Raw genomic sequence first — 144,179 nt, 5'->3', positions numbered from 1 at the left:
GTTGCATCGTTCTCTCGCTCTCTCCCTCTTCTCCCTTTCCTTCACGTGTCTCCATCTCTCTCTCTCCCTCATTTCCCCTCCCTCCACACGGGCTCCATCCCTCTCTCCTGACTGACATCAGCAGCAGTGTGGGATCAGTGTCAGTGACCAGAGCATCATGGGTTCAGATTCCTGCTGCGACACAGCCCGGGGTATCCTGCTTCTCAGAGCCTCGCCCCACTGGCTCCAGTGGAAGAGAGTTAGTGTAGAGGAGGCAGGTGGGCATTCAGGCAGACATAAGCTGTGAGGCGTGGCCTGGGTGGGGGAGGGGGGGGGGTCTGACAGGAAGTGTCGGAAATGCGGAAACGTCGCATTTAGTCTCAGTCACAGTCAGCCAGTCTGTAGGTTTACTGCACCTGTGGCATTCTGATAAGAGCTTAGCATCAGAGGAAGAAAAAGAAACAAATGTATTCCGATCCTGATCTATGGGCTGAAGGCCCATGTCCATGCAGTCAGAACAGGAGATGTTAGGAGACATAAAAATACTACAGCGTGTCCCTGGGGGAGATGGGCATTCATATGAATTTGACCAGTGGATCTGGAGAGTGCCTACCCTGCGCCGCATGCATGCAGACTGCAAAACAGGATAAAAAAAAGCTGGCCTAATGCTGTTAACTGCAGACAGGATACTGGCAGAGAGTAATGATACACAGCTGCCAGGCACTCCTAAATCTCAATCGATAAACGAACGCAAAGAGCTCCGTGCAGCACAATACGATTCCAGCTAAAGTCATTACCTCCCCGGCTTTTCCCCAAAGGCTGCGGCTCGGCGCTCTCGTGCACGAAATCCCTTTTAGTACGCCAATTACAGCGCTTCTCTTTAATACTTGCCCTGTCGTTTCGCAAAGCCCTGACATTTCGACAGCCAGGTAATACAAGTCATAATCAAACCGAATCCCCCCCTGTTAGCTTTAACAAGCTAACAATATTGTTAAAAGACGTTCCTGTCGGTCAGTCAGGCTGGATATCCCACGCTTCCTCCAAAGCCTGCGCGGTCAGGGGAGGTGGGAGTGTGGGGGCCTTGGATGCTTGCACAGCATGTTAAAGACAGGGAGCTGGTGCAGCAGGGTAGCCTTAGCTGTAATGAAGGGATCAATGGTTTCAATCCCTTGCCCTTACGCTCCTCCGGTTTCTATCGATCCACAGATTACAGCCTGTCATCGTCAGGGCGAATCTGTTCCCCGGGTCCGGTCACATGCCAATCAGTCACTCCCCTCGCTGTCCTTCGGACATCACCCGCTGGGCCGAGGGGTCATGTCACACCCTCTGCTGCATAGCGAAATTTTTAATGAGGGAAGACACAGATCACACGGGGTGTTTAGGAGGACCATTTCGTCTGACTGCCATGATGTTTTGTCCTCGATTTATGCTTTTAAGCATGCCGTTTCTTTTCTGTACTGTTCTGTTTTATGTTACTGTCTCTACGGCACAGAGGAGCGAACATTACAAAAGAATAAAGAGCCAACTTCATCGACAGCAAGTTCAGACAGTACATAAACAGGGTTAGAAATGTCCCACGTTGGATTTGCCAGCTCAAATCCAAGTCCAGGCAGCGGCACTTGACTGAAGGGGTTGCCACACTACGGCAGTAATATAAACCCGAGATACTTACTGGTGCTACCTTGCAGTTCCACCGAGGAGCATGAAACAAATAAAAGAGCGATGGTAAAAAGCTCCGTGCCACTCGGGAACCGCTGCACACTAGGGAAAACCCTTCCGCTGAAGAGCGTCATGACTGGAATCCCTGCACCCCTCACCCCAAGGGAAAATTCTGACCATCTATGTTTCTACTCTGCAGTGAAACACATGGCAGGGTGGTAGTGATGGGAAGCCATTCCGGCTGTACCTCTCTCACGGAGGCAGAACCAAGAGTTCCGATGGGCTGTGAAAACGCCTGAAGGGGTCTATGGGCGAAAGACTTCAGACATTTGTTGTTTCCTTTTAAGTCCCTTTCTGGAAAAGGTCGTTTCGGAGGCCTGACAGGCCCCGTGGGGCGCAGACAGCAAAATGCAGAGCGTTCTGAAGGACTGGATCGTGAGGCTGCATTCTGCGTGCCAGTCACATTCACCAGGCAGCAAAAAAAAAAAAAAAACAATGCCGTGCAAAAGTCTGGCCTTTCTGCTGGGCAGCAGCTCTCTTAATCTTATTCTGAATGCCTAATGCAGAAACTGAGCTCTTATTCAAATAGCACAGGGGAGGGGGAGGGGCACAGCCAGCTCGTTAAAGGAAAAGGCCGCCGTTCGCTTTCCTCCTGGCCTCGGCGCGGCCTGTCACCTTTCCCACCACGTCCTCCGGGTAGAGGCTTGGATAAACCTCTCCCAAACCAACGCTACACAACCGGCCCACCAGGACACCAGCGTGTGAAGTGGGTAACAGGCTGTTACAGGGAGTACATGAAAGCTAAGAAGTTGAAATCACCCCGTTTGTGGGACTGGAGTTACAAAACTAACCCAATGTAATAATACATTGAATAACTGGCTTCACCTGAAGGAAATGCAGCCGAGGATGCGCGGTTCCATGCATATTCCCCTCTGAGAGAGGCCGATACAGAAATGCGCATATATGGTGGCCTGATCAATTGATCCTTCAGTGACCACAATGACCAGCTGCAGCTCATGATCAAACACACACTGACCGCCAGCTATGACATCACGGTTCAGGTCAGGAAAAAGCAGGTGAAAGCTGAAAGCAGACTTTCGTGATTCACAGGCCATCAGACGAGGCAAAGGGCCGCTGACCCTCTGCACAGACACTCACCATATGTAGTCTTGCACATGACAAAAGCGATTGATCTTTTCCCTTCTGACTACATTAAAACCAGAAACATGCCTGTACACTCATTCATCTCAGTTTTCACAATAAAAACACAAAGACAAAACAGATGCAACATAAAAAAAAAAAACAAATGAAGAGCTTTCAAAAAAAAAAAAGGAAAAATGACAGCACCCTCATCTGAATCCTGAATGAAGTGAACTGGCAGCAGAGCATCCATTAAAGCGAGAACGCAAACCTTTTGTGCCAGTATAACCCACTAACCTTTCACTTCCTCAGTTTTCTCCTGGATGCTAAGTGAATAATTCAGCATGCCGAGGCATTAAAACTCAATTCCCTCCCATTGCTGCCGGTAACGCACACAGCCGCTACCAAGGCAACCCAAGCTTTTAAAACTCCTTTTCCTCCTGACAGTCGGACAGCCTCAGATGAATCGGAGCTCCCGCAGGACTGAGCGCCACACACTAAATCCTCTCAGTATAAATGATTTAAACAGACCGTGGGATTCACCGATATATTCTGTCTCCTCGCAATGCTGGGAGGACAACAGTAGGAGGCAGATGACTTACAGCTGTCTGCCGGCTCACTTCCAGAGAGGGTGACTTTGCACTGCTATGGAGTAAAAACACACAAACCAGTAGTATAAACTGCATGTATGTAGCGATTGTCTTAGATCCCACAGCCCTTTACAGCAGGCGTGGAAGTGGTGTGATGCGGTACCGAGTGTATGACAGCCATTTTGTACCAGAACAACAGAAGTCAGTTAAGGGGTAGAGTCGGAGAGGCAGGGGGGAGGATTTTTAGCCAATTAAAGTAGGGAATAATCGATGGCCAGACTGAGACAGCAAGATTGGAAATTTGGCCTGGATTTCAGGAACACCCATGCTATTTGGAACAAGTTCAATGGCATCTTTAATGACTGCAGAGGGTCAGGACCTGGGTTTCACTTCTCATCCAAAAGGCGGCGTTTCCCACAGCAGTGCATTGTGACAGGTTTTCTACTTCGTCCAAACAGAAGACTGCCCCCACTGGGCCCAAACAAACACCATTTCAAGAAGCACTGTTTTCCTGAGAGGTCTTTCATTAAACTGAAGATAAGAAAAAGAAAGAAGATAAGACAGGAGATGGATCTGTTCCCAAGACTGAGACACAGCACACCATAGTTTGCTGTTCATTCCCACAGACTATGCATATTACAGCAAGGAACAGCCCACGGACAGGAGTACACTATGGGGGAAAAAAGACTGCCACAGAATGTACGGTTTTCATTATTGGGATTCTTCAGTGTAATTCCTAATGCACTACAAGTGCCCTAGAATAAGGATGCCTGTTAGACAGAAAATGACATCTGACAGTGTGGCTGGAATCAGAATCAGTGTCTGTGTGTGTACATACACAGATACAGAATCTGGAAATACCAATACCGCTAAACAGCAAGGTTTCATAGCAGAAGCCCTCCCACTAAGTTTGTATTGCACTTTATACAGCTAAGTATACTGGCTGTAGACACTTTTACTGTGTGCAAGCCGATCTTTCAGAGACAGGATTCCATTACACTTGCTTTATTGCATGTAATACAATACATGGGTGGCAGAGTGTTACCACTTTCCACTCATTCTGCATTCAGTTGGATCACGAGGGGCATGAGTACAGAGAACACACAGTCATCAAACCCACTACAAGAGGGGGGGGAAAAAAAGCCAACAGCAGGCATTAACGTTCAAGTGACCCGCCTCAGTTTGTCCCTCAGTCTGGACTGAGAGGCTGGAAGAGTCGGACGCAATCAACCACAATCACTATGCCAAACGCTACTGCCCTGTATGGTTGCCCTCTGCCCTGAGACGCAGGTCATTTAAAGGCCATTCTATATAAACAGCCTCTCCAGGTAAGCTGGCGTACGAACTGAAGGATTGAACAGGCCAGATTGAGGAATGCATACTTATTTTAAGACGCAGCAGAAAAACTCCATATAAACTCTACATTAAAAAAAAAAGCGAGGCTGTAGTCTCATTTTCTCATGAGGCGCTGATGACAGAGCGATTGCTACCGCTCCCCATGTGTTTGCAGTCGGGCCTTCCTCCTCTCCGAGCGTTTCCGCCAGTCAGCCGACTGGCTGAAAGCACTCTTCTGTGGCATTCCCGCAGAGAGTGTTCCGTGGCGGCACGCCTGAGATTTCAAAACTCACGGAGTAAGATATTTCCCCATTTTCATGTCTGTAGACACAGTCACATTATTCTATTATGACCCAGGGCAACTCGGGCGTCTATTCAGTCTAACCACCAAATGATTTTCCCCTAACTTTGATTAAGGAAACCAGCTCTACTGAGCTCTACTGATGCACTAGGGCAATGGCTGGTAGAGCCCGACCTGTTGATAGGGCAATAGCTGGTAGAGCCCGACCTGTTGATATCAACATTGCATGCACATTACAAATTCAAGGTAAGGGCAGGCAGCACATGCACAACTCTGCAAGCAAGAAAACATCAGCCTCCCACAAACGGAAGCTAGTGACCTCTGTCAGTCTGTCAGTCCCTTCCTGTGGATGACATAATGAATAAGGATACATGCTGCGAGCACTTCAGAACATCGTTTTTGTCTTGCAGTTTCAGAGCCCCGACAGCATATTGTGCATCTGGTGGCTCCGCCCCATCACTCCACCACATGATGGAACCAGACCAATCAGGAGGCTTTGATCACCATAAGGTGTTATGCATTAAGGCTTAATAAAACTGAAACAATGTCTGTCTTTACATTTACAACAATCATAATACTGCAGCGGTTTCAGCACTGGCTAAAAAAAAAGGTCCCACCTGCAGCATATGTCCTTCTAGAACTGGTTCAGTCTTACGTGTGTCAATATTTGCAGTTCGTCATCAGATCACTCAGAGCAAACAAGCCCAGTGCATGTAAACTGGTCATTTCCACATAACCCTGGGACTCACATGACTTGGCAAAAATTCTATAGTTATGTTAGTACTGGCAAGACTAAATCACCATCTCAAACATATTGTCAAATTGCTAAAAAAAAGTGGTATGTTTAGAAAGACTATTGATGTTTTTCTTGGGCATTGCAAGCAGCCCATTTATTGAGGAAACACTGACTCGGAGGAGGGTGAGCATGTGGAGAAAGCATCTCCCCCTACTTAACGACTAGTACAGTTCAGGTAATGACTTGGGGTTGAGGAAAGGACTGAGCTCCACACTCCAGCGAGTCCAGGTGCAACCCACACGGAACTGCCAGCTCACCAGCTCAAGGACAAAACACTGACCGCAACATCAGCACCCACCACTGCACTGTCAGAGACTACTCTTCTCCAGTGCCAATCACCATCCCTTCTCACAGGCCTTGCCTCAGAGACCGTGGCTTTGATTGCACAGCGCCAGATGTTTGGGGAGGAGAGTTCACTCAGGTGCTCAGGTGTTTGCCAGATGTTCTGCTCCCCTCCTCTTGTTCGCGGCTACCATAGAATTGTAGGGGCACCGGGATGAGGACCCCAACACTGGCAAAGCCAGTAATAAAACTACAAACATCTGGGTCACTTCCACAAAAGCATCTAATGACAGGCCTAGTTTCTTTTATGTAGGCTTTTAAAAGGATGTTTGAATTAATTCAATGGCATTACAAGCCACTCAAGATTACGATCTACTGTAAAGCTCCTGCCTTTTCTCTTAAACATCAAAAACACTACTTGGTCTCGCTTCTTTCAAAGCAAAAAGAAACACCAGTCCTGCAAGAAGATATAATAAATCAAACTATATTTTTCATCAAGCTCTAGTTCATTAGAACAGTTTTCCACATAAGGGCAAAATTACTGTAATTACTAAGGCAAATTACTTTCAATCTGAGAAATCATCAACCAAAGATAAGTGCTCATTTATTTGGGTATTCAGTCTTTGCCCTTCGCCACTCTTACTCGGTTGGCATTGAAGGGTCTTTCATCTTTTGCTATACCCCCTGCAGACACTGGAAGGAGTCTCTTCAAATCATACTCATTTGTTTTGCCCTGGGAAGTCATATTTCAAACTTACTTTCTATTTCTTTTGAGTCCACATTTATTACCAATTGTTTAATAAAGTGACAAGGTGCAGACCCTGCAATCAGACCAGAAAAAACCCACTGGGAAGCACCATAATCAGCTTTCTCTCACACACTATTTCCCAGTTTCCCTGTGAGAGTAAAGTGCATGTTGTGGGTATAAATCTACCACCTTGGCAGATAACAGAAGACCACACTACTACCCCTATGAAAAGCAAAGATTAAACAATTCTTACCCCGTACTTTATACACCCTGTTAACAAACACAGCAGCACACCCAGACACAGCAAAAAGAAGTTCCAGAAAATAAGAGGGTCAGGTTTTCTTCCAAGGAAAAGAAATTCAGCCTTACCACCGCAAAAAAAAAACCCAGCGGGCTTGGCGAAATCACTCTGAACTGCTGAATAATTTATCAATGGACTACGACAGAGATCAGCGAAAGCCTGGCTGAGCTGCTGTATGTGGATAAAAAAAAAAGAAAAATCAGCCTTTGCGCAGTACATCAGTAGAACATACACTGCACCCGAGATACATGGTCCTCACAGACCGGGGATTCCATTCAAGCAAACAAGTGCTGCTGCTGAGAACACTAAACACTTAACCCTGAACTCTGACGACAGGACGTCAAGCACAGACCGCAAGGACTGCGGGAGGCCCTGAATTTTGTTATATCGAAGCGATTAATGACTCGCTCGTGTTTTGATTGAGGTCACTCAGACAGAAAGTGAACCCAGCTGGTGTTTCAGGCAAGTAAGCAAGTTTTGCTGCTAACACACAAGGCAGGGCTCAAAAGACAGGAGCTGCTCATGCAGGCATCATTAAGCACAGAGCACGGATCACTGGCCTGTGATCTGCAGAGCACTGGATCAGATAGAGTGGGACAGCAGGGCGGCTATGGCCTCCTCTCACTCTCTCACTATCCACCTCTTCATCTCCCTCCTTCTCTTTATCTCCCTCCCTCTCTTTCTGCTTCTCTCCTTTCCATCTTCTCTCAACTCTCCCGATCTCCCCTTCTCTCTCTCCCTCTCTCTCCCTCCCTCTCTCCCTCCCTCCCTCTCTCTCTCCCTCTCTCTCTCTCTCCCTCCCTCCCTCTCATGCACACAGCAGGCCAAGGAAGGGGAAAAAGTATGTCAGCACCCAGCCTCATGCATAAGGCGCTGTCACAATTTCACGCACAATCACACAAAATAAAGCTCATCTAAGGTAGCCTGAGAGAGAGACGCCACACCCGCCGCAGCGCACTCTGCCACGGTGTGGCGCACCACCGAAGGGCCTGCAGAGGCAGCAGCTGTGCGAAGCTAAACCCGCTAACGGCTACGCAGTGCTAACGGCGGTGCAAAGCTGAGCACGCAAAAGGCAACTTCACAGAGCGAAACCTGCTAAGGGCTACCCTCTCAGTCTAATGTGTAATAAAACCAACGAAAACAATAATCACACACACACACACACACCCAAACCTACAAAAGGGAGGGGCAGGGATGCCGAGTTGGTCCACGTGTAGAGTCACCGAGCTTGTGCCTGAGCTTGCGCTATACTTCAACAGGAAGTGAGCGGTTGGTTTCGAAGAGAGGTGGGGGGTGGGTTATGGTTATCTACGCTCACCACGTGTGGTGTGGGGCCACTTTCACCCCTCCCTACCTCCCCTCTTCCACTCTCTGCTCATGCATGTACACAAATTCAGAGAGGAACCACAGACCTTTATTAACCCCCAATGGATAACTTAGCTTGTTAGCCCAAGCATTAATACACAAGACATAAGTAAAAAAAAAAAAAATACATGCAACTTCAATGCACATATACATTACACAACACAAAAGGTAACTGAATTAAAAAATCTCTTTAAAACTGAAGCCAAATTTTCAGATATCCCTGCTATAACCACTCACAGCTATAGTACTGGTATAAACCCTGGACTGTTAAACCAAGGTCATTCATGCCATAAGACAGACAAGAGAATTAAAGTAAATGATCGGTATCTGAAAACATGGAAAATGAGGTACATTTCAATCCTACTGCATCTCAGCTGACAAAGAACAGGCAGTAGGCTGCCAGTTCAAAGCCTTGGGAGAAACATAGCCTTCCTGGCCTGCACTATACTGTAACCTTGAAAAATACACTGCCCCTGAACTGCCTCCGCTGAAGGCGGCCCTGAAGTAGGGAGGGTTTGTCCGCAAGTTAGAAGTACAGCTCACCTTTGCTAAAGAAGATTGCCTGTATGATACAGACCACCCCTAAAAGTAACTGTACAGGGAGCCTAAGCACAGGAGCGCAAGCAGCGTTCCCTTTATCACCCTGGCTCTGAGGAGAGCACCTGAGCAGCCATACATTTTATTCTCTGATGCGTTCCACACAATTGCAATTACAGCAGAGGGGAGGAGCCAAGCTCTTTTATCCACTCAGCATCCAGACAAATGGGAATGACATGGGCAAGAACCAATCACACATGCTGTGCGATAAAAACTCATTTTGAACAGCGTGCAGCTGGGTTGCACATACTGGACACAATTCTAGTACATACTGGAGGCATGAGCTCCACAGATGGAATGTTCTCTGTATCAGGTGGGATAGTATGTTTTGTGATGGCACTGAGACACACACGGGGTAAATCTCCTCTGCTCCAGAGAGGAGATACCACCCGCAGAAGTCTCCTGAGGATTCAGCTGCATCTATATTTATTTCTTCCCCATTTCACAGACACACACATGGATACACACAGAAAGTTCACCCACTTTTCAAAACCCAACTTAATTATCTCTAGCTTTTCCAACACAACCTGGAAGCTGCACTGAACCCATAACAATTCTGCCAAAACACATTATGTACTTCTGTGTACAGTATGTTGTTTACAATGGCGTTCATCGCTGAGTGCCAATTCCGCAGTGCGCAATGTAGCGCTTTTGTGTCGCAAATACTGTCACATGAAAGATGCTAAAAAGGGAAATGAACTTTTAACTGATTAAACAAGATATTTAGCACTTCAGTTCAGCACTTTTGGGGTTTTGAGATAAAGCAACTACAATGCCCACAGGCAATAACAGGGTGACTAAATTATTGTTTCCTTACTTGAAGCCCCCAAGAAAAAATTATCCAAAGGCTATTATCCAAAAATCTACTCAGGACTGTGGCTGGTAAATTCAACATTATGCATATCCTTTGGGACACAAGACCAGAAAAGCTAAGATAAGATTTAAGGCTCAGCCCACTTGCGAGTCAATCGGGCAAACAAAACAATCAATCAAAATAATAAGCTGTACAGCACACCTGTGAAACAGTGCTGATGGGGCATGAAAGATTTCACCCTTCACAGATATGCATAAATTCCTATGAAATGGATGAAAAGTTATGAAATGACATATGAAATGAAATATATATTTGAGGTTCTCAGCGCGTCAAACAGCCAGGGCGACCAAAGCAATAACGTGACAGTTGGAGACAAACACAGATTGAACAATGGTCCCCCTGTTCCTCAAATATGAATCGCTCAAGTGTTCCCTCGCCAAAAAAACAAAAACAAAAAAACCTCACATAAAATGATCAGAGACAGGGCATTCCACCGTAACAACAACAAAAAAAACATCTGAAAAATTATGGTTCAATTAGGTGGAGTCATTTACTGTAGTTAATATCTTTTTTCTTCAAAACAAAACTATCGGCAGCCAAAGTGTGGGTAGCAGCACTTGCGGTTCAGGCTGTGGCTTTAACCATTTGCAAGGGAATTCACCTCGCTGCATCAGTGCAAACACGGGGTAACATGGTAAAGCATGGTAAAAATGCCCTGGATTAACAATGCAAATAAATGCATTGTGTCTTTGACTGCATTTCAGTCTATATCAGTGAAGATTTCTAAGATTTATTGGCATCTGACTAATGATTTGAGAAATTTCATTTAGAACTACAGTCAGCTGAAAAGTTCAGTTAAAAAAAAATTTAAAAAAGACGGTTTTCCCAAGAAAAAGAAGAAACAGACCTGTTACCAGATGAAACAAACAGGACTTCAAGACTGCAGATTTCAAAGCGGACCAATTTCACATGCTAGACCAACGCTCATTAACAGATTATTCATTTTGTTGGCCCAGACCTGAGAGAAACAGCCCACGCTTCACAAAACCTCTGATCTCAGTTCAGTGCAGCCCAGCGTGACTGCAGAATGGCCTGGCCACACCCACTGTAACCCCAGGCACCAAATTCAACAGCAGGGGACCACCAGCACATCCCAACACCGAAATCAAAGCGCTGTGGAGTCTTAGCTATTCAACATGGAGAGGAGGGGAGGCTTTCATACAGTGTAAGATCAGAATCTCTCAAGTTTGCTATTGGATAAAACTAACCATGACAAGATATAGAGTGATGATGTCATGATGTATTATGAGGAACTTGGGAGGGGAAAACAAAAACTACCAGGGAGGAGATGTTATAGTTTTTTCCATGGCACTCATTCTTAACGCAGTGCTGCTCTTCTGACTTTCATCACTCATAGATACAAGAGGAGAATTCTGCCTATATTTAGGCACACTGCGACAAATAAATGTCAGATACAGTCACTTAAATGCAAACATTTGTCGGGCAGATGTTTTGGCCCTCAGCTGTACACTTACATTTACGATCCACCAGACAGACCGCTGGATGGAAATTCAGATGACAGACACAAACATGAACTCCCACCCTATTCTATTTCACACAGCTTAAACTGAAGCCTGCAGCGAGGTAAAGGAGGAATACAAAAAAAGAATAAACCAAACTATGAAAAGAGAGAAAAAGTAATGCCATTTAAATGAGCAATTCTTATGCACAAGCCTCAAGGCAAGACATCAGAACATAGCTGCTTAGAATTCTTAGAAGATCCCTTTTAACTGTAAAGTATTACCCAATGAGCTCTACCTGACAATATCAGAGTGGTAAAGCTGACAAGAAGATGATCTGACACAGCATTAATGTTCTGCCCCATTTGTGGGGAAACTGGTCAACACTATTCCACCTGGTGTTGCATCCAGAGTGATACAATACAATACCAAGCAGCAGTCCCTCCACACATCTTTGGGACATTGCAGACAAAAACAGGAGATTAAGTAAGTATCCCCTCTGCAGTGACAGAGGCATTATAGGAAAGTGCTGAGTCATTTGCCTCTAGTGTTGACATTTGGTTTCACAAGCTGCAAATGGGCATTAAGGCCTGCTCCACTGCAATGTTCCTGATGGGAAGGGGTGCTCAAGTCCAAGACTTAGCTCCATTGTACTCCATTTTATCCGCTTTTCCTATCAGGAACAAGAAATCCAGCCTCATCCAGAAAGCTTAATGAAAGTAACAGTTCTAGCTGAGGTGACAGCAGTCAGCGGAGAATTATTGCAGCGCTGACCACAGAAAGAGATATTTCAATAACCTCCTGGGGGAGAAAAGAGGAAGGAAAAAAAAAACACTTAAAATTTCATGCCCGTAGACACCATGGGCAGAGAGTTAATTGCAGGCCATTTAAGGAGAACCCTACAATAATGGATTCAGGAAGCATCCCCCCCACCCACCCACCCCCAACCTTAATGTGTAAAATTAAAAGCCTAAATCAGAGGCCTAGTACTTGAGCACTTCTGAAACTGCAAGGCTGTGGGATTGACACTTTGTTCATCAACCTGCAATCCATCAATGTACTGTACAGTAACATCAATGCCATTATAGAATCAGACTAAACTATATTGTAGTCTGCAGGTTAAACTACAGATAATATGTAAGCATTTTCTGTATGTACACTTCTTTAAAATCTAAATCTTTCTCACCTATAAAAATGGCAATTCTCTAACACTGGTGAATGCAGAAAACACACTGCATATTTTACCGGGAGGCAAATTACCGAGCGGTGTGCCCACAGTGGAAGCCGGAGAGATCACATGGTTTTGCTCTCCACTGAAGTACAGAAAGAAAGGGAAGGAAATCAGCTGCAATTTCACGGACTTGCAAAGATAAGAAGTGAATTCGAAAATGAGCTGTGACAAGCTTTCACATACATGCCCTCTCTGGAGGAGGACAAAAGAGCATTTACAGCTTGGCTTGCTGTTCCATAAACAGACGCTGTGCCACTACATTGCTTTCTCCTGGACATCTAGTATAAGAGGACCAAAAGGGCACCTAATAACTAGATTAGAAAATAAAACTTAAATAATGTGCGTGTATAATCTCATCTAATTTAATTTAAAATTTTCTAAATATAATCTCATTTTCTACGCAACCCTGGGGATTGAGGCGTTTCCCTGATTGAATCGTCGTAGGACACAGAAACTGTAACCAGGGCCCCTACTTTTCCACAACCCGAAGAATCAGTGACTCAAATCAGAATTGACCTTTGCACACAGAATTCCATTATGTAACAGAACTGGAATATTCAAAAATTCCAAAAAAGGAATCTGACCCAGAATTATGATTTAAATATGGAGCTCTGCCCAGCTGGTTTAGCTAACATAAGACAGGAGTGCATCTTGATTGACATTTAGGTCCACTCCACAGGAACAAACAGAGCTCTTACTTTGAGACTGGGGGGGGCAATGTCATTGCCTCAAGTGGCATTTTTGAAGTCTGCCGTAGAGCCAACATGCAGGTGCACTGAACAGGTGCACACTGAATATGCAGATGCAGCTTTCAGGGCAGGTTTTACAGTGAGTCACCCCTCAAAAGCACTCTGCACTTAAGACTTCCTCACGCTTCCTGTGGGTCCGGGGGGGAAGGGGGGTGTGACTGTGGCGGCCTGCCATGACTGTTGGCCTATCCTGCAAAGGTGTTGACGCCCTCTCCGTCCAGCCCTCTCTGAAAGGCAGGCCACCATGTGTGGTGCTAATGCCAGGGAGCCGCGCTCACCACCTGCAACAATGAATATTTTATAAAGAAAAAATTACAGACCAAGTCTCCCCTTATGCTGACACCCCCCCCCCTCAAAAAGTCCACAAGGTGCTCCCCCAGCAACGAGGACGTGGACCATCCACTGAAGTGGTCTCTGCAGTTTCTCTCCCCCCAAGGAGCAGGTTAGCAGCGTCATTTTTTCCCCCTCAAACGGGGAGGTGGAAAAACTCCAGCACACTGGATGACCCCCGAAAACACTTCTCCCCAGTGCATTGCATCTGCTAAAAATGGAGACGGAGTCAGAGGGAGACAGAGGCAGAGGTCTGGAAACAGATGTAGGTGGTAGCGGCGCAGCACTTGTGCAAAGGAGAGGGAGCGCGCGAGAGGAATCTGTGACGAACCGTGCTGAGTCACGCACCTGCAGGCCAAGCAGAGGCAGTTCTGCTGGAAAGTATTATACAACTTCAGACAGGAGTAGCTGGGGGGTTTGGGGGGGGGGGGGGGCAAGCACCCACACTTCAATCAGAGTTCAAGGTAAAAACAAGATGCATGAAACATAGGCTCTGTTGAGGAGCTGGGAATACTTCGCCAAACTCCCCTAATACTGCCTTTTCGCTATCTAGTGGTAAGACAAAGCTACAGACGTTATCTCGGGGGAGACCCTCACTCGGACGGTGAGTCAGTGAGGGACACTCCTGTTTTTTTAGGTCTGTTTAGTCACAACCAAACAACAGAAACTTGAGGGAAAAAATGCGTTTTCCTTGGGTCTCTGGAGAGGACTGTACAGATCTGCCAGCAGGAAGCTGGAGGTGTCTGGGAATTGAAGGAAACAGAGACAAAAGAAGGGTTATTTTCAGCCAGAGGGATGTTAACAATACCTTCTACAGCTTTAAAGAACTGTTACATCTTGTGTCTAACTCTGGAACTCATAAGGCTGCAAAAAGGCAATGAAAATGGCTAATTCACTGGCATCGTTCTACTGAATTTTACATCTCTGTCAATGGTGGTGCTCTGTGGACATACAGATGCATGAAGCTGAGATTTACAATACACCAAAACATGTTGGTTGACCCCCCAGTAATAAAAAGCAAACAATATCTCTATGTTAATCTCTGTTTGATTAACTCAGCAGAATAAATCCCTTGCAACAGGCATATAATACAGTATGGGAATAATGGGCTCTTCACATAGAATAGCTTCACAGGCCCTCTAAGTCTTATAGTAGGATCTTTGCAACTGAAGCTGAAATGACAATTCAAAGAAAACGCCAGCGTGAAATACACGTCAAGTTGCTTGTTCCCCTCTAACTTGATCGAAGCCTCTGTGCAAATACCATCCGACAAGCACTCTCCGATTTTACACTGGACCGGATGTATTTAAAACAAACCCAGTTCTGTTATGAAACACAGCACCAGAGTGTGACATTTAAAAGTGGAAGACTTGAGAGTGAGAAATTTTTGTCTCATTGTTATGAATGAAGAAAAAATAAAAATAGCTATAATGACAATGAAAAGGCAAGAGGCTGAATAAATGCTTATTAGCCTTCACCTCAGGGTCTGACAATGGCTGTCCCAGGATAACAGGATTCAACAGAATTCACCACCCCCTCACCACCTATGTAAATAAACATGTCTTACACACTCAGACAGAAGATGTAAATCTGTCCTATCCACCCACTATCCATCCATAAGACCCCCCGTTACATGCAAAAGGGCAGCTCAATGTCACCCATGTGCCACTACAAGATCACTGAGCAGGTCACAGAACACCAAGGCTATAGCAGGGGGGGTGTCCGTTCTAATCACATAAAGGACAAACACATCAAGGTGGAATCACTCAGTGGGAAACAGACACACACACACATACACACAAGAACACCGCTGTGCAGGTCATATAGACACACACACACACAAACACAAACACACACAAGAACACCGCTGTGCAGGTCTGCCATGAAAGCTTTTTCCAAGGGACTCATCAGCAATGTTCTCCCTGTCCATATACCGCAAATGCCTGGTAACTCCAGAGTGATCTGTTGGCCTATACTGTATGCTCATAGTCACCCATGTGCATTAAACTATAGGCCTGACTTGAGAAACAGCATTTAAATGCACCGTTCGTTCACCAGTAGTCAATAACAAATCAGCTGACCAAACGTGCATTAATCTGCCACATATACACATCGCACTGTGTTACAATGCATCGATTGCTTCTCACGCCCATTTACTCAACCTGCAAAAACTCATCACAGGCAATTCAGTCTTTAAATGAACATCCAGGTAAGAAGGCCAAGGCCGTCCAGGGATAATCACTCCGTAAAAAATCCTGTGCTGTGGGCGGGACCTGTTCCCGCTGACCTGAGAGTTTAATCATGTGATTCAGCAGGGAAGGCCCATCCTGTACCTGGAGGGAAGCCATCCTGTAAAAATTCCAATTCTTTCCAAATGGCAGACCATTCAGCTATGATAATAAATTGTAATGTAACCGCATTGAGCTGATGGAGTGACTACAGATTTGGAGAACGCAAAGACAAGAGGAAGAAAGGTGTGAGGCCCTCTGGGACCATAGCTGCAGACACCTAGATTTACTACAGCACAGCATGTCCTTGCTTGCATTCATTTGCACATATACAGAGCTTTTAATAAAGAGGCATCTATCTGTGGTGAGATTCCAGAGGAAGAGTGATATAATTGGTATTCAATGCACAATCAGCCCATATGGATCACAAACAGACAAATTTCTCTGGTCCTTGTTTGATGAGCAGCGCAGGAAACTCACGCACAGCCACTCCTGTGCATTTCCTGCCTCTGCAGCAGACAGAGAGAGGGCGGGGATCGGGGGAAGTCTCTAGCGGAGGGGATTAGATGGTGAATGGGTTTGTTTCACAGCTCATCCACAGAATCCATATGGAGTGGCTATGGAGTGGGACACTTAGCAGGCTAGCTCTCCGTGCCAAAGCGGTGTGATTCCGAGCTGCAGGGAGAAATGAACCCAAATCCAGCCGCTCTCTGTAATCATAGCATTGTCGAGAGGGTTGTGGTGAGATGGAGCCGAGCCAAGCCAGCATGCACAGGGTACAAGGCAAAATTATGCTCTGACGGAGACACCAGTCCATTATAAGGCTGACACAAAGGAGGCAACGCCAGTGAGATTACACACAGGTGTTTGAGCTGTGGGAAAAAACTGGAGTACACCGACTAGTACACTGGCCAGCATAAAAGATTCATACAAAGGTAGGGGAACCACAGGGTATCAATGCTACACATCACTGAAAACTGTGGGAGCCCCATTAAGGAAGATAAGGGACAGAGCATTGGAGTGGAATGCCGTCATAGAGACATCATTTGCTTGTCCTCCATTGTATTAACAGTAAGGTGTACAATGCTTCCACCCTCTTGGTGTGAATCCTCACTCCAATCAAACCAGGTGGAACTGCATGAGGAGGGAAAGCAAAACGCATGCAAAGTCAACACTGGCAGAATCATCAGTACCAGCAGTGGGTACAGACTACCTCTGAACCGCTCTTAGTCTCATCCTTACACTTGGTTGGCAGGTTCCCTCTCCCAGCTTACATATTGTACATTATCCAGGCATGCAGACGCATATACAGAACTTGCGATGTTCAAGATGAGTGCTCTGGGACACAACGGCAGTGCCCCCTTTGGGAATCAAACCTGCAACTCCCTGGGTGCAAGCCTAGTTCCTTTAACTGCCTCAGCCATGCTGCAGCCGAGACGAGGCATCGTGTTGATTACCACCCCAGCAGGGCATCACACGCTCTTCATAAACGATGAAACACTACATCTTCCTCTTCCTCATCCTCTACAATGATGAAGGCAGCTGTCTGGGACTCCTACTGCCGGACAGCACAGCTCCTGTACTGTGGGAGGTGTACAGTCCAGGAGCTTTGGACATAGATGCTAAAAGGTTAGAAATAAGGCAAAGTAAAGACAATGGCTTTTACTCAATCATGAAAGTACATATTCACCTAATAAATCTCAGTGATTTAATTGGTTAATTAAGAGCTCAAATGTAACATAACATCCAGGACAGTGGTTGCACCCCCCCCTGCTGCCTAGACTGGCCTCACTGAGGGATACATAACTTGCATTTCTTACAGTGAGCAGCTAGTCCAGGGATAGCGGAACGCTAAGATGAGACTCCAGCACCGGTGAAGACCTGCAGTGTCTGGCTGACTGATGATGAAGATCTGAGGATGACTGCAGCGGCCCTCCAGACACTGTCTCGCCGTGGCACAAATTCTGTTCTTTATTTTGGGCTCTGTCACGCACAGGGGAGGATCCATCAGCGTGCGTGTGCGCACACACACACACACACACACACGCACACACACACACACACACACACACACACACACACACACACACACACGAGCGCGCGTACAGCCTGTCTCAGCACATTCCATTAGCCTCTTAGCTCTGGGACCATCTTCCACCTGCCTGCTCTTCACCTACTTACCACTGCACACAGAGTGCTGGGTACTGTCTGCACGCACACAGTCGCTCGCTCACACACACACACACACACACACACACACACACACACACACACACACACACACACACACGCACACGCACAAACCACCAGGCCAGTTTCCTGCTGGGAAAGAGCTACACACACCACTGTCTGCATGAGTACCCAGACACTGGCCCATATATACCAGCACTTAGGCCAAACCAAGACACATTATCTTCACAAATGTAAGCTCCGATGCTGATTACACATGTACTTGCACACTAAACACCTCTTGCTTACAGCCCCACACCCTGCATTTGGGCATTATCCACAAATCAATCAATCACCCAACGGACGCAAGACGACAGGGTGCGTCACAAAAGTTCAAGACAAATAATGAATAACTGGAATAATGAAAATGGAATCAATACATCTCACTGAAAAATAAACAAATAAATAAAGTCCAGGCATGCAATTTAAGCACAGTCCCTGCAGATGAAGTCAGCCATATAAGAGGAAATGAAGGGTTGGTTGCCTAGGATACGGGTGTCTGCTTAGCTGAAGAAATAAAAAATAATCAGGATTTTCATCAAGGCATAGATTCAGGTTACTTATAGAGTAAAGGCTTGCCCACCTCCACAGAAAGTGTTAGATTTTGTGCTTGAGCAAAGACAATGTGTAGATATTAAAGAGCAGTTCATGTTTCTTCTTTAGCGCACGTAGGCAGGGAAATTTCTCTCCAAGTTTGAATACTCCTGTGAGCTTGGCTGGCAGTAGGCTACTCTACCAGTGACATACAGAATTGTCAGGAATTTCTGAGGAAGTCAATCAAAATCAATCAAAATGTGCAATTTTTTCAAGCAATGCAAGATCTCCAGATCTCATTTAAGAGTTTAAGGTTGGTACTACCCTCCTGCACAACAGTGACAACAAAACTGCTTTTCTCCTAGAAATTCTTTCCCATTTTTTGTTATATATTCACACATTTCAAAACTTCAAATGAGGCTAACATTCCCGCACAGCCTGGCAGCTATCACACAATCTTAAGACAGTTATGAAGTTGTATTAGAATATAACATGCAAGGCATTCCTTAACCACATTCCCATACACCAAGCATCACCTGTAGCAAACTTTAATCCTCCAGACCCATAAAAGAAGCAGCTTAGGGTTGTGGGATTTAATCAGCCCCATTAAGCGCATTACATAAGCACCTAATAACAATATTAAATACTATTACTTCTCAATGAGGGTCTTCACCTTGTTTGCTCAAATACCCATTAGAGAGAGCAAGAGCTCCAGGCCAATCAGGTAAGCCTCACACAGCAGCTGAACTTACTCCTGAGTTCCCGCAGAAACCAAAGTCCCATGATCTGTTGCATGCTGGGAAACGCTGGGTACTGTACATGGATCTTTCTGGCTGATTAGACTACAGGTTTAACAGGGCAAAATGAACCGCTTTGTTTCTGAGGCCACTCGAAGATTAAGCCCAGCTGATAATGGTTAATTATTGTTATGAAAGATAAGGCCGCATTGTGCTTATGCCCTGTATAGGTGCAGGAGTGAATGCAAATGGTTTTGAAAACTTCACTGGACCTGATCAAAAGTCCCGAACCCCAAACCTGATGGAATATCCTCACAGCATTTTAACCTGGAGCAGGAACCTGGCAATTAAACAAGAGATTTGCAGAGGATTCATTCCTACTCACTATCAGAAAGGCTTTAACACAGCCAATTGTGAAACATTTATCACTTTTGCATGTCTGTGAATAGCTTCACAGCTTCACGTCATTGTTATTCATGTGTATGCAAGTAATGAATTAGTTGTGGTAGCAGAGCTGGTCCTCCGAAGCAGTAAAATGAACTAATTATTAATGAGTTTGAAAAAGGGACAGCAGCAGGTGAATTTGTTGAATGGTACCATTTGTTTTCCTCAAGGCAAACAATGTGGGATAATTAAAAAACATTGCTGGTTCCTGGCATACTCCTGGCACTTCCAGGAGAACAAAGCCCCACAGTCATGCCCTGTGCTTCCCTTGTTAAAAATTAAACTGCGTTAAAAACCAAGCAAGCACACCGGCCCACTTAAAGATTACACAGCAGCTCAACATTTTAGAGGTGCAAGCTTGAATCGCAGGTGGGTCTGTGCTGTTGTGAGATGAAAAAGCAAGAGAAAGCGCTCTACCTCAGCGCTTCAAGTACAAATTTGGGTCACAGAACGTGTAATCTAAAAATAGAGTCACAATCCCAGGGCAAGGGTGTCCACTAGGTAATTGAAAGGTCGCAAGGACTTTATTAAAAGCACAGCTGTCGTAATTACCACTGAAACTTGCAGTTTAATCTGCCTCAAGGAGTTTGTTTACCACTCTGTGCAAAATGTGGCTCATTTTTGCTAATCACACTCATTAGGAGAGAAATGCATCTTTAAAAAGGGGCTGGACTGTAATTTCAGCTAGGTTCTACGGAAGATGCTGTAGACAGCTCTGTTTGCTAAAAATATCAGGTGTGCCCCAAGAGATGCCCTCCGTACTTCTCTCGCACACACATATTGTTGAGTGAATTGTGACTAGCAAGTCCAAGTGTACACTGTGGTGTCTACAGTGTACACACACCTTCAACACACTGAGAAACAGCACTTTAATACCTCACCAAATTAGTATGAATAAAAAAAATCCCAATCCATTTATGAATTACATTCGCTTCAAGATCCGATGTGGGAAGCACTTTCCAAGCAGCGAAAACTGTGAACGTTTTAAAACGCCGCTGAACTGGAGACAGGGATGAATTTGCATTTGAATGCATCTGACCGAGGCAAGTCTGCCAGGGATGCTGGCTGCTCTGTGACATCACTCGCCAGGGCAGCACTGCCGAGGACAGGGAGGCCCAGGGAAACATCTGGAAGATAAAATGGGCGCTTGTGTCACAGGATTTTCATGTATCCTTTGCTTTTTTGCAGGTAGTCCTATCGAGGTTTCAAATTTCCTCTACATGAAAGGTCTTGCCAGGAGGGCAGCATAAAGTAGATACCATATCAAACAATTACATACGTGGTATGCAGACCTGACACAGGGAGTAAGAATAACCAGGATTAACATACATTATTTAAATGAGGCACACTCCTCACATTAAAATAATTTCTGAGCTTTTCACCCATCAAATTAGCCAGGTATATGACTTAATTTGTAGCCTACTCTCTGAAGCATGCATGACAACCACGAAGCAAAGTTTTTAAAGGCAGACTATTCAGATATATTAAATTATTAAATGTAAAATTGTTTCATTATGGTATATATTAAGAAGTAACCATTTGTGGAGACATATGGTAGATGGTATTCATTACTGCTGCACTGCAAGATGCAGTTGGTTATGAAAATACAGATCAGATTTTTATCTGTGGGTTGTCCTTCCCTCCCTGCACATTTGGTCTCATTCCCTGGTCATTTCCAACAGCTTTTTCCATTAAAACTGCAAGCCAGGCTTTTTTTTGCACAGACCCTAATTGGAAAAAAAAAGGACACATTTGGTAAATGAGGCTTAAGAGCACTTTAGTTTTCATTTGTCATTATCACACAACCCAGTTAAGATTTCTAACACTCTATCACATTGCTAATGCAGTGACTGCACTGCAATGTTGCACAACACAAGGCATAAAAACACAGAACAAGAAAGTGTGGGGAAAAATGAAAGTAAGTAGACTAGGCTGACAGAGCTCAGCTCATATTTCAGGGATGGGATGTGTCACAGGTTGATGGAAGTCTACTTTCCCGTGGGTTCTCGATATCAAACCATGTGCTCTTGCCCACCCCGTTTTGCAGTGTAGCTTACGATGCCTACAGAGCTTCGAGCTTTCAGCCTCATCGTCCTATCTCTGTTGCTATACTGTACACACAGGCTACAGCAAGCTGTGATACCAACTGGATTCAATTATCGATAGAAGTGTCTGCTGGGGCTATTCTACCCAGTGTAATCTGCATTTAATCACAGGCATGGAAGAGTGTACAGTCTTAGAATTCACAATGAAGAACCAGTGCGTCACAGCCACCCAGACACATAGTTGTAGGAGATCACAAGGGTCACGAGGGTCTTCCCCTTACTGCTTTAATCTGACCATTACATTACAGACTCAGACCAATATGCTGACAGATACCGAAACAACCGGGGTGACCAATCGAGCCACGTCCCATTAAGTCTACCCTCTCCCACGTGCCTTTGCGTAGGCTGTGCCATTTTCTCATTCCAGAGACCAGTGGACTCACCCACCGGAGAGGCAGAAAGCGTATGGATGTTTCCAGACACATTGGTATGCGTAAAATGACCACCCAGTAGGATCGGCCATTGATGAAGCACAGCGGTCGATATGAAGGCGAGGCAGGGACCTCTGGCACCACACTCCTGTGCCAGTGAGTCAGTCAAGGCTCAGTCTGCTTCCCTTTTAAAGCACACAAACTGCACTGCGTCTCTCACAGACAGGCACACAGATATAACCCCGGGGAAATGTGGAACTGTACACGGACAGCTCCTTCAGTAACGGGTCGAATTGGGCCTATATCATTATGAATATAAATCACTCAGCCTGCTGAGCGGCGGATATGGCTCGGCGACCGCGTGCGGATGGCAGGCGCACCGTGTTTACTTGTTTGAAGGACTTACCATTCTGACCACAGCAGTTTGTTTCAGGAATGGCGAGTGAGAGAGGATTTTCTTCCCAAAATAGAAAGAAAACAATTCGGTGTGCAGCAGCTGTTTACATGCCTGAACAGAAGACCAGAGGGATGCTCACTGGACTCTACTGAGCCTCTGTTGACCACCCTCCTCCCAGAATTCCAGGAGACCAAATTCTACCCAGCGGACAATCCAGCTGGCCTTGATTAAACCTTTCATTATTTTACACAAAAAAGTCACGCTTTCTGTGGGGAAAAAGAATACTTTCTAATAGGAATATACATATACACATCCCTGGGTGTATCCACATACCTTTCACTACATGCCAAAAGTTTTCGATTTTAGAAAACGACATCAGCATATACAGTTAATATGGTGCTAAACTCCAATAAACAAATAACGTAATTAAGTTCAAATTAAGTTAAATCTAAAGTTTTCGATTTGGGAGCACAAAATAAGTGTAAAAGTGGACAAATGCATGACAGCACAGACCCAAATGCTCCAATGACAAGAACAGAAAATCACATCAGCATCGATACAGTATATATGCTGCCAAACTTGAATAAACAAATGATAATTGTCAATAATGTAAACCAAACTAAAGTAACAGAACAGCAGTCACCTCTATCTAGCATAAAAGGCAGTAGATTTCTGCAGCTTTTGATAAATGTGCAATGTGTCTCTGCATCTTCTGTTCCCATTTATTTTCTTATCAGGTGCTCTTATCCAGAGCAACATGGGCTACACAGTTTACATCCTTTAAAATAATACACATTTACCACAAATTGACATATTTTTTATAAACTTGCACTTAACCTGATGGTCAGAAGCTCTGGTCTTTTGCCACTACAATGTACGAGTAACTTACTATGTAGTAAAACCAATTACTACCACATGTTGTATAAGAGTACAACTCCAATGTCCAAACTCCAAAATTGGACTATTTCCCTGAACAAAACCCCCAGTTCAATCAGTCCATTTGCTAGTGCTATCAGGTTTTACGGCCTTCTCCAGACAGAGGTACTCAGTGGGGGAGTTAGCAGTCCCTGTGACTGGGGTCAGACAGGCCACAGGCCATTTCCTCAGACTGCAGGGCACTCCCTATTTATACAGCCTTCAGCCTTATTAAACATGCGTTTACATCTTCCATTCATTGTTTGAGTAGGTCTCATGGTCACTAAGAGCATTTACTGTGAGGGGCCTGTAGGTGTAGGTTCTGTGCAGTTTCAGTCAACAAAAACAGACCTGAGCCCCACAGTTATACTGCAGTTACACCTCCATCCCTGCAATGATTTCTGTAATAGAGACATTATGAAATTTCAACCCACCATTACATTATAGTCATTTAGCAGACAGACACTCTTATGCGGAGCGACTTAGAGGGGTTACAATTTTGCATGTTACCAATTTATACAGTTGGATATTTACTGAGGCAATTCTGGGCTAAGTACTTTGCCCAATGGTTCAGCAGCAATGCCCCAGCGGGGAACTGAACCTGCAGCCTTTTGGTTCCGAGCCCTTCTCCTTACCGCTACGTCACACTGCTGCCCCAGTGGCCCAGGAAAGTGCAGACTCCACCATATTGTTCCTGGCCAGACAGTCCTAAGACATATCTGGAGCACAGAGCGATGCAGTGCAGACAGACTTGGTTTTTCTCACCCCACTGCTTTCAGTCAAATCGCTGACCTGAAAAAGCGGCGTGACCATTAACCCTGCCATATTGTAAACGCTCTATCTGGTGGATAAGCAAGGGAGTGGTCACGTTCCCTGCACCCCCTTGAAAGGGCCGGTGACCCATCGTATGCGTGCGTTATGTCACACAAACAGACGAGCGGAAGCAGAGATGATGAGAAAGGTGGAGCGAGAGAAAGAGAGAGAAAGATTGAGGGAGGGCCTCTGAATGTCAGTTCTTACAGCACATCACTAAGGCAACCACCCTGTTCCAGTAACCATGGGCGACAAGATGTGCATCACAAGGCAAAGTACGAGAATCTAAACATAGTGGCCGGAGGCAAGAGTCCATTTCATGACATTACGATGATGCCGGGGCTCTGAAGCTGAAGCACTGTCCTCCGATCAATGATAATCTATCATCAAATACAAAGACGAGGAGCCATCATAACTTCTCCAATAAAGGCATATATTACGCAAAACGAAAAGCCATCCTACACTGCACCTCTACATTACCAGTCAACAACCCGGTGCTTCATGCGATCGATTACTAAATCTGGATATGAAACTTGAAGTGGGCTACAACAGATGGTAATTTATGTAACCAGGGGAAACTGCAGCAGAACTGAAAGCAAACTTCTTCAGCTGAATAACGTAGCATGATGCCCTGTTTATGGCAGTAAGGAGTGGGACTGTTGTGTGCTGCATACTGCACCTCACCTCTCATTGGAAGTCTGATCATGGCTCATGGTGATTAAAAGCCGATCTGCACGTCCTCCATGCAGTCCATGAGGAAGCAGTCAATGCAGGTTACATCACCCTCTAACAGCTAATCTCCACATTGTGTTGGCTCGGTGGCCTGATGTATAGGCAGTGAAAAAAAGAGGACTGGTTGGGTGTGTGTGTGTGTGTGTGCGTGCATAAAATGGGGTGACCAATTCCAAATATTGCTCCCTTCCACCAAGATTGCCCCAGGAATTCCAAACTGTTTGGCTCAGAACATATCTAGAATGAATGCCAGGCTGGCTTGATAGTTCTTAATGCATGTGATACATCATGTTAAAATTAAAAAGTTTGTCATATCAGTACTGTGACAGGGGAAAATGACTCGACAGGACTGGCTGTACAGTCCACTCATCTTTTAGATGTTCATGTTGTTGTTAATTAAAAAAAAAAAAAAAAAAAAAAAAAAAAAAAAATTTATTTAAAGCTTTCAATTGCTTTGCAAATCTAAGATTTTTTACAAGGGTGTTAAACTGTTAAACAAATACAACAGAATGCAATGCAAATTGCACGTCATCCAGGCAAAAACAGATGAATAAATGTAACCATGTTCGTTCCATAGCGTTTCTAAGAATAACCAGCATTATCGCAACGATAATTGCCTGCTAATCACACTCATTAGTAGTTAGAATTGATCCCTTATGGGTAACACACATTATGTGGAATGCCAATTTAAAAATGACGTTGCTACCTGATACCAATAACCGGTCGTGCTATTACAAGGCACAAAACCAGCTTCACTGGCATCAGTTATACTAATGTCACACTTCACATGAATGAGGTGCGTCATTTCAGTGATGAAAGCGGTCAGGAAACAGCGGACCCAAAGGGTTTTAAGGGTTCTCATCGTGTTGTCTGGGATGTCCAACCCCACCCTTTCCCTCTAACAGCCTGCAACACCATGCTCTGCACCAACGGACCACATGGCCTTGGTTATTATAATGGCCACGAACCCCTTAACATACTGTTTAGCCAGCTAGAAGTTACCCCAGCTTTACCTGTTTTTTTGGCAGTCCGACCCAAAAGGGGAAACTCAAGAACCAGGACATTCAATATAAAAAATCGCTACTCTTCAACTGGCCAACACAACTGTTGAAATGGGTGAGGCTGGTTTAACGGAACTAAAATAAAGCGATTTACTTCATACTGTCAATGCTGACTTATGCTGTCTCTGCGGGGTGATTTGGCTTGGACTTCGCTAAATGCAATCTGTAAATGCTTAATATGAGACATAAATTGGCTTAACGTGCAAGATTACCCATCTTGACACCGGTTTATAAGGGAAAAACGCCTTGCTGTGCAACATATAGCCAAGCTTGCCAGCTAGCAAAATGTAACCAGACCTCAGCTAACTAGGTAGTAGGTATATCCAAGGCTAGCCAGCTGGGAAGCTAGAACTGCTGTAACAACCTAACTAAAAGCCATTCAATCTTAACCAATCGGCATTTATCAATTATGCAATACAACAATTTGACTTTTGCGGTGAAATAACGCTGCGGTAATCATATCCAAAGCATGTCAATGTTTGCTTGCCGGGTCCGTGACAGCGTTTGATTTCAGCTGGTTTGCGCACAGTTGCATTTATTTAGCTGGATGGCAAATTAGCTGCATTCCATCAAATTACGTTATATTACATCAAACTAGCTATGCTACAAAGCTAACAAACCAAATATTCATCAAATCACTTTCAGATCTATATTCGAGAAAGTGATACAGAGCCATATCTGAAACGGAGCAGCAGGATGACAATCAGGAAATACTGCAGATTCATCTTGCTAGGTAACGGAACACATGTTGGCTATCAGCGTTAAAAAAAAATAAGACTGATAACTCACTTTGCATCGTCCTCTACGATCGGTCCATCAGGATTAAACTCGTGCGGGGGCTATTGTGACAGACGGGCAACAGGAAAAACGAATGTATCTCCTTTCCAGTCACGCGAGTCGATTTCTGTCAGATCTTCAAAAGAACACACCTCAAAACAGGATGCTGTAAAAGATTTGCAAGGCAAGGGGTGGCGTTTCTCCGCCAAGAGGATCACGGCAAAAAAAGAAAAAAACGACTGAATGAGAGTCCAGCTCAAAGCTTGTCGTCCGACGAAAACTGTCTGACTAATGTTTTGAAAATTGAGGCCCCCCCTTGGAAAAGTTTAGCTAATTCTAACGTAATGACTCCCCTAAAAACGCAAGGCGCATTGCCGAGGCATGGACAGCTCCGGCCGCTGTCTGTGAGCCGGCACGCTGACAGCACTCCGCCCACATGGGACGTCAGCCATCTACAGCTCGGAAGATAAGTAGACCACATACAGTCAGCCGCTCTTTAAGACCCTGCGCATGTTGTGGGAAAATCTGGCGGTGGCCAAGAATCACACTGCACACCTGACTAGAATATCCGTAATCAAATATTCCACCATCACGGTCTGCAGGCTTTAGTCAACTGGACTACGCTCGTCACACAAGTCACACAAGCTGTCAAGGCAATGGTCTACATGTAAACCAGAAGAACATAGTGTATTTATGTAAATGGTAATGAGGTACGTGACATGTGGTAAGGTTAAGATGTGTAATCATGTCCCCTTAAGAACAAAATGACAAAGCACCAGTTTTATCCAGAAGGTGATCTGTCTGCTTTGTGGAAATGTGTTGGGAGAAGAAGTGAAGGAAATACGGGAACACAAAGGTTCCATGATAAGTTGCCGGTGTGGGCAGTCTGGGCACTGCTGTTGTACCCCTGACCAAGGTATGTGATTGCCTCATATTATACCTAGTTGAAAACATCTAGCCATATATATATGGATAATGTGTACGCAACATGATCTGGGAAGAGTCAGGAGGGTTGAGGCTGAGAGGTCTGAATTTCAGTTCGGGTGCTGTACTGCTCATGCCCGCTGTAGTATTTATATGCTTCCCTTCTGTTAGGCACCCTTATCCAGCATCACTTGCATTTCCAGCAGTTTCTTTTACACATTCTTTGTACACATGTTTACATTATTCAGTCATCTTCCACATGTCATCCATTCATGGTCAGTAGTTCAATGTCTACTGGTGCAGCCTGTATGAAAGTGTTGTGGTACAATGGCAGTGTCCCCTCTTGAGAATCAAACCTGCAAACCCTCTGATTACAAGCCCACTGCCTTAACTAGAACTATATGACTCACTGCCACCAGCTGCACTCTGCTACAAGAGGAGCTCTGATTTATTCCATAAATATGCTGCTACTGTCACTACTGGTTTATCATGGAAGAGGAAAATGGTGAGCCCTTCTTGCCCAGGTTCAAGTGGGGATCTCTCTACCCTCCCCTCACTGTGAAAGAGGGAAACATCAACAGGAAGTGAAACGCCATTACAGCATGTTTTGTTGCGCGCGCGCACACACACACACACACACACACACGCACATCTGGTATTCATTCAGTCCTATTAATCACAAGCTGTTTAGCAGTTCAGCAATGGTTTCCCTCCAAAAAGAGAGGAGAGTGAACAAGAGACTGGACCTAGAGTGGACCTAGACTGAGTGAGGAGTGTCCATCTCACAGGGAAAAGGGTTCAGTCTTGTTCAGTGGTGCAAAAGCATCCCCGGGTGAAGGCTGCTGCACCACTGAGGTGAATCAGGATTCTGCTGCTGACGCTGGGAATGAAGGGGTGTGAGTGATGAGTGAGATTTTCCACGCTGAGGAATATGAAAATGGCTCTACATAAATGCTTCAAAAAGTGGTTCGCCGTGACCTAGATTTTCGCCCTGAATTAATTGCACGCAGCCAAATGCCCCCCCAGTACGTTTGAGTGACGCTGAGAGACGGAGATTACAGCACGCTTTATTCGCAACATATGCAGTGCATCCCCCCAGGGGGAAGGGGGTAGTGACGAATCTGCTGTCGTGGAGGAAAACAACTGGCCAAAAACGGGCTGGCCGCTGTTCGACGGGATTGGCACTGACCGCACAGCTCGAGCGTGAAGTACGGTACAACACAGGAGGTTAAAGGAATTGGCGATAACGTTGTGATTGTCCAGGGCATTGTGTTATAACGATCTCTGGTGGAAGTGTTTATGAAAGATTGCACAACGCTAATGTAAATAAGTGTATATATATTTTTTTTCATCAGACATAAGTATCCAGCATGAATTATGTAGGTCATGGTTGACATATTATGCATTCTTTTACACAGCTGATACAGTACCCAGTGAAGCAAATTAGGTTAAGTATCTTGCTTAAGGGTGCAGCAGAAGTGACCCACTGAGGTTTGGAACCTACAAACTTCTGTATTATCATCTCTGCATGCCCTAATGCTAGGAGTTGCACTAGAGAAACCCAAGAGCATGCAAACACAGGGAACAGAAACTAGTGGTTGGGTTCTTCATGACCCTTGGCTTGCATGACTTGCAAAGAGATATGTTTCGTACACTAATGCAAACCTCTTATGGATGTCACTCATATTCATTAACAGACAAGCATCTGTCTTAACACGGGCGTGACCCTCATGGATGTCTTGTGTACTACTTTGCTAAGACGTGAGACATTTGTGGAAAATGGATGCACACCTGATTTCCTGTGGATTTTGCCAGTTAGTACTTCATATAAGAAATCTGAGTCACAATTTCAACACAATTTCACATGTATGAATATAGCTCATCTTAAAAGGGAGATCAGAAGATTCATACCTAAATTGCACTTAGCAAGGTTATTTGCGGAATTGCCAACACCGGGCAATAAAGCCAACTCATTCAATGCAATCACTTACTCAAAAGCACTCTACCATCTTCTTCATATTACAATCTATTGCATATTCATAGGTAAGAAGCAACTCTGAAGTATAATGAGTTCTCTCAATGCATGAGGGTCTTTTTCTGTCTAAGAATCCTGCCAGTCCCTCATATCAGAAGAAACAGACAGGGGCTAAATCTATATCTTTCAGGATTTAGTTAATCTTTTGACGTTAATTTAAAATTAAATCTGCGAGGGATTACAGAGCAGGCTACTTAACGAAGACTAATAAGAAATGTGACTCCCTAAAAAAATTTAAAAATGAATATAATAACTTTTAGCTTCTTAGAACTATGTAGTTATTGCTCATACAAGTAACAGAATTCTCTGCCATTGGTGTCTCACTATGGCATATTTGATCCCTTACCTATGTAAGCGTAATTTCTGGGAAAGCTGCTAAAATATTCCATATGAGACATGATAACAGTGCCCAGGAAAGTTCAAATCAAACTTTGTTTTAGTAACTGATAAATGCCACCAGTGCCTGAAATATTCCCTAAAAAGAACCTCCAGGGACAGTTCCGTGATATAGCTGATGTCAAAGAATATTACTGCTAATCTTCTGCTGCAGGGATACACTGGAAGCATTATGCCCAGTGAGGTGGAGCTCTTTTGAGGTGTGGGTTTCAGCTGTAAATCAATGTGTGTGTCCCGTTCCACAGCAAGCACATGTAAGGGCCTTTTCACTGTGGCAACCTAATGCTTTATGACAGGAGAGCTAGGACACACTGCTATGCCAAATGATTTATGTATCTATCTCCCTGTTTCTCCCTGGAGAAATACACTAACCTATCACTACACTGGAGTAGGAGAAATTGTAGGAGTGAGATCTCTTTACCCTCCTCTGCCCAGGTTGTTCATAGTAGTAAATGCAATATACATATCATATTCTCACTAACCTAGATGGAATAATGTTCATTGTTATGTATCCAGTGAGTAATGACAGTTGACATTATGATTAGCAAACAGTAGCTGGCACTGTGAGTTTTTGGCATGACCTGTTGATGTTTGTTCATTGCAGGTGTTTATTAAAAAAAAAAAAAACCCAGCAGAGTAGAAATAGCTGTCATTGTCTTCACCTGCATTTGTATATCTCAAATTTCCTTCGGGATTAATAAAGTATTTCTTATTCTTATTCGTATTCTTATTCTTATCATTCCAGTTCTTCTGCACATAGTATACTAGCAGAAATAATATTCATGAATTAAATGTACAAAATAAAACAATCGCATGTAATGAAATGTGATAAAAAAATAATTAAGTGCAGTTAAGACTGAGCTCAACAATGTCTGCTCACTTTGGAGATCCACAGCATGTTAAACTACTCTGTGGACTAATTATTGCATGGAAATGCACTGGCTTTGGTTGAGCTTCTGTGGGGCTGAGCACTGAGGGGTTTAAATGAACTATTTATTCCTCTGAGTATTTATTCCTCTTAAGTATCTCCTGCTCTGTTCTGGCATGTTCACTTACAAACCCTACCTCAGGCTTTAGTCATGGTTTGGGCTCCGCTTCCCCTGCGCCCCCCAGTTCCCATGGTAACACCTGCACGAACTCGGAGACGCTTGCTGCAATGTCAGGTCCAGGCACTGCTGTGTTCCTCATGTCCGTTGGTAGGCTGTCGGTTTTTGAAGGGCTGAGGCCTGAGAGACATCCCCCGATCTGCACCGTTCACTCACACAGATGCGGAAGAGCGGGTCTGAGATCTGCAAATGCCTTTGCATTGAGCTTACCGCTCCCTCTGGCTCGCTCACAGCAGCACCTGTGAGCTGATCTGGTCTCGCACACGTCGTCGGCAGTCAGAAGATGGGGGATTGAATTCGGGCCAGCTGCTCTTCCGAAGCATCACTCCCAGCCACCAAGGTAATACTTCATGCATATTACACAAAATAGCAAATTATACATTTTGACCAGGGTTCCACTTTACTTACGTGTGTTTCCGCATGAGCAGACCTGCACCTCCCACTAATACCTCATTGGCGAAATGTTAGTCTAACCATATGGAGATCATTCATATGAGTTTAACACTTTGCGACACGCCTTGGTCATTCATGGAAGAGTATGATCCCAGGGCTTTATTTCTGGAAAGAGTTTGCAGGCAAGTGTACTATATATCCAGGGACACGGGATGCACACAGCAAGCAAAGCAAGAAAACTACAATTCCTGAAATCAACAACCAACAGTTTGATGTCTCCCTGTTCATTAGAAAACATAGTGATGCACCGTACAGCTTCCGCTGAGTGGTAATTCAGTAAAGGATTGGCTCAGAGGTGCCAAGTGTGGTCACTGGAGCGGGCGCGGGACTTGGCAGGAAGTGTGTGGCGGGTACAAGGCGCTGCCAGGCCGGTGGCAGATGCTGGAGCCGAGGGCAAGCCAAAAACCGAGCGAGGGTGTGGAAACGGATCTGCCTCATGGAACAGTGACCCAGTCAACACCCCTACCCACTCCCCGAAAAGAAAAAAAAACAAAAAAACAACGCAACCGTAGTGCAGTTTGTCTGCTGTCTGAAATCCTGACAACAGAAGTCATTCTATAGGTGTAAGAAGGTTGTTTTTTTTTTTCGGTGTAAGAGCAAACATCACATCAGTCAAATTTGACTGTACATACACTTGTGTGCTCAATACGGGGCTCTTCAAAGGGTGCATTACAGGGGAGCCATGCAAATTATGGAAATAACATCAGATAGAAAGTGAGTTGGAGACGTGGAACAGCAGGTTAGAACCACATGGTTATGTAAATATCCTCAAGTGGGACGATAAAGTCTATATATGCATGTGTCACTTCTGTACACTGGAGCAGGGAGCCGATGTTTTTCACTGGATTACCGCACTAAAATCCTAGCTGTGTGAATGGGCATCAAGCACAATGTATGAGGAGTAACAGTTAATCCTACTGAAGGCAGGCTGCATGCAAAGAAAACCTAAATGGAGTATTCATGATGTAGACATTTCATTCACTGCAGAGCAGTGAGCTCACCCGTCACCCTCAAAAAAAAAAAAAATACAGTCTGCCACATAGCTGGGAGTGATGAAGTGGACGAACCACACGCTGTGATTCGTCCGAAGTCCCAGGCGAAAGGGTTAAAGTGTTGCCGCGGTTCTTTGTGCCATATGCCCGGCCGCAGCACACTTCAGCACCTCGCAGATTGCATCTGATACCCCCCTCTCCCCTCTCCGACGCTGGAGGTCTGCCAAGCGCGACACTTGTGTGTTACAGGGGCTGAGGGAGATACCAGCTCTCTGCGGGGATCCTGATAATTGATGGGCAAGACAGTTTTCGATTTTCCGCAAATGGGTATTTTGCAGAAGCGATTCCAGGCTAAGTATCTTCTGATTAAAATCCTCTGAGTGCAACTTCGGTTACGGTGTATTTGCATGTATGATAACTACCAAATGAATACTGATATTAGTTATGTAATGTCACCTCTGTTTCATGGGCTAGCATGTGTCCCATGCAGTGAAAGGCCATTTATGCAGTGTCTAGTGTATTCTGATTACTGTTACCTTACTCTACTTCAACTTTACAGTCCATTGTCCAGTTGTCCATTCACAAGCTCAGCGGATTGTCCAGACTTAATGCAGTATATGTCATGCAGATGGGCACAATTCATTTTGGCACTCATGTCATTGTCATTTAAATGTATTCTACATTCATACTCATTACTTCATGTATCTAATAAACTGCAGTATATGGTATATATCAGATAAAGTCCAGCCAGCCTGTTAACTATACGATGTTTAATGTCTCCAGCTTGTACAGTAGGAACCCCTTTTTCAGTGCCCTAGAACTGCACTGGAGAAATGAAGTAATGCTTGATGTGAAACAGCTCTGCATCTATTCATAAGCATGAATCACCACAGTACTGAGCTTATACACGTCTCGCTCTGTTGAATGCAGACTTCTTTTCAAAAGCTTTGACATCAGCTGGGGTAATATGGTTCCATCACAGTCCCACATCAACTGTAAGATGACTGATTAAAACTCTATTAGTAAACTGAGAGAAAACTCAAAAACAAAAAAAAAAAAAATACAGGAACAAAAGAAAACAAATTATCCCGAGAGACCACAAAACGTGTGGTTCTCTGCATCAGTACAAATTTAGAATGACGCAGTAATTAGTCATTTTCATTTCATGTCTGTCAGATATTTGAATACTGAGACACCTACATATTCCAAGCACAACAGTAAACCCAATTCACTGTCATGAAATGATAAAGGAGCCATTTATTCTGAAGGAGAAATGCATTTATGTCCAAAAGCATAAATAACAACAGATGCAATTCACTCACAGACTAAAGGATTAACCCACTGGCATCAAAAAAAGGAAAACAACAACCAAAATAAATACCAAGAGAACAGAGACTATATTCTTTGCGAGACAGAATGATTACATTTTATTCATTACAGTCAAATCTGAACAATAAATGTACAAACAGCTCATTCAATTTCAATAAGAACACACATTTGTTAGACACAGTGCAGGTTAAAGCAAAATTCCTGTAAACTGTGCCCAATGTTGTGACTTTTTTTGACCATCGGCATATTCGCCTAAGTACCAGCATATTAGCCCCAGTGTCCTTCAAGTGAGGAGCTTGAGCAGAGCTCATTGCTCCAGTCGGTGCAGAGGTCACGCCGTGACACAGTGAGGACTGTGTGGTGTTGACAGATAGATTAGACACCCACACACACGCTCTAAACCTGTGAGATGGTCAGAGAGTTGCTCCTGTCTGCACCAGGGAGGCTACCACACACGATCCCGTGTGTTTGGCAGTTGCATCAACTTGCTTCCAGGAATCTTCATTATTTAGACATCAAATTGAGGAACGTTTATTCCACACCTCTGCTATCCTCAGCCACTCCCCTGATATGTTTCCCGCTGATAGCCTTTACATTATCTGTGAATCATAAGACATAGTTTTTGTGGTCTATCAACTGCCAAATGTACCTGTGTGTCTGTGAAAGTCTCCCCAGCTTGGATAGAAATGGAGAAAGAAATACCCACTGACCATCCCGAAGTGCTCAAAATCTTTGCCCCATTTGGCCAGTGCAGTAATGCACTTCTGAAATGTTTTAAATGTCTCAATGTTCCATCAGGAACGGGCAGCAATTTTTAACCAAAAAAAAAAATCAACCACACAGTATAGTGCATTTCCAGAGGTGCAAAATTAAACAATCAAACATGTAGAGTCAATTTGAATTTCCTGCCTCAAGGTAATTTAGTGCAGCTTCTCTACATTTGAAATTGAACATTACAGCAACTAATAAAGCAGGATCACTCTGCCAGTCATCTTAATGACTTCTTAATGAGAGTGATTTGGTGCACAAGCATGCAGGTGACTTCTAGCACCGTAAGTAAGTGCAAAAACGACACTGCTGCAATAATACAGCAGACTGGACTGTGTAAGTGTTTCTTCCTTTTTTTCCTAAACAAGTTGAGAGTTGTTACTTTTTATGCTTTAAGCTTTCTTCCATGCTGAGTAGTATAGCTCGTACCCACGTAAGGCAGGAATTTACAGCGAGGTCAAATCATCTTCACATTAAAATGGGACATAACAGTGAATTTAGCATTAAATACACTATCTGAGAACTGATCCATAGTAAAGAAGTGATCTGCTAAACAAAGTAACGAACAAATGAACTAACAAACAGACCAAGAAAACGAACGAATCAATGAAGCTGCCATGGAGCCGTTTCCAGGGCCCTCAGTGTAAAGTGCGTTCCGTCCCTGCTCGGAGCGTCAGTACAGTGCGTGACGTGGGAAACCACATCGTCATGTTCCTTCAGAGCGACTTCAGCCTGAAACAAACAAACAGGAAAAGTGACATTCAACTGACCGCTCAGGTTAAATCTCTCCCACAGAAAAGACGCAGAGCTGGGTTATTTCAGAGAAGTGAATGACACACACTGTTTTGGAGCTTGGTTTTACTGATGGTGATGGTCCGAACTGATCGAATCATCTGTATACCCTCTTCCCTTGTACTTTTCACACTTGCCTGAGAGTGCAAACTTAAAGCTTAGCTGTTTTTTATGAACCTAATTGAGTGGAGGTCTATGTTTTGTAGGACAGTGTGTAAGCCATTTCACCTAGTTTTCAGTGCTGACGTTTTTCTGCACCAAAAGTTTTTCTGTACACTGCTGTCTCGGTGCTCTGAAAGGCACGTTTAAAAGCACAAAAAGACTCTTTGGTTTTTTCATGGTACAGAAGGTGGCCCAGCAGACAGTGTCCTGTGGAGTAAGCAGTGCCAAGCAGCAGCTTGCAGTGTGAAATCCTCTCTGAAACAAGCAAACAAACTGACAGCATCCAGGGGAATGGAGCAGGAGAGCGGCAGAGTGGAGGATTCTGGGAAGATGAGATAAGCAGGGACGGACAGCGGTGGCTGACTCTCAGCTGTGGTCAAGCTGTGGGCACGGCGCCCGTGGCAGCCGGTCACTGTGAAGGGCAGGGAAAGGTAACCTTCAGGAAGGGGCTTGCGTCACCAGGGCGGAGAGGGGCCGATGCTGAGCAAACATGCACAAAACAGCAAAAAACAAAACAAAACCAGCAGGACAAACCCTTTTAAAGGATGCCCAAAAGCACAAGGAGGCGGGCCTGTCCCTTTACATTGTACTTCTGCGAGGGAAACAGCAGGGACGCTTGGTTCAGGATGTGACAGCATCACCCTGCCTTCTTGCTGATTATTTTTCCTATGAATCATCGAGTGCGGTGGCCACCTCCGGAGGAGCTTTGGGGCCGTTCCGCTGACCCATCAGGCACAGAGAGGTGACTGGGGGGAGATTAACAAGGGAGACGGCCATGCAAGGGCTTTTATCTCCCACACCTCTGCGGAGTGTTGAGGTGAGGTTGCTATAGTTACCATACCTTTTATTTTCAGACAGATTCTCACTTCATCAGGGTATCGATTGCAAGACTCTGCTTCTGTACGACCCCGTTACCTTCAGACAGAGAGAGAGAGAGAGAGAAAGAGAGAGAGTGAGAGAGGGAGAGAGAGAGAGAGAGAGAAAGCGAGAGAGGTAGAGAGAGAGAAAGACAGAGAAAGAGAGGGAGCGAGAGAGGGAGAGAGGTAGAGAGAGAGAAAGAGAGAGAGAAGGAGACTTATGAAAAACTTTTTCTTCATATAGTCAGATATAGGTCTATTGCAAGGGAAGGCAGTGTGACATAGCGGTTAGGGAAAACATCCTGTAAGCTCAGGGCTGCACGTTCGAAGCCTGGGTGAGTGAAGAGCAGTGGAGTGCCTACGGGTTTGGTAGGGATGGGGCTCCCTGCAGGCCGCCACCCTGCTACGGTTCGTACTGTTCATTTATGATTCAATCAGAGGACTACCTCTCCAGGCTGCAGGAGGTGACCCCGGCCTACTCATCTCAGTAAGAGATGCAGCCCACAGGCTGCCACTGAAAAATCTATGCTACTCACTTTTATTGCTATTTTGTTTTTACGTATCAGCTTAGTGTATGCCCTCATCCAGATTGACTTTCATAGATTACTTTTTATATATTATCTATTCATATGGATCCATTCATTCAGCTGGAAATGCGCGGATTTGCTTTAAGTCTTTACTCTTTCCCTTCTAGTTCAAAATCAACTTCCCAAACCGCTGCGCCACTCCGCAGCCTCTGAGAAGACGTGAAAGAAAACTGTGGAGTAAGAAACACACCTTCCTCTTCCTGCATCGCCCCATTGCAGCTACTCCGCCCCCATCCCGCCCCCACCCCGCCCCCACCCCCACTGCCGCCCCCCTGCGCAGGAAGCCAATCCATCACTGCACTATCATCCAAATCGAAAGTAAACGAAAAGGTCAAGTATCTGCACATCGCTTCAGACACGCTGTCCAATTAAGCCAGAGCGTTCAGCCTCTTAAAGAGGGCAAAAAAAAGCGGGTCCATTATGCAAACCTGTCAGTTCAGTAGACCGGATAAGTTGACAGAGATCTGCATAATGAGGCAGGTGATTGGGCTCATAACGAGCTCATGATCCGCGTCCAGAACTTAGTGCAGTGTCGTGCTGTAAACCGGCAGTCGCACGTCAGCACCTCTCTCGGCGCCCTTTCGAAAGAAGAATCGGAGAATCAGAGAAATAAAAACCTATATGGCAGTCTTTACTGCTTACTGAACTGAACCGTTGTACAATGTTCTCCTGTCTGTTCTGATAAGACTGTGGGTTGAACTATTGAAGGGTCCAAATAAAGACTGAGTGCAATATACTCAGCCTCTCTGGTTGGCAAACATCATTGTAAAGAAGGAAAGGATGGGGACAAAGGGACTTCTTATATGGTTCTGTTATGAGTTTTACCGGTACACTGTACACTGTGGAGAAGCTGTACCACTATTCTCCTCCTTACATGGTTCTGTTATGAATTTTATGGGTACACTGCACACTATGGAGAAGCTGTACCACTATTCTCTTCCATTTTAGAGACTTTAGCAATGCTTTTTCCAGTTCATGGGCATATTATTTTTATATTGCGCATCCTCACAGTGTGTCCAGTCAAACAACGGAATTCACAATGCAACTACAGGAATTCATCATGACGACACATCAAAGATATATCAAACCTTACACGTTCATTCACTTGTAGCGGTGGCCGTATCACCAGGGTCTTTCTGATGCAAGCAGCAATCAGAATGAGTCGCAAATATCACCCCCCTGCCTCAGAACAAAGGTGATGCAACAGACATCTGAGGTGGGAACTACTGCCAGCAGCCAGGTGTAATCAGTGTTCCATGGCGAAAACCTGTATTATTGCTTTTCTGTCACATGCCTAAAACGCACCGGCCGTGTCCGTCCAAAGTTCGTGTTCAGGCGCTCAAAATAACGTGACTGTGGCACCCTGTGGATAACAAACGGCTTTGCAAGGAGCGATCTGACGCCCAGAAACGTGAGAAGAATCTCCTCTCGCTCCTTTATAGCAGCACACTTTCCTGGGATTTCGCTAATCTCCAGATCCGTATTTATTTACACAACAGTTTCCCCTGAATGGAGCATTGTTCTGCAATCTCCTTTATCCGCTCCTAAGTCCAACCCTCAGACATATAACCATGAAGCAAGCAAAGAAGTGCTACTCGAAAGGGGGAAGGCGATTATGCGTCTGGTCTTTCGTGACTCCGCTTCTTTGGATGAAATGAGAGGAAGCCCAGAGTGCAGCCCATACGAAAGATAAACTGAGCCCCTACAGATAGGAGCCAACACCAAGAGGGCTGTTGGGAGGAGGATCACACAGTGATTGAAAATTCGTGTTTGCACTGGAGAATCAAACAAGCCCACAACAACGGAATGGCCCTTACTCAGTGTGAGAGAATGACCCCCATGCACTGTGAGATAGTGATCCTCACATAATGAGAGAGAATGACACTTGTATAATGTGAGAGTGACCCTTGTACGTTGTAAGAGAATGTAGTTCTCTTACAATGTACAGAGAGTGTAAGACAATGTAGTGTAGTGTAAGACAATGACCCTTGTGAGAGAATGAGTTTTACATAGTGAGAGATCAACACTTGTACAGTGTAACAAAATGACTCTCTTACAGTGTGAGAGAATGACCCTAGTACAGAGTGAGAGAATGAGTTTTACATAGTGTTAGAGAGCACTCACACAATATAAGAGAATGACCCTAGTAGAGAGTGAGAGAATGAGTTTTACATAGTGTTAGAGAGCAACACTCACACAGTGTAAGAGAATGACCTTCTTACAGTGTGAGAGAATGAGCCCTGTACTGAGTTTGAGAATGGCTGCTGTGCACTGTAAGAGAATGATCTTCATGCAGTCGGAATGACCCTTGTACAGTCTGAGAGAATGACCCTGAAAAGGAAAGAAGATAAGGCCAGGCCTCCTCCCTCTGAAACTCACCCCTGTCGATGATCTGGACGTGGAAATGAAACAGCAGAGGAACCATGTTCAGGCAGTGGAGCTGCGACTCCAGCGCTCCCCCACGATCCCTCAGGCCCTGTAGCTCCGTCTCCAGGCTCAGCTTCTGCTTCTGCAGGGCACACAAGAGACAGCCGTCATCTCTCGTACACCGCATTTCCACCTTCCGTCGACTCACCGTCTGTTTGTGCAGGGCGCACGAGAGAGAGAGCGGGCCTCTCTTACGCACGGCGCTGTCTGCTTCCACAGAGAGATGGATGAAAGACAAACTGTGTTTGCACGCTACACCTCCACTCTCCAGACTCACTCTCTGCTTCTTAAGGAGTAGAATGCATCAGTTCGGCTGAGTTCATAAAAGGGAATGTAAGTCTCTCCTTTCCTCTGTAGGGACTCGAGGAGACACTGTGTTCCCTGCTTTATGAGTGGACAGCATAAACAGCAAGACAGAATCATAGCTGAGATCAAAAGAATGAATAAAAACAGAACAAAGCAAAAGAACATTAAATACAAAGAGCAGTAGAGACACAAATTCAGCATAAATTCAACCAAACAGGCAACATTCTGCTGTTCCTGGAAGCACAAGAATGAAATCATAAAGGAAACAATATCTTTTTCTATCTGCAGTAAATGTAGATGCAGTTTTCCTACTCCATAGATACTGTCAGCAGATGTCACATGTCACGCTACAAAGGCAGGCAGAGACCGAACAATTATTACTGAATTGTTGAATGCATCAATTGTCCAGGTACTGCACTATAAATGCATGATAACTTGAGACTGACTTATCAAAACAGCAGAATGTTGCTGCTGAACCTTTTACACTTAAAAAAAAAAACATTCCCTCCACGATCATGGCCTTTTCCCTCTGTCTACAGGTTCCCATTGAAAATCTGCCCATGAATGTTCTTCTGTGGCAAATTACACTAAAATGTTTCCAGAAATGTCCGTAACCAAGCAACAGAGCCACATCAGAAAGCCTTCCTGGAGTTAATTGGCTTAATTCCTCATCTGACAATTCCACATTAACATGTGAATACCATGTCTTAAATAATAACATTAACAGATGAATATGCTAATGCTTCTAGACACTCCATTTACTTTATTAAAATGGGTTGCATATTTTCTGGGAGTGTACTGACAGACTGGACAGAGGGCACTTTATATCACAGTAAATGTTATTTGAAAATGCACTTAGTCAGATTCTGGCTGTGAGATAATCGTAAACTGCTTTACGGCCTTGGTAAAACTCCAGACACCAAACCTTAAGGTAACCTTGCGTTCAGGACTGACGGGTGAAAATAATGGTGACATTTAAATAGAAAGCACAGGCTGGTGCACCGGCCAGGGCCGGCAAAAACGAGCCAAACTGTACCTGCAGCTGCTGCAGCTCTGTGTTCAGATGCTCCTGTTTTTCCTTCTCCTGCTCCAGGCTGCCTTTCAGCTCCTGGAGTTCGAACTCTCTCACTGAGGAGGGACAGAAGGAGGGGCATTTACCACTCAGGACCACAATGCATTGTGTCGCAGTGAAGGCCGATGTCTCCGGGTAAAGATGTTTAAACACGGGAGGATACTGACGGAAAAACGTGATCGCTTCTACAGCACACATCCAGGAGGGCTCCCAAATTTCACTCTGCGAGGGAGTTTGCTGGATCAGTGCAATTCCCACAGAGAACCACCTTGAGAACATAGGAAGACATCCAGAGACGAAGTTCCTGCCAAACCTCCCACTACAAAGAATAGACAGACTGAGCTTACTGTGCAGGTCAGTCCTGCTGGGTGTCCCACCACAGATCCTACAGTATGCTACTTTCTCTGGTTCAAGGGCACAATGACAGTGACCTTTTCAACTCCCACGGCCATCCCATACCTTCAACAGCTGATGAAACAAAAAAATCTCCTGTTTGTTATCCTTTCTTTCATCAATCTGTTTATCTGTGATTGTTGAGCCTTTACCCTGTGTGCCGGTGTTTCTCCAGACAGCAGCGTGGAAGGTCACCCCACCGCACATTCGCAGAGCCCTGTTTTCAGACATTTACAGCTTAACTGTCCTCCTGATAAGATATAGGCGCAGCCTAAAGTGGCTCTTGCACTAGCGTGCACCATCACTGACTGCACAGCCCTCTTCTTCCCTCCACACGGATCGCAATAAACATACCACTACTTTAAAAAGCACCGATCTGACGGCCTGCCATTCCACTTCTGAGTGCACTCTTCACGTCCAGCTCTCACTGTGGCTCACCAAAACCACATGCAGACCCTTTCCACACAGGCCAGAGGCTCTGATACGAGGCTCTCAGATGCAGTGTTGGGCCTACGTTAGGAGAGCTGCCCAATGAAATGACTGTGGAGTGGATTCTGCAGCCAGAGAGGACACAGCACAGGGACAACACGTTTTTATTGGTCCACATCTGTCACTCTGTGTCACACCATGTAATTATCTACAGCCTCAGAAATCTCCCTTCCATGATTAGCCCTTCTTACAATGCTGCACAGAAAAGTGCAAGCATAGCAATAGCACCAATTTTCTTTAAGTGTCTGAAACCTTTGAGTGCGGTTCAAGTTAGGAGGCGTACTATAGAGACAGAGCCCTGCTGCCACAGTCCAACTCTGTCCCTCAAACATGACCTCACCTATCTCTTCTGCCTCTGAAAATCCCTTCATTAGCATGGTAAACTACTTTCACAGGCACTTACACACAGCAAACAGCTGCGAGTAAGGTCACAGACCTGGAGAAACAGTCTCCAGCTCCAGTCGTGGCACAAAGCTATCACGCTAATCCAAATCAAATCAAACAGATGGTGACCAGGCCCGGCAAATGCGTGCGTTATATCAAGTCAGAGGGTTCAGCGAGTTCACAGTTTTATAAAGTCGCAAACCTGTGTTCATGTTGTGTGTGTGAGCATGATGGGGTGCTTTTCCATTTGATTTAACAGGTCTTTTTCCTGGGAGGAGTGAGCACTGCTTTTATTTGGGAGACGGACGGTGCCAGACCCAGGGGCTCTCTCGTTTGGCTCCCTCCTTTCGATGACGTATTCTCTCTGACTCACAATTCGTATTGATTTCCACACGTTTATTTTTAGATGTGGGAAAACCCTTAAGCCCGAGGTTGCTGTCCAGACACGTCCAGGCTCTTTATATTTGCTGTTCAATTAGGTATTCCACTTAGACCCTGAGAAAGACATAACTGCAGTGGCTAATTTAAAATGTAGGCACAGAAGCACATTACTAAAGCACGGAATGGCTTTCTTCATAAGAGCGTCAATAAATCAAGTAGTAGATCAGATCTGTAATTCATTACAAACAAATTCCTACCATATGCTGTAGGTCACATGTGACAAACAAAGAGACTCGCTCTGTCTATCTCTTGCTTTTCCCTCTCTCTCTCCTTCTCTCTGTCCTTCCCTTTCCCTGTCTCTCTCCATCCCCCACTCTCTCCACCCCCACCAGCCCCCTCCCCTCTACCCCAAAGGCCCCTCCCTGCCACATCTGTCTGCCTGTGTCTGACCATTTTCCATCAGGTCGTTAAAAGTGGGCGGAGGCTTCACCTGTCTTGAGCCAGGTGGAGTGAAGCTGTCTTCAGCAGGCAAGACCTACAGAGCTCAGCTGCAGGCCTAAAGCACCACGCCTCCTTAAAGCCAAGGGCTTCATCTTATCACCGCCGGCTAATAATCCAGATGTATAAAAGGGCACTATACATAATTCAAACAAAGTAGGTCGCTCTAGATAAGCGCATCAGTTAAACAGATAAAGCAAAGGAGCATGTCACCCACAGAGCGGTCTAGGTGTGGTACTGGTCACTGTCTTACCGATAAGTTTGTGGACAGTGACTGTGTGACAAGCTGTAAGCCTTTGGTGAATATGTTACCTGTCAATGTGTCAACAGTAAATACAGTAATAGTCAGTGCTTTAACAGTGTAAAATGGTGGCATATCCACAGGCAGTATGCTGTGGTCAGTGAGCTGTTAATGGCAGCAAGTTATGGGTTTGGTATACAGTACCAGTTAAAAGTTTGGACACACCTACTCACAGAAAATGGTTATTTTTACCATTTTCCACCTTTTAGAATAATAGTAAAGACATAAAGCCTATGAAATGACACAAATGGAATTACGCAATGACCAAAATAGTCTTAAACAAGTCAAAACTATCTTATATTTTAGATTCTTCAAAGTAGTCAAAATATATTTTTAAAATTAAACATTTTTGGAAGGAAATTCATACATAGGCATCCACTTCACTATTTATGGTTGTCTAAGAAACAAATTTCAAGCATTTTAACATGTCTCTAGATCAAAAGGTCTTTGAATGCATGTTTCCCATTATCTTAATCGGGTGCGTCCAAACTTTTGACTGGTACTGTATCTGGTCAGTTGGTGGGGACGTGTAGCAGACAGTGACACCTACGGTTCATCTGCCGCAGGAGGAGCTCCTCCAGGACGGTCAGGTTCAGCGAGGAGAGGCCGCACAGCCGAGCGAGCTCCTTTTCCTCGTCACCTTCTTCATCCTCCTCATCCTCTGGGTCCTCCTGAGGCTCCGCCTCCTTACGCTGGCTGCCAGTCTCCTTCTCAAACTCCTCTGGGGACAACGACGAGGCAGAATTATGTCACACCATGGGTGGAGCCTCATCATTTTCCTGGGACTTCAGCAAGTGTCAGTTTGTTTATCAGTCCTCTGTCTACAGAATTTATCAGATAACTGACTTTGATCAGTAATATCACCTGTAAATTCACTGATGCGGGGTGACCATTGTGCCTGATTCTTAATCCAAAGGACACGTGCCTTTAAAAGAATTACACACGTGATGGTGGCATTTATTCATCCTTTGTGAAACCCTGGGTGACACTTGGAACAACTAAACGCATTTGGAACACCTGTAAATTGTCTTGAGTACATTCAGATAATTAGTTCAACATAATTACATAAGGGGGCAGGTCATCAGGTGATGATTTGATAACCCACACCCTCTCTTTACATGTTTCTGTTGAAAACAAGCATATTCCTAATTTTCCTAAAAAAATAGATTTTTTATAGATTTTTTACAGTTTGTCATGATTTTACAGTTTGTCATGATTTTCAACGCCAGCCCTGTTATTGTGGCCATGTTTAAACTTGTGTGGATATGTACAGTCACACACACTTTCCCTCTAATTCAACCATCCAGCACCAAGCAGTTCAAACACTGGATACAACACCCACGCGCCTGCAAGCTGCGGCAGTGTACATATGCAGCTTGTTTACCAAGATTGTGTTCTTTATGGTAAAGATTTATCTGACTCATCAACTGACCCAAAATATGTGCACTAGTCCAGGCAGAAATGCAGGCAGACAAAGACACAGACAAGCCCAGACAGCAGTAGATGAAGAGATACTGAAAATGAGCTCGTGACACAGACAGACTGACAGGGACAGACAGACAGACAGCCTGAGTGTCTGGTCCAGCGCAGACAACTCATTCAAGGTTGGTGGGCTTATAGTAATATAGCCTTAATTAAGTTTCCTTCCATTACGTTACTGACAAGTCCCAGTGCAGACCACACCCATCTCGCAAGATTATACTTGGAGAGATCACACTAACATACAGTACATACACTCAGACATGTGTACGCACACAAATGCACACACACCTAACCGAAATATTGTTAATATTTCAATTAATTCTGTTCAGTGGCTCAAAGAGAAATGGGCACTACCATGTGACCTACAGTTAAGAAGCAGGCTGAAACTGGTCAATGACCACATCTGTTCCAATTTTGAACAAACACTGCCATCTAGTGGTTACCCACCCACATGATTTCAGCACCACCTCCACGAGTACTGAACTTAAAAAACACACAGCTCTTGTTTTAAAGTAGGTGTTCAAAAGCTGGGCATGCTCTCTGTTTTACCTGTAAGGGTCAGCAGGTGCTGTTTGCCCAGCAGGTGCTCCTTCTTATTGTGCAGTGAGCTGAAGTACTGGTTACAGGTGCGGCAGTATAGATCGCTGATCTCATCCCCCTGAGAGAAAGACAGAGAGGGACAAACGCAAACATATTCACACAGATAATAGCATGTATGGTGCTGATGTATGGTGCTGATGTATGTTGCTAACACCAATAACCACTTGCTTTATTCTAATCCTCACATCTGCATCAAATAGTTTGGGGGTAAATTACCTCTTGACTGCTCCATTTGGAATAACTACATCTCCCTAAGCCTTTATTTTATTTTTTAAACCATGATCAAGAGTCCAGGGTCCTGGATCCTGAGTGTCTTGTGTGACAGTGATCCACTGTGCAAATGCGTGTCACACTCAGAGGAGGGAGCTATGCAACAGAAATACCAGCAGCTCAGCTACATATGACATATACCAGCCCTGCTCTCCCACATGGAGGAATCTGAGCACCACTATCTCAGAAACAGCAGTAACCCTTGTTATACTCATACTAACACTCCCACTTTCCCTACTGAACTTAAACCAGCAGCTCTGCAGACTGGAAATTCTGTTGCTATGTGGTTTGTAAAAACAGATGCAACGTTAACATGTGCAAATACATGTGTGAAATCCTGTATCAAGATCTACATCTACAAAACGTGCCAATATCCACATCTGTGACAAATGTCAGGTTTAGTGATGTATACTGGGAGAGAGGCCAGTGCAGATCGGTGAGCATGCAAGTGTCCAGTTTGTCAGGGGACATTCCATCTGGTCACTTGGGGTCAGGGGGTGCAATACCCGGACCTACAGACTCCCGCTCTGATTGGCCATCTGCTCCTTGTGCTCCGTGTATACAGGTCAGGTCTTGTATTAATTTACTGCTTTTTTTCAGTGTCAGGTTCAGACTTTGTGCTGAGCCAGATGGATTTTACTCCTCAGGTGTTGTCATCACAGGCTTCTGGAAACTTCTCAATGTCAGAAGTGCGATGTCAACAAAATTATCCACATTATATTTGCCTTTCAGTTGTTTTGCCTGTTTGCAACATGGATATATTGTAGAAAAAAATCCACATGTAGAAAGGACTGCAAAAAAATCTAGTTTAGAAAAGAGTCCCTCAATTTACTGATGTTTTAAAAAGAACCTACGGTCATTTTGCGTGTACATGCTTACGTCTATATGGCACAGAGTGAGGGCTTCATTCTCAAGCTCGGCATCATCACACTCAATACCTGAAACAAACAAACAAGAAAAAAGGCTTACACCAGTTCTGAAATAGATCCTTCTTGTAGACTCACTTTTACCGCGCGGTGTATATGAAGACAGGGTGCTCCCTCGTTTCACATACCACAGAAGTCCTTGGCCTTGCTCAGGGCCTTCCTCCTCAGGAAGTCTCTGTAGGCCTCGGTGTTCTGGTAGGCCATCAGCTCCCTGATGTAGCGCTGCTTGTCCTTCTCCGCCTCATTGTTGAACCGCTGCAAAGGAAATGCAAAACAGCAAAAGCACTGTAGGACACGCATAACTGGGCACACAGTACTTCTGCATGTGAATTTTATCAGTGAAGTACAGAGTAATAATAAGGGCACTGGTACTAAGCTTTTACGCAAGCCACAGAATAGTGTATTTTATTGCTGCAGCTACAGTGTAGGAAGGGAATATCTTTGATAGTACTAATCCCATGGATCACCTATAGGCATGTGTTGAGTGAACACACACAAATGTATTTATGCAATGCAACTTCATTGGTGTCTAACTACACCAATACAGGTGCCTAGTCCAAGCAGTTTTCCCTCCAGCCCAGGGCTCAGTTCACAGGGTTCACTGTCCAGATGGTCGGTTGAATACACTGAAAGTTTCCCATGAACACCGGATCTGTGGCCCTTGTGATTTGCCTGCGTAAAGACCTCACTAGGTAAAACGAAATAAATAGCAACATTAAAGGAGAATTAAGATCTCAGACCAGGGTGCATGAGGAGGAACTGAGGGATTAAACCTAGAGCAGATGCTAGGGTAGAGCTGGATAAACAGGCGTTCTCACCTGCTTCTCCTCCAGGGAGAGCTGAGACCACTGTATGCCCAGCATCTTGGTAATCTCTGTGAAGGGGAGGTCTGGGTTCTCTGCCTTCAGCTGCACCTTCCTCTCATTCACAAAGATTACATACCTGGGCAATGAGAGAGGACAGACTCAAGATGCAACCTACCGTTCCCTGCCTTAGTTATCTCTCCCCCCCCTCCCCCATTCGCTCTTTCACACTCTCTCTCTTTCCCCAGCTCACCCTGTGGTTGGTGCTCGTGGCGCTGAAAACTCCCGCTGCGGTTTCCTTTTCTTCCCCTTCGGCCAGCCACCTTTGCGTTTCTATGGAAACAGACAAATCGTTGTCAAATGGACAGAGAGGCTGGGCGCTGAATCAGCGGGATGACTCCACACCGAGGTGGGTCCCCCTGACTTAAAACAAGGGTAGGTGGCATCCCTGCATGAGAAGAGGGGTTTCGCTCCCTGACCGGCTGAGCATTCTAACTACACTCCCACCTAATGAAGGTGAAACCATGTCACATAGAGAGGGCCAGCCTCTGGCATTTTCTGAATACAGTTCAAGGCGCTTGCAAAGTTGCAATGCAAATGATCACAAGCAGTGTGTGAAGCAGCAGCCGGGTGACCTGTGTCCTGGAGGGACACCAATGTTTCAGACTTGTGTTCCATCCAAACACATTTGAGCCATGATCTGGTCTGTTATCACTACAACTGCAGCAAATCCAGCTAACTGTGCAGATGATGGAGACTCCCTTCTTCATTTCCGGCCCATAATCCTACATTGTCATGAAACCAGCAGCCCACTCTACACGTAAGGCCTGGTTCCTTAGCCTCGTGGTTTCAGTATCCACCCAGATCCCAGACGGTTGTAGGTTCAAGTACCCATCAAATAATCAGTAGTACAGTCTCAACATTGAACACCTGCCCCAGGTTTGTATATGGATAACTACAAGCTACCTTGGGCTCCTCTGTGTCATGGTCTCGGGGTTCTGGCTCTCCCTGCAGAAGGAGACAGGAGTGCAGGGGTTCCAGGGGCTCCAGTGGCTGCAGATTGGTGGGATGAGGGTGGACAGACAGCAGGTCGGCCCCTGGGGACAGGGGGTGCACCTCATCTTCCGCCAGAAGGGGCTGTGGGGGTGCTGGATACACACACACACACAAACACACACACACACACATGCAGTGAGGCATTGCTTCAGATCAGGTGACATGTACACGCCCTAAATACATCAGTAGTGGTGACATATATACATGACACTAGACCAAAATGTTAAACCGTAGCACACCCCTCTGTTCAACAAGGTACCAGAACAGTCCAATCAGAAACCATTCAAAATGATTCAGTCGATCAATTTTATGACATTATATGTTATCAGAACACCTAAAACAGAGTCAGCCTCATGACCAAAATAAGGGATTCATGTCTCGTATTTGACCAAGATAGTGCACCTATTTCCAAACAAGGAGCTAGAGAAGGGTGGAGATTCCACACAGTGAATGACAGTCTGGGTTAAGATAGAATTAGTGCCTTTGAGAAACCTGATCCTGGACCCAATCTGCTGCTGACTAAAGCAGGCTGGAGTTCACCTTTAACATACGGATGAGTATCTATAGACAGCGTGAATAACTCTGGCTGCCACCCACCATTTGACACCGCAACGGCCAATAAAACTGCAGCTGGCCGAACAAGAAAACAAGCTGGTGCCATGACAGCATTCAGGCACTGCTTACAGTTTGGTAGCATGTGGTATTGCACAATATAGGTAGTGGCAGAAAATAGGCCAGAAGATATTCTGCGAACCCCTTGCACTCAAGTCAAAATGGAAGCCCACACAAACCATGTTAAGTTAGCCTTTTGGACTGTTGCAGGGAATAACAGAGTTCTGTGTATGTTTCATCCATTTAAACAGCTGGACCAACTAAGACTATTTGGGTTATATGTCTTGCTAAACAGTGCAATGGTAGAGGTCCCTTCCTGAGATTCAGACCTTTAACTGCCTGATCACAGGCTCAGGTTTTCAACCAGCAGCTGTGTCACACTACTGCCGTTGTTTGCTTTCTTCCAAATGAGAAATACTGTCTGTGAATGCTGCCTGCACCACTGCACACCTGGCTTCTGAGAAGAAGCATTGCTCTTTATTATGCTAGCAGCGTCCTTCCTCTGTCATTCCAATACTAAGGAGTGCAATGATTATTGAGGAATATGAAAACAAATCATTCTGCCTATTAAATGACTAAAGGTTTGAGGGCAGGATTATCCCAGAGGACATTTGTGTGCTCAAGAAACAATTAATAATATTATATACAATATTACATATAAAATATAGACATTTAGAAAATCAATTCATACGAACTTTTATAGGGAGAGTTTTGAGGGATTTTATATATCTATGTATCAAGGAAAATGTACAATATTGGACTTAAACGTGAGCACATTAGGAGTGCACAAGAATTTACTAGTGTATGAACTAGTTTACATCTCCATCCCTATGCAGACATTTTAATAGGATTAATAATTGGATGAATAACTGTTTGTGATTATTATGTCACGAAACTTTATGAAATACTGTACAAATCTGAGAGAGCTGCCTTAAATCTGAGAGACTTTGACTGAGTCATGTCGTTGTTTTGATTTAAAAAATGCAAATGCAATTATTGATATGACTGTATTACCGTATGTTAATGTTTTAATATAACGGTTTTTGGTCTCGTGTACAAGGGTGCTATGCAAATTCATTAAAGAATTTTAAATTGGCTGTGCTTACGATTTAGACTGAATACAAATCCGTAATCCTTATATTTTCTGAATTAATAAATCACATATTATGAAAACACAAAAATGCCTTACCCTCCGCCTGAAATTCGAGACTCGTCTCCGAAGTGAGCTGCCCAACATACGACACAGTGCTACCGCTAGCATCTGTTGCGACACAAACTATTCTGCAAATATGAAGGGAAAAGTAATTAAACATGCATGGAGAAAAATAACAGCAAAATGTCAGAAACGCACACAATGCAAAAAGCTTATGAGATAAATGTTCAAATTAGCCTGCTACTATAATTACAATTACTAATTACTATTATATGTACGCAAAGGGAGCTTAACACAGGTAGAACTTTGTAACTACAAAGGAAAAGGATAAAGAAATAACAGAAATTATTAAAAAAGGAATACATTATATCGGCTATCTGGCAACTGAAATCCGCAACATAAATATAACTAAAAGGCTTGTTTGCAAGCTATCTACACAGGGAATGAGTATTTTGTTAAATATATTCTATCTGAATGTTATCTCGTTCAGCACAAGGAGGTAGCTATAGATTGCTGCATATGGTGATAGCTACCTCTGTTGTCCGTCAACATTCTGGACGGACACAGTGACAGGTACACCGTCTATAAAAGCGGCAGGTGCAGCACTACCCTCGTCCGCATCTTCGCTACTAAGCCCGCCGGCGGCGACAATATCACGATGAGTCGCAGAATCCCCCGGGTGCAAACTTGAAACTGGGTCGAGGCCATAACCTGTGAGGGAGATTGGAGTGACATCACCCGGAGAGATCACGGTCATCGGGTCTGCTGGTAAAGCCGAATTCAAAGAACTATCCAGGTTCATAGCGGGGTAGTCAACATTGCCATTCTCGGCTATAAAACAGCCTCAACAAAACAAGTGTCAACGCAGCAAGGAGAGTAAATCGATCACAGAGCTGTCACCCGTATTAGCTAGCTAGTCAAGCCATTTAATCCCCGATTTGAGTTTATTAGCGGGAAACCGTGCGACTTACTGCCAACTTTAGAACCCATAAAAATGAAACACATCTCTTACTAGCTACTGTCAGTGGTGCAACTGAGTTAAAATAGGCAACATTCGACATAACCAGAGAGCTAGTCTATAGTCTGCACCTGCTATACACTCAAACTAAGATAATTAACGCCAGATAGCGAATTACTTTAGGCAAGTCTTCATTCAAATAATGTGCAGTCTGCGAATGGAAACGAAAAAAACGTCTTAACGCTTTTGCTGTCCGAACCATTGCCTGTCATATGCGCTATCACATTAGCTAGCTAGCTAGACAGTTAGCTCCTGTACTTTGAACCGCGACACATCTCTCAACACAAACACAACAAGCGAAGATCCGAGTATCGTCTATGGATGTCTGGTGAAGTGCTCGGGAAATGGTTCTGACTTCCTGTATCCACGGCCAATCAGATAAGGAGATATCAATGAGGTCAGAGAAAGTGTCCAATAATAACGCACGCAGCTTCCAGTGGGCGGATGAATTGCCAGTGACAGCTGTATACAACTTCTTGCGTCTCATCACTTGCGGGCCAGCTCATTGCAGTGGTGTCCTGAGCTGTTGGAAGTGAGATGGAATGAGTGGGGAAAAGTTTGGGGTTGTTCAAGCTGAAAATAAAACAAAGCGTCGCTGTTTGTTTGAACGGCAACCACTAACCCCGACCTTATCAGTAAGTACCGTGTGTAGCATGTTTTCCTATACATTGCATTCGTGACTAGGATGCGACATCTGGCTTGCCACCTCGCTAGCAAGTTATCCTTTCAACCTGAAGACTAATTTTGTGGCAAGATCATACCATTTTACACCGTTTTCACTGAAACAGTGAAAGTACTGTTTTCACACTGTTTAACATTTCATAGCGTAATTGGCAATACTGTACAGGAGAAGTATGGTTGATTTGAGTGGTCGCATGAGACGTACTTTCACTTCAGCGAAATGAATGTACTATATAGTTATATCGCCAAAGTTTATTGCACATGGTCAAGTATTTGTATACTCACGCTATCTGATGTGCCGTGATAGTAAGTGCATATTTGTTCCTGCATTGCACTGGGACGTGTCCTTGCTGTCACGCTCTTTTTACTGCATGCCAATCCTAGGTTGTGTTGACACTAATTTATGGGGGTATAGCTGAGAGGGTTTTGTAAGAGTTATGCCGTTACACTGACGCCGAATTAGATACAACACAAAAATGAAAGAAGCCAAAGAGGTGAAGCGCGCAAAGAGCGAAAAATGATCACGCCAGTTGGTCCACCGCCAGTTGCTTCGCCGGGGACAATGCAAGCACAGTCCGGTCCCTAAACCTGTCCCCGACAGAGGCCTCTCTCTGTCCCCACCCCCACCTCCTGCAGCTGGCGTTCCTTGTCGCCCGTCCCACGCTCTTCTCCTTGAATTGTACCGTGATTGATTTTTGACTGCATGCCTCCTTGCTGTGACGCATGGGGAATTCAGTTGTGGTAGGTCCCTTTCCCTGTGTCAACAGCGGAAACTTCCACAGTGAATTTGATTTTTTTAATATATATGTTATATGACATTGTCACTAACATCAATGACGATAAATGAATACTAAATTCGTTGTTGTAGCCAAATTTCCACTTAAAACCAATCTGATCAGTATTCTTAGTGGTAATTAGCCTATTTGAATAGCTCTGTATGCCCCAGTGCGTTTCGATGGAGTCGAAGACATAAAGTAAACAGAAATTAATCCACAGTCTGATTTTGCAGCCTTTGAAAATCACTCTGCCTGTCATGCAGTGTTTAAGGCAAGGTTAGCAAACCCTGCAGGGAAGAGGACAATGCTCTGCATCACTAGCCTAAGCGGCTTTAGACACAGAGTGTGGCTTGCATGCCAGCCCAGTAGCGACTGGGCAATTGAGCTTGTAACCAGGAGGTTATAGGTTCAGATCCAGTGAGCAGTATTGCTTAAATTGTGCATCCTTTCTCAATGTGTTTAGCCTGAATTGCACTTGTAAATGTTTTCTTTTTTTTGTATGAATGAACGATATACAATGCAAGTCAGGTTAGGCATGCGCGATATTAGAACACTGAAAATAATATGGAATGTTTACGCCAGGGAAGCACTTTTTACTGAAGTCATATTAACCTGGACACGCTTGTGACAATTCAGACATGAAGGTACATTTGTACACGCACACACACACACACACACACACACACACACACACACACACACACACACACACAATCCACTAAGTAGGTAGCAGCTGAGGCTCAGGGACTAATCACTGCAATGTCCAGAAATACACTCTCTTGGGTTGCCTTTTTGATTGAATCAGAGATTGCATTATCGCTCAGACTGTACCTCTTCAAGAAGGATAATCATATTACTTTGTTTTTACCCATCTAAGGCAAGTCTCTGGAGATTTTGCCACTCACAAAAACATGTCCTGCAAAGCTGTGGCTGTGTTATCAGTCAGAAAATGGCTGGTAGAATGAATTTGATTGTGTTCCATTAAGCAGTCTGTTTGCATCGAGTGTGTGTTTACTCAAAAGTAAACCAATCATTGAGAAGCCACTTAATATGGCTCCAGGTAATAGTGACCCCTTCATAAGGCAGAACGTTGAGCAAGTTCGTAAAAATGTTGGATGTTTTAGGACTGCCTTAATTATTAAATAAATTGGTCATGGAATTTTAATCAATAAGGTCTATACTTGCCTAGGCTTATGATTTGAAGGAATGCACATGCGAGGAAGTCACGGTTCACAGTGCTGAATGAGGCGGAAGCCAGGTGCAAGCCCAATGGACAATGTGGTTCTCTGTGGTCATGTTTATTATGGGAGATTGTCAGGCATATGGAAGGCAGCAACACTGCAGGCTTAATGTACACTGAATGTCTGTTTTTTTTTTTTCCAGAGAAGATAAATATGGACCCACCACCCCCGGGAGGCCCACCCGCTTCCCCTGCGCCCTCTGCCCCCCCAGTCCCCCCTGCTTCACCTGCTCCTCAATTGCCCCCAGCCTCCCCGCCTCCAGCAACTTCCCCACCCACTCCAGCGGCCAAACCCTCTATCTCTTCTCCCATTGCCTCCCCAACACCACCTGCCACCCCTGTATCCTCCACAACCCCGGCTTCCCTGCCTTCTCCCATCTCTCCATCCCTCTCCACCCCGCCAGCGGCCCCAACTCGTGCTGCTCCTCCTGTTTCTCCACCCTGTCCATCCCTCTCCGCCCCCCTAAGCACCCCGATCCGCACCCCCCCTCCTGCTTCCCCACCCTCTGCACCCTCTCCATCTCTCTCCGCCCCCCCAGCTGCCCCAGCCCGCTCCGCCCCTCCTGCCTCTCCACCCTCTCCATCCCCCTCCTCGCCCCAGCCTGCTTCTCCTCAGGGCCAGCCGGCCAGGCCTGCCCCGCAGCCAGGCCGCTCTCAGCTGAACGCAGCCAGCAGCTTCGCCAGGCTGGCCCAGACCCTGGTAATGGAGGAGAGGAGGATCGCGGCAGATGTCAACTCGAGGGAGCCGTCCGTGGCGCCCCCTGCTGGGGGCTCCCCGCAACACGCTGCGCGGCCTGAGGCTGGTGAGCATCACTACCCTGGTTCAAAATGGAAGGGGTTGCAGGGGAAGAGAGGCATTCAGTCTAACTGCTATGGTGTTGTGTCCTTAACTTAACTGTCCTTAACAGTCATTTACCATTTACAAGTGCAGTGTCACATTTTTTCAGTTCTTTCGGACTGTTGTGGATTCAGCTGCCCCTGAAGCTGAATCCATGACAGTACGAGAGAACCGAAAAAATGTGATACTGTACTTGTTTAAATTCATAACCCAAAGTTAAGGACAAAGTGCCACAGACAGCCGGATTAGGTAGCCCTGTGGGATTTGAGCTGGTGGTTTATCATGTGAATAAAGATGTGAAAAGGCTCCTTAATTCATGTCCTGAAGAAGATAAAAAACCTCAGCCTTGGACTGTGATTGAAGTGCAGGTAGTCACCCCAGTCTGGAGCCTGGTACCAGCTTTGCTTTGAAGTGGTTATTTCTGGTTCAGTCTCTGTTGAGCATTCTGTGTAGCTTACAATAATGTACTGCAGGGGGATCCCAGTGGATCCTTAAGTCATACTTGCTTCGAAGGAGACTCTGTCACCCCTGATGTCACAGCTACCGATGGAGCAGATCACGAGTCAGCTGAGTAGCAGAACTGTCATTTCACTTCCCTTTTCCTTTAGATCACTCTGTCTCTCTTTTCCTCTCTCATTCCTTCTCTGTTTCCCTCTCTCCTCCTGTTGTAGTCTTGCCGGTTACTTTTTATGTCATGTGAACAGACGGGATTTCTTTGCAAATGTGTACTTCATTGAAATAGAGACAAGCCGTCATTTGCTGACACGTGCACTGAAAAACTGAAAAAGAAGCAGAACCAATGACACGGCTCTCTTAGCCTGTGTCTGTTTCCATGCAGGCTGGCTCTTTGCATGACCTCGGCGCTTTTTGTATTTGTTTTTATACTCCAGACACACTTTGGGGCGGTTGCAAGTCAGGAATGGGCTGAACATCATCAGCGGAAAACAGGGCCTGGTTACAGGATATTATCTCTGTTATCCACCTGCAGATCTCACTGGCGCCCTCAGGACACATAGGGTGTCCATCTTTGGACAGAAACGCTCGCCCTTTGATCAGCTAGAATGCCGATATTGGTGTCACGTGTGGTATCTCTGATTGGCGGGTGAGCGGATCAAAGAGTTGGTCGACCTCCAGCAATTTAACCCATCTTGAATAAACAGTTTATGATAGTGCTCCCTCTGATGGCAGCGCTATGCGGCAACAGCTGCCAAGAATCGGTGGAATGTAGGGGAAGGAACCGGAGACGGCTCAGGGCTAAACACTGCTTCCTCCAGGACCCAGAGGCTAGCGGGAGAAGCGGCCCGGTCCTCCTTGGTGTTCGTCTGCTCACAGTTCAGAGATCATTTTGTCTTATGGACGTCCAAGAGGAACTCGTTAGAGTGGTGTCTTAAACCACTGCTGGTCTGGTGCATCCCCTCGCAATAATGTGATCTGTGGGTTTTGATGGGCTTTGATCCCCACCCATTTATAGGAACTCTTAGTCTGATACAGCCATCTATGGAAAAGATGACGAGGACACCATGACTCTGGTCTTATGCAGCTAATATTGGATGTCACTGGAGGACAGCAGGATAATGGCACTATAATTAGCCACACTACCTCAAAGTGGGTGGCATGGTATTATGTAATTTTAGCAGTGTCAGGGTTTGTGAATGGCCCTGCCATTAGTATCAGGCCCAGGCTGTGCTTTGTCCTTAACTTCCAATAACAAATTTGCTCAGAATTCTTTTTTTACTGGATTCTTAAACATTTTTCAAGAATGCCACTGACTGCTGAACCTAAATTACCACTTTCTTACAATTGTTCCCAAAGGTAAAGGTGCATTGCAGCTGGATTGAATGTCGGCCTGATTCTGTTGTTGCTAAATATTTACATAAGATGAATTAACAGACATTTTATCAACATGTATTCTAGTCTAATTGCATGTTAAAACCATTGTAATCCCAACTGGTTGTGTTTCAGATCCAGTTGTCTCTTAAAGAAGGATATGTCCTAGAAAGGACCACATCCTATCTCCTTCATAAAGGAGACATAGCTTCAGTGGCTATTGTTCTGGAGGCTTATCGTACAGCGAGTTAGCAGGACTAAAACTTGGCTCTCCTTTGCTTCAGAAAGCACAGCCCTCTCTCGACTGTAGCTATAGAGTCACAGCTGTAGCGTTAATTCACCATTCCTTCTCAAGCCCTTGGATAATCATAATCTAAGTAGGTTATGCTGACCACCTCCATTTTTTCTGATCATGTTAATTCTCTAAGACATCTGTCACTCAGGACTAAAAATTAATATGTGTCGAACATAATGCTCTTGTTTATGCTGCCTGGATTTTAAGAGCATTATCCTGCCTCAAAGTCCAGTTTCTGGCATGTACAGACTTTTGATGGACTTAGTACAGCTTGCACTGCAGACAGTAAAGTCCTTGCCTTAGATGGGCGGATGGACAGACGTGGACAGACAGCAGCACATGGTGTCTCAGTGTGGCTTTGTGTTAGCTTGCTGATTGATGGAGTGCCAGGCTATCATGCCAGCTGTGCAGCAGATTAACAAACTGCAGGGACACCCGCTGCCTTCATTCAAACAGCAATGGCACTGTTGTTCTAGACTCTGTTTCTTAGGACAGCGCCACCTGGAGGTCAATAACACACAAATGGTCTTGTGTTCTCGCTGCGCCCTGGACCATGGCGCCTCTCTGAGACAGACCTATGACTTATTCAGCATCTCTCAGCCGGATCAGTCCTTTTTGTGATCGATCCCCACGGCTCAGATCGCCTCAGAGCGGTGAACTGAATTGTGGGATTGTTCAGCACTGTATGTCATACTGGGCTTGGTCACATAAGCTTGACAGACTCAGTGCAATGGCGCAAAATGCCGAGCACTTTGCGCTAAAGTCTTAACAGCATTAAAGTTAAGATTGATTCACAGCCCTGTTGTTTCAAATGCTGTGAATCTGTCAATATTCAGGATGAAAACATAGGAACACCCAGACTGGACTCACAAAAGAAACTCTTCGATCTTCCAGGATATCTCATATGTTTTATGTCACATCAGTGTGGGCTTTGCTGGGATTATCTTGTGTATATACGTCGAGGGGGACTCATTCGAAATGAATGAGTCAGTTTCACCTTGAAAGGGAAAATGTGAAAATCAATAGCAGTCATCCCGCACCGCCTGGAAGGCTTATTTTTGTTTGAGCAGCAGGAATGTTGCTTTTCGTTTTCTGATGGGGAGGTATCGAACCTCGCTATTAAAATAATGATTTTTGTGTGTGTGTGTGTGGTGGGGGTGGGAGGGTGGGGGGGGTGCAGGGGGAGAGGGAGGGGCAGTGTTTGCCCTCAGTTTCATCTCTGTCGGACGAGTGGCCACATTATTGGATCTCTCAGGCCTGTTTGATGGAAGGAGATTATCTGCACACAGTGTTGGTATTGCTTACTAACCTCCATCATGCTGAGAGCGATGGAGCCAGATCAATCTACAAAGGCTCAGTGTGGGTCTGCAAAGCCCCCGGTGTTTGGAGGCATTACCCAGCATGCAGTAGGTCATTGCAACTCCCTCACTATTATTATCTGCCTAACAGCCATCCTTGTCCAGAGTAACCTGCCCCTCTTACATTTTCTACACTTTATTCCTTTGTACAGCTGGATATTTATTGCTACAATTCAAGTTAAAACCTTACTCAAGAACAAGCCATTGTCTCACCTTGGAACTAAACTAATTTTTTTTAAAACTAAGTTTTTGGCTGTAGCCCTATAAATGATTGTGTCCTTCTTTCACTTCTTGACTTGATGGTTGGCTTACTGATTGAGTTACTGGCTCCCACAAAGTAACAGTAGTTCCTTTGACTAAGTACAAAATGGCAAAAATATCAGCAAAGCAGCTTCAATTTCTGAACAGTACCTGTTCAGGTCTTTTTTTTCCTCTGACATCTGTCATTTTGCACCAAATATTCACCATCAGTATATCAAGCGTATCAATAGAAAATGTTGTTGAAAATGTTGAATAGAAACGTTCAGCCTTTGAGAGGAAGTTAGACAGTAACTGTGAGAAGCAAAAATTTAAGTGCAGGACCACACCAAAGGAAGTCAGGAACCCTTTTTAATCTCTACAGGCCGCTACAGTGTCAGAGGGTACACAAATCTGTGCCAGATCTGTGCGACTGCACAGTGTCCTGTAAAGGCTACTGTTGATGGATTAGCATGCCATGATTTCATAACGTATGAGTCACCGCAATGTCGTTGGTTAATCATTGGCTGGCTGCTGTCTGAGTGACTCTTTGCCCTCACCAGCTGCACTTCAATGGAAGCCCTGTCTTCATTCTCTTTATGACTAAAGAAACCATTTTCTGACCTGTGCTGATTAAAAAGTGTGACCCACCAACAGATAGTACTCCCTCCCTTCTCTTCTCTGTCTCCCCCTCCCATTCTCTTCCCCCTGCTCCCCCCCTCTCTAAGGTTTCCTCTCCCATTCTTTCTCTATTGATTTCTCTCACTTTGCTGCTCAGGTCAAAGTTATTATTATTTTTTTTGCTGTGCTATGAAAATTGATATGCACACAGGAATCATTATCTCCTGACAGTCACAAGGCTGCCGAGACCTCAGAGTCCTTCCAATTATAGAACTTTAATGCAGTTACTTTATTAGTAAGACTCCTTTGCCTCTATTGCTCAGAAGACTTGGAGCTGTCCACATTTCCCATGTTCCTATACCAGGGACCGGTGCTAGCCTGAGGCAGTGGGCTGATGTTTCAGTGTCAGCTTGTGAGTGGATGGACTCTGATTTCCATTACAGAGCTACTCCAGGTGCTGATGTGTGAAGTGGGCATGATGCTGGTGCACCTGGCTTTCTCTGTTGTCCCTCTGTGGTTAAATATTGATAACATGCAGCGTTTTGTGATAAACCAAGACTTGATGATGGTGTAGCTGCAGCTTCTGTAGACTTTTCTATGGTGTAGGTGTAGCATTGTTACATTTTGCATTACAGAGAGTATTATCCAGAGCAACTTACTTTGAGCAGGCTACAATTTTTACATATAAAGCTCTGGAAATTTGGGTTAATTTAGGTTAACTATCTTGTCCGAGGGCATAATATCCATGTCGCACATCTTGATTTTACAAGCCCTCTTCCTTACCACAACCCCACGCTGCTGCCCTGTGAATTTCTGCAACCCAGTGTAACTTCGTCACCTATACCTGTAACACGTGGTGCTTGTTATTTATGTGTGTGCAGAGGCCAACCCAGAAGAGGAGCTGACATTTGAGGAGCTGGAGAAGAGGGCGAAGAGTGGAGACGCCAAAGCCCAAACAGATGTAAGTCTCCCTCTCCCACACCAGCCCCACTCCACTGCCCTTGCCTCTCCACGTCCCCTCACTGCAGATATCACTGTGTGAAAGTGAGGCTCAAAACGAGTCTCTGTTTTCATGTTTCCCAATGTATAAGCTCGTTCCCTGCATACACTGTATCTTCTTACCGCATGCATTTGGCCATCTTCCCTTGCATGTATTATCCATTTCCACTGCTGGATATTTACAGAAGAAGTGCAGGTTAAGTGCCCATTCCCAAAGATACAGCAGCAGTGCTGCTCCAGGGATCAGAAGCTACGACCTGCTGGTGCAAGCCTTATTCCCTAACCCCTCAACCATGTTGCCACCCCTGTCAGTCTGAGAAATATGTTGTTTACAAAGTAGCAAGTGCTACTATCTGTTACTATCTTACGTAAGTATTGCTGTCATTACATAAATAAACAGCTTTTGTTGTTTAATGTTGCATTAGATTCATATATGTGTTTTTTCTTAATATCTGCTTTGAAACCTTTTTAAACTGTTTTGTTTGTTACATGTTTTGTTTGCTGCAGATGTAAGCTTTAGTGCGTGACACGGCAGTGACTCCCTGCCATGTGATCACATGCTCATGTTTTGGCTGTGACTCATGTTTCTCATGGAGAGGAATGTTTGGGCTCTGTGAAGAAGCTCTCTCTGTGGTGGCCTCACATGGAGAGGAGATGTCTGTGTCTCCAGCTCTTCAGAAAGACTGTTCCTCTATGGTGGAACGCTGACTCATCTCGCTTCTTATGAAACATCTTTGGCTGTTTGAAGTGTCGAAATGCCGGACAGACACGGGGGTGCTTGGGTGAATTTAAGAGATCATTTCTCCGCATGTAGGTCGAGACAGACTGAACACTTTGCACGACATGGCTGTGCTATTTGCATGATGACAGACATGGACCAGTCTTTTTTGCCGTGTCTATTTTTACCTGTGTGGAATATAAAACCACCATCAGCTCAAAACTTCACCCCTTTCCTCTAAAGGCCAAATTCCTGAAGACGTGGCCTGGAATGCCCTGTTCTTTCACTGCCGGCTGATCCACCTTCTCGCCAGATCTCATGGAGAAGTGTACCTTGGATCTCTGCATGAAACATTGAGTGAAAAGTCAGCAGATAAACCCGATGTGTTGTTTTGCTGCATTTCTGCATTTCATGTGTATGCATCCCAGCTCTCTCTCACAAAGAGAGCCAAGGACGTTAAGAATAGAAACAGTCACTGGATCCACGCTGGCCCTATTTTAGTAACACTGACATTTTTCCAGTTGATTATCAATATTTTTATCTCGTCCATTGTCCCTGACCAAAGGAATTCTGAGAAAGGCTACAGAAAGTACTGCTCTTTAGCCCTGAATCTTGCAGTCATGATGCTGGACACCCAGCCTACACAAGACTTCACCCTAGGCTAATAGGGCCTTTACTGTGGATGTAGTGGCATGGATCTTCCATTTATTGAGTGAACGTGATGAGCTTTGACTCCTGATCTTGTGAGCAATGATACTCGGAGAATAACAGGCATTATATCGGCATGGCAAAGGCCCTTATCTGGGGTGACCTACATACCTTATATTTTTTTCATATTACCTTCGGTTTTTTATTGGTGCAGTTCAGGTAGATGACTTTAATAAATATACATCAGCAGTCCCATATTTAAGATTTGACTCTGTAACCTTCTGGTTATCAGGAAATTTCCTGATATCACCATGTTTAGCTTCTACAGAGAGTAGAAACCACCCTTTTATTAACACAGAAAACAGTGAATGCTGCTGACATGTGCATATTTCCCATGAGCCACCACTTGGCACACCCCCTCAAGCAAGCAAGTGATACAGTGAGCAGTCTGTGGCTATGCAAAACAGTATCCCTCTGATAACAAGCCCTCCTCCTCACCTCTCCTTTTCTAACGTCCATTCCATGCAGGTGCAGCTCCTCTGTCTCTCCCCTGTTTTAATGTCCGCAGTGACTCAATGCATTGACATGGGCCTGGGTGTGTGGATTGTGTCCTTGTAGATTGGGAAATACTACCTGAAGCTGGCTGAGGAGCAGGATGAAGAGCTGAACAACTGCAATGCTGTGAGCTGGCTGATCCAGGCTGCCAAACATGGCCGCAGGGATGCCGTCAAGCTGCTGCAGCGGTGCCTCGCGGAGAGGAAAGGTGGGTGTGGCATAGGGAGCGCGGTCTTTTAAGGTTTTAAGAAGAGTGTTTTTTGTTGGTCTTCTAATTTTTTTTTTTCCATGTGAAAGCCATGTTATTGATCTTTAGGGCCTGTATAAACACATACTCTCTCACAAATGATCAGGGACTTTGTGTTATTGCTTGGGTTATTGGTGCATTGTTACAATATACTGCACATTGTTTTAAAATTCTGACAGTGGTCAGGGGTCGCCCATGACAACATGAGCTGGAAGCCACCTTCTTGCCCTGGTCTTTCACTTTCTCTTTGTAACTGCATATTACACCATGCTCCCTGTGGAGTTACGGTGCTGTATTTGCCTGTCAAACGCGTGGGTAGGGAAGTGCCCCAGAATGGTGCAGGCCATGTGTCTGACCATATGTCTCTCGCAGGCATCACCTCGGAGAACGAGGAGGAGGTGAAGAAGCTGTCCATGGAGACAAAGTTTGAGCGGGCGGTGAGGAAGGCCGCACTGCTCATGTACTGGAAGCTGAACCCGGAAAAGAAGAAGAAGGTGGCCGTGTCCGAGATGCTGGAGAACGTGGGGCAGGTCAACACAGACCCGGGTACGATTCTCACCCGCCACAGGGCCGAGCAGGGTGATCGGCGAAAGGCAGAGGCTGGGGGAAGCTGTGGCATGTTAGTTTACTGTGTTGAGGAGTATGAAGTGCCTCAAACTGAAATGCCTCAAAATGACTACAGTGCTGGCCTCAACTATAAGGTATTCCTTTAGGGCCTCTCTCATTCCTCCAGGTTCCATCTGCAAAGACTTAAATTGCTTACATTCAGTGCAATCTGGGAAATGCACTATGAGAATTTTTTTAAGTGCGCTATATCGAATAAACTGTGATTGATGTATGGACTGTGCACTGTCCTTATGAGAATCTTCAAAGAAATACTTCAGCATTTATAAAATGACCAAAACCTTTGGCACAAACCAAATATGCACAGATGTGTCTCTATTAAGGGCACCGTACTGTATTGTCCCTGGATTACTTGAGCCATGGTGTTTACTGCTTCCGAATCATTGACAGACCCTGTTGAGGTAGAGTGTTCACCTAATATCTCCAGTGAAAAGAAAAAGGAAAAAACTTTCACTGTGCACACACGCTTTAGATTCGTTGTTTACACAGCTGCAAGCGTGCTTGGGTTAGAGAGTGATTGAGAGGTCCTGTTGTGCTGTGCTTTGCATCTCCTCACAGATGGTGCGGGAAAGACGGGCCCTGTGTCCAGCTCAGTGCAGAAGCAGAGGAGAGTCCTGGAGAGCCTGGTCACCTCTGAGTGTAAGACTGCCGGTCTGTTTGTGGCATTAAAGGTCCAGTCCGTCACCAGCGAGTGTAAGACTGCCGGTCTGTTTGTGGCATTAAAGGTCCAGTCCGTCACCAGCGAGTGTAAGACTGCCGGTCTGTTTGTGGCATTAAAGGTCCAGTCCGTCACCAGCGAGTGTAAGACTGCCGGTCTGTTTGTGGCATTAAAGGTCCAGTCCCTTACCAGCGAGTGTAGGACTGTAACTCTGTGTCTTCAGAGATCCATTCTGTTACCAGCCTGTCTGTAAAGATTTACACAGATTGTATGCCAGTCTATCATCCTTTACTCATTCTCAAATAGTAATATTCACACAACCTCCCCAGAAAAAGAAATCAATAAGTGAATAAGTAACCTTCTGATAATTTGATAGTCTCTAATTACAAACACGACAAAAGATTTGGTCCCTCTTTGGGGACACACATTTCAAAACAAAAGATTAAAGCCTCTTTTGTAGTGGGATTAAAATCAGTAGGAGGGTAATTCAGTTTGTATATAATAAGTATTAACTCATAATACCGTAGTTAATAGTATTCATAATTAGCCCCTGACATTTTATGTTGCTTCTTAGTCATAATAATGATTCATGCTATTTTAACAGTCGGTCTGCACCTCTGAGCTGAGCTTATCCGATTCTTTAAACAGTTGGCAGTTGTTCAAAGTCATCTTGAAATAGAAAGATTAATAACATACTGGCTTCAACACTTTTTATCACTGGAATTTTATAATTCCCAGCTGACATAATATACAGAAATGCACCCCTTTGTCGCCTGTAACCAATTCAGCAGACCTATATTCACATAGGTTGCGATGGATAATCTAGGATAACATCTTTTTTTTCTCCCTACCTCCACCTCCAGCCAGCAAATACGTCGGTTTAGACGACTTTGTGGAAATCACGAAGAAGTACGCGCAGGGCATCGCCCCTGCCTCCGCGCTGGACGCAGACGGGGGTGACGATGACGACGATGATGACATGGCGGGAAAGAACCCGGACGACCTGCCCCTGCACCAGAAGGTACGGTGAGAAGCGCAGCCGATGCCACGGCGCCGAGCAACCGATGCCACGGCGCCGAGCAACCGGCGAGCACGGACACTGCCTGACTCCCCCCGCTCGCTGACTGAGGGGGGCCTCTCGTCCCCATCCCCGTCCCTTTCCTCACCTCCGGCCGCACTGCACAGTGACTGCCCCTTCAGTGCCATGCCTCCCACACACTTTGCCTTGAATCGCTGAATCGGTCTTTGTGATTTTGTTCACTCACCTTCCACCAGGAAGGGCGTTGCGTTACATTCATTTGACAGACGCTCTTATCAAGAGAACCGAAGCGTATCCACCCGAGTGAGCAACAGTACCAGACTTGGTTAATGGCTCGCCCAGACGAGCGAGTGCATGCACAATGGCATTCAAGCGTCAGCACGAGTTAACTTGTGGTACTCTGAACGATTGCTCCATCTGTGCCAGGGACGTTCTCCCCTTCAGCACGCGACTTGTTGTGTTTGTGGTGGTCGGGCATGCATCGGGCGTGCATTCATCTCTCATCAGCTGGCCTGGGTCAGCGCAGCACTGCGTGATTCTTGCACACTGCCTTTTGGTGAAAATGGTGCCAAGGAGGGTCATTTTCCGAGTTCTGCCTCCATGCGTTGATGTGCATTCTCTGGATTGTTCAAGCCTTGGTAGTGTCCTCTGTTTGCAATCTTGGGTAGTGTGGCACGTCCATATCTTGCCATTCACGGTGGTGAGAATGAAGAGTCTCTCTGCATGATCAGTGGTCATTCGTTAACCAGAAGACTTTTTGTCAGGCATGAGATTACTCGTAGCTTTGTTGCTTGTTACAGTGGAGATTCTGAAGTTTATGGAAAGTGACCTTTTTTAATACAGCGTATTTTCTTTTTTTAGACTCCTTACTTGTCTTTTCTGTGTTTGTGGTATTTAAGGGCATATTTTCTCACGACAGTTTGACATATTGTATAGTTTACAAGTGAAATTACGCAATTTTTTGATAGAAACACTTTGATATTTAAACACTGTGAAGAGATCTAATAGAGGAATATTAGGATATCGTAATTCTGGTTGGAGATATATTAGACATGACAGCAATCACACATAACACTCAACATAAAAACAGAGCTTCTGTCTAGCGGGAGAGTGAGTCATCATGAACACCAGAGCTGTAACCTTAGTTATGAGTTACTAAATTGAACCAATTACCCTTTCTTTGAGAGCAGCATCTTTTGATTGGTTCATACAGGTCAGTAATATGGTAATTGACAACACGTGGTAGATCCACCTGTAATGAACTTCTGGCTAGTTAGGTAGAGGATACAGCAGCTTAGATATTAAGAATGATGCTGCAGTTTTAAGAATGAAGTATGAGGTGTTAAAGACGTCACCATCCCTGCTCTAGCCTTTACCTTTTAATGTCCCTTCTTGCAAACTGCAGCAAGTGGAACAATGCCAGTCTCTCTCTAGCAATATCATTTTAAATATTCCATTTCCTCAATTTTGAAATGAGACTACCATTCCCTATCTGTCTTTACCGTGTCCCTTTGTACAGTTTTACTGTAGTTCAAGGATCAGCATACTTCCTGCCATCAGCCCAAAAAATCTCAGAAGCTGTCAGTGGAGAGCACACACTGCCACAATCACCGCATTGTCCTCACAAAGCAGCTGGGTAGCAATTCATGTAGAGCAGCATGAAGGGAGTGGGGGGGAGTGCGGTGGGGGGGGGGGGGGGGGGGGATCACAGGATAAGCCTAAAGCAGGTGGCTTTTGAAGGATGCCCCTGATGGTGGCAAGAGGAGTGAAAATGGAGGTCCGGAGGCAGAGGCGCAGAGTGAGCCCGTTCCCGCGGCGGGGGGCCACGGAGGCCAAGGATCCAGCCCGCCGGCGGAGTCCACCTGCCGGAGAATGCTGCTGTCCAGATGGGGTGTAGGCAGGAGCAGGAGGTTGGACAGTAAAGACAACAGAATGTTGAAGAGAGCATTGGATATAAAAACCCACTTTCTGGTAAAACCCCTCCTCTGAGAGAAAACAAAAATCCTTCAAAATGGAGAAATCCACACCTGTCATTTCTAGTGTAATTGACAACTGGTGCTATGTTGTGTGTCCCCCCCCCCACTCTCCCCCACTCTCCAGATTCTGAAGTACCCTCTTCACGCCATTATGGAGATCAAGGAGCACCTGATCGACTGGGCGTCGCGCGCTGGCATGCAGTGGCTGAGCACCATCATCCCGACCCACCACGTCAACGCCCTCATCTTCTTCTTCATCATCAGCAACCTCACCATCGACTTCTTCGCTGTCATCATCCCCCTGGTCATCTTCTACCTCTCCTTCATCTCCATGGTGATCTGCACCCTCCGAGTCTTCCAGAACAGCAAGGCCTGGGAGAACTTCCGGGCGCTGACCACCCTGCTGACGCGCTTCGAGCCAGGCCTGGACATGGAACAGGCCGAGACCAACTTTGGCTGGAACCACCTGGAGCCGTACCTGTACTTCATCGCCTCCGTCTTCTTCGTCATCTTCTCCTTCCCCGTGGCAGACAAGTCGTGGATCCCCTGCTCGGAGCTGGCCACCGTGGCCCTGTTCTTCACCGTCACCAGCTACATGAGCCTCAGCTCATCGGCGGAGGCGTACACGCGGCAGGCGCTGGTCATCGAGGTGGCGTCCTCGGTGTGCGCCATGACCAGCCTGCTCCCCGAGCGGATGGCCATTGTCCGCCTCCTGGGCATGACGTTCCTCACCATCCCGGTGAGCGAGTTTGTGGTGCTGAAGCTGAGCATACCCTGCCTGCTCTACATGTACCTCTTCTTCCTGTTCTTCAGGATGGCCCAGCTGCGCAACTTCCGGGGCACCTACTGCTTCCTGGTGCCCTACCTGGTGTGCTTCATGTGGTTCGAGTTCTCCGTGGTGCTGCTGCAGAATTCCACGGGCATCGGCCTGATCCGTACCTGTGTGGGCTACTTCCTGTTCCTCTTCGCCCTGCCTGTCCTCACCCTGGCCCTGGCCGCCGTCATGGTCATCCAGGTCATCAAGTGGTTCCTGGCGCTGGAGCTGACCAAGATGATTGTGACACTGGTGGTGTGTACCATTCCTGTCATCCTGCGGCTGTGGACCCGCTTCAGCCTCTCCCTGCTGGACATCTTCAAGTCCCTGTCCAAGAGCAGTGTGGTCAAGCTCATCCTGGTCTGGATCTCGGCCATCGTCCTCTTCTGCTGGATGTACGTGTACCGCTCGGAGGGCATGAAGGTCTACAACTCCACCCTCACCTGGCAGCAGTACAGCTTCATGTGCGGGCCCCGCGCCTGGAGGGAGTCCAACATGGCCCAGACGCAGATCCTCTGCAGCCACCTGGAGGGCCACCGCGTCACCTGGACCGGCCGCTTCAAGTATGTGCGGGTTACGGAGATCGAGAACGGGGCGCAGTCGGTCATCAACCTGCTCCCTGCCTTCGTGGGCGACTGGATGCGGTGCCTCTACGGCGAGGCCTACCCGTCCTGCGAGCCCCAGAACGCCACGCTGCACGAGGACGAGCTCTGCCGCCTCCGCTTCCTGGCCAAGCACGAGTGCCACGTGAAACGCTTCGACCGCTACAAGTTTGAGGTGACCATGGGCATGCCCCTGGACAAGAAGGGCCGGAACGGGACACTGGAGGACGACGACGCCACCAAGGACATCGTGCTCAGGGCCAGCAACGAGTTCAGGCAGGTCCTGCTCAACCTGCACGCAGGCAGCGTGGTGGAGTTCAGCACGGTGCTGGAGGGCCGCCTGGGCAGCAAGTGGCCCGTGTTTGAGCTGAAGGCCATCCACTGCCTCAACTGCCTCTCCAAGCTGGTGCCCGTCGGCAAGCAGTACAAGATTGAGCCCGACTGGAGGGGCACAGCCCAGCAGGCCTTCAAGTTCGCCTTCGACTTCTTCTTCAACCCCGTCCTATCTGCGAAGATAGAGTAGTACCACTGCGGGACGAGTGTTGTGTGCTGTCTGGAGGTGTTACACTGTTCGAATGTACCGATACATTTATTTCACCTCTTTTATGAAGCTGTCTCCACGGTGACACAACAATGCCTTGTAATATATATCTCAACTAACCGCATGTCTTTTCCACAGAAGTAAACAGTACAGGTATAAAGTGTACTTAAATAAATCTACCATATAGACACACATTCAGATATACCTCTACAGCAGAATTATGTGGACAGGGGACTGTGATTTTTTTTTTGAGTTGCTGCTGTGCCAAAGATGGTGAGATAGCAGCAAGACAAAGAGCAAGGCCATATGTGTGTCTGTCCAGGACACGTACAACACTCTCTGCAACAGTGCAACTGTTTCAAGTGGCTTTATCCTCAACACTGTCTTTTAGCTGATTATTTATTACACAGCTGGCGTATACTTTAAATGAGAACAACAGCGTAGGTGTTTTTTTAACATCTGCACAGGAACAAACTTTCCGCCCTGCAGTCACGCAGGCTCGCCAAAAGGCACGATCCTCCTCGGCCCCGCCTCCAGCGGAGCGGGGGAAATTAATGGCGTAGCAGCTGCGGCGTCTCGCAGAGTGACGGGTGTCTAATTGATTACCCATGCGGAGAGCTGTTCAAAACAACTGGCCGCTGCATTCTCACACTGTCACGGGACATCTGTGTGCAGAAGTGCCACCGGAGGAAGATGGATGGGAGATCACCGCGGAGATTCAACCACATGTGCAATAATATAATGGACTATTTCACACTCTTCATGAAGGGATTCAATGCATGTTTGGCCTTAAAGCATTTCGATATCATGTTGTCCCATCTCTCGGATGGTGCGATTAGGCCTAATCTTTGATGGGACTAAAACACACACATTTGGACAAAAAGTACATGGCTAGGTGTGCTGATATAGTCCCACATTTTGATAATCTGGGACTGTGAAATGTCCCATGTAATATTATTACCGTGTGACATATTCATATATACAGTACACCTGTTTGTCCTTGTTCATTTTTTTATTACCTGTTGCTTGACAATACTTATCGGTTAGCACATGTTGCTACTCATGGACCCATAATTTAACTGACTTTGATCTATTGTAACGATAGTATTGAGCCTTAATTCAGACAATTGTTGAGTTATAGTGTTAGCTAGTTCAGTTTATGTTATGTATAGGATTTTTTAATTGTCTTTCAATGATAAAGAGTGAGTTTCAGGAATTTGATATCGAAAGGAATCTTTTACAAAACTGGTATCGTTCCTCATTCCCATTCTTGATGGTTGTGTTCCATTTATCGTGTGAGAAGATATTTTTGCTGTTAGATTAGATGTGTCAAAATTAAATGTATGACATTTTAAGGGCACAAATTCTGAACCATTTGAAAAGCAGATGAGCAGATGTCTCAGAGGTGGAATCTGTTGAAATCACATTCATATTCACAACTTAATTTTCTGGTTGTGGGTTGGGATCCAGAACAGGGTCATAACAGGGGTTTAAGTGGATCTTAGTAATAATACATTATTCATACTGTACCACTTCCACAGACATTCACACTAATGAAACTAAATACTACACTGGCTAATGAATAATGCTGTTAATTTGAGTTTTTTTTTTAATCCATATTTTAACATTTTGATAAGGGTGGGTCACAGAAAGTATATCTAGCCATTAAGTGGGTTGTGAGCTTCAAAAGTTTGGCAACTCATGCCTTAAAATGATTTTCTGCTTTTGTTTGTAGTTCTGGTTTCACCTGTGTCAGTGATGTTGTGGTGTGAATCAGCAGTTAAGTGGCCGTAATTTTAATACAGTGTGCCCAGACTACTCTCAAAACATTCAGTATGACGGTCAGCTCAGAGGGAGTTAAGGATCCCGCAGTGTAATGGTACAAGACAATCTGACAAGATGGGATCAGTAAATCTTTTATTGCACGTCACAATGTGAATGTATGTACGTCAGAGGTGTGTGTAGTAGACATGGTAACGATGATGAATCCTATCTTAAAGCAGTCTCAAGACCCAGTGTTGTGTGAGCTTGGCAGCTTTTCCACAGCAGAGGTTACATCTTATGGCACACCTTCTCCCGAAGATTGCTGCATTAAAACTCTCGCATGCTGAAGTCCCCCTAAAACTGTTTTCCTGTCTCTGATTTGGCCTTATGTGATGATGTCATCATTACTGAGTTGACGTCGTCGTACGACGCAATAAAAGATTTTCCACGCCGAACTCCAGGGACACAAACATTTCTGTCTGGTGAACATGAGCCTGCTACTGTATTGTCTCCTCCACTCCTGTGGTCGCTGTCATGAGTTTCGACATGAACACTGCTGTAAACCACCCGCCACTGTGATGAATAAAGTGTGATCAACCAAACGGCTGAATACCATCAGTTTGTTCCAAGCACAGCCAGGGTGCTGTCTGTCAGTGTCCCCAGGCAGATCGCACTTACAGCTTAGTGACTGCTCTCAGCAGGAGGACTGGTCACAATGACACAGCTGCGCTGCACCGTCAGACCGACTCCCCGTAGGGCTGGTGTGTGCTGTCTCTTTGGCACATGTGCAGTCTTCAGCTGCAGTGCTCTTGTCTTGTGAAATGAGCAACCAAGTAAATTTTGGGCAAAATAAAGAAGGGCAAATTAACAGAGATTGGAGAGTGGAAAAAAAAGCAACGGCAGAAGCATACAAACCAGCCCTCCACAAATGCGGTTTGATACCTTTAGTGAAACCGGTGAGAACATGGATTGTCCTGTCTCAAGGCTAACACGTGAAACCAAAACGCGTCAAAAACAAAACAAAAAAAGACCCTAACGTCCTTGTTTAAACAAAAGTGTATCTGCTTGGACAACTGATGTGCCCCAATAGATTTTGTCACGCTCCAGGTAATGGCCCTGTGTGTTTGAGAAGGTAAGTCAAAAGGGTAGTAATCTGTGCACAGACACTGAGACGTGATAAAATAGATCCCAAATGGATGTTCCTAGTCATGCTGCGCCGTTGACAGCCGTGTCTGATGAAAATACGTAAAACCCAGCACACATTAGGTGTGATAAACGGTAGGGTTAAAACACAAAATTAAAAACACATTCAGCGGTGGTAGTCTCAGGAAAAACCACAAGGTGGCTCTCTTCACATGCCAATTAGAATATTTAAATTAAGAACTTCGTGAGTGAAACATTTATGTCACAAAAAACGGAATATAAGAAAACTTATTCCTAATGAGTTTCACCGAGGACAAAAAAAAATCCCATTTTCCTCTTCAACTAGCAAATCACATCCGCGAAAAGCGTAAGCGTGTGGGAGTGAGAGAGATGAAGGGACGTATAAAGACGGAATCAAACCGAAACCCACTGGTTGAAAACTGCACCTACTTCCACCACCAAGAGTTGTGCCTGCAGGTTTGATGGTTCTGGAACGCTGTACAACTACGTAACAATCAGACATCTTCACCTTTAGGGTGCACAAAGGTGGATCAGTAATCAAGACAAAATCCATTTTGTTAATCCCATAGGCATAGAGTAAAAAAAAAAACGTTTAAAGATCCAGGAATGTGCAAGGCGTTCCATCGCGGTGTCAAAGACCACAGCGCCGCATACGTTTCATCTCAATTCGGTCGCACTTGAAGCTGATTAGGAGTGCAGGTGACGGCAGCAGGGGCGTGCATCGCTGAATAAAACTCATACTGTTACTAATACGAAGTGTTGCTTATGGGCTGCGGAATGAGGAGGAACATTACGCTCTGAATGACAGGGTGAAGGGAAGGACCGTATGCAGCGGCGCGCCAGATGGAGCGATCGCCAGCCTAGCCGCAACTTTCCGCCGCTCTCCGTCGCTGAGCAGCACCCGTCACCATGGTGATGGCGCAATGGAGTGAAAGGAAGCCCAGCGTTTTGAAAAATGAAGCTCTTGTCCTTGTGCCCCTTTAACTCATTGTGCTGCGTGCCGCAGCCTGTCGGTCGACATCGTCGGCGTCAAAGCTCCTGGCGTTGTGTTCCGCGGTCCACCGCTTGTCCGCAACGTACAGCTTGCATTTATTTCGCCTTTAAACCAGAAAGTGAACTGAAAGACTGTACGGCGTCACACTGGACAGTGGTCTCCGTTGATCTGATCTGTCTGATCTAGATATAACGTTACTCGTATGAAATACAGACAATGACATTAAACATAACTTCAAATCAGCATCTTATGAGACACCCCTATCCCAGAGGTGGAACAAGTATTTGTTCTAGCCATTCACTAAACAAGGTGATTTCACTAATTAGCTCCTCTAGCTGCCCGAAGAGTTGTGCTAATTAAATTCAGCTAGTGTAGTGCATGGGTGGAACAAATACGTGGCAAGACTTTTACTTTCTGAAGCCGGGGTTTTCCACCTCTGCCCCATCCTCACCCTCCCCTCGTTCCTGTTTATGACATATGACTAAAACAATAATCAGACGCTAAGCCAAATGCTCCACAAATGAAAAGCTCTGCAACCAAACTGTAGGATGCAATTTTGTTGAAATCTTTATTCGAAAACTCATATTAACATATTTATAGTCGTTTATTTGACATTGTTGTCCAAAAAAATACAGGAAATAAACACAAAATAAGTGGGTCGATGTACGGTCAGGAAGAGGAATCAAAATGTAGACGACTGGTGCCATAGGGGTTTTTCCCCCTCATGGCCTAGCACAAAATATATAAATAAATACATTTTTTAAAAAAGGAAATTCTACATTTTGTGGAAACGAATTAACGAACCCCAAGAGAGGGTGTGTAATTTCCTCTATAACATCCAACGAATTTCCCCATCACCATTTCACATCAATTTCTCAAGGAAGGGTCCATGAAGAGTACAATTGAACATTCATTAAGGAGGTAATTGATCTGAGGAATTGAAGTACATTTGTAGCATTACCACGGGTCACCCAGTGGAGGCAGTGGGGGAGACACGTATCAATTGTCCCCCGCTGTTTTCATGACAAAATTACAGATTCTTTTTTTTTCCTGCTGAGTGTAGGAGTAAGATTTGGTTAATGCCTCCAAACACCATCAATAGCAACATTATCAGTGATTGTACTTCCTTATGTACAACTTCACTCCACTCCGTATCAGGTTCAATCAAAATCCACTCCTTCTGTGGTGTTATTACAGGAAATAAATGTTATAATATTGTGGAAAGAATTAACAATATATACATGATTCATTCAGCCTTTTTAAATTTTTTTGATTAGATTATTAATAAACATTCCTCATTCCCTTGGTTTTGTTTCTCATTAAAACACTTTAGGCGTTATAAATGTACATCGTAACACTGAACAATGGTAAACATGCTTTTGTGCTTCAATACACAAAAAGTATAATAGTTATTTATGGTAACTAGTGCTGTGTGGAGACAGAACTCTGCAAGCCATTTTACAGCAATCAGCCCATTTTTTTTTTTCATGGTCCAAAAAAGGCAGCCAGAAGTCTAAAAACAGAGTATTTACTTTCATGCAGCGTCAGTTTGCTTTTTTTGTTGATACTTTAACCTTGTAGCAAAGTAGCACATGGGAAGGCCAAGATCCATGCACTCATCTTCAACTTTGTGTCTGAAAATCAGCTGTGGATCTTACCTGTTCGTACAAAGCTTGTTGTGAAGGCTGTGTGTTAGAGAGTGCAATACTGTACTGTTTTGTTGGTCATTCTTTTTGCTGTAAAAATACAGTCTCTCGCTGTGGGAACCCAAAGACACACCTCAAAACTTACTGGCCCATATACTGTTACCATCATCATCATCATCATCATCATCATCATCATCATTATCATTATCATCATTAACACCAGAATGAATTTACAAAACAAAAAGATGGAAGATTTAACATAGACGTACATTCAGACTTGTACAATACCGTTATCCACTATTGCCACCAGTAACAAGCAACACATTGAAGGGAGGGTGGGGGGGGGGTGACTTTCATCATTTCAATGAAAGGTGCCAATCCTCCTTCTTCTCAGAATACCAAAGCCACTTTGTCACAAAAAATATTCAAATGGAAAAAAAAGAATCCTTGTGGCTGGCCTACCCATGAATCCTTTAAAAGAGGGTCTCATTATTTTTGCACATCCAAAATGTCACTTCAGAGGATTTTAGACCCATGTCAGATTAACAAAAGGGGGGGGGGACAGACAAAAAAATGGGTGATGATAAGAATAATAAAAAAGAGTGCTGCTTAATTCAGTGAGTTCTAGCCTGGGGGTAATCCATTTCTGGAGGTAAAAAAGACAAGAGAAACACACAAAGATAAAGTCTAGACTATCCTGGGGATCAAAAGAATCATATCAAGTAGCAGAATGCTTGATGGAAAAAAATGATTGATTTTAACTCACTACTGTGGAACTTCAAAAGTGTCTCCTGTCGAGACCCTGGTAACTGTCCTGAAACCCAATTCTCACTGATCCGACTAAACACCAACATGCAATAACTTAGTGCACTTTTAGTCATAAGTCTTATATACACATAATATTTTTCCTGATGAAATAAAGTTAACAGGAGGGGTGGTGTAAAAGCCCTTTACGAACCAATGTGCACCCTATCAGTCAATTCATAGTGAAATCACTGCTGCTTGCAATGACTTTTTTTGCGTTCTTTATGGCAGAGGGTCAGAGATTATGAATGCGATTACTTGTTACAGCTAAATTTTTACAATGTTCATCCTGTGCACTGACTTGTACCATTGCAGAGTGGAAACTAGCTAAGCACTGTAGAAAAAAAAACACTCTATTTTCAGCTTAGCACTTTCTGGAACTAAACTGTTGGGGAGATTCCCATGGAATAGAGATGATACAGCGGTAAATTAAATAAATCCAAAAAAAAGAGACAGTGCCCTGATTAACTTCCTATGGCTTTTTCCCATATGGAGTTGCTCAAGACAGACAAGTAAATATTTTACTGAACTGTGGAAGGAGAGTGGTAAAATGCATCAAGCTGGGAGGCTAACCCATATGCATACGCATAGAACAAAACAATGTTTTAATGTTAAAACAAATGATTTGAACTACTGACTTGGTTAAATGCTGTCTTTCAATGAAACAGAACATCTGTAAGAAAAAGGGAAGAAGCAGATGAAACCAGCACTGAGAAAAAGAAAGGAACACGTTCGTTTCCCGTCATGCACTTAAGTTCCAATCCATCCGTGAGCAAAATGTTAGCGCTCGGCTCCGTCTCTTCAGTGACCTTCCAGAGGCCCACAACTACCAACAGCGAACAAACACAAGTGATCAACCACAATCCACAATTCCAACACAATGAACACGCTCCCGTGCCCGGCCCAGCGCAAGTCCTTTCCACATGGGGGTGGGGGGGGGGGTTGGCGGGGTGGGCAGAGGGGGTGGGGCGGGGTGTACAGAGGGGCGGGGCTAGGCAGATAAACCGGAGGAGTGCCTTAAAGGGGTAATGTTTCGGGGGGTAGGGGGTCCGGCCTGGCACCGCCCTGTAGGCGCTCTGCGTTAGTGCATCTCTGAGTTGACCTTGTCCTGGAATATGTACAGATTGTTTGTGGCGGCGATGGCGATGATGTTCTCGTTGGGGTGCCAGGCGGTGTGCAGGATCTTCTTGGTGTAGTCCAGGCTGTCCACGGCGATGTCGTCCTTGCGCCGCTTGCCGCCCATGCACACCCGGCGGGGCTTGAGGACCGCCCGCGGCTTGCTGCTCTCCCGCGAGGCCTCCAGAGTCACATCCCGCTTGGTGTTCCGGTCAAACATCCGGAAGAAGTTGTTGTAGGCGCCCGTCATGATCACGCTGCAGGAGGGGAGAGAGAGAGAGAGAGAGAGGGAGAGAGATAGAGAGAGAGATAGAGAAAGAGAGAAAGAGAAAGAGGGTGAGAGAGAGAGAGAGAGAGATGGATTGATCTTGCAACAGGAAATACAGTAGAGGGTTCCTGTGGAGCAGCGAAGAAGGAACTGCACTTTGGACACCGTAGCGATGTAGGTCTGACTCGGTTAAACTCTGTTGCTCTCTTGTTGACAGACTGTGGAGAGATTAGGAAACCTCCATGTCTACCATACAAACAACCAATAAGATGGTAAAATAACTGATAAGATCACATGGCCGTGCACAAAAAACAGAACGACTTTTGGCATCACTGAATCAGTGATTACAGTAACACACCTACAGAGAACGCCTTTCCAGGTTATGCAAAGAAATGATTTTTAATAAGGCTGAACAGCACCGTACTGTCTGGGGCTCATGCAGTATTTACCAGTGTGCACTCATGGACACATAGCAGGCCTTTTCAGCATGGGATGATGTGTTTGTACTTTCACAGCAGGACTGATAAAATCTCTGATTAATAACCACACATCTTTCCCACTGACGCAGTGGAATTGATTTCATGCGTTCTGTCCTCTAGAGTAATCCATAAACCTTTGTGTATTTCCATAACTTGTTCAATTATTTATTTCGGTTATTGACTGCAATACTGTACTTGTGTATGGAATTAAATAAGCATTCTTACGTGATAATGTGGGAAAACCATAATTATGGGTTATCCTGCATTCTCATAATAGGAGCCTTATGGAATAAATGTCTCTACATGCAGCACCACGGCTGAACCTTCACAGTTAAAGTGCAAATGGACATATAAAGCAACCAATGGGGTGCCTCCTCCTGTTTTCTTCCCCCAAGACACCCCCCGCCCCCCACCCCACCCCAACCCCCTTCAGTTTGGTCTGGCGCGTCAAGTGTTTGACCAGGATTAGTAGGATTTTGAGGGGGGGGGGTTGTTGGGCTGTGAGGGATTACACCTGTCAGAGGCATGTCCACAGATCATAGGCTTGTCATAAATCCGCCCCGGGAGATCTGTCCCGCCTCCCCCCCACTCCACCTGGGACGGAGACGCAGGCGGCTAATGAATCCCCCCTCCATCCCGCTACCTCCCAGAATGCATTATTCATCCGACACCCCTCGCCGTCTGCATCCTCTCCCACACGGAGACCGGGAGGCATGCAGGAGCACTTCCTGATGTTAACCACTGGATCAGGGGCTTATTTTATCTGGGAGTAATCAATGGAAGGGGGATAAAGAGCGGAAAGAGGAGGCTGAGCTCATAAAAGCTAGCTAAACAATAAATGCTTTTGTCTGTCAACTGATAGGACAATGAAAGATGATCTGGTATAAATTAGAAACCTCCTTCCTGTGACATAAAAGACTGATGTTAAACCTTTTTGGTTCTCGGAACACAAGACATCAGAGTGAAGGATCAACATTCTGGAATCTTCCACTGCCCATCGAACACTCTAGAATTCACTCTCATCAATATTCTGTCCCGCACCCCGGCAGAGGCTGGTTTAACTGATTCAAACACACAAGGTAGTGACATTATTTGCCAAATAAAAAATGCAGACTGCCACTTCAATATGGCAAAAGCAATAACAAAATTAGAGATTGCAATTGATCATCTGCATGGTGAAACATGAAGCACAGACAACCGTGACAAATAACCAGAGGGTTTAGATGAGGCCGTGTGAGAGTGAGGAATAATACTTTGTTTAGGTGACTGCGCATATGTTACAGGGGATTCTACATGAACACTACTTAACTACAGCTATTAAAGCAGCAGTTAATCTGTCCAATGTAAATGCAGCTGTTCAGTTTTAAGAAATAGACAGCTCTTTGTGTACCTGAGTTAGTATATGAACTGCCTGACTTAACCAGTATAATGGGCTTTGAAATGCAGAGTGTGGCTGTGCACCATTTTTAGTTTAATGAGACAACTAGAGAGCAGATTAGTGATCTGCTTTGCATGGTTACCATCTGTGTGTATTAAATCCTTCAAATAATAAAGGCTTATAACAGTTTGATATTTACTCATCATCCCACACTTCATCACCAGTTTTCTCCACAGAGCGATCAATATGGAGTCTGGGAATGATTTAATACCTATTGCTGAAAGATTAATGCCAGATGGAACATTCCAATTCTGCTCCAGCTGGATCAATACCATTACAGTCCCTCTCACTGTTGCCTTTGTAACAATGTACCTGCGTTGGATTACATGCGAATTTCATCATCTATGGCCCTCTTTCCTTTTTATTTAAGCATATCACACTCAAGCCAGATCCACGTCCATTTGGTAAAGGTTTCTTTATCATACTCTACAGTACAGCTACAAAGGTGACCTAAAACTTACGTACACCCCTACGATTAGAGTACAGTACAGGTACATTTTCTTACAAGCACCTTCCGTTAAAAAAACAGACACCAGAACCTCCAGATATCCGTGATTTATTCTCACTCTGGTACCAGTGTCCTGCCAGGGGGCACAATCAGGCGCAGACAAAAAAACTAAACAAAAAAAAGGTTCTAACAAATCGTTAGTGCACAGTGCTTGGCTTATGCAACCTGCTTGTTGACATCGCCGTTTCCCATTGGGTGAGTCTGACCGCTGCAGACAGAGGGGGGTCTGGAGTGAGGTGTCAGATTGACCGGCTGTAGATTACACACATCAGAGGCAATAATGAGTCGGCGGGGCGGATTAACTGGAACTGTTAAAGAACGCCGGTGCAGCGGGGTACCCCCCACCTCCCCTCCAGGCCTTTAATCGTCTCTGATCCTCGAACGTAATCAGAGTCATCTCTGTCTCCACTGCCTTCTGCTTTTCCACGCTGTCCTGGCAAAACTCCTGACCTGGCTCTCTCAGTCTGGCCATCTGATCATCCCCCAGTTTAATTGGCTGGATAAAGTCCTCCTTCTCCACCCCGGCTGACATATTCTGGTGCATGACTGTTGTGCTCTGCTACATGTAAGGGGTAGTTGAAGTAAGCCACATCTCCGCGATACACATACAAACATGCACTGTTAAGCACTTTCACGTCAATGAAAAGCACTACATAAACATATACTATTTGTCATTTTTCACTACATATAAGATTATTCCTATCATTGGCCCCTCATGACATTACAATCCATTATGATACAATGCGATGCATCGCTCTACAATCAATCGAATTACTAGACTATCACATGTACATTGTACATTTGTGCTGAAGAGTGACATTTATATGTGACATTTTATATTTGTGTTTCCGTTTATACAATTGACCTTTTTATAGTAGAAAATAAGGTGAAATCCTTTTGTGTGCCAACATATACTGGGGCAAACGTGTGTAAGCGTGTGTGTGTATGTGTGTGTGCCTGCCTGTGCACGTACACAGAGAATGTGGGTATATGACAATGTGAAGGCGAGTTGCTTGCTCAGCACAAGAAAAAGAATTATAAGGAGAGCAGAGGATTTTTTTTCTGTCCTGTCAGGGAAATCATTTCATTCAAACCATTTCTGTTTTTCTTGCTTCTTTAAAAGGGGGTCATATTCCTGCCTGGTCATCAAAGCACAGCCCGTCAAGCAGGCTGAGCAAATACGGCCTGCCTTGTTTGCTGTTCTTGAAGATTCCTCTTGATCTTGTGCCAAATGGAGCGCACAGTAGCACAGCAAGACAACAGATCGTTGTCTGGTCCCGAAAATCTCTTATTTCCATCACCGTGCCACAATCACACACCTTCTCTATGGTGAAACAGGCTGTGTGCGGACGCTAATTGCAATAATTGTTAAAGTTTTCAGAATTATAGGAATTATTTTATTTATTATATATATTTATAATTATATTAAGCCTAAATTCCTTTTTGGTCTCGCCACATTGCTCATTGAGTGTGGGAGCAAAGCAGCCTGGGGGGGGCGGGGGGGGCGCTCTCTCTGTTATTCACCAAACGATCTCTGGGATCACCACATGGAAACTGGAGGCTGCAGCCCCTTGCCCTCGGGTCCTGGCGAATCAGCACCAGCATGCATATTTTAATATGATTATGGGAAATGACACAAGGATTAAGGAAATACCATGGGATATGAAAGGGGCTTAATTAGGTCCATTTAAATTGAAAATACAAAATTGAATCCCAGTCTTACCGGGTCACATCAGGAGGAGGGAATTAAAAAGCATCCAGGATATTCCTGCCCAGGGCACCACCCCCTCTACATTACAGTACCTTACACAACAAGATTCAGCTCCCCCTCTCTAACAGTTAGTCAGTTTGTGGATCGCATACTTATCTGAGCTTACAATAAAACTGTGTGATTCACTACCATCGGGCGGCTATCTGCTCTGAAATCACCCCTCCCTTACACAATCAGAAAAATGTGACACAATTAAAACAAACAGAAAAAACAGAATTAAAATTCAGGCTGCACTATTCAAATAAAGATCAACTTCATGCACAAATCTTTGTCTCTTTTCCTTTATTACATGTGGTTTATGCTCCAATGGTATCGCCACCCTGCCAAACTTCATAAGGACCACACATCCTGATTTCATTTTGTTTAGTGAAATTGAATCCAATGTAGCACTGCAGAGTTCCTTTGTGTACTTCAAAGTGTAACAAATGTAGAGATACAATGCCACAGATACAGATGCATATACATTAAAAGAGGTTTCAGTCTGTAATGGGCAATTCTTGGGCAGGCTAGTTAATTGTGGTTAACAATCAAAAACATGTTCAAGATAATTATCAAGTAAAGGAAAGTTTTCTGCCTCCCATATTTGCAGATCACCTGCATCCACAGCTAGTGCCTGAGGTTACAGACAATGGATATCAATCTTGCCCTGGGAGGAGTGTGTGTGCGTTTGGCATTAATAAGATCCTCACACATATCCCTGCTACTGTATGGTGTGTCTAGCACCTGAGGCGCAAATCAGAATCCCCCTCTCTTGCCTCTGTCCCTCTCTCTCTCCATCCTTTCTCCCTCTCCGACTGCTCCTCTCTCCCTCCAGCCCCCTCTTTCTCTCGCCAGCCCCATCCGTCCTTCCATCTCTCTCTCTCTCTGAGTATCTCGTGTCACCAGCGCTGTGCTGAGCGTGTCACCTCATTACCGTTCTCATTTCAGCGCGGTGACAGTGGAGAGGTGACATACTGAATAACATTGTCAGGCGGTAACTCGGGGACCGCAGCTTCGCCAAAGGGAGGGGCCACATTTTTACACGATTACAGAACAGAACGTCAGGTTGGCACTACTGTCACCATATTCTCTAACAGGAGGGTTTGAATAACATTAAAACATTTTGATTGCACTGCAGGGATGTGGAACCAGCTAAGTATACTGTGTTGATTTAGTAATGGTAAAATACCGAAAAATATGCTATTATTGTGTAGTATAGCATAGTGGTAAGGTGCAGAGCTTGTAACCAAAAGGTTGCTGGTTCAATTCTCCTCTGGGGCATTGCTGCTGTACCCTTGGGCAAGTTAGCTAACAACTGCCTCAGTAAATATTCAGCTGTATAAATGGATAACATGCAAAAAAATTGTGACATATGTAAGCTGCTCTGGATAAGAGCATCAAATAAATGTACTGTAATGTTATAATGTAAATGACAGCCAAAAAGAGAGCAATATACAGTTCGAGCATATTCAGCCCAGAGATACTGGTGTATAGCAGCACTGGCCACTTTAGGCCTTATACATTTCCCTACTGAGTCTGTGTTCCAATGTGGTGAAGAAAGCAAACTTGTCAGGAAAAGGCTGTTTTACGAATTGGACCACTGAATGGTAAAATGCTGTTTATTTCCCCTTGATGTAGACATCTGATAAGCACAACAGCAGTGCACGTTTTTTTTTGTTCAAATCCAGAGTCACAGTTTACAAATAGCTGTAATAAAGCCTCAGTTTCTTTTAAAGCCCACGGGAATAACATTTGACAGAGGGTGGGTGGAAGGTGAGAGCAATCATCTGGGACCATCTAACCATTCTGGTTTATATGAAATCATAGCAACAGTTCAGGGCTGTAGAGGGAATGTTAAAGCCTTAGAGCCTCTTTGAATAAAGACCAGATTAAAAGAAAAAAAGGTGACAAGAGACATGTTTACCACTCCGCACAGCTTGAGATGAATACCTGCTGTCGCCGCTCGGAATAATAAACACCGCGACTAAAGGTCACTCATAACCGAAATCTTGGCTCTACAAAATGCCGCGCCGAAACGCCCACCTCTGATCCGAGATGAGGGAAGAAAATAAACCTCTCAGTGTCAGCTCTCTGTGGTTCTCCCATCAGCCCTGCTCTGGCACAACACCGCGTACGACTATAACCGCTTTATTAAGAGAATAATCTGCTTCTCCCTCTGTTGCCGTGGCGGGATTGGATTTGCTCGGTTGTAACAGAGAGAAGGTGGCCTAGCCTTGCCCGCCTGGCTTTTGGGAGAAGCCCGCTCTGACCTCGTGAGCGAACGTAATGATGCAACAGCTGTTGTTTGTGGGTAATTGGATGTTTCGATCTTAAGGGGCGTTTGTGTCGGGCAGCACTGTTACACCCGGAGACGGGGGTGCATGGAGCCAGGCACAGCGCTCTCCATTGTGCAAGGTTCATTTCACTATTTCAAATTATAAAAAATGATCTTGAACGAGGGCTGTCTTGCACGCAGTCATCACATCAATTATACTCAACAGCTTACATCGCAGTAACACTGCCTCCTGTTCTGACACCTTTCGCAAAGTGCCAAAAGAGTAGTGCCAGGAAACTGTGCACAGTATTGAAAACCCCCGCACGGTATCACACACTGACACACTTTAATCTGGAGGACGGGGCTGAACATGTGTCAGTACTCCGCCTGTGCTCCTAGCTGTGGTGTTTTTGTTTTTGGTTTTTTTTTCTGTCCGTGTGCTTTTGTTGTTTTTCCTTGTGTTCCAGCCCTGCCCCGCTCTCCGCCCTGTCTCTGCCCACCTGATCAGTTTCCACCTGCCTGCCCGCACACCTGTTCCCAGTCCCCTCATCAGCCCAGCCCTACTTCTACCCTGCTTGTTTCTGTCTTGTTTGCTAGTTCGTCTCAGTGTGTTTTTTGCCCGTTTCGTCCCCGCTGTTTTCTCTGTCTGATAGTTCCCGTTTTCGACCCTGCCTGCGCCTCGACTTCGTTTTTGCCTGCCGCTTTGTCCTGTTTGCCTGATCGCCTGCCTACCTGGTTCCTGACACTGCCTGTTCCTGTTTTCTGCCCCTGGTTCTGCCCACGGACTGCCTTCCTGGTCTCGACCCTCCCCTGATTTCGCTTTTGTCGTACGTTACAATAAACCCGCATGGAACCTGAAGCTCCCGTGGTCTGCGACTGAGTCAACGTGATTGAACTGTGCCACGTTAAGGAAATAAAAATAGCCTCGAAAAGAGAGAGGATAAAAAAAAAAAAAAAAACAGCGAGGTGAGAGACTCACCTGTCTGTTCCATTCCAGGCACATTCAAACTTGTCGAAGATGCAGTCATTCTCGTACAGGGAACAGAGCTTGCTCCGGAGATAATCATGAACCTGCACAGGGGAAATTAGCATTTTACATATTAATACACAGTACTGGATACTCACCTTGAGAAAACAAGTTACCATTTTAATCTCAATAAACAATACCGGGCATTGGTTCCAAAGTGTGATGTTATTAATTCCTCCAGTTAGAATTAACATCCAGTATCATTAATTTATGATAAAATTCTCCTTTGGTGCACTGTGTCAGAATTAATTCCTAGTGTTGTTTATTTGTGATAAAATAATTATTCATCATAAATAAACAATGCAGGATATTAATTCTGATATGAGAAATTATAATATTATCCTAAATAAATGATACTGGATATTAACTCCAATGTGAGAAAGGAGAATGGGTCAGGGAGTCTTTGGTCTGAACTCAAAGGGCAGCAGATAATGAAGACCATCCCCAATACAGGCCAGAGAAAGTGCTGACCAGCAGGACTTTATGAAGTGGTACAAACCAAATGAGGCTCAAAAGTGATCCCTGAAACCACACATGGTCATTAAACACACACATACATACCACGTCCATATAGTTTAACATTGCCCACAGTGATTTCCCAAGTCTAGCACATTGGTGTGAAACCGTATCTCAGTAATCCCATTGGTCTGAACAGTTTCTAATAATACAATGAATGAAACCCCAACCTGAATATTATATATGTGTATGTATGTGTATATATTATATGTATACAAATGTGCATATAATATAATATAATGCATACATATTATATACATATAATAAGTTAAAAAGGCAGAGAGAGAGATATTTATTTTTTTATTTTTTTCTTTTCTTTACTTTGGTTGAGCTTCAGGTATAATGGACCTTGACACAGAAAGTACCTTATTTGCATGAAGCGTTTTATGTAGCTGGTAAGACGGTCATATCACACTCAGCTGCCCTATAATGGAAAACCTTAGAGGAGAAGATCACTCAAGATATCGCCCCTGGATTTATGAGACTGAACACATTAGAGTCACACATTAGAGAGACGCGCGATTTTACGCTGCAAGTACATTCACGTCAGCAGCTTGGATGGAAAATTATATATAGGACCGTGACTATTTATCAGTCTTGACTTTGGCTGACATTCATGGCTACTGAACCATGCTACAGGTCTAGACTGATTCACATGCGCACTGTAGACGAGGGCTGGCATGGCAGTGTTCCTCTGTTGCTGATAAGGCTGTCTTGGTGTGTCAGATACAGCTGCACAGCCCAGAAATCAATGAAGGGGAGGCAAAGGTTTTGCCAGGAGTTTGCACTGGAACAGAAAGGAGTAGGCTGTGTGTGTAGGCTGGACCACACATTGCTGAACTCTGACACACAGGCGCACTTCGGCCAGATTAACAGTTTGATCAGGGCAGATGCAGTGGGGGAAGTGGCTGGAGGCCAATGTGTCAGGTCCTGAGAGGAATCTGCTGTAAAACAGCTCATCAGTATGCATGCATACCCCCGCACATACAGTATATGCATGTACACACATATACATGCACCTATACACCCTCTCTCGCTCTCTCACACATACCCACTTTGACATTCATCCACAAACAAGCATGCAAGAGCACACACAATACACACGCACGCACACACACACACACACACACACACACACACACACACACACACACACACACAAAATAAAGCCGCTGACAAGGCTTGCTAAGGGTAATCTCCTTAGACAGAGTAAAATGAACTATAATTGTATTGATTTAACAGCTGTTGTGGACACAGAATAGACCACTATCCCTGACATGCAAATGCTAGCTCTGGCTATACATATCCATGGCTCAGAGGGGAAAAGATAACCAGATCCACCTTCAGTTTTAATTATTTATCTTTAGCTAATTGATATTAGTTTAGTTACTTTTCATGTGGTAACAGTTGATGAGAACCCAACATTTGGACCACAAAGTTATCAGATGGTGTCAGACATTGAGGAGCCTGCTGGGTAATAGGGGTGGGGCAACTTAGACACACCCACTAAGAGGGTGAGGCATAACCTCCATGTTTACACATGCAAGAAAACTGAACAATCACCTAACCTGGCCATTTTTACCACAGTAAAGCCCACAGATCCTATAGGGCTACAGTGCCTGAAGGTCCTCTCAGCCCTGGTACTGGGGGACTGCAGTAGCTGTAGAGTGGCTTGACCTTGGTTCTGGAGGGCCGCAATGCCTGCAAGGGTACCCAACCCAAGCTCTGCAGGGTTTCATTGTCCAAAGGGGCTACTCAACTCTGATTTTGGAGGACTGCAGAGTCTGAGGGGCTACTCTGCCTTGATCTTGGACGGCTGTAGTAACTGGCAGTGATCATTGTCAGAACTAAAGTAAATTCATTCCCCAGCGCTGGGAGTTAATGGGTTAATACAGCTGGCACTGGAGAATCTGCTGGATTGTGGCCAACTGATACCAGCGGTGCTACATTGAACCAGCTAATAGGAGCCGTGACAAATGAGTCAACACAGGCCCTTCAAGTCACCCAATTCTCTGAGCACAACCTCTGCACCATAAGGAACGAACGTGATTCATACCGCATCAGCATCCTCAGTTCTGTGTGTGCTGGATTGCCTATACGCACGCGCTTATAGTCCTGAAGAGAACACTCACGGCAACAACAGCGAAAACAGCCTCACACGCTCACAGGAAATTAAGATAATTATCCTACCGCAGACATTCGCCACAGAGAAAATTCGCCACGCCAGCCCACTCCGCGGCAGCGATAAGATGGCGGAAGAAGAGACACAATGACAAAAGGCGCTCGTCCTTTTTTTCACGGGAAAACGGGACAGGCAGGTTGTGAGAACTGCGCAGATGAACACACCAGATTACCGAGACCGGAATCCTGCCTGGTCTCGCAGCCAACAACAGAGGAGCATATCTGGAGTGCTGAATAAATTATAGATAATGTAGCTCCTGACTCACAGGGCTTAATACACGCCTCTGTGACAATTTATGTTGTGTTCCGTGTCCCTCTCCTGCTCTTTCCCTGTGCTTTCTCTCTTCCTGTCTCCCCCTCTTTTCTCTCCATCTCTCCCTCCTCCATCCCCATCCCACATATCATTTCTTCTCTCACCCCCCCCCACCTCCTCACTCTCACCATCCTTCTCTCTGTCTCTCTCTCTCCCTCTCCATCCCTCTCTCTCTCTCTCTCTCTCTCTCTCTCTCTGGGTACTGCATTGCAGATCAGGAGTAAGGTGTTTTTCACAGCACAGCAGAGCACAGCACAGTGCGGGCTATAAATAGCTCCAGTATCTTCAGAGCGCGGAGCGACTCCATCTCCCCCCCGACTGCACGGTGGGTATGACTCGCACAGCAGACATCTGCATGCATGCACACACTCCAGATGCACATGCAGGCACAAAGGCAGCGAGCATGTGCAGTTGTCATGGATTCGCACGGTTCAGAATGACAACATGTACTGTAAGGCAGGGATGCTTGTATCACAAAAAATTATTAATATGTGCTTAACAACAGCCTCATGGCCAGAGCACCTGCCCTGGCTGTGGAGGGCTGTCGTTAGCAAACATAAAAAGTGCTCACTACAACTGTGGGTAGTGGGCCTGCTACACACTGAGGTCAGAGGCCCTATGACACACTGGGCATAGCAGCCCTAGACTGATAGACTACAGCTCTGTTCAGATGCTTCATTGTGCAGAAACTGTGAAAAACTCTGAGCCCAGGATACAAATACACAGAGTTATTTTTATCTGGTAAGTCTTCATAGTGTAAAGAATGTGTGTGGCTGTAGGTGTTCTCCGGAGAGACTGTGTGTAGTTACAGGTGTTGTCTGGATGGAATGTGTGTGTTTACTGGTGTTCTCTGGATAGAATGTATGCGGTTACAGGTGTTCTCTGGAGAGAGAGTGTGGTTACAGGTATCCTCTGGAGAGCGAGTTGAGCTACAGGTGTTCACTGGAGAGTGTGTGTGGTTACAGGTGTTCCTGGAGAGTGGTTGTGGTTACAGGTGTTCTCTGCGGAGTACGTGCATGGTTACAAGTGTTCTTTGGAAAGTGTGTGTGAATATGGGTGTTCTCTGGAGAGAATGTACGCGTTTACAGGCCCTGTAAGTTTACAGGTAAAATCCCCCCTGGTTTACCTGGTAGGTCTCCATGGGCTTGTTCTCCATGTTGAGGTCCCAGACTTTGGCGGTGAGGTAATCCCGAGTGAGCAGGTAACGTCCACTGTGACTGAACTTCACGTCGGAGATGGAGGAGATGATCTCGGAGAAGAAGGACCGGTTACTCGGGTCCTCCGGCTCCTCAAACACTAACAGAGGGAAAAAGAAAAAAAAAACTTCATTCATAATTCATTGTTCACGAGGAGTAGAAAACATAACTACACAGCGATACATCTTTAATTCATTGCCTACATCCTCCAAGTGCTTACAGAGACAAGCACAAAGGGGAGAAACAGGCACTGAACATTGCATTACATTATTTACTTGGTAGATGCCCTCATCCTGAGCAATATACATATTTTACATATATATACCAATCAACACTGCCCCCCGAAGGGTATTTAAAAAATAAAATCAAGCAATGGGAATTTTGTTGTGGGTCACAAAGTCACTGAAACTAGAGAGAGCTAGAGAGGGAATATCATTCCAGTTCCATCAAAACCCTAATTACATGGAAGTTACCAAGTGTTATGTTATCAAAAATGAGACACACTTCCCCATTTCAGCTACCATGGAGTGAACCAGCAGCTGCCCGCATGCTATATGAACTTTTGAGTGACATCACAATAGAAGTGGATTCCAGGCGACACGTAGCAGCCTCCTAAAGTTGCCAGGGTGCTGTAACAACGTGAATACGCAAGCATGACTGCGCAGAATGTCACATTCTGTGCCAAAAGGGGCGTTTATTGGAGGAAGAAGGCCATCAACAAGTACAGCATCACACTCACCTCACCTAATTTGTGAAATTATTCAGAGAAGAATGGTGCCAGATCATTAGGCCCAACAACAGCTACAGTCACCTCTGCTCCAATTTGTTGCTTTTGCTGTGTGGTTAGGGAAGGCCGCCTTTTAACTGGTCCAAATGACAGCGTACATGGTATCGCTTTGAGGATCTGTCTCCATATTTGATATCTCAACAGTTAGTTTCCAGACACTGTCACTGGGTCTGCGCGGCACACGCAGCAAACAGACTTCAGCATTCAAGGTCAAATTTTAGTGTCGAATTGCCAAATGAATATTAAGCAGTGAGGTTTTTTTCATCGTTTCAAAAAAAAAAAAAATTCTCAAAGACAAGCTGAAGGGCAAGTAAAATAGATAGTTAGTCATTAAGCCTCCATTTATGCAATATCATACATTATATTTCATTTTTATTCACTCAAATAAGATGAGTTGTATTTTAATACTGTTCTGTAATTTCATCATTCAACAAACGTGTCAGTCATTTAATTCTACACTTTAACAGTACTGTAAGCACCATTTTTGCACCTTAAATTAAATGACTCAGTACCTTGCTTTGAAAGGGGGAATTGGAGTCTTTATACAACTGGGAAAACATCCTGTACCGATGATCCCCATAGCAACACCACTTTAAAAACACTGCCCTTTGTCGATTTTCTACAGGAAAAAAAACATTGAGTTTGGGTTTCAAAACACACATCCTTCTGTTCTGATGAAAGAAATTAATACACTGCAGGCTGTGATTAACAGAGACTCTGGTTTCGAATTTCGGAGCATGACTCAATATCTAAACCCGTTTAAACAGTTTTGAGCAAAACACAATCTGCTATTGTGGCTCAAAACCTCCAAGGCTGTCTGCTCTAATCCCTTCAGCGCAGGAGACCTGGGCGTTTGGGAAAAAGGGGGGCTGCCAACAAGGAGGATTTCACAAGAATTCTTTCAGACAAATCCCTTGCGTGGCATGCGCAAAGGTCAGGAGACTTCACGTGTGTGCACGCTTCAGCCCAGACAGAGACATCTCCCTGCATTTTCCCTCAGCCACAGTCAGTGCCTACTCCCTGGAGTATAGAAGATTCATATCTTACCAGGATGAGAGTGCCCTGGTTATTCACGGAGATGCCCTTCTACTCTGCCGAGCTGTAATAAGCTCCAAACAGTCCCTTGCAGGCTACATGCTTCCACCCACTGCAATGCCTTATGTTTTTGACTGCTTGTCCATCAATATAGCCAGCAACAGTGATGATGCTTAAAACTCAAATCTCTTACTCTCAGTGAGAAGGATGAGTTTGGGGTAGGATAATGGCTGGGGTACTTGTCTTGTAACCAGAGAGTTGTAGGTTCAAATCCCCAGAGAGGCACCATAGTTGTAAGGTAGTTTACCCTCAACTGACTGGGTAAATATAGAGATGTATTAACAGACAGCGTGTAAAATATAATGTATGTCAGTCGCCATGGATAATGGCATCTATAAAATGAAAGAAAAGTGCTAATAACAATGCCAGTCAGTTACTAAGCCTGAGTCCTCAGTGCCATGTGTCCATGGCTGGGAGGTTTCAGAGAACACAGCCATGCCTGTTTCTAAACAGAGAGTCTGTTTCTAAACGGGAACCTTCTGCTCCAGAACAAACATGAAAACCTGCTTTTTTTTCCAGGTCTAACAGTGTGCCCGTACAAGGCCTGCTTATCCTCACCAGCACACAGGCACACGCAGCGCTGAGATCTATTCTGCGGCCTAGCCAGACGTGAGTGATGATAATGCAACAGAGAACAATAGCAGCAGATCTGGGCTTGTTATGTGTTCTGACCCTGGAGGCAAATATTCTCTACCGCACAGGGATGCGTCATCAAAGCACACATTTCAGTTTTACAATAAACCCGAAAAACATTTTCCCTCACAAATACCACCCTGGGGATAGGCTTCTCCAGTACTGGAGGGTACAATGGCTTTACATAGTTATAGAGATTATTAAGACCAGGGATCACAGAGAAAGACTATAAGGCTGCTCATCTGATTTAGGATTTAGGAACTGGGTAATCCGGATTGCAAGTAAAACCAGTCAGAACTGTCCAACCCTTCTTTGAGCACCTCAGGGCTAGACCACATTACCCATGGGCAATCAACAAGAGCTGCCTTGAAATTTTTACCCAAGAGACAAACAGCACTGCTCTTGGTAACATTTGAAACTCCTCATGCTTAAAAATGCATCTACTGTGTGTATCAGAGTGAGGGGTAACATGTTCTTTGCATGACTGACATAACACATAGAGCTGATTGGTATGCATGAGTTTTGTGCCTCCTGATCACTGTGTATGGTGTAGGTCACTGTATCCATCTACATATATATGATATTGGACATTCAGTGTGTGGGAAGGAAAAAAAAACAACACACACTAGTTACGTTGAACAAAGGACAAAACGAGGAAGGGAATTTATAACAGTCAGCAACAGCGACCAAGTTATGAAATATATATTCATCAAATCAAATAAAAATGTCTTAATATAACACCAGGGGGCTCAGTCACAGCAAGCACACAGACACAGCTGCACCAGGGTTCTCAGTCACAGAAAGACACAGACACAGCTGCACCAGGGGGCTCAGTCATACACAGACACAGCTGCACCAGGGTTCTCAGTCACAGAAAGACACAGACACAGCTGCACCAGGGGGCTCAGTCATACACAGACACAGCTGCACCAGGGGGCTCAGTCACAGAAAGACACACCCGTTGGGATCTTTATTGCATTTAAAGGCAATGGGACAGCTGAAGAACAGATGAACCAAACAGTCAGCAGTGTTCAATTGTCAGTAACATCATACCTAGTTGAGATAGATTTATCATGACTACAAACACATTGAAAACGTAGAGTTAGTGGACCCATGCTTCCCCATACCCTTGTAGCTGCACCCATAAAGCCCAGATCAATGTATTTTAAAATGATGATGAAAAAAATAACTTCAGCTCACCCACGACAAACTGAACTGAGAAATTCTACAGTTACACAGTTAACAAAGGCATCTAATGCAGGGATCTAAAATAACACCCAATAATAGCAATGGTCTGTTAATCCTTAGAAAATGATTTGTCTGAAACTGGAAAACAGACTCTGCAACAGATTTTGCAGTGCTGAAAATAAAACAGAATGATGAAACTGGGCTGAAACGTCCGTGTTCTTTATGGTAATTCACCCCTGTTTGACTCCCAGAGGACCCGCCTTAGATCCTTGCACAGGCATTTTCCCATAGATCAGCGCAGGTCGATATTCATTAGGAAGCGCTTCAGGGGCTAACCTCTTCAGGGGCCTCTCCTCCTGAATCCTGCAGTGCATTCTGGTCCCCTGGGGGTTAAAGTTTACCAGCTGCACGGGTCAGCATGATGCATTGATTGGGCCTTGACGAATTTAAAATGATCACTTTAGTTCTGGGCCCCTTATCTCAGAGGACTGAATTCATTTCTGTCCCTCCTTCACAGTCCCTGTCCATTTCTGTGCTTTACACTGAACTGGGCTAAGGATTACAACAAGCCCCGGAAATTCAGTTGGGCGTCTTTCACACTCACAAACTCCTAAGTTCCCAACCCCCCTCCACATTAACTAATCAAATTAACTAGGCCAAATTAATTAGGCAAAAGGTTAAGACATCATCAGACTCCTTCAGTAATGACAGATCAATATATTCTGGGTGGAATGCTGAAATCTCAGGGGGCTCGTTGCGTTCGTCCAATTACTCAACCATCTTCCCTTCCAGATCCATGCTAATGCAATAGCCATCTGGTCAGAGGCTCAGCACGTTGGAAAGGGTGACACATTTCATGATAATTAATACAGAGCTGAATGTCACGGGACACATGGGCTCCGTGCGGGGATCATCTCTCCCTTCCTTTCATTCAGCTGCGTCTGTGTTAGTCAAGGTGAACCGTCGTTCATCGCTGATAAATGCCACTTTAGGGACCCCAGTATCTCTTTTAATACTGGTGCTGATCACATTAATTTATCAATCTGGGAACATTCATCAAGAGAGGCACGTTAAACCTTCTGACTGAATTGTCAAGAGTAATCATGTGTTTGCTTAGCAGCTACTTTTATGTCTTGGTTTCATTATTACCCATTAGTACAGCAGGATATAATAACTGACTCATATTATGTTTTGCTATCTCCTTACACACTCAAGGGTCCGAAAGTAGTGCTCTACTCAAGATTTCACCCCACAACCTTCTGGTTGTCAGTCCAGTACCATTATACTACGGCAATTTTCTGCAGAGTTTGTCCTGAACACAAGGAGAGCTGAGACTCAAAACATGATAAAGCACAAACCTGGCATTAACACAAGAATCCGTAAACCTCATTTTGCCAGCATTTGTATATTTCCCAAGAGTCACCACTTGGCAGGCCGCCTCTTTAACATGACTAAAACAGTGAGCAGTCACAAATTCCAAACCCGTCTGCCCGTTCACCAAGTCATGGGTCCACAAGTCTGAACCTGTGCACATTTTCACCAAGAGACCTATGGGTCCGCGAGACCTTGAGCCGCGTTGTGAGAAGCACATGATCTTTCTCTCTCTGCCTTGATGTCCCTCTGCAGACTAGAGGCCAATTAGAGCTTTGATTCCCCTCACATTTCCCACTATTCATCCTGCAGCTTGCTGCCTGGCAGGCATCTTTGAGCCTGGGGGGAGCTTGGGAGCCATGGAAAAGGGGGGGGGGGGGGGGTAATAGGGTTCCTGCTATGCAGTTCTGAGGAGCACTGTTTCGGGATGAGGGACCTCCCCAAACAGGTGGACACCTGTCACACATTAGACCATCACAGAGACAGAGCAGGCGGTAGGGATGGGCCCTGGACAGACTAATGAGCTGGCCAATTGCTGAAGCGCTCATCTATAGGCTGTTGCGCACCACTCAAAATACAAAAAAAAGGACAAAAACAAAACAAAACAAAAAAAAAACAGTGGCATGTGTACAGCCAGCAAACCCCTTGATGATTATATTACATTACTGTCATTTAGCAGACGCTGTTATCCAGAGCGACCTGCACAGGTTATAATTTTTACATGTTATCCATGTATATACCTGGATATTTACTGAGGCAATTCTGGGTCACTGTACAGGCCACCATATCTGAGTTCAGGTTGGTTGCTGGTCATAGTGCTGTTCGTGAGGAAAGCGACTAGAAAAGCAGAGAGCCTTTTGGGGTCTCAAACAGTGCTGTCAGTGAGTGGGAGTGAGGGCGATGGTGGATATAGCAGTGATCTGTTATGGTTCACCAAGCTCTGCTAAACAACATGGACTCCAGCATTACTGTGACAAACACCAAACAAGGTCTATTAATGTGTATTACCATCAGACAGAGTCTATTAACATCTATTACCACCAACTGCCCAAAAACTCTCTTAACACTACACAGGCTGTACTAACAACACACGTGGTTTATTAACACAACATAAACATCTGTTATCACCAATAGGAAACAACGATCAAAATGCTCTCAACACTACAAGATCGAAGAACGACATGTTTTTTTTTTTAACACCATACAATCTAACTAACTTGTAACTACTGTTGGTCTAATAACGTCAAACACAACCAGATAACATCAACCATGGTTTCTAAACAGGACACCAGTGACAGTCTATTAACACAATGTAGCAATGTAGCAGCACAAATGGTGCATCAACACCACCCAGTGTAACCAATTGATTTTAACCAATAAACACACACTTTGCTCTCCAAAGACTTGCATCACTCTCGATCAGTCATCACTGACAGCTCATGACAGCTCCACTCGGTGAGTTAACAAAGCATCATTTACTCATAACTGACATCACATAAAGTTTTTCAGCGCTACCCCAGGGTCCATGAACAGAGAAGAGGGTGCCGGAGCAGAGCATGATCAAGCCAAGACAGCTCACGGCATCAGCGCTTATCCAAATTTCTGTGGCACCGAGCAGCCTAACGATTACACCACCTTGACGAGTAGCCAGTTCATCTCAGGGCTTCTGCCCCCGATCCATCTCTGTGACCGGCACTGCCAAAATAGTAAGTGCTATTTTTCCACAGACGTCTGCTATGACTCAGCTAGGGACTGAATGAGGGCCCTTCTGTTCGAGCTGTAAAAATCATAGCTTTTATTATTTATGTGCTTAGCGAATGTACTTCTATTTATAATTCTGTACAATGGAAATGCTCCTCTCAGTCACCCGTCACCCTCTGTGGTTTGCCACCCTCCTTGAACAAAATCCTAATTACTTAGGACCTTTACTTGATGTCTAAAGGCATCAAAGCCGTGTACACAAGGGTTGCTCATCCTAACGACTCATATTTGAATGAAATAACCCTCTCTTCTCCAGGACACATTCCCACCCATACTACAGCTGCCTGCGCCTGAATAGGTGAAACAGACACAATCCACTCGCTGAGTGTTTGCCTCACACTCCTGAACCCGAGTCGGGGGGTGAGCCTCGTCCAACACCAAATTCGGCAGCCCAAAGAGTCCCCTGAGTGGGCCAACATTAAACATCCATTTTCTAACTCACGGGTCTGGAAAAATGGAGCTTAATCAAAGACTGCAAGGGGCCGTTACAACTTCCAGCACCAAATGTCACCCCACCTTATCTGGGGGCATTCCTATTAATCGCTGTCTGGACCAGCCAGTCAGCACATGTACCATGTGGCACTGTGAGATAGCGATTTGGCCATTTGTTATATACCACCAAGGCATAAGAAAACCGTTAAAAGGTGTGATGCAACTGTGTGCAAGAACAATCTCTTAAAGAAAAAAAAAAACTTAGATTTAAAGTTTAGACATCCAGACCATGGTTTCCTTTGCTGGAAAGAGTCTTAAGTTTAATTCCTTCCTTATTTGGAGATTTGGCTACTCCATAGAAGTGACACCATTTTATACCTATCCACAGCATCAGAACTGCATGGTGCAATTCGTGATAACTACAGCCTGTTGAGAGTTCATTCATCATTTTCCTTCTGTCAAAAGGACATATTTAATGTGATGGAAATCCAAGTGACCTTTAGAGAGACTAATCAACCTGCCACACAATCATTTGAGTCGGAGATTGGGAGCACTCCTAAGATGGCTTCATTATAATACATATATACAGTGCATATACACTCTTGCTTACACGGACACACCCACTCACACACACACACACACACACACACACCACACACACACAATCTATTCTGCATTCATAATTCTAACATTCTAACCACTTTTATTCCCATTAATAGATAATGTGCAGACAACTCAATTGATGCTAAATGTATCTAAACTAATTGCATAAATGTTTTTATTTCATGGGAAAGAATGTATTAAAACAGCATTCCACATACACATTGTGGATGTTGCTCATCTTTGTGAGTACCTTCCCCCAATGTTACACGGTAACAGCTTTTGCTTCATTTGCTTCAAAACGAAAGGAGTGACCAACAGAAGAGGAGTCGTACATGTACATGTTAAGAAAAAAATATATCACCATTTCAAAGGCAGGGGACTGTAGTATGGGGCCAGTAAGGGGCAATAGGTTGTAATGGGGAGGCAGCAGCAGGTCAGTACCGGGCAGGAAGCTATATCAGGGAGGCAGTGGGGGAAATCGATGGGATCTGGGAGGCTCTGGCGAAAGGCGGGGGGTGGGGGGTGGGGGAGAGACTCACGTTTGGAGTGCTTGTCACACAGCGCCGACGCCCTCATGTCACACAGCCTGAGTGTGCCCTTGCTGCTGCTGTACACGAACAGGTTGCAGTGGTGCGGGTGGAACTCGGCCGCCGTGATCACCTCCGTCAGCTCCTCCATGTTCGCCGGCTTGATGTCCACGATGTCTGGGAGGGCAGGGGAGTTAAGGGGGACACACACGCCTGGACATGCGCGGCAGCTAATTTACATTTCCACTTAAGTCAAGAAACAATTTTGGAACACTTGCAGTCATGCCATAGCCTTCCAACTTAAGAGTAAACCAAGAAATAAGAACCATCTGGAAGTGTTCAAGCTCATCCTTGAATGTGACACATTTTCCCCTCATGAACGCTGGAAGAAAGCTTTTATTTGAGTGGCATTTTCCCCTTAATGTAAGGTCTCCCCTTAATGTAAAGTTATCCATTTATCTGTTCATCCACAGCAATTACTCTTGAAAGATGAAAGGGGGATGAAAGATGAGGGCATGGGCTTGTATTCAGACTTCCTGGGTGTCATTCTTCAGTTCTGTCTGAATGTTAATCAGCGTTCGGGGATCAGGGAGCTGTGAGTAAGGAGGCAGGAGATGTATCAGGAAACGGGGCCACTTCTGGTGCCCCCCTCCCCCATCCTCTTACCGCCACATCAAACAGAAAACAGTGCAAGCATCTATCCCATTCTCCCAGGCAGCACGACAGCACATCCTCCTATTGAGTATGTGAGTGACTGCAATCACTACAACATCTGCCCGTATTCGCTATGGAAAGTAGCACTGAATAAAGCTGACAACATAGACGGAATAAAACCTACATCAGACATAAATGCTGTGTTCCTACATGTCGACGTACAAGAATCTGCGCTGTGTGAGTGCCACTGGAAAGGGCCACAGCAGCAGCTACAGAGAGAGGAAATAACCATCCTGATGAATACTGTATGACATGAATGGGAATGTAACCCGAATGAATTATTGAAACGCTTACATAAATATTTCACTCTGTTTCTAGGTCACAATTCAACTGAATGGAAAACAGAAATACTGGGACCATCTCATTTCTGCTCTCACTCCATAAAGTAACGTCTGCTTTCTGTCTCTCCTGTGGCAACCTACTTTTCATATCATGTACACACACACACACACACACACACGCACGCACACACACACACACACACACACACGCACACACACACAGACACAGATAGACACACAGGCACACACAGACACACATGCATACATACACAAACACACACACACGCGCACACAAAGAGCTGCTTTCCAAATATGCACATTTTCTTTAGCTGCTCAGTGTGGCCACTGAAATCAGCCCCTGGTTACATGTGCGAAATGAGTGAATCTGGTGCAATATGGCCACGTTCGTCACAAGTGCACTTTCTAAAATCCCTGAACAGATTGGAGAACGTGAGACGATAATGACCCGAGAAAGACTTCAGACCCGTCTGCGTCTGGAGCGTGAGCCGAACAGACTGGGAGTTCACGCCGCAGGGAGCTCTGAGGACAGACAGGGAGACAGAGACAGTCTGTGATCCCGGTATTCCCAGAGTCCTCTGGGGTGTGCCACCCCCCCCTTGCCCCTCCCTGATAGCCCTGACATTGCATTACACTACTCCCTTCCAGCTACTGTCCCCGCGCGTGAGGGGAGGAAACCACCGCCCCACTTCTGGGGACTATTCATCATGTCGTCCTCATTCTTTCCGTGGACGAGCAGACACCGGCGGGTGTCCGGGACTCTGCTCCAGTCGGCCTGGACCATGTCAGCCTGGCCATGCAGCAGCCCCGGCAGGGGTGTTTCTCCTCTCCTCCCGCGGTCATAAAAATAGAAGTTCAAAGGTCACACAGATATTACTCATCCCCCCCTTTTAGCGACAGGAAATCCAGCAGCACCTCACTATCACAGCAGGAGGTGAACTCACAGCCACATGGGTGATACACCAACCTCTAACAGACCCACAGGGCACCGGTAGCATTCACACTGGGCCCCTCTGTCAGGAGCACAGCTGTGCCTCAGAGGAAGGTAGAGGATTTAAGTCTACAGAGAGGATACCTGGGTGATAGACCTGTCTGGGTGCAGTATCAAGTCTTTAAGGTATACAAATAAGTCCTTAAGGTCTACATTTTGCTTTGTACTTAAATGTCAATCTAAATAATGTGCTCACTCGATGTCACACAGCCTTCATACTGTAGAAAAGGCATGTAGAAGAGAATGAAAAATCACTGCCATGAGGCACGATCTGACACGTTTTGTCGAGATAGCTGATGTTCTGTGAGCAGTGCGATTGCTGCCACAGAGGTGTCAATAACGTCAAGGACACATACAGTACGAGTGTAAATTACACATTGCAGCAGATGGACATAAATGCCTGTCCTTGTAAAATAAATAAATAAATAAATAAAGGAAAATTGAAACAAAAAAATGAAAGAGCCAAACAGAGTGCCAAACAGAAAGTTTTACAGTAAAGTGGTTCTTTATAAATCATTCTAAAACAGGCACAAAATCAATCCCGCAGTGTACAGGGAGTATGTCCTACGGTTGGGACATTCAGTGAGTCATGGGCATTACTGACATGACATGACACCACTCTTCTGCAGAGATGACATCACTGGTATTGCTCAGTGATATGTATATTGTATAGTTCAGACTGCTGACATGAAATCACCAATGAAATCACTCCATTTCAGAGATTACATCATCACCGGTATGCCTGTATAGTTCAGTCTTCTGAAGATTACATCATCGACAATATAACTGTACATCTCAAACCGCTGAGACGTCATCATCACTGGTATCCCTACAAAATTCAGACTGTTCCGTCTACAGTCACTACCACCACTCTCATCAATTATTTCCCCTCACTTCTGGTGATGTCTGATCCCTATATTACAGACTCAATGCCCCACGTCCCTCCTTCATCAGGTTTAAACAAGGCGCTGTGCTATCTTTATAGTGCAAATGATCACCCACGCCCCCACTCCCCCCTCCAAAAACATGCAAAGAGACGGTCCTTTAAAGAAACCACGGCTTGGCGCAAATTAGCTACGGAAGACTGCAGAATACCAACGGCTGCATACTGATGATGTAGAACGTGGTGTCAAAGAGCATAATTATTCCATTAGCCTACGTTACGGAACTGTTTAATCCCAGTCATTACTAAAATCAATAAATAGCTGAGCAAAGTGCTGAGAGTGTTTCTGAATCCAAAAAAGATCACACCAGTCGGAGAAGGATTTTGGGTTTACAGTGTGTCTTTTGTTTAACATTCTGCGTTCTGTGTTTCTGGCAGAGATCTATTTCAGAGGGCTTTTTGCAATGGTCTCACCATGAGTGTGTTAAGCTCCATAAACCGTTTGACCCCTGAGGTACTGCTAAGCAGTGAGGTTTATATTCGATACTGGCTGCTGTACTCTCTCCTTCTCTGGCTGAGGGGGCTGATGGGATATGGTATAATGGGGTGTGTGGAGACAGTGGGGGGAGGGCAGCAGGGGTGTGTGGAGGCTGGATGGAGGTGCGGGTGGCTGCAGTGGTCCTGCTGTGGGGGCTCTTGGCTGGGGGGGTGATGAGCGGGGTGGGCGGGGTGATGAGCAGGGTGGAGGGAGAGGGGGGCAGGATCCCGCTGCGATACTCCTTGAACCCGGCAGGTGTCCCTCGTCCACGAGATCATCAAACACTGCTTCAGCTCAACACCTCTTCCAGCTTTCACTCTGTTTCTCACTAATTGTTACCAAAGGCTACAAGCACAGAGGATCACAGCCTCCGCCCGTGGGTCCATCATAACCACCGTCACACACAAACTGTGCCTGCAAGCAGCACAGCAGAGACCTGGGGCAACATCAGCCAGTTAGCTGCGGCACTGGTAAACTGGTCATAGCAGAAATGAGTGCATGTGTGTGTACCTGGCATCATACTACAGTAAGGCTATAAAAGATGCACACAAAGCCAATGCAAAATAATCTGCATTACTGCAGTTCCTGGAGGGTCTGGTCCATGAATCGCCTACCCCTGACCAAACCAGCCCACATTGCTGCTCTACAGGGCCAAGGGCAGGTCAGGGATCTAGTCACAGTCAGTCAGACTGGCTACTGGAAAACACTGGAATCATACTGGAAAACTCTGGAATCCTACTGGAATTCTCCTGGAAAATTCTGGAATCCTACCTGAATCCTAATGGAATCCTGCTGCAAAACATACAAGCTACCAGGAAAACACACAATAGGCAAACCTCTTAGCTAACTACAAAACTCAGAGCTAACAGAACACAAGATCTATGAGGTGTGAGAACAGCAGGATGTCTCAGAGAAGATCTGTCTGGTCCCATCGGGCTAATGATCACCTCGCTTCCTGCTACAGCCTGCTTTAGGGAACAGACACTCCTGTCCGATCAGTGAGCGTGTGAGAGGAGCGTGTTGCCAAGCAGACAGACACTGGGAGAATGAAAAGCCATTAAAAACGGCCTTGTCTAATGAATCACACCTCCTGCTGTTACGCACACAACCCTGTGGAACTGTGCCAGCAAATCTGTCACACACACACACTCACAACACCTAATTCTTAACTCTTTTTATTTGATCAGTGGATCCATCACAACCAAAACCTATTGTTTGATCACTTAAAAAAGCCATCACTCACAACGCTCTGTGTTTTAAGCCCCTACTTTTGTTATGTATTCAGAGTTGAAATTTAAAATAGAAAAGGGCTGGATTATATGCAGAGAGGAATCACTGGCAACTTTCTAATATGTCAGACAAGGCTACTGTTAAAGATTGACATTGACTTGTCTCACTGACCTTGAAATATGCCTTTCCTAATGAATGGATGTAATTGGCAGACATTGGTATACAGTATAAAATTGGGTAAAGGTGTACACATAGACAGGTAATGGCAAACAAAGTGTACCTTTACCTGTCTTGCTAAGGCTCTATGTCAGGTATAGGTAAGGCAAGGATACTGAAGCTGCGATCGGTGATGCCCAGGTGCCACAGGTTGATCCGCAGGTCGTCGGCAGACATGTATGTCTCGCAGTCGCTGTTGACGGAGATGGAGTTGACGTGGTAGGTGTGGGCATTGGCGAAGATCCGTCTGGGGCTCACCTCCACCATCAGATCCATGGGCTTCAGAACCGGGACCTACAGGGAGAAGAGGCCATACCTGGTTCGGGTCCTATCACACAACTGTGACTCCAGCTCAGCGGCCGGTCATTAAGTGTGAGCGCCAACATACAGAGAAACTGCAGATCAGAACACTGTAATTCTGTGTGATACTAGCGCTGGTGGAGAGGAGAGGAGGAGGAGGGAGACTGGAGGGAAGGAAGGGGAGAGGAAAGGAGAGGACAGAGGGGGATTTCTCCTTCACATGATGCACAGACTGGGCTAATCTCCTAGCAACAGTGACTCCTCCCCCCAATCCAAAACACACACACACACACACACACGCGCGCGCACACACACATGCACACATACACACACATGCTAATCACCCAGCGTGAAATTAATCTCTTTCAACAGACACGAGAAGACAGAAGCAGAACCACCCACTTCAACTCTAAAAATGTACCAGTTTAAAAAGAAAAATGTTAAAACAATGCGGCTTTGTGATCTGACAAACATTTGAGCAATGCAAGGATTAAGAGGAGGGAGATATTTGACACTCGGCTGACTGCCAACCCCAGCATAGGTTTAAACTGACCTCACAACAATGACCTAGCTGCAGTATCGAAGGTTACATTTTACATTTCACTGTCAATGAGCTGTTCCTAGATTCAAGCTACAGTAGGTTCACATAAGCACATATGCACAGCAGGTAACGCTGGAACAAGTGGTTTTCTTCGGGGGCTCACACAACTGTCCTGCAACTCCTCTGCCATGCCTACACCAACCCATTGGGCTTTTTCTCCATTTCTATCAAACAGTTATATTCATATTATTATCACCCTGAAACCAATTAGGTGACAGGGGAAGTTCCAATAAAGTTCCCATCATATTCATGTCATATTACTATAATGCCTTGAGACTACCAAGAGGATGGAGGAGCATGCAATGCATTGTAAAAGGAGGGACAGGCGAATATAATAGCACACACTTTTCAGACGCTCTGTGCTCTGTCTGGGTGCACACGCAGTGTGATCTAACACATAATGTGTCCGAGTCCTCCGGCCCTCATTCGGCACACCCCCACCCCCTTCTCCTGTTCTCTTCCTCCCTCCTACGGCAGCCAGCCTGCAGTCCTCATTCGCTGCTGCTCCTCTCTCCCCTTCCCCTTCTTCAGGAGCTTGGTCCTGCTCCCCCTCCACCCCACCCCCACCCCCACCCCCACGCCCACGGCTCCTCCTCTCTGAAGCAGACTACACCAGCGGCTCCCTCGGCACCCACACCAGAGGAGAGCGTCACTCGCAGACACACCTGTGCAGCTGACCTACTTCCGCGTTCCGCGCAGACGTGGACACAGGGGGCCGTCTCACCACGTGCCAGACGCCCTGAAAAAGGTCCCGCCAGCGCGCCGGAATAGAGCATTCGGCCCTTTCGAGCTGACGTGGAGAGGGGCGGTCGCGTACCTTGGCTCAGCGCTCTCTTACGATGAACAGCAGACTTTATGTGTGTTTTCGCATTGTTTCACATTAAAATAGTCTCAGCATTTTAGCTTCACAGCCACAGCGTCAACCTCCACAAATGGTAGGAAACCTTGGATATCTCTATGTGCAGCAGAGAACTTTACGACCCAAGCACACAATCATTTTCACGGAGCGGCAGTGTAGCATCATGGTAAGGAGCAGGGCTTGTAACTGAAAAGTTGCTGGTTCAATTCCCCGCTAGGGCTCTGTCGTTGTACCCTTGTGCAAGGTACTTAACCAAGAATTGCCTCAGTAAATATCCCACTGTACAAATGGATAACATGTAATAACAGTAGCTTATGTAACTCGCTCTGGATCCATCTGCTAAATACCAATAATGTAATTATTAGAATTTATTTGCTTAGCAGATGTCTCTATCCAACTTGCATGCCTTACATATTTACATATTATCTATTCATGGATACGTCCTGAAGTGATAGAGAATAAGCATCTTATGCATGGGCACCAAAGCAGTGCCCCACCTCGGGACTGGAACCTGCAACCTTATAATTACAAGCCCAGTGCACTTCGCCGCACTGCTGCCCCATAGTGGTGCTGTTTTTACCTGCAGGGACGTCACCGTGGTGAGGTCCTTCAGCCTCCCCTCCTCATCCTTCAGGTTGTACCCCTCCGGCCGCTTGTCCCGTTCGCTGACCTTCCATAGCTTAATGGTTTTATCTGGAAGAGAACAGCAGGAGACTGTGGGTGCTGTTTCTGTAAGGACTACGCCCATTAACTGACTCCAGAAATGGAAGAATCTACCAGCTGCCTTGTGCTAGATTTTACAGTTGTACATTTTTAATGATGTAGAGTACCACTCAAAAGTTTGGACACGGCTGATTGAGATAATGGGAAACATGCATTCAAAGATATTCTGATCTAAGGACTTATGCTTAAATGCTTGAAATTTGTTTCTTAGTTTGAAGTTTATGCCTATGTATGCATTTATTTCCAAAAATAAATGATTGTTTAAAAAAATATTTTTTGGCTACTTTGAAGAATCTAAAATATAAGCTTTGATTTGTTTAACACTCATTTGGTAGCTGCATAATGTGTTACTTCACAGCTATGATGTCTTCACTATTATTCTAAAATGTAGAAAATAGTAAAAATAAAGGTTAAAAGTTGTGTTCAAATTTTTAACCGGTACTGTAAACACAACAGTCTAGTGTGCCAGGCCTTGTTAGAATACTATACAGATCCTATCTAGGACACAGGTGACACTCCTTGAGTAATTGCAGTGTGCCATGCAGTAGACATGGGTCTTTTGGCACAGAGGGTGGAGGGTTTGGCCCTGGACCTTTCTTACTTTCACCCTGGTTATAATCTGGGCATCCTGCACCACTGTCACTTGACCCTCCATCTGTCACTAAAGTTGACCTTTCATGCCCTTGTGAGAGGTAGTCCATGAGTCACAGACAAAGCCTATACGAGAGTTTCTTAAAGACTGATGACTCATTTCCGAGAATCCCTGAAAATAAAAGCAACCAGACACTCAGGTAAGGAACCACAAAGAGTACTACGGCAGGGCCCTAGCCATGACCGCAGTCCAGCACTTCCTTGTTGCTTTCAGTAATGATAACTGTGCAAGGAAATGAGAATAAGAAACTATTTTTTTTTTTTTTTATAATTCTCTCCTTCATAGAGACATAATCGTCAGAAAATCTCCCATGAGCAGTCTTGCGTCTCAGGGTTACATCCTCTCTGTATTGTACGGGGGGGAGAGATCCATCAATGCCAAACTAAATGACAATGTAATGAATCAAATCCCCACCCCATCCTACAGACCCCACTCCACTTCACCCCCAATCCCGTGGCCCATTTTCACTGGACACGCCCACGTTTATACTGACCTTGCTGTCCCCGACCTCTCATTGATAAGCACACGCAGAATCGCTAATGACCCTCATCACAGTTCACCTGTCTCTATCTATCCACCCTTCCCTCTCTCTCTTTTTCTCTTTCTCTATCAATCCATCTCTCTGTCTATCTCTCCCTGCCTGCCTGCCTCTCTTAGTTTTGATGTTGATTCCATGATATTCAATGCTCATTGACACACAGTAGGTGTTACATGCAGAGTTCACTGCGTGATGTGTAATACTGTCGTTATGTGATGTGCAGTTTGATGTGTGATATGTAATGGACATTAAAGAGGAAGACTGACAGAGCCATTCGCGTCTCTTTTGGGGCCTGTGTGTCAGCATGGGGCCTACAGGACCCAGCTCACTGGCCCCCTCCTGCCCTGTCCTGCCCCTGTCCTCTTGGCAGTGGAGCATGGCGCCAGGGGACCTGATGTCACGGCTGAAGCACACGCAGCTGGCCCCTGTCTGAGGACGCAGTCGGTCACACAGCCCCCGGCACTGGGACAGCAGTCAGAGCTGAGGAGCAGCAGCTGGGTACTCCCCTCCCCCCCTCATCCCTCTCTCCTGTACATCCCTCTACCTTTTATCCCTCTCTCCTCCTACAGTACACATCCCCCAACCCTCTCCCAACCTTCTTTCCTCTACCTTCACACACTCCAGCTCCCCCCCTTTCTCTTTCCTCATCCCTCTGTCCTCATATACTGTACCTCTCTCCCCCTTTACCCCTCTACCCTCCTACACTACCTCTGCCTTACTTTCATTCCTCTCTCCATCTACACTACACCTCTCCTCTCATCCCCCTATATTCCTGTATGCCTGTTTCACCTTCGTCGCCCTCTCCTCCTAGACTCTACAGCTTTTGTCACACGTGCCCCACCCTCCCATCATAACCCTTCACCAGTCCCTGCCCCAACCCCTTCATAGCTCCTCTCGGCTGTATCTCCCTCTCTCCCTCTCTCTCTCTCTCTCTCTCCTTCTCTCTCTCCTTAGATAGGAAAAGGACAGCCATGTGTCTCTGACCCTTCTCCTCTTACACCCTGTGTTTGGATCTCATGCAGGAACATGACCTTCAGGACACTGCAGGCCAACAAAACCAGATCCCTTTACACACAAAAAAAACTCAACAGCAAAGTGAAATAAGAGTCAGAACTTCAGCTTCACAACCAGGGAGAGAGCAAGAATTGAGAGCAGAGGGGAAAAAAAGCAGAACTCTTTAACACCAGCTCTGATGATGGCAGAACAGATAAAAATATGAATAAAAACCAGCACTTTTGTGATTAATACATACATGCATCAGATAGGTTAGTGGCAATAGGTAGCTGACTATACTTCCACATAATGCTGCATATATGACAACACTAAAACATGGCAGGACGTTGACGATATGATCAGAACTACCACTCACAATAATGCGCAGACAACATAGATGTATTGTGTAGATCTGCCTGTTTAAAATGTATGCAAACATTTAATGTGCATTTTCCTACAATAAGATACTCGGTCATTTAAAGATAAAAAGTCATTAGTAAATGTTTTTACTAATGTTTTATTATTTCCCCTTAGTTCATTGTTCAGCATAATATGATGGACTGAGAATACCTCAAAGAGGCCACACCCACTGGATGATGTCAGAGATGGAGTGATTGCTCACCATTGGTGGAGAGGAGAAAGTGGGCTGCGTTCTGCTGCGGCAGCCAGCGGATCTTGTTGATCTTCTCCTCGATCTCCAAGCTCTTCAGGTAATCGAACTCGGGTTCGTGGCTTTGAAAGGTGCTGTAAACGTTGTACTCGCCCTGGCAGTAAGGCTCATTTTTACTCTGCAAAGATCAGACCACAATTACAGCTTTCAAGACACAAAAACTATTCCATAACCATTATGCCAAATGCACCCACTATGGCACTGTATGTAGCCTCAAACAAAGCCAAGCGTTCTGAACCCCACCTTTCACCTGCTCATTCTTCTTTTAGCTGTGACGAGCTAGGAGACGGACACTGTGTTTCAACATGTCTCACTTTAGAAAGCATTATTGTGTATGGTTTGATGTGAAAGTAGACCAAAAGAGACAAAGTGACTTCTTTTCATTATTGCCTCCAATGTAAGGGAAATGGTTTCAAAGTTACCTTATTTTTCTCTCAAAGGCAACATCTAATATTGGTAAAACTACACTGATAATAATTACAAATTCATACATTATTGCATGTCCCTTTTAAATGTTTTTCAATGAAGGGATGAGATTAAGTAAAGTAGTGATATACATGTCATTATACTGTAGGTTAATTTAGCCCATTTTAGATCAGTTTTCTAAGAGGTAAAGTGAGTGTTTGTGGGATCTGCCTATGGGCTTGAGGGAGGTAGAGGAACTTAAACTGAAGAAACTGAATTGGTCTAGAGAGCAAATTGAGCTGAGAGGATATTGAATTTGTAATTGTATTTTTTAACTGATTTAAAATCGGAATTGAGAAGAATGGAATTGACTTTCAATTAAAACAGCTGGTCGGGAATTGGAATTGAACTGATGGAATTTACGGGGAGAAGGAATTGAATTGGACTGACTTTTGTCGAATTGACCCCAACCCCTGCTAGAAAACACAAGCTTAGCTGCTTTAAAAGCATATGTTTGCTTTACAACATGATTCAGTGATGTACTGCTGTACTATTTGTTCCTGCTCTTGACAAATGATGTGACCACACAGACACCGTTTAGCAGTATGAACCATAGTTATGCTTCTAAAGTGCATTGGAATCATTAGTCAGTGATGCCATATTTTCATCAATTTGGACCTCTCACACACTGCTGACTACCAAACCTCTGTAGTGGTACTGATGGAAAATGGGGACAAAAGGCCTATATACTCCAGAAACTGCACTGGTGCTGGGCCTCTCAAGGTGTGAATCATGAGGTGTCGGTAATAGGAACGTGGTGTTTTAATTTGAATACATTTTCATAACATTAATGTAATGATGGAGGAGCACTTCTCACAGCCTGGGCTCGGCAAATGTCACCCATTTTCTCTAACAGACCGTTGTGTTCTGTGTCTTATACAACAGATGAATATTCCTTTCTTTCTGTGCTAATACAGTGCAGTTATGTAATGTAATTGTATATGAGGTACAAAACATATAGGGTTAACATAATACTAATTTACCAAACAATGTTAGAGATGTAGAAAAATAGTTTAGAATTTCAGGCACAGTGGGTATGTGCTACATGTGGAGTTTGTTGCTCTCTATCTTTGGATTGCCCCATGAAAAAACCTAGACATAGGTACAGACGCTACACATATTTGTCAGAGAGAGAAACATCTTGGATGAAACTGGTTTCACACTACAGCCTGTCAAGTAAGCTAGTTTTTTCACCAGGGGTGATTTAGGGTAACACTGGAACAAGATTCTCATCAGTATGGCCATTGCATTCTCCTTATTCTCCTGCTGTTATAACAGCTCATCAGCATGGCCATTGTGTGCTATATCCCCCCGTTGCTGTAAGAATTCATCGGCATGGCTCTAGCGTGTTATCTGCCCTTGCTTATTGTGACAGCGAGTGCCGCAGAAAGAGCTGAGCGATTGCTTCTCTTTCAAAGGTTAATTGTTCTTGTTAATTGCTGACTAATGATAGCCCTGCCGCCTGGCAGGTCACAGATCTCCCCCCTGCACAGGCAGCCTCAGAGCTGCCCTGGTTTCATCTGACGAGGATGCGGGCGTATCGGATTTGTCTGACCTTCACTGAGGAAAAGATCTTGTCTATATAAAGCAGCACACGGCATCTGCATTGATTTTTTTACTCCTCTTATGCAGCTGACAGTCCAGCGCAATGCATGCCATTGTCTCCCGGGATATTTGCATGAAAAGATCCAAATTTATAGCTTTTTAAACATCTGTGTTTATATTAATGGGAACACTGTATTCAACATGCATTTATACATGACCCAAGTGGGGTTTGGGGGGGGGGGGTTGAAGGGGTTTGCTTTATCACACAGGTGATAGGCAATCAGTTTATGCCTGAAACAGCAGGCTATTAGCCAACCAAAACCAAATACTTAAGCATTTCCTAAGATTTATGGCTCACAAACAATTTATAGTTTTTTTTTACCGATATGTCTATGTGAAGGAATATCCTTTACTGGCACTAAAAGGGCCATCACTGTGAAGGTCTGCCTCAGACTAGTGCTAAAGCAGTAGTGTATCTGCACAAAGGCCTTTCTTACATTACATTATATTATGCTACATGCATTTAGCACACGCTCTTATCCAGAGCGACTTCCAGCTCAATACAATATAAGCGTTTCCATCCAAGTTAAATGAGCAACATTCGTCAGACTAGGTTAACAACACTTCCAGATCAGTGAGTGTGAGCATTACACCATTCAAGCCCTACCACAAGTTGACTTGTGCAATCTGATTAAGTTCATGTACAAACATAGGCATGTTTCTGAAGGCCCCTACCTCGGTTTCCCTCTGGAAGATGACCACTCGACCCCCCTTGTCCCCGGTCGCCAGCAGTTCCCCCGTTTGGTTAAACTCTACTGTGGAAATGATATCAGCTGGAAGACAAAGGGAGGGCGGGGTAGGGACAGACAGAGAGACAGACAGGCATTAGCTACACCGAAAAAAATAACCATGTTTGCCGCAAAGACATTTTTGCTATTTTTCTGCCTAACAGAAATTCAAAAGGATTGGCATAATGTAAAATGTTATTATCATCAAATTCCATCATTTCAATTAACCCATGTTCAAATATGCACGGATTCAAAATTAATCTGTCCTAAAATACCACTCTAGCATGCTCACATTTCTTGAAGCAAACAACAACTGCTGCATCAAATCACAGCAAATCCCATTCACTACAAAGAGAATTCAAATATTATCCTTCTTAAATATTGTCTAAAAACACAGACCTTCCGATACTGAGTTCACTTTTTGCTCCTTATGTGCATTTATCTCTTTTTATTTTTGTCTCTTATTTATTTCTTTTTCACAATTTTTAATGTCTTTCTCTCTCATCGAGCAAATTTCACACAAAAAGCTCAATGAGACAGAAGTGTCAGGTTGTCCTGTTACTTCCAGGAAAATGTATAGGTAAAAAATCCATAAAAACCTTCAGTAGGCTAATATGATTTTTGACACATTTGATCTTTTTTACCACTAAACAAACAAGGCATCATGGAACATATAAGGATTTGAATGATGTAACGAGCATCTGAAGAAAAAGTGGATTAGTGGCATAAAAAGGAAGTTTAATAAGCCAGCATTATTAAACTAACATGCCTAACAGCCCGAGAAAGGATTCTCTGCCATACTTCATAGAAAGTAGAAGCTAACAGCCTCTATTACAAAGTTTAGATGTGTAGCTCCATTGTGTCACATTTTGTCATTTCACTGTTATAAGCCATTTATAAGTCCTTAATAAACTAATAAATACATGTTTATAAATTATTCATAAACACTTGGTTTATGATATTATGATATAGTATTAAATGAAATAAGTAACAGATGGAATGAACAAAAATCAATGAACACCATCATCCACCAAAATCACCAAACATGCCACTGCAGTTGAAACAGATCTGAAAGATACTCTGTCACCAAGTTATAAAGTAACGTCCAGCAACATGCTTCAGAGGTTCATGAAAACTGAAAAAGAAAAAAAAAATCTCACAGAGCAATTCATTTAGCCTGAGAAAGCACTGATACATTGGCAAACCCCCAAGTCATTCTTCATTGTCCTGATGGCCAAAGTCTTTGTGTTTTAGCCAACTCCTATCTTCCTGGTAGGAGTATGTAGCAGTGTTTGCAGTGTACGCTTGTTTTTTAGACTAAGGGCAGCGCTGCTGTAGCCCTGCCTCTGTCTGCTAGTGAGAAATGCAGAGGAAGCCATGAGGTCCAGCCTATACAGGCATAAGAACAGGGTGGCAAGGTAGTACAGTGTATAGGGAGCTGGGCTGCCAACCCAACGGCAGTAGCTTTCCCTCTCAGGTACCACTCACTGCCAGTGTGTTGAACCTGATATAGCCAGTACATTGTACATGGATAATATGTAATAATGTACACTGCGTGCGTGAGGATAACACCATTCCTTAAGTAAATAAAAATCTTCCATCATAAATAAGCTGACTCTGAGATAGAGGATGTCCACCTCTCTTGTGGTCTCCATTCTGAGCAGCTGACTGGTTTGCACACTGAAGGTGTAGGCAGAATGCACTGATACAAATCAGATACGCTTACGAGGGTACTGAATTCTACTTCATCTTTCCCCTTTTATGAATGAACACAATAGTAACACATTTTCACGTGTTAGTTTAACCTATTTTTATTGATGACACCAACATGAATTTTAAAAGAGGACAAAAAATACATTGTTAGATATTCTCTTAGACCCCTTCAGGCAGGGTATTGCTGGCACTGACTGCAGTATGAACAGAATGCTTCCGGCATGGACAGACTCTGGAACATCAGTGACTTACAGCACTATCCCACTCAAACCCACTCAAAAAAAAAACCTCCCTCAGAAACCTCCTACACACTGATATTTACAGGGCAGATAGCGAAGGGAACACACACACACACACACACACACACACACGCTTCCCCTCTTTAGCACAATCACACTCTACATTGTTGTGGAGGGGGGTGAAGGGCACTGTACATGGAGCTCCTGAAGGAAAAAAAGAAATCATTCAGGTTTATGTAGACCATGTGAGAATGAGTATGCCTTTCAGGCTAACAGGCACAGATGCTACAGTATCTCTGCCAGGTTGCTCTCAGCTATGTCTGCCGAGAAAGCACGGAGTCCGGATCATCTGGGAACCAACCCTTCAAGCTGGCGCATTACAAGGCAAGGCAAAGGAATGAGACAATACAAAGTTAAGCACACAACCCTGCCAACACTCTCGATTCGTAACCCATACACTGCATAACCGGGGGCGTTTTAACCACATTCCTCTTTTCCTTAAGGGATTTGCAATGATCCTGGCAGCTTGAAATTCTAATCTAAAAAAAATTCCAGCGGCTACAATATAATCCACTTCAATGTTTACAGCAGAGTAATTCTTTTTGTTTCTTCAAACGCCATATTTAACAAAACAGCTACAATATTTAATTTTTTTGCAGGCACTGCATATTATATTGCATTGCTTTGAGAGAATATAAAATATATAGGAAATGTCATTTGTCAACAGGACTTCTGCCATGAATCCTTTCCACTGTTTGCCCAAATCAACCAATCAGCTCTCTGAACACAGACGTCGCCTAATCGTTTCCTCTTCCTGTTCCACTTCAGTGTAATCGGTCTTCTCCGACAGCTGTGTCACAGGCAACCTTCTCTGATGGGGCGATTAGGCGTCTGCAGTGACAAAATACGCTTAACCCCTTTTGGAATAGACAGTTTCTTTTTTATTGATCACGGTAAAGATCACATGACGGTAGAGTTAACCAGTTGGGATGTGTGTGGAGTGTGTGACAGCTGTCATACATCATACGTATGACTATGTTACTACGTGATAAAGGATAGTATGGTGCACACATGTCACCCCCTTCACAGAGACAGTACCCTTGTTTGACGAGCCTCAGAAGGACACACGGCCATACAGCAGATATCTTTGTGCTGATGGTCCTTTTTTATAACATTTAATGCGGAATGAGTAAATGGCATGCTGTCAGCCATGTCAGTTGGGAGCAGGCGAATCTGTTCTTCCCAGACTTACACACTGATCCTATCTGAAGCCCAGAAAAAAAAGCCAGATATCTTCGTCTTCCAGGAGCTCCCCCCTGTCCTGGTGTTTGCGGAGCAATATCTCTGCGCACACACAGACTTGGCAGGCGCCGCGCCCAGGATTTGGGTCTGAGAGGGATTTGAGAACGGTGTGCTTGAAGGCCCGCCCATGTGATCTAAACTGGAAAACCGAGCTGGGGGGTGATATAACCGCAGCAGCAGGCGCAGGGAGGATAAGGTCTCATTATCAGCGTTTCACTGCTGTTATCCTCTCCCCGTGGCAGGGTAGTGCCCGTATGCGCACTGTTCGGTGCACATCCCACATACCTTCTGCTGGCACACACGAGCACACACACGTAGACACACACACACACACACACACACACACACACACACACACACACACACACGCACACATCCATAAATACACAAATCCACAAATACACATCCATACAGACTAGCTCATTTTCCCCCCAGGCCCCACCAGTTCTCTTCCTCTTTTCTCCTTCAGGTTCCCTTCTCGTCAAAGAAACTGCTGTGAGGCAGCCTGCCTGCAGTAAGAAAAATGTGCAACTGCCAATTCATTCTCTGTGGTGACATCTAATTTAAGATGAGCTGTTGAACAAACGGTGGACAGACACGGCCGTCGTCGCTTTCTTTGCGAGGGATTTAAACTGCCATTCCCTTCGCAGCACAGATTTCCATTAATGCCAAGCATTACGCAACGCTGTGGCGCTGTGGCCATTTAGGCACATGGTAACTGCTGTAAGGCCATTTGTGTGACTGCTGTATGATGGAATACTGTTACTCAGCTCACAACAGAGGAGGGAAAAAACCCTGCCTTCTGTCAGGGAGAGGCTGGTGCTTGAATAAAGGTGGAATTGTTACAGTGAATTACAGCCCATCTTGAAGACACCATGATCTGCTCTCTCGGTATGCCCCCGCCTCTCACCAACCAACCCCCCCCCCCCCCCCCAACCAGCCAAACCCCACCTCCACAGAAAGCAATCAGGGAAAGGGGGGTGGGGAAGGGGAAGGCCTCATACACGTGTTGCCATGACGACTGGCTGAACTCAGAGTCTTATTGAGAAGAGGGAGCTCATCAATCAGAGGGGCATAATAGCCTTGTTGCTCGCAAACACCTTTAATTAAACATCAGGGATCACGCATTCCCACGACGATGCCGCACTACCTGTTCCTCCTTCCACATCACCCTGTGCACCTTAAGCTCTTAAATACAGGGCTCTGTTTTGTGTTCAATTCCCTCAATCACCTCACAGTGCAGCTTTAGTTTGTGTACTTCATTTCTCCACAAAGGGAGGCAGAAAAACACTGACCTCACGTCACCAAAGATTTTATTTTTCTGCAGAGCCATTCACTGTGGCCTGGTGGCGATCGTTTAACACGGCCTCTGTGGCAATTAGCGTCACTGTCTTCGTTGTGGCGTGAGCGGTCAGAAATACGATGGTGACTCATCGGTGCACGGTGCAGGATCCTAACAGACCCGGGCACCTGTGCAGTGAATGGCAAAAACATGGCCGCACCAGCGGAGAGCACACAGCTGATCCAGAAAAAACACTTGAGTCATTCTCCGCAATATTCTCCGGAACGCTCCGTGGAAACCGCTCCAGCTTGGCCTCGCAGCAGGATTCTAATGAACGCCGATACCCCTGTAAGCACACCATGGACACCGTCCAATGCGCAGAACTATCATGTACAATACACTAAATGATTTATGACACCCCTGTTACATAATGACATACACTATGAATGAAACTATGTAGCATCAGCCCCCTCACAACAGATGAACTTAGTGGACATTGAGAACATTCCATTCAGTTAAATAACATATTGTCCTAATGGACTGAATCACAAGCTAAAGCTACCAGATATTCAAAGCGTTTTTTGGATATATATATATATATATATATATATATTCTTTGAACCACATATTCAAATCTTCTTTGGAAGATAGGACATAGTTGCGCTTGTACATTCTGACTGAAGTCATCCAATGTGGGACTGTTGTACTTTTAATCAGTGAGTGTACAATAGTAATCCTATTTCCTGTTGTTGCAAGGTTGCAACATTAAATGAGCATTGGCATGTCGGCAACAGTTAAAAAAAAAAATCATCAGAGAAGCATCTGGTTGTAGTAATAAGAGGGGCTGTAGGGGGGAAATGGGGGGCCAGTGGTGGTGTACAAACCCCCCCCCCCCCTAACTGTAGTAATTAGAGACAATGTGCACCATTTATAAACGCTGTCTAATAAACCTTTACTATCATTGCCTTACACAGCAGGGAAATACCAACATCTGCAGGATGTGTGTGCGCATGTGTTGCTGTGTGTGTGTGTGTGTGTGTGTTTGTGTATTTGGGGGGGGGGGGTTAACATATTCTATGGGGACATAATTCTCCCCCACCTGATATACTGCATGGGGGGTTGATGGGGGGAGGGGAGGTCGAAATCAATTATTCAGCCTCTAGTAATGAGGATTCAACATGAGTGAAAAAAGCACAATTATTTTAAGTGTGGAAAGGAACACTCTCATCCTGAAACCATGGGAGGCAAAAAATGAAAAAAACAAAAAAAACAAAATGATATCTGCAATGCTAACAGTCAAAGGAAACTCCAGTTGCACATTACCACACCAGTACTGTTAAGAAAGATCTGAAGACACAGCTCTTCCACGCTCACCTGATCACCTGAATCACTACCATCCAAAGCAATTTCTTTTGTCCTAAACTCTGTTTTAATTTGAATTTTTAATTTTAATGGTTAAATGCACTTGTGTCTCTACAAGCTAGCTTGTACCTTGTCTGGCCAGCTATTGAAACAGCTATTGTCATTCAGCACTTCTATTATTCTGACTCCTTGTATGGCTTTTGCTTGTCTTGTACTAGTAAGTTGCTTTGGATAAAAGCGTTTGCCAAATGAATAAATGTAAATGTGAATGTAAATTCAGTACAAATCACCGTATCCATCACCCACACTGTAGAACTGAATGCTCTGTACCCACAGGTTCTTATGGTGGCTAAAGCATTTCTCCTCGCTGAAAACTAGAAGCGTAAGAGACATATTGTAATGGATGCTATCAAATTAACGAGACAAACCCCATAATAAGAGCCTGTAGTGTAATTGCTGACATTTCAAGTGATTAAACGGTTGCTGCCTATTTATTATTCTTCGGCTGTTTGTGAAGCGCTAATGTGATTGAACCTGTTTAGAGCGCAATCCTGGGGCAAGACAGGGGGAATCACCTACACGAAAAGAAACACATCGAACGCGCTCGCCTGCAGACCGAGATGACTCTTCACACGCCGCGGACAGCAAAATGAGAATAACCTGACTTGTGTTAATGTTTCGTTTTGAAATATGCATGTATGTGTGCATCATGCTCCATCTTTACTTATTGAGGGGGTAATTGAACTGATTTGATGCTTTTTCTCTAACTTTAACTAAACAATGCATGAACAATATTAGAGAGCTGCATTTATTGTACTTTGCGTGCATAGTTAGGGACCTCTGTGAAAACTGTCAATATCAGGTGTATTGTTATAGAATCCTCATAAATATTGCATATGTTTCCATTCGTAAATGCTATGTTTTTCATCGTTGTGGTTTTATGCTATATTATTGCAAAAACTGTATGAAATTCTTCACCCCTAGGGATGGTGAAATATTCTATCCATTCCTGTTCTTTGTTTTATTTCTCTTTAATGCAGCGTGCCGGCACTGAATCTTTGGGCAGAAAGTAGGACATCCCCCTATGGGCCTGGGGTTCACTTGGTCAAATTCTATTTCAGGAAATCTGAGAGAAATGATCAGAACCCCCCCCCCCCCCTCCTTTACCATCTGGAGGGAAAGATGCAATTAGGCTGCTGACACCGTGTAGCATCTACAACACCGCGGATTCACAGTCCATTAGCATTTCATTCCCTCGCACATACATGTATGCCACCAGACCCCCTGCTCCCACTGCACAGACACACAAAGGCGGTCAAAGGTCATGCTAAGGGATGTTACATCTCTAATCGGCCACCACATTAATGGTAATGCAGTTAACATGTAGACTTACATTATATTGTTCCAATAGTGGTTGCCTTTTCCTGGGAAATGCGTGATTTACATATAAATGTGCAAGATACTGTAAGCATGTATGTTTTTTAACCCAGAGTAATACAAATGAGGAGCCTTATTCAGAGGTACGGCAGCTTTTTTGGCTGGGATTCAAACCCTTGTAGATGCAGAGTTCATTGTCCGAACTGCTTAGGTTTGCTATCTGTATACACATTCGCTGAATCATGTCTAAAAATTCTCTGGAGTAAAATGTGAGTACAGGGCACATGTGCAGGGTGCAAAACTGAAAAGAAGGCATTGGAGAAAGAACCCAGCACACACACACACACACACACACACACACGCACACACACACACAGGACCACCAGGAACTTGCTTGGGGAACAGAGATTTAGGGTATCGGCCAGCCCTTCCCTGCAACACGCTGCTGACAGGGAGAGATGGGGACACCCTGGAGACGGGGAAAGGCCCAGATCCAAGTGACCAGAGCCAGGCCATGTGTGACAGCTCTGCTCTTTCAAACCCCAATCATCCCCCCCCCCCCCTCCCTCCCCAAACCTTTACCCACAATCCCCTGGGGCCCGTCAGAATAATTAGATTGAGAGGCAGAAATCTCTTATCAGTCACAGTGGAGGTGGAGGAAGAGGGGGGTGGCGGAGGGAGACCAGGGACTGGGGGTGTTGATGGGGTTCAGCAAGAGAGGCATATTGAATCCAGATGCTGACATGCTGAGAGCATGTAAAAGCTAATTTACACAGCCATATTAATGCAGCCCTTCACCCCCCCCCCCCCCCCCCCCACACCCCCCATCCCCCGTTCCTGAAATGACACGCTGAGAGGAACCACACACCGCACAGACAAGCCCTAACGGCACTGTGAAAACCGTCCTGACGTCTGGAAACGGCAACGACAAAACCGAAAACATCTGCTGTCGAGTCTCACAGGACCCTTGGACATCCGCGATCAGAGAAACTGTCATTCTTAGGGTAAGGATGGGTGTGTTAAACCGTTTAGCCTTTTTAACGAAAAAAGAAACAGGTGCACAATAAGTCGCAGATGTCAGGAAGAGTCTGAGCCATCGGGACATGAGGGTGGAGCATTTTAATTTGGGTCATCCCGTTTAAACGGCCGCAACACGAACAGAGGAGCTTTTATGCTGGACCAGGAACCTCTCTGATGCCAGCCTGCCAGACTGTAGCTTCCCGGCCAGATTCTGCCCCTGTGGGGAACCAGCAGTGGTTACAGTCTGGGCTGCCTGCTCATCCAACGGTGTGCTGCTGACACTGTGTGGGTGAGGTCAGGGAGGGGGAAATAGTGGAGTTTTTCGGCACATTACCTATGGCAAATAAAGAAGAACTTCCCAAATTCTGACCCGTTCATCCTGTCATCCAGGATTACTCCATACACAAGTCACTGATCTGCCAGGGAAAAGGGCCTGGATCCCCTGGGGCTTGGATTGTTTCAGGATCACCGTGGTAACACTCCTGCTCTTCATATGAAATAAACAAAAGCAAAACAATGCAACCACAATGGAGAACGATGCCTGCTGTTTCAACCCCGGGATTTTAGCACACCTGCAAGCGCACTAGTATTCATGACAAGTGACAGCATGCTGAAGAACGCTCAAGAAGACTGACTCCGAATGGAATCCCCTGGGCTCAAAGTAAACATCATAGAATCTGCATCCAATAAGAATCCGCAGCAGTGTAGCTGTCAATACTGTAAATGTAAATGTAAGCACTGGTGATATTTCATGGCTGCTAATGAATGCCAAAATGTCTCTTTAGACAAGAATCAATGGCACAGGTATATGAGGAAATTAGACGCGATGAAATGCTTAGTAAATGGACTTGTAACCATAACATTTTAAGTTAAAATCCAGGCCCAGGTCATGATGCTGTGCCCATCACCTTAACCCTTAATCAATACTGTCAATGACAAGCTGTGTGAATGGATGATATGTGAAATGTGAAATACATGAGCTATATTAGATAAGGGTATAATACCACTACTCCTCACTCTTATTAATAGCTGAGCCAAATAAGCTAATAGCTGAGGTACATTTGAGTCACTCCAAACGGACAGATTCGATCTTGTAGCTGCATCGGTGACGCTAATGAACACCCCCCCCAATCCCATCATGCCCTGCTGCGCAGCGACAGCATCTCAAACCTGCTACCTTTTAACAGTAGCCATAGCAACAGCGCAAGACACTGAGCAGTTATTCCAGGTCATCTCACAAGGCGCGTCCTTTCCAGCGAAGCGGAGCGGGACGCGCAGGGTGGGGGGGGGGGGGGGGGGGAAATAGCACGTCCCTTTGCTGCGAAGCTACGCTGCCACGCGGCCAGCCCACAGACCACCTGCGCATCACGTCATCAGCTGACAGCCTGCTACCCGCAGTCTGGGAGCTGTGGGGGGGGGGCACTTTTAGGAGGGTATCATGTAGGAACATTAGCCAGATGCCTTGCTCCCCCCCCGTTCAACACCGCGGCGTTACGCTCATCTGTCTAGCGAAACGTGGCCCGTGCACCCCGAGCCGGGGGGACCCTGTGCTCTCAGGCGGAATTCAGTGACGTGGAAAGTGTGAGTCACCCCTGTGAAAAGCGCTCTGATCTCGCCCGTTTGGAAGGGCCGCGTATAGCCCTCTCTGCAGCATATCAAATGTGCGTGGGCTGCAGAGTGATGGAGACAAAGACAGCGTGGCACCGCTCCCCTGCTCTCTCCACAAACAACGGAGAAGCCGACCTGGCACAGGGCTCAATGAAAAGCAAAAGCTTTTTTAAACCCGGGATGCCTTTGATGGCTTTGATGGACGGGTATCGTAAACATCATGAACATGCACACACACAGCCCCACAGACACCCTTCCCTTGACATCACACACACAGACACAAATGCACACTCTGCCATTGATATTCACCTACACACACACACACGCGCACACGCACACGCACACACACACACACACACACACACACACACACACACACACACACACACACGCACACACACGCACACACACACACACACACACACACACACACACGCGCACACACACAGCCTTTCATTGCTGGAATCTAGACAGAGGGAGACGGCACTGACAGAATCCATAATTCCACCCACGCCTCCATCCTCTGCATATTGACAAGGCACACCCACGCATTCAGAATAAAACCCCCGCCAGGGTAGACGGCAAGCAAACACAGCTTTGCAATCCTCAGTCAAGAGGAGTCTTCAAGAAGAGTAAGAGAGGCATAGGAAACCCCTGGTGAATACCTTCCTCCTCCTCTGTCTGTACAAAGCATGTGAGCCTGAGAGAGAGTATGTGTGTGCTTGTGCTGGAGCACGTTTGTCTGTCATATCTTATTCCTACTGCATGTTCCACAAGGTGCACAAGTATCCATGCTACCACTACCCCTTATACCACACTAGGCTTGGACTAGGGCAGCAATGCAGGAGAGCAGGACTCCTAACTGAAAGGTTGCCGGTTCGATTCTCCACTGGGGCACTGCTGCTGTACCCCTGCCTCGGTAAATATCCAGTAGTATAAATGGATAGCTGTAAATAATTGTATAAAAAAAAAAAAAAGGAAGAGGCTCAGAGGGGTAACTGATAACGCCACGGAGGCGTTTACACAAACACAAAGGCAGATCCGCTCAGTGTTTCTGCTCAGTGGCCTTCTGGATTCCCTCTCTTAATGAATCCTTCCCAGATTGGTCACACTGGTTTGCTCCAGGAGCTATTGTCAATACGGGTTACTAATCAGGACAGAGAAAGAGAGAACGCCTCCATCGATGCACACAGATGCGCTCATTCTCTCGGCTGCTGCTGCTGCCACACGGAAGACCAGCGTTAACCATTTCCCTTCCAGCTCAATGCAGAGGGGGGCTGTCTGGCAGCACTGTGGTACATGGCACTCCGCACGCTCCAAGGTATTATGGGTAAAGTACCTGCCTCTTTCCCCAGCCGTGTGCTTTCTTCTTTGATACAAGTGCAAAGAATGTGAAGCTTGTAGGCCACATGAGAGCTGAGTCCCAGACTCTGAAGAAAGCACCCTGCGTTGAATTCCCTGGGGTGATCTTACATGGTGTCGGTGAGGCGTTTTTAAGATAGCATTGGGTACGTCAGTCCCCCTGTACAAATTCTGCAGCTGAGAGGTGACGTGTGGCAGAGTGCTGCAGCCAGCTGTGATTCGTCTGTGAGGGATGCATGCTGGGGGCACGTGCTCCCCCCCCCACCCCCACCATTTCTATTAACACCAGAAACCCCTGGGTGTCCCGTCATCTCCCCCCGCATCAAACGCGGCTTCAACTCAACCCAGCCACACAGGAATACAAGAGGAGTCAATCGTGTCATTAAGAAGGACACTGCTGAATGCATTAAGGCACATTGTTATTCAAGCCTCACCCCCCCCCCCCAAAAAAAAAAAAACTGTGCGGGGGGGCTTATTTTTGAAACCCGCACAAGATGGATAAATCACAGAGTGTTAGCGCCGCTGCCGCATCAGTGCTATGTGTTGCTATGCGTCCTCCCCTTCCTCAGCCGAGAGCTGAGATGCACATGCTGCTGCCTGATGCTGGATCAGGACGGGCAGCAGAGTGCAGATCGCGTTTGTAGATGGAAAGATGAGAGAGAGCGCAGGCTAGTGAATACCCCTGTCTGTCATAACAGCGTCCCTCACCGTACGCACGCCGTCTGCACGCGCAGGGGACCAGAGCTCAGCAGACGCAGGCGACCATCATTTCCGAGGTGAATTGGAAGCGCGTGGCCTGCAGGCATGTATTTCATTACGGTTCATTAGGAATCTCTTTAAGATCCTGCGCCTGTTCATGGGAGGAAGTGAGCCGGAACCAAGAGCATATCAAAGAGAACCCTACACTCCGAACATCAGATACACACACGCACACACACACACGCATTGACACACAGGCATACAAATACAGGTACAGCTTATGCACACACACACATGCATGCACAAACACACACACACACCTACAGACACACATTCACATTTACACATACACATAAACACAGACATATACACACATACAGAAACGCACGCACACACACACACACACACACACACACACACACACACACACACACACACACACACACACACACCAGAAAGCAGATTAACCAAGAAATATTAGCAGGCAGACAGCTCTAAGAATTCAACTGAAACAAAATAATGTATAATCTATGATAATCTATGTTCAAGCCAAAATCTTAATGGATCAAATGTAACTCTGAAAGGAGAATATAATGCATAATATATTCACTACTCATATGTAACACTGTGCTCAAAATAAATGCATGACTTCAGATGGGCCAGGCTTATTAACTGTGTACAAGACACACAAATAAGCTATGAAGCGATGAATTCAGAATTAAATCAAAACTTCATCGACATTGAAGTTAATTCAAAATTGCAATTGCAGTGGAAACAGCAACCTCTGATAGACACGCAAGGCAATGCTACCATGTTACCATGTCCATAATTATGGGCTGGCAGGGGTCCAAGCTTTCATTTAATTACAGCCATGAAGTATAGACCTATTCCCTGTGGTGTGTTCTTAGCCTGAAATTAAATCAATACTCTGACCAGCTGATCACATATAACAAACGTGGTGTGACTGCAAGACTTCTTTTCATTATTTTTACATTTTAAAAAGCCCAACACCAAACACAAGCAATCAGGCATTTCTAGCAGATAACATGGAAGTTTGGATTTGATGCTGCCTTGTGACTGTTAAAAAAGGGTTTTAATATGAGATGGAGGGGGTTGGTTCTTTGGGAGCTCCTGACTGATTCTCCCCTACGTCCTGCAGATCAGCTGAATGCATTTGATAGTCACATAGTGATGGGCAAAGCAGCGTCACAAAACACTATACTCTTTCATTATTAGATGTGTTTTTAACCCAGGGTGAGTTTGCATGCCTTACATACTAGCACATTGCCTTAGATACTTATATAAACTCAATTAAGCACATTGTAAGCACAAAGTTCAATACATACAAAACATGAACTTTCCACTAAGACATTGCACGTCCAGCTCCTTAACCAACATGTCACCCTGTCACACATTTTGATGGCGTTCTTTGCCCCTAGCTGGTGACATCACCAGCAGCTGTGACCAATGGTAATATGCCCCCCCCCTCTGTGACCCATTCCACCCTTCATCCTTTGCTTTGCTTTGCTGTCTATCCTAGGTGTGAATAGTTAAAATCACCTTCGGTGTAACTGGCAAACTGCTTGGCCTCCAGAGAGAGCGAGGCGATGTCGGAGCAGAGGACCTGGATGGTATTCAACATCCTGGGGGGCGGAGTCCAGGACAGGCCTGCCTAAGGACCCAGGCTGTGTTCAGCTGCGTTCGGAGCCAAGGCTTAGCCACAAGCAGCCCTAGAAGAGGGGGCATGGTCTAAGTTACAGCGTTCACAGTGTGGAGGAATAGTCCTAGCGCTCTTATGGTTGTAGCCTTTAAAAAAAAAAAAATACAAGGTGTGTTAACAAATCATGCAAGTGGTGAACTGATGTTTGGGGGTCTTCAATTATTTTTTGCGGGGACAAACTGTCCCACCCCCCCCCCTCTCCCCTGGAACCCACAGCCTGTATGAGGGGTGACAGAAAGGGTGTGGGCCAAGTCTCCAGTCCCTTTGCCCCTCCCCCTCCCCCCTCTAATCCTGACCAGTCCTGGGAGAGAAGAGACAGCAGGTGATGAGTTGGGGCAGAACTAAAGGGCATGCCCTGCTTGCAGGGGCTGGTTTGTGGGAGTCCCCCTGAGGCCATTTTGGGGGCTATAGCACTGTCTACATGGGTGTGGCCAGAGGTCGCACACGACCACAGGCCTACAGTATACACTACAAGCCTCACAACCTGGCTACCAGTCTGTGTAGGCCAGATTTCAAACTGTCACTATTATCCCATTCTATTATTACAATCATCATTAATTTGTCACTGCTAAAATGTAGATATGATACACAGGAAACATGCTATTTGAATTACTGTTGAGAGAAAACTAAATCTAGACAGAAAAAGTTCAAAGTTCTGCAGCCACACAAAAAAAAGCATTTTCTAACATCATAGTTTTACATATTGAAGAGGGTGAGGTGTGCCCTTAAACTGAGACAGAGACTTGTGACAGGCAGGTGACACGCAGGTGACACGCAAGTCACACGCCAGTGACATGCACCCGTGGGATTTTTTTTTTTTGAGTTGCAGTGAGAAGACTTTTTGGCTGTGGTGAGGGCGATGTTTGTTTTGGCAAAAGACTCATTTTGCTGACATGCCTCACTCAAATAAAAGAAATGACAAAGATGAAATGAACAGGAAAAAAATTATTATGTGTTACGAGAAGTAATCATCAATCTCACTGCCAAAACATTGCGCCGCTAAATTACTAGGAGTAGCTCACTAGCCTAGCCGCCATATTGGGGTCCTCGACACAGAAGCAACAGAATGACTGAGGGTTACTGTATCAACAACATGGCGGTAGCAAAGCAGACAGGCTATGTAAACATCTGGCACAAAGCTCTAGCTGAAGCATCCGTAAACTGGTTCTACTCAATAGTGACACAGGTCACAGACACAACTTGTCATGAATGGTTGAGGGTCAACGTACGAGTCACAGGAAAAACAAACAGTCTCTGTTTGGATGGTAGTGCACACCGTAAACCACACAACCCCTCCTCTACTGATCCCAGTAGAGTTGTTTCCACAGAAACCATCCTGAATATTCTCCCAACTGTCCCCTTTGGTTCATGCCCCCGTCCCTCTCAGATGACCCAGCGCTGGTGACAAAAAGCTCGGCAGCAGAAGATTCTGCCATTTGGTCATCACCTTATCATTACCCAGAATTCCCGTGCTTCCGAAAACACTCTGCCTAGCATGCCACAGTGTGCCACTTGACATACTGACACAGAAGCAACACTTCAGATCCAATGGCACATCATTATCCTAAACATGATTAAAGGAAGACTATTCACAGCCTGTGGAGATATTTAAAAAGACTGGCAGTTAGCAGACACTCTTATCCAAAGTGGTTTACATAGGTTGCTATTTTTACATGTTATCAATTTATACAGATGGATATTTATTGAGACAATTCTGGGTTAAAGACCTTGCTCAACAGTGCAGCAACAGTGCCCCAGCGGGGAATCGAGCCAGCAACCTTTCAGTTACGAGCCCTGCTCCTTTCCACTATGCAACAGTATCACCCCATCAAAACGTCTCCTTCGAATCAGAGTCAAACCAGTGCCCTAAGGATTTGCACGCTTATGTACATGAAAATACAGGTTTACATGCACATTTCTAGCTTTGCCCATGGGACTGAGACCCTCAGGCAGACCCCTTTAGAGAGCGAGCTGGTGATGCCTTTCCCTGTCCTCTGGTCACAGAGGCTTGGAGAGGCCAGCACTGTGTGCCCACACTGTCACCCTTCAGTGCAAAGTAATTATCCTCTCTTCCTCTCTACATTAGGATCTGCACTGAGGCATCTGAGAGAGGGGGGGGGGAGGGATAGAGAAGGAGAGGAGAGAAAAAGGAAGAAAGAGAGTGAGAGAGAATGAGAAAAAGGTAGAGAGGGATGGAGAGGGGGGGGGGGGGGGGGTCCTTGGAGTGGTTTTGAGAAAATGGGAAAGAGGTGAGGAAGCTTGGAGTGATTTTTGAGAGAGTGAGAGAGAAGGGGAAGCTGCTGGGAGTGATTTTTAGAGAAAGTGATCTTTAGGGAAAGAAGGAGGAAGCTCAGAATCCATCCTTGTGCTCATCCCCATGGCTGCACCTGTTCTCTCTGCTCCTTTATGCAGGAAAAGCAATTTCCTCCACATACACAGTGTGTGAGGAGTGGGGGGGGTGGGTTCACTGGCATGCTGCACTGAAAATGAGACACTCTCATCCCCCATTCCGTCTGTCCCCCTGTTTCTCATTCCCTCACGCCCCCCACAACCCTCCCCCCCGCAGTGAGCGGTGAGACCGGCTGCATAGGTCTGAAGACAGACACCATTGCAGGGCTCTGTCTACTACTCCATCTCAGGCAGTGATAAGGGCTTTGAGCCCTCGCCCAAAAATAGTCCCATCGTGTTAAATCTCACAATAAAGTCCAATGCAAACTCCTCCACTGCCTTTTCTCATATGTATAGTTTACATGAAAGCGTGGCTCGACAGACATAGGGTTTGAATTCTGCTGATGCGTTTATTCACAATTAGAAAATGGAAGAATGGAATTATGGCAATGCCATCAGGTGTTGCAACAACCAGGGGTGAAAATGTTGCCTGGTGTATATGGATATAGTGTGTGTAAATGTGTGTGAACTTAGAGCAAGATGTGGTGCATGGATATTGTTTATGAATGTGGAGGGTGAGTGTGTCGATGTAGTGTGTGGATGTGGAGTGTGTGGATATAGTTTATGAATGTGGAGTGTGTGGATGTAGTGTGTGGATGTTGTGTGTGAATGTGGAGTGTGTGGATGTAGTGTGTGGATGTTGTGTGTGAATGTGGAGTGTGTGGGTATAGTCTGTGAAAGCGGAGTGTGTGGATGTAAGATGGATGGAGCGTGGATACGGTGAGTGGATTTAGTGTGCAGACGCAGGGTCAGAGTTCAGGGGAAAGCCGTGTCTGGCTCCTCTGTCTCACCCCGCTGAGCTCATCCTGTCTGATTAGGTGTCCATTACATGTGTTCCACATGGTCAGTAATGGTGATTCCAGTCTGTATGGATTCTCCAGCCCTCCTTCAGAGCACTGATCAGTGATTGAGCCGGTATGAGCTTTGGTTGATAAAACTTCCAAGCTCAACACAAAACCCAGCTGGCCCAAGGTGAGCTGCTTTTTGCTGACGCTTTTCATAGTATCACTTTTGATGATACGTTCTGTTTTTCCATACCAGTGTGTAATTCTGCCTCTTCTTCACAATATCTAGGTAATGCGCTCTGCAGCAATGCCTGAGCCAGGAACTCCATATTAAATAAATACAAATTGATTGATTGCTGGGTGTGATTGGAAGAAAAGAAGGTAGGAAAGAGAGCTGGAATCTGAACAGTACCGCAAGTTTGTGTAAACATAAATCATGTATATGGATTCATTTAGATTTATGGGCTGGGTATTCTTCATCTCAATTACAGTGAAAGCGCAGTAATAGTTTATTTTGCCCTTATGTGTGGAAGGGGCCTCATTCCTACAGTTAACAGATTTGTTTTTACAGGATCTCTCACCATGGTGCCCGCATGCCTATCGCTAGGTGTCAGTTTTATGTGCCTTCTTTTTTGGCACCGTTGGACACCATCATTTTCAACATTTCTCAGACCGCAAGACGGATAATTGTTTGGCAGGCATTTCACTTAATTAACAGCTTGCCTGTTAACGAAAGAATGGGGGAAGGGGATGTGTATGTTTGGAGAGGGGGCTGGGAGATGCAGGTATTTACCAAGGAAAATACAATGAAGTCATTACAGTGAGAGAATGGAAACTGCAACTAAAATGCTGGTATGGTGAGGTACAGACACGGCGGCAGGGGTCTCTACACATCCCACACTGTTGATTTATGATGGCTCGAATCAGTCACACTACTAAATTAATTGCAATTGATGACAAAAACATTTCATTCTGGAAGAAAATCTATTCCCCTGCATTGGCTGTCTTTTATTTCAGTTTGTCATTTTGAAGCTCCTCTTATGGCATGATTAACTTGGTAGGGGAGGGGGGTGGTGGTGGTGGGATGTCAGGTCACAAACTGTACTGGGGACAACCTATGTAATTATGAGTGTGTGTTTGGCTGGGGGTGGGGGGAGCTGGGGGTTGGACTAAATCAGGGGAGTGAAGCAGTAAGTCACTTCCTGGAAACGACTGTCACGGTGTAGCTGAATTCCAGCACCTCAGCATTTTCCCCTTAATAAATGAGCACGCCGTGCAGCCTAGCCCTCCCCCGTCGTGATTAATTATGAAATTATGAGAGTGAAAACAGTCAGGACACATTATCTATGGTTACCCCAGCAGTGACTGATGCACCCATTAACTGTGCTCATGTTCTGCTAGCGATGACAAAGAGAGAGACAGAGAGGGAGTTTAGGAGCGTTAGCTGTGGGTGAGCTGTACACAGGGCAAGCTGTGGCTGTTTCCACAGCTAAACCAAGCCAACCCAGCGCTAACTAGCCAACTCCAGGTAGCAGATTTGCCCAGAGCCTAGGTGAGTCAAGCATACAATAAGCAGGCCTGTTTGTCCCGTGATAAGTACCATAGCCGCTTAGTGTTATTTTCAATGCTCCTATCTTGATGGCGTGGTCTCATTTACATATCAATAGAATATGCTAGAAAAGAAATAGTTTCCTTGAATGCTTTGCCCTCTACCTGTGTTTAATCAGGTTCATTTTCTCTACAAAATTCTCTCAAAGACACAAACGAAAAAAGCATGGGCGTCAGGATATTCACAAACACGGTGAGTAAGAGAAGGTTTTTCATTATGGGATGAGGCCTCTGCTTTCTTAAAGAGATGCCGGTAATTCAGGCCGCCGCAGTTTTTCCGCTGCATTCAGTCAGCAGTTTTGAGTCATTCAGCTGAAAGCCTGCGCTCACAAACCCGAGGGAGCCCTTCATCATCCCTCCTCCCTCGCCTGTCCTGAGGTGCTGTAACTCCATCTCAGTCCGGTCACACGGATCTGCTGAGTGTCCAAAATGCGCTAACTACCATTGTGTACCATTTTTCACAATGGTAGTTAGTCTTACACACATTGCAAACCAAACACATAAAAGGATGTCTTGTTTTGGGTAGGATCAGCACAAAGCTCTTTTGGGAGTGCAGTGGGTACCGAGAGTTCCGAATAATGGGATTACGGGATCAGAGTTATAACTTAATCTCATCCCTGATGCTGTTATGAAAACAAAGCGATTTCACCTGATGCAGCTGCAGCATGCATCTGAGGCCCAATCAGCCAGCCGTTTCCCATAATCCCCTGGGGCTTCCTGCCCGGGGGTCACTGATCAGTGCTCTAGTTTGTGCGTCAGTCACCTGGCCACTCCTTGGTAATCTGGTTAGGGAAGGAAAGCCTCTTTCCCAGATGGTTCATGCCAACACTTTCATACAGTTTCCTTTCTTCCACGTTAATGTCAGCCTCTGCACCTCTGACAGAGCTGCAGGTGGGTACAAACAGCTGGAGAAAACACTGCCAGTGTGGCTTTTCCATCCTGGGCCATAGATCACGTCCCGGTGTGCTACCACAGACAAGGCTATGGGATGGGACTCTACGAGGAAGCAACGCACCTATCGCTAAATCCAGGCACGGAGATCTCACTTCCTGGAAAGCAGGAACCCCACAGATCCCCTTCATGGTCTCCATGTCCTAGACTACTGAAGTGCTTGGACACACTGTCATTTTCACTTGGAGTCTAGATCTATTCTTAGAGTGTGCACGTCAAAAAGGAACTAAAACTATTTCCACAAACAGGGCTGGTCACAACCCTCTTTAGTCTTCTGAAAATACACATCTGCGATTAACCACTGTTGGTCATTAGATGGTTAGAGGAAACAACAATATAACCATGGTCTTTGTATCATCACGGTTACATATTTGGATCAACTATTAGAAAATATGAATGTATGTGTTTGGGGATCAACACTCTCCTTACAGTCCACAGCGAAAAGACCTGCATTACAGTACGACACGTGGACATTATAACTGCACCGCAGAAATGAGTGAGGACAATTAAACTGATGACCATCAAAACGAGCCCTCCCTCCACACCCCCACCCCCCCATCAGATGAGCGTGCTACGCCAACACCTCATCAGATCCTGCTGGGCCACACAATCAGACCAGCATGCAATTGATTCGGACTGGCCTCCTTCTGAGAGGGGGCTTGTTCGGACTTGGCGCAGGACAAAGCCCCTCAGTCTGCGGCTCTGGCTTTTCACAGCACAGAAGACACGGTGTAATGGCACCCGGTGAGCTACAAACAAGGGGAGCAGACAGTTTGCCTTCATCTGATAACTATCCTGAGCCTGCTCTCTACAGTTTTGCTCAATTAAAACACCTGTCTGTTTGAATAAGGGCTGCCCACTAACAGATGAGTGCTTATTTTCCCTTCATTAAATCTAAGGCAGTAACTCTGATTTTGTGCGCTTTCAAAGAAATCAGTTCAAGTCTAGTGGGAAAGAAACCCAAAGAAACCCAACAGATTTTATGTTAAAAATATATTCGCAATCTCTTTTGTTATAATCACATTTATTTAATGTAATACAGTCAGTGTTATAAGTGTGGAATGTAAGGTTGAACAAGCTGCAGTAAGGTAGCAGTGTAGAACCACTGCCAGTTTTAGGTGAGGTAAGATTCTCTCTCTCCCCTACCTGCAACTCACCATCTGCCACTGGCACAGATGTGACACCCACCCACCCCCCTTGCCCCAAATCAGACTGGTACCATGGATTGATACGGAGGGGAGGGGGTGGTATTTGGAATCAAACTGCATCATGGAGGAAAATTAAAACGAAAACGAAAAGCTTGCATCTTTTCACAGGTCTCAGGCCTCAGGTGCTTCACAACAGGAGTGAATAGTTCGTACAGGTGTCTTCACAGCTCCAGAATAGGATGCCTACTTTAATCAATCCAAGTAGGTCGATTGGCCAATTAAGAGCTAAGATGTAACCAATCAGAAGCCAGGCATCCTTCCTCCTTCTCTCAGCAATGCACAGCTGCACTTTGAGTATTTAAGTGAGGCACTATCTGCACTGCTTGCTCTGGTAACATTCATGAGCAGGCAAACAGGGAAGTCACAGTGTCACCTGACAAATTCAGTTTGATAAGATAAACAGACAGCTACTACACACTACTGAAGAATCAGTGGGACTGAAGCCTGAATAGAGATAGAAGAGAGGTTAAGTAAATAAAGAGTCTTCACCTAAGAGCATCCTCCTCACAGAAGTGATGGAGGACTGAGGCTTCGTGAACCCAATAACGAGTGGAGCCACCACACACTGTCAATAACCGACTTCTGTGACAAGACATGCTCTCTAAGCAAAATGTAAAATTGGTTCAAATAGTGCATCACTGGTGACATTATAGCTCCACCCATTTTAAAATGAATGAAGCCTCACTGCCTCTCAGCAAGGTGCTGAAGGCAGGACTGTATCCCAGCCCAAACAGCTGTGATTACTCACACAAAATATTCCTCTGAAGACTGGTACAATGCTACTAAAAACATTCAGGAAACACTGAGACAGCGAGAAAGTAATACACCAGCTGGGAAGTGGAGGAATTAACTAGTCCCCCACACAGGAAGTGAAGGAATGTCACAGTGACCTGCATTCATCCTTAGCAAGAATCAAACAAAACAGGTTAACAGGGCACTGTCTGCCGTGATTTTGCACAGGGAAGAAAACACACAAAGGAGGGGCATGCTGGAAAAACACAACAAGACTAAGCGTTGTTGACATTACATTGCTGTCACTTATTCAGAGCAAATAACATAGAGTATGTTACAGTTTTATCCACTTATACAGCTGGATATTTACTGTGGCAGTTGTGGGTTAAGTACCTTGGACAGCGGTACAACAGCAGTGCCCTGGTGGGGAAATGAACCAGCAGCCTTTTGGTTATGAACCCTGCTCCTTACCACTACGGCACACTGCTGCCCCTATATGATATGAGGGACATGAAGAGGTTGTCTTTGAAAGGCTAAGACTGAAATTTCAGAGGATGCAGGTAACCAAATGCAGCTGCCTTATGGTCAGAAGGTCATAAACGGAATGAAACCAATCTCAAAATCATTCTCATTAACAGCCCAGATCTGTCCTGTCCGTCCTGGCAGGAGGTAAAAGCCTCATCTTCACCTTCCAATAAGCTGTCTAATCATCCACTGCTTTATCTTAAGACCGCACTACATTCTGCAACTTTGCAAATCTTTGACTGCGTGCAATTAGTCTTCCTCTAATTGTTCTCATAAAACAATTGACACACTCAGCCACAGTACACAGTAAGCAATATATGCAGCAGGTTTTAATGATGCCTTTGTTGCATTTCATTTCCTGGTGATTATTTATACTGGAAAATAATGAACGGAATTATGGATTCTGGATAATGAGCTGATTGTTAAGGGGCCTAAGAGAGTGATATTGCGCCCGTGTGCCTAGCAGAGTCAGCTGGTGAACGGGAAAAGATGCCTTTAAATTGAAGTATCCTCAACCTGTTCTCGATCCTTTCATGATTAATAAGCTTGACATATAAAACAAGGATCGCCCCTCAGCCGTTGATTCATTTTCCACTTCATTGTGTCTAGTGTCATGTCATTAAAGCACCTCTGTGTTCTTCAGATGAAATAATTACAGCAGAGACTGTGTCCTAATGAAGAATTGTAATTATAACAAAGACATGTGAGATCGGGCTTAAATTTAAGATCAGTTGTTTAATATTATAAATGCAATGATTTCATATGAGTTGCACAAGGGGAGCACCATCACAATAGATACAATCAAGATGAATCAGCCGCTAATGGCTAAGCCTTATTAAGAATGACGTGTTTGTTAATTGTGCAAAATTACACAATTACAGCTAAAGGTTATGCTGAAACGAAGGTAAGTACTCCGCCTTCCAGTGTCAGTCACTAACTAACTGTCTCTGGCTCCTTGATGTTTTGAAAGCGTAGGTATAATACTATCTGATCTAATAAAATGTCATTGATTTTAGATACTGTTACTCTTACAATATCAGTACAGTGAACAGTTTTGTATTGTGACATTCTAATTCCTGTTTATAGAGTAACAAAACAGAGTTTTTTTCGTCATATTTAACAGATGAATTTTTCTTCCTCATAATGGACCTCCATACACAAAGATGCAGAAAGAATCTAGCCTACAGGAATAGAGCCAGTTTAAAGGCTTTTAATCTTTGACCCCAAACAAATGAGTCAGTTCCACCACCCCTCCCCTTCAGTGTCATGGATGCTGGCTGCCCTGAAGCTCTTCCAACACCAAGTCCTGCTGCTTGTGTGTGTGTGTGTGTGTGTGTGTATGTGTGTGTGTGCGGGGGGGTTCCTTGGTTTTAATGCCTTTCCCAACCACCTGAAAAGTGGGCCAGAAAGACCAGGAGCCACGGAGCGCAGGTGTGCAAAGAAAGAACCAGGACCCGAGCTGAACTGGAGCAGTGCTGAGAAACACGTCTTTGAATGATATTTCACCCCACCGGTGCAAGACACACACACACACACACACACACACACACACACACACACACAGTCTCTCTCTCTCTCTCTTTCCCTCATACACACACACACACACACACACACACACACAGAGTCTCTCTCTCTCTTTCTCGCATATATACACAAAGGCACACACACACACACACACACACACATGCACACACACAGATATGATATCTTTCCACATACACACATGATATCCTTCTCTTTGTCTCTGTCTCTAACATTTTTATGTGTATATACACACACCATATGAATGTAAATTTTTTCCGTCATAAAAATATTTTTATTTCTGTCTCTCCCTCACTCTTGATGCACATTCTCTCTCTCTTTCTCTCTCTCTGAGACACACACACACACAAACAGAGAGCATAAGCTTCTCCTACCACCACAGTATTTTTCCACTTGCACACACGCGGTTAGAATGTCAAAGCCTGCCTTTGGTTCATCATCTAACCTCATATAGCCCAGCAGAAAGGGTGAATTCAAGACAAGGTGAAAAGGAACACTGGTGTGGATGTGACCCTGGCTGATCCCAGAGAATGTCAGCATCAGGGCCAGCAGCCTGTTCCACCTCCCTCTGGAATTTCTCTCCATCAACACACAATGAATAATCACTACCCTCACTCCCTCGCTGTATGCGACCCATGTTACATATGGGGTACTACACAGTCAATTATGAAATGTAAAAGGAAGAGTATATGTTCGGTACGGCATGTTCAGTAAGAACCAATACAGATTATTTCTGTTTCTATTTGTTTGCATGACGCAGCCCTCACTATATGAATTCATTACACACCATGCTCCCCTGATACCCTCTTTTATGAACCGAATTTCTCCCATACATATATTTAACAATATGTAATTTAACATTTTTCAGTTTATTGACAGTGGCAATAATTGTTTAAATCACCACTCAGCATTTTCAACAGGGATCCGCTACAACACCTTACTCAGTTTCTAACATACAATTCCATCAACCCTGTCTTTGTCAGGAGATACATTTGCATGAAAAATTACATTATTGTAGGCTAAACTTCCCAAAGAAAAGAAAAAAAAAACGAGCAGCGCTCCATCTGTGGGGAAAACAGCATTTAGTATTTCCATTACAGATGGCCTATTCAGTGTAGGGGAATCATATTTGTATTCATGAGGTTGGGTACACATCTCGAGTAATGTTATGCAGCTTTGTATCAAGAAGTAAGCAGCAAATACTTAAACATGCTTGCTAGAACTGCATTCCTAGGCTTTTGTAATATTGTTCCTGTAAGAAAGTGGTAAAACATTATGATGGTAGCTACTCACTAAGACCTCTGTGAGAGCTGCTTCCTCCAGTTGGAGGTATAAAGCAAAACAAAGGGAGAATAGATGTATACTGAATTAACATATGTATACTTTCCAAAAGATGTTGTAACTGTATTTGCTAGTTTCTGAAAGCGCTACATTCTGTAGGCAGGAGACAAAATTCTGACATGTCTCCTCAGCTAGCCACACTTATGTTATTTATGTCGATCGAGATACATACGGATACTTAAAGATGAAAGGGAGTAGAGAAACAAAGCCTGAAACAAATACTGAACGGTAGCGTGAACAGTTTCCCTCTGAGCCGGACTGATGGAGCTCCCTGAGCACAGCGCCGAGACCCCAGCTCTCATTCCCCACATCTCAACGCGCGGAGAGCACACATACGAGGCTCCTGAGCGTACTGAGCTGTAATAATAAAGCATCATTCACACACTCCTCAGACCTGCAGCCTGCAGCCTGAACCCCTGCGGAGCAACACAGGAGGTTTTGTTCTACTGCCCTGCGGACAGCAAGGGAAATACAATCATCCAGAGCAGCTATGAGTTAAAAAGGTGATGGTCGTTCTGGCCAGGCAGCGAAGGGAAAGTGTACTTGTTAGGAGCTTTAGTGGAAAGGGTGACATGTTATCATTCTAGCCCGAAAGCACGGCAAAGAATGCAGTCGTTATTCCCGCCAAAGCGAGGGGAGACACGCTGTAATTCTGTCAAGAGGGTAAGGAGAACATTTAATCATTCTGCCATTAAGGGCAAGGAGGGAGATATTTAAATTCTGGGTTCAAACTCCTGTGTGTGTGTGTGTGTGTGTGTGTGTGCGCGCGTGCATGTGTGTGAGCGCGCGCATTTGGGAGTGAGGGAGCTCTACAGATAAATATAAATCTGCACTAAGCAATGACACATCAATTTTGGTACCTATCGCATGGTTTTGATTTAATGACATCAATCATTATATAAAATCATAAGGAAACTGACAGCCACTCAGCTCCTTTGGGTTCTACAATGCAAAGGCATGATGACTGATCCTGAAGTCAGGTTATACTACTATGAGCGTAATTCTATTTTTTGTTTTTGCTGACAAGGATTAAACACATTTGCTTGAAGTGGCAAAAACATTAAGTGCATCATGCTGACTTCAGACACTAAAGGGAGAGGGGAATACGTTTTTCCCTTTCATAACAGGGAGACCAAGTTAAACAAAGCAAGCAGCTTGCGTCCCAGTGAACATAGCTTCTTACTGGGGCTTAGATGTGGTGTTCAGTCTGCAAGCAGCTTTTCTGTTGCGTAAGGTGATCAAGAACAGTGTGTGTTGTCCCTGTGACCCACGGCTCTTCCTGCCAGCCCAGCCCAATGCGTACAGCTATGGAGATAGGCCTGCTCCTGTCCTGGCTAACCCCTCTCCGGGGACAATTTCAGAGCAGGGAGCAGCACACTGATTACATCTGAATACAGAGTCCCGCCATGACATGTTCTTCACCTTGAAGCGGTTCCACAATACTGACTCTGTGACCCTCCTGACCGCATGCGCCAGCTGTCACTCTCTCTGACACCCAGACACACACATACACGCACACACACATCCAGAAACATGCACACACACACGCACACACACACACACGCACACCAACACGCACACACAGTGTGTCTGACATCACTGTCACTGTTTCAGCTACGTGCTTCACAGCAACGTATTGTCAGGACATCCACTATCATTACAGAGAGAAAATCTTTTTTCACGCAGCAATCTGGGTCAATCAACACAATGGACCCTGTGCTTTTAAGGTGCTTATAACTAAAATCCAATTCAACGAAACTCTGGTTTCTTGCATAAAGTGGTTTTAAATCATTTTAAGGTGACAGCTAAACAAAGTAATCAATTATTCCTACCAGAGACGCAACACACCTATTTATACCCTAATGCAGGTCATATGAGAGCATGCTCATTAACCCAGGAGGGTGGGAAAACAGGGGAAGACACATTAGGTTTCCGTTTATGTACTCCCGCTCCCCAAAAATCGTTCCAGCTCCGCATGCAGCGCTTGCTTCTCGGGGGCTGAGAGGGACCGGTGGCCTGGCGTGACTGAGGTGCGTCGCTCTGTGCTGCGCTCCTGAAGATCGATACTGCACCGTGTGGCCTACACGCACAGCATTTCAAGCACGGACAGCCAGGCTGGGGAGAACCGGCTGCTGCTCCTCTTGTGGCTGCGAGCTGAACTGTGCAAACCACTGAAGGTTATTTATTTTTTTAAAGAATATGTAAGGGAAAAAAAAAGAAGAGAGGAAATACTGTGTGTGCTGCTGGTTCCTCTCACCCTCTCCCCTGTCTCAACTCTGTATTCCCTCTGTCTGTCTCTCCTGCTTTCGCTCTCTGCTTACCCACATAATCAGGCTGCGTCCAAGCAGGAGAACCCAAGCAATTACAGCTGTCAGTTAAAAGCGCATTTCTGATGAGCCCCCCCCCCCCCCCCCACAAGACCTTACAAATCTCCTGTCAGCCGAGACACAGAGGAGGGGGGGACGCACCAGCAGATCACACATCCACGCACAGCCTAACTTTTAAATTGGTTCCCGGGGAGTCGTCTAGGGTGTGATGTCACCCTCTGGGGGTTGGTGGGGGGGGGGGGGGGGGGGTTGACAGGTATCATAGATTCTATCATTCCTTCCATTTTAATTAAGCTCTTGTATTTATGCCAACTAATAAATGTGATTAAGTGTTTGTAAGGTTATCGGTTCCTGAAATGACACAATAATCTGATCCTTCCACCTCTTGAAGATCATACACAGTACAGATATGTGCACATGCACACACACACGCACACACACACACACACACACACACACACACACACACACTCCTACCTTTCAACCTCATGGAGAAGAGGGTCCCACTGGGGACCAGATTCCCCACTGTGTGGTAAGAAAGCAGGGGGGTACATGAATTATTCACATGGCCTGTGGAACGGCTCGGCACAACCCCTCACTACACAAATTCATTACGCACCCTGCTCCCCCCCGACATCCTCTTTTATTAACCGAATTTGTTACTCTAACAGAGTACAGTAACACCCCCCACAAGTCCACCCTAGTAGCCAAAGCGACACACAGCAAAGGCACTGAGTACAGGGTGTCCACATCAGAACACTAACCATCACCCTGCGCCACACAGCCACTGCCTCACTGGAAACGGCTCTTTACATAACCAGCAAAACATTCTCAGCTTCCAAACACCTCCCACACACACACACAGGCAGTGCACGGCGGAATATCTTCCCGGAGCTTCGCTGCAGACAGAACATTCTAATTTTAGGCATCCAAAGTTCTAGAAACTCGGCATAACATTCTCAGTGCAGCCGCTGGCTAATGCACTCCGCTGGAACCACAGGTAGTACGGCACACATTATCGTGCTCATTGACTGAATGTTATTACACGCAGGACATGAACAGCTCTTTTTGTCATTTTTAAAAGAATCTGGCACTTCTCTTTGGAGGGTGTTGTGTTAAAGAGACTGATCTGGCGCCCTGATGGTTGTAGGGCTGACTCCTGAATTTGGCCTGGCTTCTGCATAATGCTGAACAAGCTTTTAAACATTTAATACCTTAGAAAATATTCATATTCCAACATTCCTGTAAGGGGGTCTGTTTAGCAGATAAATAATTCAAAAATCAGTAACACACATGGCACGGAGACAGATACCCTAGAATGAAATCCTCTGAATATTCAGCACTTCCTCTCTTTCCCCACCTGCCCCCCACCCCCCGGCTGTCACAAACTGAGTTTGGGAGACTCCCGTCGCCTACTAGGCACCCCCACCTGACAATCCCCTTTTCACTGCCACCCTCTTGCAATCCCAACCACCCAGCTCACTAAGCCTGTTCTCCCATTTATCTGCAGAGAAGCTTAAAGGTTACCTGAAAACAGTCATGACACGGTCTTTCCTTTACACAGCCTCAAAAGGATTCACCTGTCTCCACACCCCAGCGGGACTATTTTACTTAAAGATCTTGAATTATTAAATTAAAATGTATTATTATTATTATACTTATTAAGCATTAAAATGTATGCAACAAATATAAAGATATATTTATATTTATTATATATTTATTATAATATTTATATTATTTTATTTTATAGGGGGCTTAATTGTTTGAGTTAAAATAAATCAATGAGGCAGAAGCACTTTGGAAGCTCAACTTAAAATGAGGATCTTTCCAATGTTTTTTCTCATGTGACCTTTAGCAAAATCTCATGAAATATCAGACTGTGTCACTTGTTACTTTTACAAGCATTGGTTGTCCCTGGCAATAGAGATACTAAAAACCAGTTATGTGACTGGATATTTGCTGATGCACCTGTCCATGTAGGTGAATTACTGTTAACCTTTTCCAAATTCAGGACCAATTCTTGCCGCCATAGGGAATCATAAATCACTTAAATGCTTTCTGATTACAAAGGGGTTCTAAGGGATATACATGGCATCTGTATCAGCCAATGAATGCTTTAATGTACTCAGTAATGATGAAATATTTATTACAGGTAGAAAACAATTGAAAAAAAGTGTTGAATTTGAAGGCTAACAAAAGGACTCATGAAGATATAAAAATGCAGCAAAACAGACCTGTTGATAGGCTTGTAGTTATGTGGATATGTTAATTAAATGTGTTATTAAACGTGCCTGCAAATGTATTTGGGTGTTTGTGTGTGTGTGTGTGTGTGTTTGTGTTCATGTGTGTGTGTGTGTGTGTGCGCGTGCATTCGTACTCTCCCTTTATTGTGGTTCTAGAGTCATCCAGGCCAGTGCTCACTACTGCACATTCAGCAGAGTTAGAGCACATCTCGTTTCGAAACTACCCCCTGCCCCACCCTGTCCCGCCCAACGGAGGCAGAGGCCTGTCCCCCCACCCCAGCCTGCAGCCCTCTGACCCCCTCACCCACCCGGCAGCCTCACACATGCCGCACACGTGCAGTAAGACTCCCCCACGGATCCAGGGCTTGAATCAATGTTTGGAACGGTTCCCTCTCGCCGAGTCAATACTCTTCTCCGCGGCCCCGCAGACCTCACTCCATCTGCATATCCCTCTGTCCGAGCTGACTCTGAAACACTGCACCCAGTGTCCACAGAGACAGGTCTACTCTGGGGTGGCTCGGACGCCTCGCTCAGGGGAGTGCAGCTAAAACAGACCACCTGTCTAGGATTCAAACCCATATCCTACCGCTGTCACTCTTTTCCCCTACTGGACAGAATCCTGTTTCCCACCACAACGCGCACACGCTTAAGCACACGTACGCGGCAGCATACGCATGCACATGCAGCCGTAACACTTCTGTCTCAATTTCATAAATTGCCACTACATGCTGCGTTTTGTGCTGACTCACTGCACTGCCCAGTGCCCACTGGGACACCCCCCCCCCCCCCCCACCAGACCCTTACCTTACCTCTCTGAAATATTGTCTCGCCATTCATTACAGCTGCACCTTACGTCAAGAAAAACATGGAAAAAATCACCAACTGCACCACAAATAAACAGCACTCGTAGATGCATCTGCAGCGACAAGCTTCTCCTCAAAGGCCACTCCCAGCTCTGTGTCATGTGACACTCTCTCAGCGGAGAGATCCGGACCTGCTGGCCGTGAGGCAAAACACATCCAGCACCAGTCTGATCTACAGCCAACCGGGGGAACATCCATGTAATGCTAATACAATGCTGCCTCAACGCCGTGGCTGAACACGCATACATTATCACATGCACTGAAGTACACCCAGGCACACACACACACACACACACACACACACACACACACACACACACACACACACACACACACACAATTGTTCTCACTGAGGTATACACACACACACACAATTCCTCTCAGTAAGATATATCACTTTCAGTGAGGCAGATACACAGACACAAACACACACACACACACACACAAACACACAATTGCTTTGACCGAGGTGTATATACACACACACACACAGACGTTATTGCTCACGCAGAGGTGCACACATACACTTACACATACACATACACACAGCACGTGCACCCCCACACCAGGACGGATATGAGGGAGCGTGCACGTGAGGATCGTTTTCCCACTTCCAGTCTAATTCAGTATTTAACCTTGATGTAATCCGGACATAGCGGAACGCACTAACGCATCGTCTTTCTTTCCCACTGGGGTGGGGGGGGGGGTTTAAACCCCACCACCCTCCCCTCCTCACCCACAGACTAAAACCACCACAGCCCCAGGGTTAACATTAACGCTAAGACTAAAGACCCCCCCCCCCCCAAAAGAAGACACTGCTCTCTTTGAAGAACTCCTTGGTGACCGTGACTCTCTTCTAAAGGTTAATCTTTCCCTGCATCAGAATAGCCAAACGGCACCGCACCGAGCTCTCATTGGGACACATCGACATAGCAGCCCGTGGGGGGGGGGCTCAGCAGTGTACCATGGGCACAGAGGACAGACACGCCGGGGTGATCAGCGAGGAAAGGCTACGTGGGAAACAGTCTGACGTGTTGCTAATGTCTGCCTCCACTCACTTCAGTCTGATTTCGTTTAGGTACTCCCAGGAAGCACGGGGAAAAAGACACTAGCTCGGACGCTCGAGGTAATTTCTCCCTCCGATGCCAACAAACACAAATATCACTATCATGCACTGCAGGCCACTGACAGTGAGGAAAGCAACCCCCCCCCCCCCCCCCCCCCCCCCCCGATCTCCTGATATATGTTGTGTGCTGATGCAGCCTGATTGGTCTGGGCCGAACGGTTCTCCTGTTTTTGAGCGCAAAATCCTCATTGTAACTCTGACAGATACAGAGGGGACAAGGAGCAGCGTCAACCACAGAGCGCATGACAGCGGTGAGCATGAGGTGAAACGGCCATCGGGAAAAAAAAAAAAAAATCATTTCTCTAAATCGGTTCTGCTACTGTACCACTGCTGTAACCTCACTGCAGGTGTGTAATAGGTCTCTCTCTTTCTGCTAAGAGACTGCAGTTTCAAACATGGCCAGAGGCCCCCCCCTCCACAGTCACAATAACGAGCCATTTCAGGGTATGCTCGATGTGGCTCGGTCCAGAATTGACCAGAACAAGGCCGCCTTCCACCATGCTACAAAATCAAGGAGTCATTCCACTGGTGTGAGCTCTCCCCCGCTCAGCTAAACTGTACAGCCTGCCTGTTTCACACTGTTCCACAGAGATGAGATTAATGCAGAAAATTATTTCAAAATGGGGACATGCTCAGCGATCAAACACCTACAACCGAGTGCAACAAATGAATGGGACTGAACAATAATAATAACAAAAAACAAGATCAGAGGGATATAATCTGGCCAGATAATGATTTTGGGAAATAAAAAGGGTCTCCCTACCTTCTGTCACATAATTGTGGTCTCGGAGAAAGCTGTGGTTGATTTTTCGGGTGTCAACGTCCTCGCCCATTTACGGCAGGGATACTCGGCATGCCCGTCCGCAGGGTAACGATCCGATCCGTCGTGGGTGTCCCGGCCAGGCCACGGTCCATGCTGCCGCTGCCTCAGCAGAGGGGCGCAAAGTGAGGCATCGTGGGACGCGGCGGAGGGAGAGAGAGAGCAGGGGACGCGGAGTGGATCGCCGCCGGGAGCGCAGGGGGAGAAGATGACGAGGCTGGCGCGAGGGCGGAGGAGATAAACCCAAGGGGCCTCGCTCCACACACACACACACACACGTAAACACACACACGCGCGCACGCTCGCACTCACGCTCACACACACACTCACACACACGCGCGCGGCTCCGAGCGCTCGATCGCAACACCCCCGCTCCGAGCGGCCACACAGGCACAAAAGCTCAGCTGGAGGATCCCGGTGAGATTAAAAGGAGGTCGAAATGAGAGGCAGAGAGGAAGGTCCCGCGTCAGCGAGTGAGCCGGAGGAGCGCGGTTCTCCCTTTTATTTCAGTGACGCTGCTCAAGCCGAGCTCCGGCGGTGCGGAGAGGAAGGATGACAGACCTGTCCCTTCAGCCAGGTAGTCCTTCAGCAAGCCCCCATGCAGAGCTGCCGGGAGGCTCTCTCTCTCTCTCACGCTGCAGTGGAATCTCTGACGGCCTGTGGCGGAGGAGAGCTGGGAGCGAATGATCGAGCTCGTCTGCCCTTCTGCTGCGGTGTGTGATCGCTCGCGCATGTGTGAGGGGGAGAGAGAGAGAGGGAGGGAGGGATAGACTGAGATTGAGAGAGAGAGAGAGAGGGAGAGAGAGAGGGAGAGGGATGAGAATGAGAGCAGCCTGCTGCTACTGCTGCTGCTGCTGTCATCCTCTTGTGCTGCATCAGGGCAGGCTCCTCCCAGCCCAGCCAATCAGAGCACGGCTCTGATCTGCATTTTCACCGACTGCAGGTGATTAGAGAGAGGCTCACAGTGTTCACAGGGAGAGAAGAGGAGAGGAGAGAGGGAGAGAGAAGGAGAGTATCGAGGGGACAGGGAGAGAGGAGAGGTGAAAGGGAGAGTATCAAGGAGTGGGGAGAGAGGGAGAGAGAAGGAGAGTATCGAGGGGACAGGGAGAGAGGAGAGGTGAGAGCGAGAGAGGAGAATATTGAGGGGAGAGGGAGAGTGTTAAGAAGAGAGGGGTGAGGGACAGTATTGAGGAAAGAGGGAGAAAAGAGATGATAGGAGAGGAGAGGTGAGAGGGACAGTATAAAGGAGAAGTGAGGAGGGAGACAGGAGAGGGGAGAGAAAGAGAGAACAGAGGAAAGGAAAAGACAGGAAAAACAGATGATAGAGGAGAGGGGAAAAATCAGGTGAGGATTACATGTCCTTTCTCCTGCACTACAAAAGGTCAGAGTGCCACTGAACCTCAACATCAGCACCCTGGAATCCAAGCAACACTGCATACAGCTGCTGAAAGCCTCTCTGAGCATAATACATTCAGGATCGTCACTGAACTGCGCTTCAACCTGTTCATCGGAGCATTAACATTTACTTTGATGGATAATACACACGTGCAATGCATACACAAACCATGATACACATACACGCACATCCACACACACACTCACACATATGCACACGCACAAACACACACACACACTCACACATATGCACACTCACACATATGCACACGCACACGCACACGCACACGCACACGCACACGCACACGCACACACACACAGTCACACACAAACACACACACAGTCACACACAAACACACACACAGTCACACACAAACACACACACACACACACGCACATGCACACACACACACACACACACACACACACACACACACACAGTCACACACAAACACACACACTCACACACAAACACACACACACACACACACGTGCGCACAAACACAAGCACACGCGCTCACACAGAGGGTCGCGCACAGTAGGAGAAACCTGTGTCAGTTTAAGCACATTTTAAACGGGGCCGGAACAAAGGGACGAGAGCGGCGGGTGCCATCTTCCCTCCTGGCTGCCAGCCACAGGGTTATTAACCCACAGCAGGAGGCAGAGTTCTGTTTATCTCCCCCCCCTGGAGGAGGAGGTCTCAGCCGCCAGCGGGCCCACACTCTCCCACACAGACTGATGGGCCAGGCCTTCACCGCGCATACGTGCTGGACAACCAAAAAAAACACCCCTAG

General features: G+C 45.4%; 3 protein-coding genes across 6 annotated transcripts; 1 reads left to right on the top strand and 2 right to left on the bottom strand.

Annotated features, from left to right (window-relative positions):
* Positions 1 to 35,342: 35,342 nt before the first annotated feature.
* LOC118793301 (high mobility group protein 20A-like) lies at positions 35,343 to 51,656 on the bottom strand. 2 transcript variants are annotated; one of them, XM_036551422.1, is made up of 13 exons: positions 51,168 to 51,656; positions 50,671 to 50,762; positions 48,780 to 48,961; positions 48,067 to 48,146; positions 47,829 to 47,952; positions 47,139 to 47,265; positions 46,964 to 47,022; positions 45,764 to 45,872; positions 44,283 to 44,453; positions 41,251 to 41,342; positions 39,861 to 39,990; positions 36,879 to 36,952; positions 35,343 to 35,815 (listed from the first exon to the last, which is right to left on the bottom strand). In XM_036551422.1, the coding sequence occupies exons 1-12, from the start codon at positions 51,434 to 51,436 to the stop codon at positions 36,900 to 36,902; spliced, it is 1,488 nt and encodes a 495-aa protein (XP_036407315.1). In that variant the 5' UTR covers positions 51,437 to 51,656; the 3' UTR covers positions 35,343 to 35,815; positions 36,879 to 36,899. The 2 variants fall into 2 exon arrangements, with proteins under 2 accessions (XP_036407315.1, XP_036407314.1); XM_036551421.1 differs by lacking the exon at positions 35,343 to 35,815 and having other exon boundaries at positions 36,792 to 36,952.
* A 3,334-nt stretch (positions 51,657 to 54,990) lies between these two features.
* On the top strand, positions 54,991 to 70,011 carry LOC118793299 (wolframin-like). The gene is made up of 7 exons (XM_036551420.1): positions 54,991 to 55,152; positions 60,407 to 60,486; positions 62,509 to 62,653; positions 63,065 to 63,238; positions 63,875 to 63,955; positions 64,838 to 64,995; positions 67,114 to 70,011. The coding sequence occupies exons 1-7, from the start codon at positions 55,053 to 55,055 to the stop codon at positions 68,926 to 68,928; spliced, it is 2,553 nt and encodes an 850-aa protein (XP_036407313.1). The 5' UTR covers positions 54,991 to 55,052; the 3' UTR covers positions 68,929 to 70,011.
* Positions 70,012 to 76,281: 6,270 nt separating this feature from the next.
* LOC118793259 (serine/threonine-protein phosphatase 2A 55 kDa regulatory subunit B gamma isoform) lies at positions 76,282 to 142,783 on the bottom strand. 3 transcript variants are annotated; one of them, XM_036551349.1, is made up of 10 exons: positions 141,934 to 142,010; positions 123,312 to 123,481; positions 109,735 to 109,832; positions 106,942 to 107,107; positions 103,994 to 104,106; positions 101,770 to 101,947; positions 96,795 to 96,959; positions 88,316 to 88,485; positions 84,132 to 84,223; positions 76,282 to 76,691 (listed from the first exon to the last, which is right to left on the bottom strand). In XM_036551349.1, the coding sequence occupies exons 2-10, from the start codon at positions 123,391 to 123,393 to the stop codon at positions 76,400 to 76,402; spliced, it is 1,356 nt and encodes a 451-aa protein (XP_036407242.1). In that variant the 5' UTR covers positions 123,394 to 123,481; positions 141,934 to 142,010; the 3' UTR covers positions 76,282 to 76,399. The 3 variants fall into 3 exon arrangements, with proteins under 3 accessions (XP_036407242.1, XP_036407243.1, XP_036407244.1); XM_036551350.1 differs by lacking the exon at positions 141,934 to 142,010 and adding an exon at positions 139,991 to 140,046; XM_036551351.1 differs by lacking the exon at positions 123,312 to 123,481 and having other exon boundaries at positions 141,934 to 142,783.
* Positions 142,784 to 144,179: the final 1,396 nt, after the last annotated feature.

Source organism: Megalops cyprinoides, chromosome 18, assembly GCF_013368585.1.
Source record: "Megalops cyprinoides isolate fMegCyp1 chromosome 18, fMegCyp1.pri, whole genome shotgun sequence".
NCBI classification, from domain to species: domain Eukaryota; kingdom Metazoa; phylum Chordata; class Actinopteri; order Elopiformes; family Megalopidae; genus Megalops; species Megalops cyprinoides.
Note: the sequence above shows the minus strand (reverse complement) of the source record. Positions and strands in the feature narration are given on the sequence as shown.

What these genes read in the sequence shown, in the direction of transcription:
- LOC118793259 (XM_036551349.1), bottom strand. Translation starts at nt 123,393, where the DNA reads ATGTTGAATACCATCCAGGTCCTCTGCTCCGACATCGCCTCGCTCTCT. An exon ending in CTTTCTCCTCTCCACCAATG is followed by an intron (nt 104,107 to 106,941) that starts GTGAGCAATCAC and finishes GTTCTCTTCCAG; the next exon opens with ATAAAACCATTAAGCTATGG. An exon ending in AGCCCATGGAGACCTACCAG is followed by an intron (nt 84,224 to 88,315) that starts GTAAACCAGGGG and finishes TCCCCTGTGCAG; the next exon opens with GTTCATGATTATCTCCGGAG.
- LOC118793299 (XM_036551420.1), top strand. Translation starts at nt 55,053, where the DNA reads ATGGAGGAGAGGAGGATCGCGGCAGATGTCAACTCGAGGGAGCCGTCC. An exon ending in CGCTGCGCGGCCTGAGGCTG is followed by an intron (nt 55,153 to 60,406) that starts GTGAGCATCACT and finishes ATGTGTGTGCAG; the next exon opens with AGGCCAACCCAGAAGAGGAG. An exon ending in GCAGGTCAACACAGACCCGG is followed by an intron (nt 63,239 to 63,874) that starts GTACGATTCTCA and finishes ATCTCCTCACAG; the next exon opens with ATGGTGCGGGAAAGACGGGC.
- LOC118793301 (XM_036551422.1), bottom strand. Translation starts at nt 51,436, where the DNA reads ATGAACCTGGATAGTTCTTTGAATTCGGCTTTACCAGCAGACCCGATG. An exon ending in CCACGAGCACCAACCACAGG is followed by an intron (nt 47,953 to 48,066) that starts GTGAGCTGGGGA and finishes CTCATTGCCCAG; the next exon opens with GTATGTAATCTTTGTGAATG. An exon ending in CGTCCAGATCATCGACAGGG is followed by an intron (nt 36,953 to 39,860) that starts GTGAGTTTCAGA and finishes CTCTGTCTGAAG; the next exon opens with GTAACGGGGTCGTACAGAAG.